This window comes from Choloepus didactylus, chromosome 5 (assembly GCF_015220235.1).
Source record: "Choloepus didactylus isolate mChoDid1 chromosome 5, mChoDid1.pri, whole genome shotgun sequence".
Lineage (NCBI taxonomy): Eukaryota > Metazoa > Chordata > Mammalia > Pilosa > Megalonychidae > Choloepus > Choloepus didactylus.
Window position 1 is genome coordinate 1846771 of NC_051311.1, and position 144179 is coordinate 1990949.

Below are 144179 nucleotides of genomic sequence, written 5' to 3' on the forward strand. Positions count from 1 at the left end.
GCGAGTCCCTGTAACAGCCGATGGCTGGGATAATGACAGCTGAATTCCCCCTGAAATCCTTCTAAAAGGATTTGCATGTCCGGGTTGTCACGTATAAGCAGGCGGGTTTGGCCTGTGTCTAGGGGCCAAACAATTTGTTCTGGCGGCTCTCCGAATACATGAACGGCCAAGGTAACTAGATCTGAAGCCAGGCTGATCCAGAGCCGCACTGTAGGGCAAATCTTCCTAAGTCGACTTTTAGCGGGATGCGCCCAAAGTAGAGGGCCTTCCTGCCACAGGCAGCCCATAGGTGTGCCGGGCGTAGGGAGGATGAGTGCTATAAGATTGCCTTCCTTGGTGTTGAATCTGTTGAGACAGCAGGAAACGAGTGCCTTGTTAATTGCGGCAATGGCTTCCTTTGCCTCTTGGGTAAGCTTAATGCGCCGGGAGATTGCTAGCGGCGGGGTTTCAGGGACACTCAACAGCGTAAAGAGTGGTTGTAGCTGTGCTGTGGTGATCGGCAACGCAGAGCGGAGCCAATTGATCTGACCGCAGAGCTGTTGAAGCTCAGTGATAGTGACCCGGTCCGGTATGTCCAGCTGAGGAGCGGACGGAGCAATGGTTTTATCAATACTAAATCCTAAGAAGGCTAATGGTGGCACAATTTGAACTTTATCGGGTTGAATCGTAAGGCCGAGGTCAGCTAAATTAGTGGTGAGGTCTTTAAGGAGTAGAGGAAGTGCCTCGGCGTCCTCAGAGGCCACCAGGATGTCATCCATGTAATGGATGAGCATGGCCCGCTTTCGCAGGGGGGCCACTGCGTGATTAACATACATTTGGCAGATGGCCGGACTGTTACGCATCCCTTGAGGGAGGACTTTCCATTGATACCTGCTAGCCGCGCCCGCGTGATTGGGGACAGGAACTGTAAAGGCGAAGCGCGGGCGGTCTTGCTCATGTAGCGGAATGGAAAAGAAACAGTCTTTGATGTCAATAGTGGCTACATGATAATGGGCCGGGATAGCCACCGGATGGGGGAGGCCAGGCTGCGGGGAACCCATGGGAAGAATATGCTTATTGATTTCCCGCAGATCATTGAGGAGCCTAAATTTCCCTGTGGCCTTTTTATGAATAACAAACACTGGCGAATTGTAAGGACTAGTAGAAGGCTCTATGTGGCCAGCGTCCAATTGTTCTTGTACGAGGGCTTGGAGTACTACCAATTTATGCGTGGGAAGGGGCCACTGCTCCACCCATATAGGTTCCTCAGTATCCCACTGCAGAGGAACGGGCGTTGGAGGTGTTAAACGAGCAGTGGCGCACATTATTGGGGGGGCTGCGCGGTAAGCACTGCCCCAAAAGCGGCAAGGATATCACGGCCCCATAAAATTTGGTCTATGGTGTGCAGAAATAACGGGCGGAAGGTGCCTGAGTGGCCCTCTTCATCTTCCCACTTAATGGGTCTCATGGCTTGAAGAGAAGTAGAGGTACCGGTGGCTCCCACTACCGAGGGACCATCAAGAACCATGCACATGGTGGCATACTGAGCGGGCATGCAAGAGATTTCTGCCCCTGAATCGAGCGTGCCTGTGTACCATTGCCCTTCTATTCTTAACTTACGAGTAGGTTTTTCTGGAGTGATGGGGACTGTCCAGAGAAGCGTTTTATTGTTGGAGCATTGGTTAGTTTTATTGGAACCGGCCGGCATGCTGCCTCTTAGGGGCGGGGCTGAGGCTTGCCCCGCTTGGAGTTTAAAGCTTGCCCAGTGCTTTGGTGTTGACTACCGCCAGGGCACCAGGGATAGCAGAATTTTTTTAAATCTTTCTCGTTAAGGTCTCTGTGGCTGTTTTTGCAATCGCGCGCCCAGTGATAACCACGTTGGCAACGCGGACATGGAGTGGAAGGGGGGCGCCCATTGCGCTGCATGTGAGGCGGGCGTTTGACCTCCGCATTGGGGCACTCTCGGGCAAAATGACCGCTCTGCCCGCACTTAAAGCAACCGGTGGTGGCGGCTAAGGCAGCAGTGACAGCACCAGAGACAGCTTGGGCTAGGGACGCAGCAGCTGGGTCAAAGGCGCTGCAGGCGAGAACCCAGTCATTAAGTGTTTTTTCCCGCAAGGGGAGAATGGCTTGCTTACAGGGGGGGTTAGCCCCTTCTAGAATGAGTTCACGGGTGAGAGCTAGCTGGGCTTGAGGGTTGGTTACTTTCTAGCACAGGCTTCTTCAACCCTGGAAACAAAGGTGGCGAAAGGTTCGTTTGGCTCCTGGAGGAGCTTGGTAAAGTTGTCAGGTCGACGGGCAGAGCAGTTGGCAAACGCGCGTAAGGCGATGCCTCTGAGGACAGTCCAGAAGGCAGCAGGGGCATTAATATAAGCAGACGCATTTAGAAACGCTCCAGTGCCCAAATAGGCTTCGGGGGGATGATAGACTCCAATGGCTGCATCTTGCTCACTTTGCTTAGCTGCTTCTGCCTGGAAGTGAGCACGCCAGTCAACAAACTGACCGGGGTTAAAAATTGAACGGGCAAGCGAGGCCCAGTCTTGGGGGATGCAATAGTTCATGGCGAGATCCTGTAGTATTTGGGAAGCATATGGGCTACCTAACCCGTCCTCCTTGACGGCCTTGCGAAGCTGCTTGATAGTATCTAAGTCAATGGGATACCAGTCATGCGGCCTCTGTGGGGTGGGGGCAAGGTTAAGAGGAAAACAGCGAAAAGCACGAGAGAAAGGAGGACACGCTTGCAGAGGACTTGGCGCGGGAGTGGGGGTAGGGGGAGCGTTGCCCCAAGGATTGCCTTGAGGTGCAGAAGGCAGCCAGGGGTTGTTAGTTGGCAGGGTGGAAGGAGCGGCGGCAGCTGCCGGTAGCGGCTCCGAGGGGGAGCTCGCCGGAGGGAGAGGCGGGAGTGGGAGGCCCCAAGCGTCGCAAGATGGCGGCGCGGTAGGCGTGGCTAAGACACAAGATGGTGGATCAGCCCCGCCCTGTGAAAGGGTGGGGCCCAAGGCATAAGATGGTGGACTAGCTCCGCCCTGTGAAAGGGCGGGGTAAAGCGCATGCGGTTTCCGGTCCAGCTTAGGGCTGATGTCATCGCCGGAGCATTTCCTCCCCTCGATGGAAGAAGAAGGAGGAAGTTCGCCATCTTGGCGTGGCGCAGTGTTATTTTGCTTTTTGGGAGTCACCTCGAGCGCGTTGTTAATCTGCTCGACTAAGGACTCCGTGTCCGAGTCATGATTTGAATTAGTATCACTATCTGAGTCTGTTGGCTGGGATGATAGGGCCTCTTTGGATTTAACGGGGCCTCTATCAGGGGGGAGGGAGCCTTGAAGGCAGGAGCGGATGGTTATCAAGGTGGGGAGCAAGCCGGGAGGGAAACGCTTGCTCTCATGTTCCATGGCATTAGTGACTCGATCAATAAGGCGATCATAAGTAACAGGGTCCCAAAGATGACAAGTGGTGAGCCATGGGTTAAAGGGCAGCAGGAGATCCCAGTATATCTGCAGCTGCCGGACAGACACTTTACAGCGATGCGTATCTAGGAGACCCGCTAGAGCACGAACTTGAGGTGCCTGACATGTAGATATACGATTACCCATAGCTGAGGGGAGAGGAGGGGGAGTTGTTCCCGAGCCGGGCCGGCCGGCTGGCAGGGAGGAGAAGGAGGAGTAGTTTACTGAGCAGAGAGAATGAGATAAACTGTGGCTGCAAGGCCGAAGGAGACGGCGAGAGCGGAAAGCAGGACCCTTTGGCAACGAGAGCAGTCAGGGGGGGCAGTTGCAAAGAGGCACACGGCACCAAATGAGGAAATAAAGATACAAAGAACTACAGCAAAGTAATGGAGGGGAAGAGGGAGAGTGTTAGGAGGAACGGGGGGTCATAGAAGTGCGCATACAAGAGGACGAAGAGAGCGTGGGGGAAGGGAGGAGTTCCTACTGGATGAAGAGAGCGTGGGGGAAGGGAGGAGCGGCTTCGGAGCAAGGAACCTCACACGGCTCCGGAAGCGGCGAAGGAGAGGCGGCCCTACCTTGCAGGCGAGGAAATGGGAAGCTGGAGAGGCGTCCGGGCGAGCGAGTGACCTGCCAAACTGTCGTGTGGAGACGTTCCTCACACGGGGCACCAGTTGCGGTCGGGGTTACTGCTTCTAGGGGGAGTGGCGGCCGGTAGCCGAGCCCTCAGCTCTCGGGGCTGCTTAAAGGGTACCGGCGGCGGGGGCTCTTTCCCGGAGGCGAGGGCGAGGCGGAGGACGTTGGCCAGGGTCCTCGGCGAGAGGCGTGCAAGGAGGGCGGCGATAAGGACAAAAACACTCTTCATCCAGTAGGGGTATGCGCCAAAGAGATTTATTCAGGGGTGATTACAGGTTATATAGGCTGGTAAGAGGGGCAGGGCTGGAAAGGAGGTGAAGTAGCCTAAAATGGCAATATTGAAGGGAGAGGGGCTAGGATTGGTTCTGAGAGGATTCAGGAGCCGTTGCAGCGGGCGGGGGTTGTTCTGGCCACGGTGCATGCGCGCTGGCGGTGGCAGGAGTGGCCTTGGCACCAGGGAGCGAGTGGGTAAGATAAGGAAGTGGGGAAAGGACAGTTGGGAGAAAGGCGGTTTCCTCCGGCAAGCCTCCCCTGCCAGTGGCATTTTGGGTGAGGAAAAGGGAGCTGCCTTGACCTCGCTCCTCAGGCTCGGGGGGGCTGCAGAGGGCACTCACGCCCGTACCTACTACCCTCCCCAGGGGGTGATCAGGTCCCCTGGCCCAGGCCTGGCAAGCCGAGGTACAAGCTCAGTCCCCGCAGTCTCATATGTTTTCCTCTATTAGATTTGTAGTTTTACCTTTTAATCCACTTTTCCTCTATCTGGAGTCCAACTCCCCAGACGGTATGATGTGGGGATTCGTTTTTCTCCACATGATGAGTGGGTGCTCCAACAGCGGCTTCTACAGAGCGTGTCCTTTCCCCATCACACAGTGTGCGTCTTTATCCTGCACCGCGCGTGTTTCTTTTCATGAAAAGAAGATGCTCCTGGAAGGGTCGTGGCCACAACGAGAGGGCAGGAGAGCTAGGCCTCCACTCCTCCCACCCCCCCAGGGGGCACCCGCCTTCCGGCCCCGGGAAACTGGAAACCCTGAACCGCCCAGCGATGCAGAGACTGCGGCCGGTGATTCAGTCAAGTGCAGAGGACGCGGTGGACTACCCGGGCCACGTGCCTCTGCGTCTGACGCGAATTCCTGCAGCACCTTTAGCCGCTCGTGCCGGAACAAGGCATTTCCGTGTCATGCTGCGTAACAAAATGCTTGGATGTTTTAACTATATATGTATTGTGTCGTGTCTATACATATGTGGCAGCTATTTAGGATGTTTGTCAATCTGTTATCCAAAAAATTTTCCAAGTTTTCCAAACTTCCTGAAATTCATGTAATGATTCAGGGCACTTGATACGACGTAGAATGTAACTGGTAAATTTTTGGTAACCAAGGAAAAATCTAGCCAAAAAACAGGCCTGATTCACAACTAATTCAGTATTTGGTACATGGAAAGTCCTCAAAAAATGTCACTGACTGATAGGCTGAGAGCCCACATATTTTCTGGGTGGGAATTTGTATGCAGAGGGAAATTGTCTTTCATGGAAGTCATAATTGATTTTTCTTTGTCCTTCATTAAGAGGAAAAAAATCACCAGAGACTTCAAGGACTATAGTGCAAAATCTAGCCACCCACAGGGCCACAAGCTTCAAGAAACACCTGGAGCTTATTTCAGAATCTCGTCGTTCAGTTTCGACCTTGCCCAGGGACGTGAGCCACCCGCCAGGGCTTCCCCCGGACACAGCTACGTGCGTATTGGGAGCCGGAGTCCAAACTAGAGGATGTGCACGGGCCATTTCATTCCCAGGCCCAGGATACGTGTGCATCCAGGGGCCATCGGACATACCATCTCAGCACTCCGAGAGCGCCACGGCCAGACGTGTCAGCTACAAAGCTACAAGGCGGAGCTCCCAACATTTTCTTTCGTTTCAGTCTTGGTTAAAAATTTGTGACAATTCACCATCCCAGGACAAAAATGATTGTGATTTCTGTTCTACAATTTAAATGGCTGGTATGCTGTATAATCGAAGTTCATGTTGTATCATATTTTAGAACATTGTAAAAATTTTCTGTTTGGGAACAAAGGGACATTATCAGCCCCACACATGGAACATCTAGGGGGCCGTGCTCCACCTGTAGAACAGGTGCCCTCAGCCCCTTTACTTCTCCACATACAACCAGCTGCACTCGGGGGAGCTCAGGGGCCCCAAAGGATAGCAGAGAACCCAGCTACAGGCCCCCCGGGAAACAGCCATTCCCGAATAAAGCAATTACAGGTGTTGTATGGGAAAAACTTCAGGAAGCTCCAGTGTTCCAATTATAGGTAATTTTTATTTGAATAACATATAGTTCACCTCCATATTGAATATTTGATTATTTATTTCCTATGTTCTATATTTTTGTTCATCATATTTTTGCCCAATATCATAAAAAAGAAAAGTTTGTTTCTACTTGCCATAACGCATTTTGACGGAAACATTTTATCAACTATAAAATGCTAGAGTGTGCTGATCTATTTTTAATAATCCATTGCTAGCAATGTGATTATCAATACAGCTAACAGCTTATTTGAAACTAATCAAATCCATTGTGTAAAATAGAAAATAACCACCTATTCACCACATCAGAAAGAAAGATAATAAATAAAACAGACTTCATGTAGTAGAAAGTAACTTTCCTTTTGGAAAATATTTATAAATGACCTTTTTAGCAATTTATGAAGATATAGGTTTCAGTTGCTATAAAAGAAACAATTAAAATATGAACTAAAAATAACATCACAAATGTCAACTACAATTAAAGTTGTGCTTTATCAAAGTGAACGAGTTAGAGCAGCACGTTCTCAAGAGTGAACGTTCAGAAAAACATAATGCTCCGGCTGAGGTAAGAACTGACAAACGGTGCCTAGAATTGTTTCGATGTGCTGACCCGTCGGCTCCACTCCTACTTCTAGTCTTGGGGTGGCACAATGGTGAGCCGGAGGGCCTGCCCGCAGTTATGTCCTCGAGCCCATAAGCCCTTCGGCAGATTTGGGGCGTCCTGCGGGAACGGGGACTTCGTGGTGTGAAGGAGATGTTGGAAGTGCTGGGGCCCGGTATCGACTCGTGCTTTATTTCTATTGATGTCTAGATTATCAGCTTTCTCTCTCAGGTAGACACTCACCTCTGCTGGCGTGTTTCCCCCCGACAGCCTCCCCAGGAACGCAGCCGGGCTGGGATCACTCCCAGGGCACGTGGCCCCCAAACGCGGCCCCCGGTCTCACAGGGCAGTTTTGGAGCAAAGGCCACCACCGACCTTGAAACACCCTTGTCTCGATGGATCTGAACCCAGGGTCGTTTTTCCCGTATCATATGCCCTCTCCTGGATTCTTCTCACTTTCTAGGTTCAGTTAGGAGGTCTCCCCTTCTCTGAGGCACCCCAGGCTTTGCCACTGCAGCAGGCTTAGCCTCCCCTGCTCTGCTGTCTGCACCTCGTCATCCACAACGTTGTGATCACAACCCCTGTCACGCGTGTCACGTTAGTGACGTCCACACCTGCTTCCTCTCGCGGACTCGGTGAGGGCTCGTCCTCGTGAGTCCCTCTCAGAGCCTGGCGGGGGCTGCCGTGGGGCTGCCGTGGGGTGCTGCTCGGCCTTATGCTTTAGAGCAAATTGAAGGGGTGACCCCCCTGACAGGACAGCAGGCGAGAAAGCCTGGGCATGGCAGCTACGCACGTCCTTGAAGTAGACTCTGCCAGTGGGAGAAGAGAAGGTTTAAGGGTGAGGCAGGGAGTCAGTACAAAATTAGAGTGGTGAAAAAAATATAGATAAAGGGGAAAGAAATGGTCCACATCCCACCAACAGGAAACAGTTTCTTGCTTAAGTATAGAACTTTCCTGTGTGCACTCTTTAACAGGGCAAGAAAAATGGGCAGTATGTTACTGAAAACAGAGAGGCCCACCAGAGAAAAACCCCAGTCCTGATGGGCAATTCAACGATCTCTTCAGAAAGGGTCTCTGGACGGTGCCTTTTGGCGTCAGCCTGGCAAGTGTGGAAATGTCTCTTATCAACATTAACAAGAAAATATCCACCGAGTCCCTACCTCATGCCAACCTCTCTCCTCTGTGTCTCCATGGATGGTCGTATTTTACTTCTATGTGTTAGATCAAATGGTCCCCGTGTTACAGGGAAGGGAACCGAAGATACCACAATTGAATCACGCTCAGAGGTTGCAGACTTGGAGGGTGAGCTTTGGTCAAACCAAGGCTCGGAGCACTTCCTACTGCACCCCAGGACCTCAGCCTCTGTGTTTGTAAACAGTGCTACAATCTCCCCGTATTCACATTACCCCCGTCCCGAGACCCCGTTCGGGCAACGCCACATTTGCTGAACTGCACCCTGAGGATGCCCTTCACGTGGAGCTGGAGAATTTGGAGGAACTCCTGGGGCATGGCGTGGAAGCCGCGCTTGGGCGGCTGGTTGTCGTAGTAGTGGTGGCTGACGGGCGCGTTCCCCACCGTCTTCGAGAAGGGCCAGAACCCGTACACGCGCACGTGCTCACACAGCTCCACGGCCACGCTGGCCACCATCAGGCCCGAGGACAGGCGGTACGCCACCACGCCCCGCGTCCTCCAGAAGAGGGCCAGGCGCCTCAGGTACGCGGGGTGGAAAAACAGAACCTGCTGCCTCGCGTTCGAGCTCCTCAGAGTGTGGAAGACTTTAAAAGAGGTCCCCGTGTTGGCCCTGAAGGAGAAAGCCGGCAGGAGGAGGAAGGTGTCTCCATACGTGGCGATGTCCTCCAGGAAGGCTGCCCTCTTCTCCTCTAAGTTCCCGTATCTGCCAAATTAAACAACAGCAACAATAATAAACCCGACGACGATCAAAGTGGCAGTTGAGTCACATGAGGCTGGATTTGCCAGGGAGCCACTGATATCCCTGTACATAAAAGAGACAAACGGTGGTTTCAGGGAAAATGCAGTCGAGCAGCAGGCTCCAGTGTCTTGAGCTGGGTCCTCATCCTCTCGCTGCACCTGCACATTCAGTTTCTACTGTTTTAGGGCTTCACCCTTGGCACACGGACATTCCTTACACGGTTTTGTCTTCCAACTCAGTAATTTTTTCTAAGGTTTCTTTTTTGGTGCTGAAGCACCTTCCAAATTTATAATGATGAAATATTTTCTCAAACATAGCATACTCTTAAAATAGCTATAGACATTTTTAAGAATTCAATGGGCTGTATCTTTGTAATTTGTGCCCCATTTGTATATATGCTATAATAAAATAAAGTATTTTCAGTAAACCTAAAATATATTATATAAAAAAACAGATGTAGTTTAAATTCCTCCATGCATTGTGATATCCTTATATATGTGATTTAAATGATATCTTACTAAATATACTTATGTATCTGAAAATTGCGTGTTTAGAAACCAAGTTTTGGGGAGGCAGATAAAGTATTTTATTTTCTCTCAAGAGATACTAGAACTATTTGAGGAGCTTAGTTGATTCATAATGATTATTAGTCACTTTTTATGCAAACAATGGAGTAAAACTATGTATGGAATTTTCATTAACGAACAAACATTTTCTAGCAGTTACACATGAGAACCTAAAACACTGTAATTATTTTTTTTGTAATAAATTATCCAAAATGAAAACTGCATTTTGCAGGATCTTCTAGGGCTAACTCTCAGAAGCTTATAAAAAGATGTTGTTTTTCTGTTTTTTATTTTTTTAAAAAAGGGCCACCAATGATAAAACTGAATGAAAATTGGCAAAAAGTAACTTCTCCATTGTTGAAACAAAGAAGAGAGAAATAAGGTCTCATTTGATTTCCCACATTTAGCTCTTGCCATTAGAAGTGCAGCTGATTCACACATGACATGAAGCACAACTCCTGTGGAGGCAGCGATCACAGACGCATCCTTGTCCACTTTCCCAAAGGCCCCTACAGGCGTGTTGCACGGCCTCTTGGGACCGAGATTCGCACTCACACCAAGAGTCATGGAAACAAATGTGAGCAGGTGCACCTGAGGGTCACATGACCCGCAGGTACTTACCTGAGTGAGATGATGCTGGGGTTTACAGTCACCAGATTCGTCTTGCTGCCAACATCTTTACTGACATTTCCGGTCGTCGGGGGCAGGTTACACCTGAAATTTGGAAGTGAAACTATTTTCAAAACACAACTTGTAAAAAAAAAATGGTGTAAACACTCACACACACAATTGCTGTCCTTATATTGGAGAAAGTCATTGCTCAGAATCCATCTGATTTATATTTAAAACTATTTAATAAGTACTGAACTCTTAGTTGACATTCCAATGTAGCATAAAATACACAAATTTGATAAATACTTTCAATATCAGTGATGACTTTAATAAATATTAAAACCAGGAATGACAATTACACCTTGCCGAGCTTTTGAAGAGTTTGCAATCTTTTATTAAAATGATTGTTTTTACATTGATTGTATTCCTGCAGTGGTACCACAGTAATTTACAGATGAAAAACATAGAAGCAAATATTGTAACAAAGGTTACAAAGTCTTCCTGAAGCAAAGACTGTCTACAAAAACCAAAATCTCCTGATTCTCACATGGATATTTTTTCCACCAAATCATGCTGCTAATAAACAAAGCCTTAATATTCTTACAGTGATGCTTTCATATTGATGTTCTCATTCTCCTTTGAGGACTAATTTGCTTTTAAATTGGAAATCAAATGAAGAATTATAACTTTTAATAATTTTATTCCCATCACAAGAAAGGAAAAGTCAGTTCTGACTCCCTAAGTGTCATTTATGGAATTTCGAGTAGACCGTTTCTTTAAAGCTGTCCAGTACATAAAAAGAGAGCAGGTCCGACTGCTTCTGTAGGAAAGGCAGCTTAAGTTGCCATGTTCTGCAAAAAGACTGAGGTTAAAGCATTCTACCCCAGGCTTTCTGAAACATGCAACCAGTGGAACAGGTACGTCCCCCACAGATATAAAAGACATCTCTGAATACCATGAAACATGGTACCTTTGGAAAAATAAATACTAATCACAGACACCGAGTCACAGAAATGGCCTGATTAGTAGGCCTCCAGGAACAAATCCACTTTCTAGAACAGTCTAGACTCAAGGGTGATTATTGATCAGGTATTATAGGGGCGTTCTGGGGAAACACTGGGTGTTGCACACACGCAGCGGCAGAGGGACCCCATTCCTTGTGTAGTTGAGTGCCTCACACACTCAGTTCACGGCTCCCAGCCTTTTGAAATGAAAAAAGTTATAATTAATAACTTCCAGATTATTTTATAAACTCTCAACATGCATCTCCAAAAATAAGTACCAGCTTAAATATTAAACGCATGTCAGTGCTTTTCAGTTTGGATTGCTAACTTCAAAAGGAATTCTCTCTATATTCAGAAAAATACCTGGCAACAGCAAATGTAGATTCTAGAAGCATAAGCATTTATTTTAAACTTACAAATTAATGGCTGCCCAGATGTTTATTAGTTTTTAAACCTAAGCGTATTGTATTTCCAATTTTTGCCCTAAAATAAAATGAGTGTTAGGCGTAATATTCATCAGAGATGTTTTAGAAATTTTAAGTCTATAGAAAGTCTTTTATAAGATTTATTTATCTGCATTATGGCTTTTTCATTCAGATATCGGCCATTTAAATGTTAATCATGAAGACAACATTCAATAGCTGTTGGCTGATTGTTGTTCTCTTGTCACCTTCAGGGTGAAATTTTGAAACAAGAGTGAAGTGAGGGGAGAGCTAGTCATTGAAAATCTTGTTTCTTTCTAATTTGCCAACAGGGAAGCATTAAATGGAGAGCGATCAAAGGATCTCCCTAGAGGATGAAATCAGGGCTCCTAAAGCAGGAAGAAACTGATTCTGCTCACTCTTCAAAAAGGTTCCTTTCGATGGACGCCCCCTCAGACGGACGCGGCCTTCCCCCCACATTCCGGGATAGGAGGCGCGCGAGGCCGGCTCACTCGCAGGGGCACACGCACGGAGCACGGCTGCCTCCGGGTTTCCAAGCTATTGAATATTTCTATTGAGATAGAAAGTTTTAAAGGATTAGAATTTGGAAGCTGCCCAAATTTTCTTAGTTTTGAGCCAGATATGGCTGTAAAATGCCTAGATCAGCATTTTCCCAAGTATTATCTGGGAACAAAACTTCCTAGAAACAGTCTGTAGAAAGCAATGTTTCCTGGTCAGGCGGGCCCAGCAGACAGCTCAGTAGGTGCTCCCAGGGCATTCCGAAGGCCCTGACAAGTCCTGCAGCGCAGACCCCTCTTCCAGCCCCTTCCCCGGAGTTTCCTGAGGGTGTTTGGCCATCACATGTTTTTCTCTTGCTGGCGTAAACATTCCGAGGAACTTAATGCTCCACTCCACACATTGGGAAAGGGCTCCCCAACAATTTATACGTTTGAGCGACACAGCCTAAAAGTCAGCATTTACGTGGGCAACTTTACACTGTGCCTTTAAAACACCAAACTGACCTTGTGCCCCCGGGCAGCGAGGCGACGGGGCTTACCTGAAGACGAAGTCCGACTGGTCAATCTCGGCCCCGCAGAGCGACTTGTTCAGAATGCCGCCGTTCCCCACCACCGCACAGCGGCCGAGGGGGCGGTCCCCGAACGGCTGGGCCTGCGGGAGAGGGGGGCACGTTACCCCAACAGCGCCAGGGCTCGTGCCGCAGCTGAGCCTCCGCGCACCAAGGAGAGGAGAGAGGACGAGCAGAAGGGGCAGCAGGTGGCACGGCCTGCGGCCAACTCACCGTGACTCGGTAAATGAATCGTCCCGTAAACCTAAGCTCCGTGCTCTTGAGAGGAGTATACATCATATACCATGAAACACAAGGCAAAGTACAATATATTTGTATATATGATATAATTTTACACGTTCTGCATCATATAATTAAGTAAATAAAATGAAAATGGCAAAACTCCACGCCGTGTCTTTCCAACAAACAGGAGTTTTCAGTGAAAAAGAAAATAAGAAAATTAGAAAGCAGCAGGAATCCTCTGATTTCACAGGGGTTTTCTGTGTTCCTTAGACAGCTGAGAACTGTCGGTTTCCTCGGGCTCAGGAATTCAGATTCACGCCTCCTTCTCTGCAAATGGCCCCGGTGCCTGGGCACGCCCAGCAGCTCCATGCGAAGGTATTTCAGATGGACTCCCAAGGCCGACGTCTTCTTCATCGTCCTAGGACCCCACCTGCCCACCCTCAAAGGCCTCCCGCAGCTTTTCGGTTTCCCTTGTGGTTGCGCCCCCGGAGGATGGGGCCCAGCGCCCACCCTCGGGCTGGTGTCACGGCCCCACGGCTCCTCCCTGTCCCCACGGACAGAGCGCGCCCACCACTGCGCCCTCGGCTTCCCCTCCAGGCCCGCAGAGGCCGTGGGCTCAGTGGGGCTCCCGTGGCCAGTGGCCGCCCTGGGGCAGCCCCGGAGCGGGTGGTGATGGCGGGGGACGCCCAGGGAGCTGGCGAGGTGGCTGCTGAACCACTGGTGGCTTGAAATCCACCCCGGCAGGAGGCGCCACCAATTGGGGGCCCCCCACCCCAAGAAAAGCCGGTCACCAGCACCACTGGCAGCAGCCCGGGGCTGAGGGGGCCTGAGCGTCCTGGCCTGGGGCACAGCCTGAGGGTCACAGACCCCTGACCCTGCAGACCCCTCTGCTCCCGACGCTGGCTCCGAGGGCTGCTTCCTCCTTCCAGATCTGCACGTTTATTTGTTCTCGGAAGTTAAAAGCTGTGTAGAGCTTATTAGGGGAGAGGCCCGGCTCCGAGTGCGTAACTCATTAACACACTCGGTCCACATTTTTCAGTGACAGCTGGAGCGTGGCAGAGCTGGGGTGTGAGCTGCCCCGAGCCCGTGCTCCGTCCCACGGTACCGGCCACAGCTTATCACCGGGCAGTGGATGGGGCGTCCACTGCAATGTGCCTTGTCCCTCCTTGTGTCCCCAATGCCTCGCAGAGCACCTGTCTCTTTTTTTCCTTTTTACTGTTTCTCCCATAGAGACGTTTTAATGCAATTTTATTGAGATATATTCACATACCAGATAATCATCCAAAGTGTACAATCAATGGCTCTCAGTATCATTATACAATTGTGCATTCATCATTATAATCGATTTTTGAACATTTTCATTACTCCAAAAAAAAAAAGAAAAAGAAAAAGAATACTCCAAACATCCTTTACACCTTATACCTCTCTATTATTTATTTATTTTTTTTGTCTTCATTTGCTTACTCATCCGTCCATACACTGGATAAAGGGAGTGGGAGACACAAGGTTTTCACAATCACACTGTCACAACATATAAGCCATATCGTTATATGATAGTCTTCAAGAATCAAGGCTCCTGGGTTGCAGATCAACAGTTCCAAGTATTTCCTTCTAGCTATTCTAATACACTAAAAACTAAAAAGGGATGTCTTTATATTGCATAAGAATAACCTCCAGAATGACCTCTCGACTCCATTTGAAATCTCTCAGCCCCTGAAACTTCATTTTATTCCACTCCATTTCCCCCTTTTGGTCAGGAAGGCTTTCTCAAGCCTGTGATGCTGGGTCCAGGCTCATCCCCGGGAGCCATGTCCCACATTGCCAGGGAGATTTACACCCCTGGGAGTCACATCCCATGTAGTGGGGAGGGCAGTGTGTCCACCTGCCGAGTTGCAAAGCACCTGCCTCTTGAATGAACGGTCCAATACCTCAGCCTATTATATGTCCCAAACTTCTAGCTCAAATGTCTTCAGACAGCATTTGCTAAAAAGTACTTACAATAAATTCTGAATTTTATAGATAAGGAAGAATGCAAAAATGCAAATGTGTTCTTTATGGTACAGTAGAAAAGATTACTGAGGGAAACATATCTCAAATTAAGCACTCAAAATAATGAAGACTTCTCTCTGGTTTCTTGGTTCACTGGGAAAACACATCCACATGCTCTAGCATCTCAACCGTCGCTGAATTAAACCTTCTAAGAAAGCGCAAGTGTGCAGGGTTCAACTGCCGGCTCACTGCTCTCTCTGGATGAAAATCAACATCGTCATTTTCCTCCTCAAGTCACTTAGCAACATTTTTGAAGGAAGGACTTTTAAAAATCAGTGTAAATTTGAGAAGTGGCTGCAGCTGTTAATCACATACAGTTTTCGAGTGTGCTGTATTCCTTTCAAGGGACCAAACACCTGCTACTCCTCCATTTAGGCTGGCCCAAAGCAAGGCAAACCGAGCAGAACCTCCGAACGCCCCTTACCCCTGGCTCCTGTGAGGCCCCGGGCAGGGGCTAAACGTGCTTCCCAGGAGCCTGCTGATTAAGGTCGATTGATGCGTCACAAGCACACTTTTTAGATGCTTTGTGAATTATTTTCTGTTCCCCTTGCTTCCACAACATGTTCACTATTGTTTTCTCTCCTGTGTTCTTTTCCTTTTTCATTCATTCTCAGCAAATTATTCCACCTCTACATCATTTGTCATATAAAAATATATTGGAACAACTTACAAGACCAACAGTAAATTAGTTGAAGGAAATCAAAGGTCCAAGAAAAGGGAATTAAATTGTAAGAATCTAATATCCTGCTGTTGGTCAACTGCATTATGAAGTGACTCCATTTCTGTAGAAAATACTTAAACGTGCATGAAAAAGGACCTGGAGTACATCTCAAAAGTGCTAACATAGGCTTTCCCTGAAGGGAGGGGACAGTATGCCTCACTATTGTTTTCTTCTGATTAAATTGCCCTTTTTAATGACAAGAATCCATTTATTTTTTTAACAAAATATACAAATGAAACAAAATGGTTGAAAACCTGTGGTTGGATAAATTTTTCCATATGATTTTTCTAGTTTCTTTTAAGTCAACACCTTCTTATTTATGTATTTTTCATTTTTTTCATACAAAATGTAATTAAATGCTATTTTTGATTGTTCTGACTAATCAATCACTGATGAATATTTAAATTTTTCCAACTTCTTCATTTTACTAGTATGGCATGGCAGAATCACTGGCTAAAACTGACCTAAAAGGAAGAAAAATAATTAAATACTTAAAAATTCTAAAATTTAGACCTAAAGCATGCAAAGCACTCGATGCTCCCAAACCACCAGTACCTGAGAAGCCAAAAGTGGGGATTAAATTATTCCTTTTCAAACAAATCATCCTTCATCTGGCTCCTCGTTGACTAAATTGACTTGACCATATTGACTGACCAAATTGTTTTTGATCAAATCATGAAAAGATGCCTGAGATTTTATGCTCACGAGCACCAGGGCACATTTTGTGACAGATTTCCCCCTAATTTGGCTTTGTATGAAGGGTTACATTTTTCCTTATAGTGGCAAACATCCTTACACCAGACCATGCACTTGCTTCTTCATTTAACAAACACGTACCAAGTGCACATGTGCCCCAGAATGTTCCAGAAGCTTGGGCTACACTGGTGAAAACACCAGACAAAACCCCTGTCTTACGGAGGTGGCACTTATTCTCCACAAATGCCACAGATTAGACACATAATGCTACGGTCCTTTGTGAAGGAATTGATTAGGTCACCAAAACTGACAAGTGGGAGAATCCTCTTTCAGGGGAGGGGGCTTGTCCTCTACACCAGCCCCCCAGGTCACAACACAGAAATCCCTTCCCTGCAGAGAGAGGACAGCCCATGGCCCACTGCACATGCTTCAGGCAACAGAGCAGCCAGGCATCTTGAGTAACTAATTACCTGGTTGTTACATTGTAGCTCAAGCGCACTGTTACCTTGTAACCTCAAGCGCAGCAAGCCCTGGGGTGGAGAGGGAGGGCCTAGTGCCCCACTCACCACGGGCAGCATGCCGAAGATGCTCTCTCCTATCTGGATGCCCTTCCTCCTTTCCACTTCGTAGCTCAGGTTCGTCCCAACTGGAGTGTTGTTTTGGGAAACGACCGAGTTTTGAACAGCACCGCAACAGGAAGCCAGCTGTGCCCTGCAGAAGCCAGAAACAGAGGCAACCGTGGATGTGGGCAAGGAGGTTTCTGCCACAGCGACATTCAGAAGCAAGAGAAACCACTCAAAGATGACGTTTTCACCTCACTGGACGCTGATTAGCCCTGGATGGACTCGGCGCACAAAATGACAGAGAACGTAAAACACACACACTTGGGGGGGGGATCCCCGCCCCAATAAAAAGTACTCACTAACAGCAGTTTGCAATATAAAAACGTACATTAGTGATTGTTTTAACACTACATGAAAAAATAACAATACATTATGCATTATTAATTATAAATCAAAGAAACTGAATTAAAAACATGGTTTTCAATAGTCACCAAAGCAATATATAATAATGTATAACAGGAAAAGTCCAATGAAAAGAAAAATCATTTAATATAGTGAGTTTTTAAATGAAGCAAATTTAAATTGCCATTCCTTACCGATAGCCCAGAAAAATGTAATTTAGTACCAAGCTAAGTTTCAAAACTGTAACAGTGACGTGAAAGATCATTGTTAGACCCGGGAGCTCCTTCCAGGGCTCACTTGCTGGGCTGCAGCCTCTGGCAGTGGATGTGGAAACGCTCACAAGTGGATTTGTTTACATAATTCTCACGGGACATAAATTCCATCGTTCCAGGGCTTAATGCACCTCAAAGTCAGAAGATTCTGCCATGTGCACAACTGAACTGTATCTTAAACCTATTTTCCTTGTGAGTTTTTCATAGAATCTCTTCATAAAAACACTTAGTGTAACTGAGAACAGTAATCAAGCGATGCTTTAATCTTTGCGTCTTGGAGGGTTAGAGAATCCCCTTTACTCTCCTCTCAGATGTTCCTCAGGGCCAGTTTCCCACCACTCAGTCATCTGTGCTCCTCTTTGAACCTTTAGTTATGTCTCCATATTACCTGTAAACGTGGATCACACCTGGACCCATCACAGTGGAAGGGCAGTGGCTTTGGGGGGGTCCGAGCTGTCCCCTTGGAGCTGCCCCTCCCCAGCCACACAGCTGAAGGGGGTCCTGGTCCTGAAGAATCGACATCTGCACATCTTCCTCCTGAGTACATCCTTTTGGAAAACAGAACACTCTCATTTGTCGCGGTCATCTTGAAGTATGTGCCAGTCTTCCTGAGCTTCAATAATTCTCAGAGTCAGAATTGTCACATTATTTGTACCCCAAAGTCAAGGTTTTCAACACCCCTTCTTATCAGTTAACATTTTCATTAAAATACTACAGTTCTCTTAGTTGAATTCCATCACTTCTGATTATTTCTATTGTTTTAAATTCAGTTTTATTGAGATACATTCACATACCATACAGTCATCCATGGCGTACAATCAACTGTTCACGGTTGTGAACAGCTGTGCATATAGTTGTGCATTCATCACCCCAATATATTTTTGAACATTTTCCTTATACCAGAAAGAATCAGAATCAGAGTAAAAAATAAAAATAAAAAAGAACACCCAAATCATCCCCCCCCTCCCACCCTATTTTTTCATTTAGTTTTTGTCCCCATTTTTCTACCCACCCATCCATACACTGGATAAAGGGAGGGCGATCCACAGGGTTTTCACAATCACACTGTCACCCCTTGTAATCTACTTTGTTATACAATTGTCTTCAAGAGTCAAGTTGGAGTTTGGTAGTTTCAGGTATTTACTTCTAGCTATTCCAATATATTAAAACCAAAAAGTGTTATCTATATAGTGCATAAGAATGTCCACCAGAGTGACCTCTTGACTCCATTTGAAATCTCTCAGCCACTGAAGCTTTATTTCGTTTCATTTCGCATCCCCCTTTTGTTCGAGATGTTCTCAATCCCACAATTCCGCATCCAGCTTCATCCCCAGGAGTCATATCCTGCATTGCCAGGGAGATTTACAACCCTGGGAGTCAGGTCCCATGTAGGGGGGAGGGCAGTGAGTTCACCTGCCAAGGTGGCTTAGCTAGAGAGAGAGAGAGGCCACATCTGAGCAACAAAGAGGTACTCAGGGGGAGACTCTTAGGCACAATTATAAGCAGGGTTAGCCTCTCCTTTGCAGCAACAAGCTTCATAGGGGCCAGCCCCAAGACAGAGGGCTCAGCACATCAAGCCATCCATCCCCAGTGTTTGTGAGAACATCAGCAACAATCCCAGGTGAGGAAGCCCAACACCTCCGCATCCTCCCCCAGCTCCTCAGGGGGGTTATTACTTCTTTTTATGTTTCAAAACCAACAATTTCTAAAAATGAGTTCATGGAAATTAACAAAAGGGAAAGTGAAAATGGAATGATGTGTAGTCAAAAATATGACAAAGTTTTAATTATAAATTTAATTTGATGGCAATTCATGTGACATTATTGCAAACTCAGAAACCCTTATATGTTTCTATTAATTTTTTTCTTTCTTTTTTAGAGAAGTTGTGGATGTACAGATTTTAAATGTCTCATTTATCCAGCATTTTGAGAAGAGGTAACGTAGTAAGTTCTCCTTTACCTTTGACAAGTAACTTAATTTCTCGAAGGACATTCAATACTTAAAAGAATAATACATCACCAAACTAGTCCCCAGGGGGCCCTTTGTGCTCTTTAAATATTAAATAAATTTTCTGAAAATATATCCTTATTTTATTATAAACTGTTTGAACATACAGAAAAGTTTAAAGAATTGTACAATGAGCACTTGAATAACCATTAGCTGGGTTCTACAATTAAATTTGTACTAAATTGGCATCATTGCACATCTTTCCATTTCCCATTTTTGCATTGCTGCACTTTTCAAAGTAAACTGCCACCATCAGTGTACTTCATGCTTAAACCTTTCAGCATGTGTGTTATCTTAGTCCGAGCTCTCCAGGGAAACAGAACTAACAGTGTGTGTGTATATATATATATATATATATGGTGTGAATATTATGAGATTTATTATAGGAAATGGCTCATGTGACTGTGGGAATGAATAAGTCCAAATTCCGTAGGGCAGGCCACAAGCTGGGAACTCTGCTGAAGGATTCCACGAATCCCTCAGAGGAAGCCTGGCTGAAATAGAGACAGAATCCTGCCCTCTAACTGCTGAGATCATCAGTTCCCCCTCTAAGGTCTTCAACTGATTGGATGAGACAACTCTCATTGTTCAAGGCAATCTCCTGTGTTGATTGTAGATGCAATCAGCCATAGATGAAATCAACTTACTGATTAGATAAATTATAGAATACCCTCACAGTAACAGTCAGGACAGTGCTTGCTTGACCAGACAACTGGACACCAAAACCTAGCCAAGATGGTGAACTTAACCGTAACACGTCATTATTTTGTTTGCATTTTTTGGTAAAATTTACATACAATAAAATGCACAAGTGCATTGGTGAGCTTTGACAGACGAACTCTAACCTACCAAACCCTTACTGAGGCATAGAATATTCTATCACCCCAGAACATTCTGTGAATCCCCTTCCCCATCTGTCTCCAGCCTTCCCCCTCCCCCAGACACAATGCTGCTCTGATGTTTTTACCACACAACAGTGTTGTGTTTCCAGAATCCTTATCAACAGAAGCCTGTGGCATGTTTGCTTTTGTGTGGGACTTCTTTTACTCAGCATAAATGCCCGTGCAGGATCAGCATTTTCCCTGTGTATTGGTGGAGCAGTAAGCCCTTGTGTGGATGTACCAGGGTTAGTTTTACCACACCCTTGCACATTTTAAGAGCTCACTACCAAAAACCAATGTTAAACACAAAATCACACATAGCAACCTCCCAGGTAAAAGTCTCAGAATCACTATCCAAAATGTCATTTCTGGAACCTGCCTTTAGCCGCAGGCTCTCAGGAAGCCTCTGTCCAGTGGCAGAATCTGAAATGTGTGTTCTCTGTCGTTTCCCAGCTCATCGCTGTGGAAGAGTGCTCTGCGACAGCCAGGGCTGGTATAAAGCTGAGCTGCTCAGAACAAACAAAACTGAATTCCCATCTCTGCGGTTCCACTGCCCATCCCCCAGGCAGCGCCTCTCTAACACGTGGTCGCTCTGAAGGCCCCACGTGGCTCATGGTGCATGGGCACGGCGATGTGCCCACTCACGCGCAGAGGCTGGAGACCAAGCAGGAAGCACGCGGTGACCGCGAGGCCTAAAGTGCCCGGAACGTGGTTTCATACCCACTCCAGGGAGGCCCCACACACCCCAGCAGGCAGCGAGGCCCTCCAGGGCACTTCCACTCGCACAAGCTCAGGATTCCCACCACAGCCGGGGGAGAAACAGTGCTGTGCCCAGTTCAGAGATGAGAATCAGATTTGAGAGCCATCAGGTGACGTGAGCAGGTGAGCAGCTGGTTCACCTGTCTCTGCAGGTCACTCTGCAGCATGTGGTGACTGGGCCGCTTCCTGCAGGATGCTCTCCGTGACTGCACCACTACAGTAAGAGGAAGTGCAGCTCTGCCCTGGCACCCGGGCGGGCCTTTGGGGCTGGCTTGACCAGGCCGCTGCAGCCGAAGGGGCCTCTGGGACTTCCAGAGCTGCTCCCAGGAAGCCTTGCTGCTCGGCCTGGGTCTCCCACTCTTGGAACACCCCTTTGAGGGTCCCACCCCACCTGGGAGAACCGCAGGAAACAGCAGAGGCTGCTGGAAGGTGCAAGGGTGGCGGCCCAGCCGAGCTCCAGCGAAGAGCCGCACTGCCGCCAGCTGTGAGTGCACACCACGGCCCCGACAGAACGGCCTCCTGACACGGAGCTGCCTCCAAGGGCTCAGAAATGAGGGTGGGGGGCGACGGCCTTTCCCGGGGGAGGGCGGCCTGCCTAGCCTCCAGCTCACGCTAGTGTGTGCAGTGTGACGGGTGCCAGCGGCCGAGCTGGGTGCAGAGGAGGAGCGCAGGGAGGTGGAGGCTCTGGGAACAGGTACAGCCCCTGCCAGGCTGCAGGGCCCAGGCCACTACCTACCCGGCCCGTGGCAGCTCCTTGCAGGGCCCCCAACATGCTTGTCCTCCGCATTTTTCCAATTGGTAAGTTAGAGGCAGTGCAAATTACACACGTGTGGAAAAATCAAGTTCCAAAAATACAAAATCAACTGATAAGATTTCTGAATAAATTTTAGTTTACAAAAATGGTAATCCAGGTCACTCCGTTATTGTCCACTGCAAGCAGAGAATGTAAGGAAATCATTTCTACCTAAGCTTTCCTGACGGTTTCTATCTTTACTTAATTAGAAATACTGCAGGGGAAGTAAAGGGAGGAATAAGAATTTTTTTGCAGGCATTTTTCTGGCAATGTATTTGCTGTTCTGAATCAACACCGCACATCCTATAGAAACTGGTTGTGCCGTTCTAAGCCTGCGTGTAACTTGCCGTGCCCGGGCGTGGGGCTCGCCCCACACCTTCTCTGCTGAAAGGTCTCGGCATATCCACATAGACCAAGCACCAACCGTGCTTCATGGAACGTGGGGGTGCCTGCATCTCCAGGCAGTTGTGGGCAGGGTCTGTGTCCCCACTGCGGAGGGACAGGTGGGGGCACTCGGGCCCTTCCCTGCACCTCGCCCCACTCCTCGTGCCCCTCGCACCCTGGGAGCCCCCGCAGGTGGCTCTCATCTCCCGCACCCAGGACGGATCCCACCCTCACTGCTGACTTCATCCTTGGGCCTTTTGGCTTCTGCCCCAAACCCTGTCCTGTGTTCAGCCTGCACCCAGGAGCCACGCCCTGGCTTTCCTCTTCCGGCCCCTGGCTTCCTTCCAGAACTACAGGGACGCCCTGGGCCGGCAGCCATCCAGGCCCAGTCTGTCTGGGGAGGGGGTGGCCTGTGCCACCCTCTGCTCGGCCTGTGGGTGGGTGGGCTGCCAGCAACCCAGCCCCTGCACACACCCTGCATGGGTCAACCAGCTGCCCAAAAGGGCCACATGCCACCGGCTCTCATGGATGCCAGCCCTTGGCCACCTGAGAAAATGCTGGGGAACTGTAATCTAGAAAGTAGATGCCTAATACTTTCTGCTTTGGGTCACTTGTTTTCCATATTGAAAATATCAAACAAAGTTCAGAGACTAACCCAAATGGTAAGGGCCGATCCTTATCACATGCAAGGTTTAACGACATAAAATGATCACGGAAGCAAAACTGAGGCCCAGATGTCTGCAGATCTCTCCAGGCAGGGCTGGAACTGAACTGTTTTCCCAGATTTAATGCTACATCATGGACTTTATTCCAGGTGCTGAGGGTTAAAGTATTTTTAGTAAAATATTAATGGTAATCTAGCAAAATGCTATTAAACTGAAAATTAGAAGAATGGTTCTCATGCATAGACCTTCACCATACAACAGACCCCAACGAGCAGTTTGCATCCTGAATATTGGTGAAAAGTCACAGAGGCAGGTATTACCCGCCTCATTAATAAAAAGTCAGGTGGGAGGAGTGACCTGGCTCATAGCCAGCTGCCCGAGGCCTCCTGTTGGAGGTAAAAGGCTGCCCTTCAGATGTTCCAGGGAGAACCAAGCTCCCCAGGGTGGGAGACCTGATTTAAAATAAATTTAAAGACTAGGCATAAACAAGAAAGGTCTAGAATTTTCTTTGGAGGGAGCCAAACTGCAGCTGAGTCTGTGTCCCTCAACTCAGATACCCAACTGTACTTTCAGACCCCTAGTTCCTAAACTTAGTCAGGTCCCATTTTCAGAGCCATCTAGAAAGTTTCTTGGATTTACTTATGAAAATATTTGCCAGTCATCATTTTTCACTCACGATACATGGATCACAGATTAAACAAGTCTATAAATTAAGCAATCACACAAAAAAAGTAAATTCATGCTTCTGACATGAAATAAACCACATCAGAAGGAACTCCATTATAGTCCAGCGACGACGTCCAGCTCCCCGAAGGAGGGGAACTGACGGGATCCGAAAGACCAGAGCACTGGAGCGGAGCAGGTGGGCGAGGCAGGAGGGATGGCTCAGGCTGTGGAAGTGGGCATGGGGCGCTTGGGGACGTGCAAGACCAGTGAACCAGGCCGAGGAAGGGGCTGCGGCTGAGGACCTGACACGGTGGAGGGGTTTTACTAGAGTGCCAGGAGCAGATGCCAAAGGCTTTCCCGCTGGTTGGGGCAGGGATGGGCATGATAGGGGGCTGTGCACGGTTCAGTTTGCATAAAAAGCAACCCCCCAGCTGCCAAGTGAAGAGGCTGGCTCAGAAGGACCCAGCCTGGCCCCTGGAACCCGGGATCTGGTCACGGCCACAGCCCAAAGGAGGGCAACAAGGGAGCAAGCCGTGCCCACCGGCCACAGAGGCCCCGAGCAGGGCCTGCCCCGGGCTGGTGCTGGGCCAGAGTGATTCTAGGATCCATCCAGGGCTTGGGGGTCCGGAGGAAGGGTCTGCCAAGGACAAAGGAAGGTCACAGGAACCAAACACAGACTGTTTCATTGAAAGCAGAAGGTTCTGCAATCTCAAATTGCTGGTAAGAGGTGAGCAGTCAAGCAAAAGGAGGTTGGGAAGCAGCTGCGGGCATTGACGCGGGGTCCCCGCAGACGGCTCGGAGGAGAGCGCAGTCAGGGGTGCGGGTGCGATGCAGCTGAGGGGGACGTGGGCGAGCAGAAGGTAAAGTGGCAGCGCTACACGGACACGGCTCTCCTGGGTTTGGCTGCATAGCAGAGGAGAGCGAGCCTGTGAGCGTGTAAGAACTGGAGTGAAAAACAAAATCAAGCCAGCACACTAAAACTGGATTTATAATCAGCTGGCTCGCGGTGAACACATGCTTGAAATACAAAGGCGCCAGTGCTCTGTGCTATTAGGATGCAGCGATCCGAGAAGTCCAGTGACCCACGGGGACTCCAAAGGCCCCCAACGCCAACAGGTCGGCGTGTTTTATCTTCAAGTTCCTGGCTCTTTCACAAAATTAGGAGAGCGCCAGCCACCCCGGGTCCGTCAGGAACAGAGTGGGTTCTGAAGGGCAGGGGTGGCACTCGGAGGAGACCAGGCTCGCTTGCACGGCCCCTGTCCCTCATGCCCTTTCCTTTCTCCTTCTCCCTGGCACCCCCAAGCACCCCTGCTCGCCCGCCCAGCGTCCCTCTGGGCTGCTCTCTCGGGCCCCGCTGCCCTCCCTGCTCACCTGGCCTAGGTCTGGCTCACCTGTTCTGCACTGACCACCGGATTCCACCTGTCTGGTACGTTATGACAGGGCGGGCAGTGGACCCTGAGACAGGACTCCAAGACGACAGACCCCGCACCTTCAGCCACGACACCTGGGGAAAGTCACCCACTCGCTGAGGCCCCACCTCCTTGTTGGTTAAGTGGGAACATAAAGTGGTCACGTCCCCTCAGGGTGAGAGCAAAGGGGTTTTTCACCACTACAGCCAGGATAGCCACTGCTCGACCACCGCTCACAAGATGAAACTGAGGTTCTGAGGCCTGTGACGTGGCACCAGCCGCCCGAAAGTGGCCAACACACCTTCCTCGTGGGACTGTGGGGGGCTGTGCCCACCGCTCTCTGTCCACTGCTCTCCATCCACCTCTGTCCATCCACCCTCTCCATCCACATTCCCTTCTGGCTTCTGCCTCTCCCCCTGTGCCCCACCTCACCTCCGGCCTGGACTCGCCCAGCCTCTCCTTGTCCAGAAACTCTCCCCTACAGCCCCGTTCCCTCGGGACCTGCCCTCCTCTGAATCTGGAGAGCGAGCCTTCAGTCCACCCGTATTTGGCCTTTTACTGGTCGTCCTCTATCCTTGCAAAAATGCCACACGCGACCACATGCACTCAAGGAAAAGCGCCAGGAGAACAGAAGAGCATCACGTACACTCCACCCCAGCTCCCTGCGTACACTGAAAAGTCAATACAGACCTGCTGTTGCTAGATCCACCTTGAGGTGTCTGTCCACATGAGCACATCTCTGTTGCTTCTGACACGTGATGAGAGAAGACGGAAACCGGACTCCTTTCCTTTCCCACAATTTGGGTGGGGGGTGTCTCCAGAGGAGGAAGGTCAACCGCAGCCTTCAAGGCAGAACCTGCGGTCACGGCAGCAACCTGCAGCCCCTCACTTTACAGAAAGGGAAACACAGAGCCAGGCCCGGGCAGAGCCACGGCTAGACCCCAAGTTCCCGCTCCGTGTCTGCTGGGCCCCTTTGCGGGGCTGCGGTGGGCCACAGGAGGGCTCTCAGCACGATGCCGTCCTTCCTTCAGACCTTTTGCTCCTGCCTTCCAACCCCAGAATTTTCTTCAGTGTCCCCAAAGAAACATGACATTTACATCTGCATAATAGCAAAACCACCCCCTGGATAATGCTGGAGACATGCAAGCACCGACTTAGCATTAAATGCAGGTATAAACCAGAGACCCCCAGACAGGGCGCAGGAGCAGAGAAGACACAAGGGCGATGAAGCAAGGGCTGAAATGAAAGGAGAAATGAGAAGCGATGGAAGGAGTAAGGGCCAACATCGCAGAAGCTGCCTGGAGGGAGAACGAGGCATGGAGGAACCCACACTTTTGGAGAACTGTATCCTCCGAGGGGGACTGGAAATGTAAGGTGTAGAGGAGGACTCACACGTCCCAATTTCAGATCTTACTACAAAGCTACAGTGATCAAGGCTGCCTGGCACTGGTGGAAAGACAGACAGACAGACCAGCAGAGAAGAACAGAGAGTGTGGCGTCACACCCCTCCATCACGGTCAGCTGATTTTCAACAAGTCTGCTGAATGCACTGGGGACAGTCGTTTCAACCCTGATGCTGGGACGACGGATCTCCACATGCAGCAGAACGCAGGTGGGCCCTTCCCCACACCACATCCAGGGGTTAACGCAACACAGATCACAGATGTGCACATGGGGCTCAAACCATAACCTCCACAGGGAAACATGTGAGCAGACTTCCGTGACCTTGGCATGGGCCACGGCTTCCTGGACAGGACACCCAAAGCACAAGCGACAAAAGAGAAAATACACTAGCTGGACTCCAAAAAAACTAACTTTTGTGCTTCGAAAGACACGATCAAGAAAGTAAAAAAAAAAAACAACCCACACATAGGAGAAAATTTCACATATCATTTATGTTATAAGGGATGTGTGCCCAAAATATATAAAGTACTTTAATAATTCAACAATAAAAAAAACAATTTTAAAATGGGCAAAGGATCTGAACTGACAGTTCTCCAAAGAGATATACAAATAGCCAATAAGCACACAAAAAGGTGCTGAACATCATTGGTTATTAGAGAAATGCAAATCAAAGCCAAGAGATATCATCTCACACCAACTGGGATGGTTAAAAAAAAGGACAGACAATAACAAGTGTTGGCAAGGAGAGAGAGAAATTAGAATCCTCACTTGTTGCTGGTGGGGATATAAAATGGTGCAGCCTCCTTGGAAAACAGTTTGGGGGTTCTTCAAAATGTTAAACATACAGATGCCATATGACCCAGCAATTCCACTTCTAGGTATATACCCAAGAGAAGTGAAAACTTATGTTCACATGAAAACACAAATGTTCATAGCAGGCTTATTCATAATAACTGAAAAGTAGAAACAAATCAAATTCCATCAGCTGAAGGACAGATAAAATATAGTACATCCATCATGCCATGGGATATTCATTATTCAACAATAAAAAGGAAGGAAGTACTGATCCGTGCCACAACACGGAAGAACCTTGAAAACGTTATGCTAAGTGGAAGAAGCCATCATGTATTACACGATTCCATTTACATAAAATGACTAGTAAAGGCAAATCCTTAGAGACAGAAAATAGATGAGTGGTTGCCAGAGACTTGGAGGGAGGCTGGGGCCATCGGCTGGATGTGGGGTGAGGGGAACTCCGAGGGCAGGCTGACGTCCAGTGTCCAGCTTAGACGGTCGGCTCTACTTGGGACTTTGACCAAGCTGGAGAGCACGGAACCAGGAGGAGTGGGTTCTGGAAGGAGGAGCGAGTGTTTCATGTTGACTTTGAGATGTCGGTGGGGAGCCCAAGAGATGTTGCCAAGGAGACAGGTGGCAAACCTCCTCAGGCTCTGTGGCTCATCGTGGAATGGGGAGTTTGATCTGAAACTCACAATTGCTGTGCGGGTTAAATGAGATGATTCACCTGAAAGCACCAGGCTTTGTGTGGCACGTACAGCAGCTCTGAGTAAGTGCTGGCTCCTTCATCTCGAGCAGGTCTGCTCATCTCTCTCATCCTAGCCGGCTGAGCTCAGGCACAGCGACCCCGGGGTTTCCAGGGAGGTGGATGGAAAGAGCATCTGGGGCTGTGGAAACCTGCACAGCATGGCATCCCTGGGCCCTGAGGCCCATGGCAAGGAGCAAGGGTGCAGGGAGGGGGCAGGGAGGGGAGGACAGAGCTTCCCAGGCCCCAAGACAGGGCCGATGCTCAATGCACTCTGAAACACATGTGCAAGGAAAAACACATGCACAAACCCTTCACACACTTGGCATTTTGCTGAGGGTTGCTCCTAGGTAAAGCTCAACCCACGCAAAGTTCTGTTTCAAATCTGGCCGTAGAAAAGTCTGGGAGCATTATGTGATCCAGTGCTCAATACAGGATCGACACAGGTTTCAGCCTGGAGAGAGGGAATTAATAAAGACCAAACTCAGAAAAGCACCTCAGCTGGCTGAGGTTTTCCCCTAATAGATAACGCATGAACTGGCTTTTTTTGTGTGTATGAAAGATCAGCTCATATATTTGAAATCAAGGAAAAAAGAAAATATGAAGAAATATGATTATCAAAGCAGAGCACATGAAGTCAATTGAAACCTAAAACCCAGAGGTGAAGGACACTGGAAAAGAACCGATGTACTGGAAACTTCCGCCAGTGTGTAAGCAGCGGGGCGCACCATCACCATGAGGGCACCACAAGCAACCGAGGGGCAGGGGTCGAAGGGCAGGGCACCGTAGGAGGAGACCATCCTCATGGGATCAAAGCCAACAGGTGTAAAAGTTCAGAGAAAAAAATCCAGGAACCCGCACAATGCAGAGAACCCCAAGTTAAACCACAGCTATAATTAATCGTACAATTATAAAAAGGAGCTTTCATCAATTATAACAAATGTTCCACACCAGTGCTGCATGTTAATTACAGTATTTCATGCATGAGTGTGCTGTAAACCCACAACTTGTCTAATTCAACAACAACAAAGCAATAGGAAAGAACACTGAAGACAACCCGGGAGCTACTTTGAAATAAAATGTAAAAGACTAGCAAATCCCATGTGGGGTTGGTGCATTTTTTATGGCAAATATCAGGGAGAGGAAATAGTCCTAAATGTGCAAGAGCCGGTGTGTATTATGAAGCACGGCAGCAGCAGTGGCTCAGGGGGTTTGCTCGTTCCTCTCAATGCACAGACGTATTGTGGAAGACGATATGACAGGATATTAACAGTGAAAAATGGTCTTGAAGCTGAGGAAACAAGGGAAAGAAGCTTTTTGAACCTGCCAACTGACCCAAAACACCTATCAGAACGTACACAAGCCTTCTTAAAATAAAACTAAAACCTGATCACAGCGAGCCTCAACACGGACAGGGTGTGCATCCCAAAGAGCAAACACCTTGAGGGACTGGGGAGAAGGGAATGGCAGCTAGAAACATGGATGTGGTCTTGGATAATCAAGATGCTACTGCAGGTGCTTTGGGCTTCCTCCCAGAAACCGGTGCTACAGAGCAAAATACCTGGGAAATAATGAAGTTCACTAAGTGAAACAAAGAGTCAGCTCCGTAAGTGCCAGCCCAAATCACACCACATCTGTTGCAACTGTTGCTTTTGGAGAAATCTTTCAGAAGACAGAGAAACATTGTTGATTAAACTAAGTTTTGTTGCCCAGTTCTGATTTCTAGAAAAATAAATCAATTACTTATCTACTGATTAATTTACAGAATTTATATCCTTTCACAAAGCTAAGTCAGTAAATGATGCTGTTTTCGTAATGCAAATGTCATATAATAAAAAATTAATACATGTATGGAGGTATGTAAGTTTATTTTGTGCCATACTATTTTTTCCAAGGAGCGCAAATGAAAATGAAAGCAATACACTGGCTGCTATCTTGGAAGTAACAATGAATTAACAAATGCAGTGTTGCAATTTTTTATATATATATCCAGCACAGAAGGAGGACACAGTAATGACTTTCAAGACATTTTAATTTAATCAAACCCAAGGCGATAATTTGAGATTTAATAGTATTGTTTCCATGTAGTAGTTATCTCTAGCAAAGTAATCAGGCACGAAATATCTGTTTTTTACAAGTAATTTGAAAGGCATCTCATTTACGTAAGTCTTAAACTTGTGCTTTCACCTAATAGCACTGTTTACTGTTGCTAAATTTTTTGAAAATAGATGATAGTTCATTCATCTTGGATCCCAACTTGCATTTATGAAACATGGCAATGGCTAAAGAAATCAAATGGTGTTAGAGGGTCCAAAAGAAAAGGAAAAAAGAAACAACAGTGTGAGAATTTCTGGAAAGAAATGTGAACGTTAAAATGGAAATGAAGCGCTGTGGCTTGTGTACCTGAGGGGTTCCTGTAACTGGCTCCACAAGCGAATAGAGCTCCTTTAAGTTGGAAAACCATTCGAGGAAGCTAGTGCCGGCATTACAGCGCAAGCTACCTGGGGATCTGCCACCAGTGACCGAGCCAGGACCGTCTCCCGGGATCGCACCTGCGAGCCCCGCGTGTCCAGAGCCCTCGAGCGGTGGGGGAGGCGAGGGGGGGACGGGCCTGGCACACCGCGTTTGATTTAAATTCAGGCATCTCAGTGTTAAAATATCGCAGTGACTCACGCAAACGATAACCCCTCAGCTTCCAAAAATGGGAAGTAGAGAATGTGAAGAGCAGGGGTCTCCTAGACCTAAATCCAGGCAGTGTTTCCACAAAGTCTCCCCGTGGCCCAGGCTGTGCTGGGGACGGGACCCGGAGATGGAGGAAACGCTCTACAAGCAGGGGACGCCGCGCATTTCTGACCGTGCAACTGTATAAACGAAGCGGGTGCAAGAAAAGAGCCCGGGGGTTGCACATCCTTAACTTTTACTTAAATTCCCCTTTGATTAGGTTTGGCTCAGAGCCCACAGAAACACCAGTTCAGAACCGGGGCTCAGAGGGACAACTGTGCTGGCTCAGGGGCTCGTGGTGAGTGCACCTGCGGGACGAGTCCACGGCCAACAGCCTCAGACCGGGCGACGCCTCAGCAGAACTCGGGGCCGTCCGGGTCGGGCTCCCTGAGAATCTGAAGGGGCAAATCTTCCCAGAACGTACCTGAGATGCCACATCCTACCTCGGGGGACCTCCACGGCAGCTGCTAGTCACAGCCCCCGGGTCTCCAGGAAAGGCACAGAGAAGTTGGGGTGCAAACCCCAGGCTCCATGTTCTCCCACCCACAACGAAACGCCGAGTGAAGAAAAGCCCAGGAATCGATAGAAAGAGGATGCGCTACCACAGCGAGGGAAAGAGCTTGCTGAGAAGCCAGGTTTTCAGAAGGCCGTATTTTCTTGCATAAGCCAGTTGTAAAGAGAAACAGCAGCAGCTTTTGCTTCTTGGGAGAGACAATTTTCTCTCCACATTTATATTTATATTTATCTCAGTGTCAGCACAAACCCAGCCTGTCCAAGATTGGCTTATCTTCTTGAAGTCACCTTCTCTTCGACAGCTTTCTCTCTGTCAGTATCACAGTCAACCAGACCCCAATTTCCCACTTGTCTCTGACTCCTTCTCCTGCGATGAAAAAACCAGAATTCAACAAGGCCCAGGTGCTGCCCTTGTCGTCTGTCTGTGGAGCCACGTCCTGGGTGGGTTGGTGGTGGTGGGGGGCTTTGGTGCTTCAACATGGTAAACATCAACACATGCTTGTTGGACAGTTTACCCCTTTTCCTAGCAAGTAGCATATTTATGTAAGAAAAATAATCTTTAGGGGACCTACTTTTAAATCATGTGACCACAGGAGCCCCATAATTTCAAATAGCCCCCAGGTGTCAAGCCTGGAGTTTTCAACAACCAGGTTGGAGATGGATTCAGAATAAACTCACTTGGTCGTATTCTTCAGAACTTGTAATTGCTGCTCCACGAGCATTACACCTTTTTAAAGGCTGCATATAAATAAGTGAAATGGAAAACTGCTTAGCTGCTTGTCATCTACGATGGGGAAATTTCCATAAGACCAGCTTTATAAATAAGCCAGAGACTCCCCAGATTTGGCCAGCTATCTTAGCAGATATTTAGGAAAGTGGATCCTTGATAACGATTTAACTGCACAGACTCTGTTGAGAGTTCGTATAATTTAGTTTACAATATGCCCATAAAAAGAGCTTTACACTATAGCAAATATTTAAGTAAATAAATAAACATCGCATGAATGACAGCCAAGCGTAAGTCACCCATGTCAATGGTCACGGCCGCCACACCTTTAACAGTGACGTGCACTGAGGCAGGCAAAGCCGTCTGTCTGCACCTGTCTGTCCTCAGCTGCAGCGGTGGCTCGTGAAGCTTTGACTGTGAAGGTTGGGGCGGGGGGGCGGGAAGGCCTCTGAGGAGCCAGGCGCTGTGGGTGGAGGCCGCCGAGGCCACCGAGGCACCGAGGGAGGCTGGACCAGCTGCTCTCAGCATCGGGGCTGTGGGCAGAGCTTCCGAGCTCAGGTGAGGCCGGGCCTTTCCTAGGGTGCAGCTCCTTCCGTGGCGGCCCTGGCATTGGCAGTGCCCCATCCGGGGAAGCCACGAACGGCCTGCAAAGCCCCCTGCCTGTCCGTCGGGATTTTGCTTCGAACAGGCAGGTGCCCCGTGAGGAAACGCAGCCCCGGGTACTCCCCAGTCTCCTCCTACAGGGTTGGTCCTGCTTCCTCACAGCCTCGGGGGCCCGCGATGCCTTCCGACGGACGTTTGGCACACATCTCTGCCTCGTGCGCTGCTCTCAGGAGGCTGGCTCCAGACCAACTGCAGCCAGGGAAGCAGCCCCCACCTGACTTCCGATGGCCCACACCACTGCTCGCCGCCCTGCACTGGCCCTCGGTGTACCCCTCTTCCTTCAGGCCTGGGCTGACAGTCCGGAGGCTTCTTGAAGTCGGACCATGGGTACTCACCAATCCGGCGGGGGGGTGCCGCTGTTGGGGTGAGCCTGGCTGGCCTCCTGCACCAGGACCTTCACATCCAGCTGGGAAGGCTGGGCAGCACCCACACCTGGGCCGTGGGCAACACCCACACCTGGGCCGTGGGCAGTGGACAGCACCCACACCTGGGCAGTGGGCCATGGACAGCACCCATACCTGGGCCATGGGCCATGGGCAGCACCCACACCTGGGCCGTGGGCCTGGAGGGGAGTGTGGCAGCCTGAGCCAGCAGCAGGAGCTGCCCTTCCTCCCGCTGTGAGTAGGCCTCAGGGGCGGGTCCTTCCTGGACTATGTTAGGGGAGAGCACAACGAGAGTTTTCAAGACTAAGTGCAAAAAGAGAACTCTGGAAAGATGAGCAGGTGGAGATGGAGCCGTTTCTCTGGAGAGGAACCCCATGAAGCAGTCCAGCACAGGGCAAAACCTGGGGCCCAGCCCCATCTCAGAGGGGCAGCGAAAGCCGAGCAGCCCCCACGGGAGACACGGGACCCCAGGCCCAGCCCACGGCTGTGTGGGCGTCAGGGTGGCAGCCAGCGGCCCTGCAGCCCCCACGGTCTGTGGCTTTGCCCAGGCCCCTTTCCCGTTACTGAGCACAGAGACGGCTCAGTGGGCACCGGCTGACAACCCCCCTTGCCAGGTGCCCGCGTCCTCCCTGTTCCTACTTTGAACAATGCCTGCTCCCGAACGTTGCTTGTGTTAAAAAACTGGATGACAATATGTAGAAAGGAAAATAGCTCTTTTTTTGTTCCAAAGTGATGGGATTACGGATGATTCTTTTCTTCTGTTTTCCAAACATTCTAAAACATGTAAATGTGATTACATTTTATTTACAGCGCATACGGAGATACTGGGTGCAAATGGCACGTGAGAGAGCAGCCAACAGCCATTCAATACAAGCTGTTATTTGGGCTTAAGAATTTTTTTGTAATTCTGTAACCTCATTATAAATTTCTATGGGGCAAGGCTGGAGATGGAGGGGCGGGTGAGGGTGATGTTACCAAACGCCGTCAGGAAAGGGTCTTGGCGTCAGGGCAAGCTCGCCAGTGGGCACCTTCTCCTTTTCACCCCCCAACATGGGGCCTATTTTCCCTGCAGAGCAGATGCACAAAACATTTTAATCTTGTATTATTCATGTTTTTTTTTTTTTACCTGAAATTCTCATATTCTTCTGCTCGCCGTTTCCAGGGACAGTTCTGTATGGTTGTGATCATCTGAAGATAGTCAGCCTCTGAATACCTAAAAGTTAAACGCCAATGGAATTAGAAAATAAAGGTCTCACACAGCCTAAAAGAACAAGCACTCCTTTAATCTACTCCCTTTAGCTCTCCAAATCTTTTCTAAAATAAGATAAACTAGGCATAAGTAAATAGCATATTCATTTCAAAATTTCTAGGAACATGCAATTTATAAATAACCATATTGGTTTAAGAATTTGTAATTTGCACATAGCATAAACCAGTTTCGACAGTATTACAAACCAAACATGTCAGCGTACCTACTCACAAGTCTCAACTAAGGAAAAAGGGAAAGGTAGGGGCCCAATACAAATATCTTGTATTATCAAATTGATGAGAGTTGCAATTGCATTTTAAATCATCAAGATAAAGCATATCATGTAAAGCACAATAAGTGGACAATGACCATCCAAATTTGAAAACTAAAGATACAAGAGTCTAAATTTTTATTATATTTTAATTATTAGATAAAAAAGAAACTAAATTTCTCACAATGGGAAACAATCAGCAAACTTAAAGACACAACAGCAGAAACTATGAAAAATAAAACACAGAGCTAAAAAAAAGACCAAATGAAAAATTAATAGACAATCAGTGACCTGTGAGACAATCTCAAATGGCCTAACATGCAGGTAATTATAGTTCCAGAAGAAGAAAAGAGACAATTTTGAAGAAATAATGGTGCAAATTTTTCCAAATTTAATATAAAATTATAAACTCACAAATCCATAAAGTTCAACAAATCCAAAGCACAAGAAACATAAAGAAAACTACGCCCAGGCATCTAATAATAAAATTTCTTAAAGGCAGTGATAAAGAGAAATTCTTAAAAGTGGTTGGAAAAAAAAATTAAATACAAAGAAACAAAGATAAGACTACAGCAAACTTCTTTTTAGAAATAACGTAAGCCAGAAGGCAGTGGAACAACATCTTTAAAATACAGAATGGAGGTTCAGGGGACAATCAACCTAGAATCCCATACTCAGCAAATCCTTCAAAAATGAAGGTAAAGTAACTACTTCTCCAGACACACAAAAGCTGAAAGAATTCATAACCAGTAGATGCACACCATGAGAAATGTTAAAGAAAGTAGTTCAGGCAGAAAGAAAATGAAAGCAGACTGAAAACTAGATCTACACAAAGCTATGTAAATATGATATGTAAATATACGAGACTTTTTCTTATTTTTCTAAGTCTCTTAAAGCTAATTGATTGTTTAAAGTAAACCTAATAATTATATATTGGGGTTTTATAACATATATATAAATAAAGCATGATAACTATAAAACAAAGGGGAAAAACAGTAGTGGTATAAATCACTTGGAAGTAGGCCATGATAAGAAAAAACAAAACAAAACAAACAGATATAGTTAGTAAACCCTTAAAAGTGATCAAATATAATAAAATGTAATCATAAAAATACTTTATCCAAAAAAAGGCAGAAAAAGAGGGGAAGGGAACAAAGAACAGATGGGACTTATAGAAAAAATAACAAGATGGTAGATTTAAACCCAATCATATGACAACAAATAGAAAAATGGTAGATTAAGTTCTAAATATATTAATAATCACATTAAATATAAATGGTCTAAACACAGCAACTAAAGAGCAGAAAATGTCAGACTGGATAAAAAAGCAGGACTCAATCATAAGCTGTCTATAAGAATCCCACTTCATATAAATGCACTTCACATAAATATGCAAAAAGGTTAAAAGCAAAAAGATTAGAAAAGATATACCATACTAAAACTAATTAAAACAAGGGTGGAGCAGCTATATTCATATCAGAGAAGATTTCTCAGCAAGGAATGAATAAATCGGGTAAGAGCAGAAATCAATAAAATAGAAAAGAATCAATGAAAAGAAGCAGAAGGCTGTTTGTTGAAGACATAAATAAAAGTGATGAACATCTAGCCACAATAATCATGAAAAGAGAAAATCTACAAATGACCAACGGCAGAAATCAGAGATGTTGCAGCACTAACGGTCCATGGACATTAAAAGGGTAATGACAACTTTGTCAAAAACTTCAGTGACTTAGATAACGTGGACATATTCACTGAAAGACACAAACTACCAAAGTCCGCTGACGAAGAAATAGATAACTTGAATTGTCCTATAATTATTAATTATATTGAATTTATAATTAGAATCCTTAAAAAAAACCCCTTCAAGCCCAGATGGTTTTACTGGAGAATTTTGCCAAACACTTTAAGGAATAATAATAACAATTCTGCACAAACTCTTCTAGAAAACTGAAGCTGACAGAACGCTACCCAACTCATTCTACAAGACAAGTGATATTTACCTTGAAATTAAGTCAGAAAAAGAGATTAAGAGAAAACCGCAGACCAATAACCCTCATAAACATAGATGCAAAAATTCCCCCAAAATATTAGCAAATGGAATCCAACAATATGTAAAAAAGATGAGACACCATCTCCAAGTGGGATTTATCTCAGTAACGAAAGGTTCATTTAATATTTAAAGATCATTTGATGCAATTCACTATCTTAATAGAATAAAAAAGGAAAACCAAACAATGATCTCACTACATAAAATAAAAAACACAAAAAATTTGACATAATTCAGCATTCAGTCATGACAAAAACTCTAAGAACACTTGTTATAGAAGGGAATTTCCAGAACATGATAAAGGGCATCTATGAAAAACCTACAGCTAGCAACCTACTCAAGGTGAAAGACCTAAAGCTTTCCATCTAAGATCAGGAGCAAGGCAAGGAAGCCCACTGTCACCACCTCTACTCCACACTGAACTGGATGTTCAACCAGTGCAATAAAGCAAGAAAAACACATAAAGGCATCCAGATTAAACAGGAAGTAGAGTATTCACAGACGATATGATCATCTGATGAATCCACAAAAAAAGCCATTAGAGCTACCAATTTAGCAAATTTGCATCTTCTTGTTTCTGGTGATGCTGTATACACATGTCAAAATCTTCAAATTGTACCCTTAAGTTGAAGTTTACTGTGTGTCATTTGTACCTCAAAAATTTGAAAACTATTCATTAGTGGGCTAAAAATTGTATTCTCCATTATGATATAACAAAGATAAGAATTAAACATCAGCCACTGTTCAGGAGCAAATATCTAAAATTTAAAATTCTAATAACCATGAACCTAGAGTATATTTAAATTAATATGCTTTTTTAAGGAGTTCCCAGAATGATGCTCAGAGTGTCTTCACTGACACTTTGATAATAGCCTTCCTCATGAATTCATGAGTCTTACACGCGGTTCCCCCCAACCATGCCCTTCCCCCCAGGGTCTCGAGAGCCGTCCATCTCCAGCACAATTTCCACAACATGCTGGTTGTTCTTGGAACCCAGGAAAGGAATGTTTAATGCGATAAGACCATAAACTACTCTAAGTTCAATGCAACTTTTCCTCGTTACATGGGGGTAGGACTTCTACTCTACAATTCTCCCCAGCACTGACTTCCACTCATCACCCTCAATTTACACTGACCCTGGGATCCTGGGTTACAGCTCAGCTGCGAGCCACTTCAGTCAGCTGAGAACCCAGCACACCCCTGCTAAGTGCCCGATCGCTGCACATTAAAAGGGTCTGCCTGTGTTTGTCCTGTTAAACTTTCACCATTTTCCCATGATGACTGCCTGTCGGCTTCTTTGAGCTCCCTCAAGAGTGATTAATGTTGCATTGCTCAAGATTTTGGAAAAGGGATATGATGGTTAGGTTCATGTGTCAACTTGGCCAGGTGATGGTGTCCAGGTGTCTGGTCAAGCAAGCACTGGACTAACTGCAAGGATATTTGTGGCTGGTTAATAAACCAAAAGGCTGGTTTAGTAAATCTTCAGTCAATTGGCTGCAGCTGTGACTGATGACGTCAATGAAGGGCGTGTCTTCCATAAGGAGAAAATTCAATCAGCTGGATTTAATCCAATCAGTTGAAGACTTTTAAGTGAGACAGAGAGAGGACCTGCACTTCCTCTTCGGCTGACCAGAGAAGCATTTCCTGAGGAGTTCGTAGAAGTTGCCAGTTCATTCCTGAGGAGTTCATTGAACATCTTCATTGGAGCCAGTTTGCTGTCTGCCCTACGGAATTTGGACTCGTGCATCCCCACAGTTACGTTAGACACTTTTATAAAATCTTATATTTATAGATTCTCTTGATTCTCTTTCCCCAGAGAACCCTAACTAATACAGGAGAGATGTGCCTGAGTGGTAGAGAGCCAAGTTCTACAACTTAAAAGCAAAACAATGCAACAAACCCCTCTCTTCCCGTCTGGGTCTCAAGCGCAGTCTTCCTTCCCACCCTCTGTGTGGGTGAGGGGCGGGTGAGGAAGCCCCCACCCCTGCATCCGCGCTTCCTCTCAGTCCTGTGCTGTGTGGGGCCAGCTCACCTGGCTCCTGGAAGATGGTGGGTCCGTCATCTGGAGTGTGGTGAGAGGCTGGTGAACTGCTGGTGACATCGGTCACACACGGGGGTCGGTCAGGGCCTCTGACTCCGTCCACCAGGCTGGTCGTTAAATGAGTGGGTGCCGCTGCTCCTTTCCTTCCTGCCCCATGTGTGCCACCTGCTGGTCTGGCTGCAGGTGAGGCCAGGTGAGATGCTGCTGCACACCTGACACCCCAAGCAAGGCTGACCCAGAGGGTTGACCAGAACTCCCAGATAGGACTCAGCAACAACCAGCTTGGGAAGTTAAAGCTGAACTTCCACCAGGATTGTGTGAAAAAGCCCTTCAGTACATCACACTTCCACGCGGGCTCACTCGCAAAGCCGGTTCATGTCAGTGTTAAATCATTCTCGCCTTACACCAAGCTTGGTCTGGAACGTTAAAGCCACCATCCATTGCCACTTAGAGTGAGGATGCACTGCGAGTGTGTAGTCTTTAAAACAGACGTGTCTTTTAGTGACACACATCCCTCAATAAATCGAGGCTGGCTCCTGTTTAGTGTAATATTTAAAGATGTCCATCAGAATGTATCGACGTTTGTGGGTAATTAGCTGCATAAATGCCTTTCGAATTTGCAGTCTCCGATATTAAAACCGAGACGACACAATAGAGCAGACCCATAATAATAAAAAAGAAGACGTATCGGCCATTTTATAATCAGAAGATAGCGCTCCACGTCCTGCTCGCTGTGTTGTCTGTGTTGAGTCCGGTATAGAAATGGAGCATTATCCTCTGATATTTTAAAGGGGAAGATTAAAGAATAAGGAATAGCAAAGAGAGTCTGCGGGGACTGAGCTTGTACCTCGGCTTGCCAGGCCTGGGCCAGGGGACCTGATCACCCCCTGGGGAGGGTAGTAGGTACGGGCGTGAGTGCCCTCTGCAGCCCCCCCGAGCCTGAGGAGCGAGGTCAAGGCAGCTCCCTTTTCCTCACCCAAAATGCCACTGGCAGGGGAGGCTTGCCGGAGGAAACCGCCTTTCTCCCAACTGCCCTTTCCCCACTTCCTTATCTTACCCACTCGCTCCCTGGTGCCAAGGCCACTCCTGCCACCGCCAGCGCGCATGCACCGTGGCCAGAACAACCCCCGCCCGCTGCAACGGCTCCTGAATCCTCTCAGAACCAATCCTAGCCCCTCTCCCTTCAATATTGCCATTTTAGGCTACTTCACCTCCTTTCCAGCCCTGCCCCTCTTACCAGCCTATATAACCTGTAATCACCCCTGAATAAATCTCTTTGGCGCATACCCCTACTGGATGAAGAGTGTTTTTGTCCTTATCGCCGCCCTCCTTGCACGCCTCTCGCCGAGGACCCTGGCCAACGTCCTCCGCCTCGCCCTCGCCTCCGGGAAAGAGCCCCCGCCGCCGGTACCCTTTAAGCAGCCCCGAGAGCTGAGGGCTCGGCTACCGGCCGCCACTCCCCCTAGAAGCAGTAACCCCGACCGCAACTGGTGCCCCGTGTGAGGAACGTCTCCACACGACAGTTTGGCAGGTCACTCGCTCGCCCGGACGCCTCTCCAGCTTCCCGTTTCCTCGCCTGCAAGGTAGGGCCGCCTCTCCCTCGCCGCTTCCGGAGCCGTGGGAGGTTCCTTGCTCCGAAGCCGCTCCTCCCTTCCCCCACGCTCTCTTCATCCAGTAGGAACTCCTCCCTTCCCCCACGCTCTCTTCGTCCTCTTGTATGCGCACTTCTATGACCCCCGTTCCTCCTAACACTCTCCCTCTTCCCCTCCATTACTTTGCTGTAGTTCTTTGTATCTTTATTTCCTCATTTGGTGCCGTGTGCCTCTTTGCAACTGCCCCCCCTGACTGCTCTCGTTGCCAAAGGGTCCTGCTTTCCGCTCTCGCCGTCTCCTTCGGCCTTGCAGCCACAGTTTATCTCATTCTCTCTGCTCGATAAACTACTCCTCCTTCTCCTCCCTGCCAGCCGGCCGGCCCGGCTCGGGAACAACTCCCCCTCCTCTCCCCTCAGCTATGGGTAATCGTATATCTACATGTCAGGCACCTCAAGTTCGTGCTCTAGCGGGTCTCCTAGATACGCATAGCTGTAAAGTGTCTGTCCGGCAGCTGCAGATATACTGGGATCTCCTGCTGCCCTTTAACCCATGGCTCACCACTTGCCATCTTTGGGACCCTGTTACTTATGATCGCCTTATTGATCGAGTCACTAACGCCATGGAACATGAGAGCAAGCGCTTCCCTCCCGGCTTGCTCCCCACCTTAATAACCATCCGCTCCTGCCTTCAAGGCTCCCTCCCCCCTGATAGAGGCCCCGTTAAATCCAAAGAGGCCCTATCAACCCAGCCAACAGACTCAGATAGCGATACTAATTCAAATCATGACTCGGACACGGAGTCCTTAGTCGAGCAGATTAACAACGCGCTCGAGGTGACTCCCAAAAAGCAAAATAACACTGCGCCACGCCAAGATGGCGAACTTCCTCCTTCTTCTTCCATCGAGGGGAGGAAATGCTCTGGCGATGACATCAGCCCTAAGCTGGGCCGGAAACCGCATACGCTTTACCCCGCCCTTTCACAGGGCGGAGCTAGTCCACCATCTTATGCCTTGAACCCCACCCTTTCACAGGGCGGGGCTGATCCACCATCTTGTGTCTTAGCCACGCCTACCGCGCCGCCATCTTGCGACGCTTGGGGCCTCCCACTCCCGCCTCTCCCTCCGGCGAGCTCCCCCTCGGAGCCGCTACCGGCAGCTGCCGCCGCTCCTTCCACCCTGCCGACTAACAACCCCTGGCTGCCTTCTGCACCTCAAGGCAATCCTTGGGGCAACGCTCCCCCTACCCCCACTCCCGCGCCAAGTCCTCTGCAAGCGTGTCCTCCTTTCTCTCGTGCTTTTCGCTGTTTTCCTCTTAACCTTGCCCCCACCCCACAGAGGCCGCATGACTGGTATCCCATTGACTTAGATACTATCAAGCAGCTTCGCAAGGCCGTCAAGGAGGACGGGTTAGGTAGCCCATATGCTTCCCAAATACTACAGGATCTCGCCATGAACTATTGCATCCCCCAAGACTGGGCCTCGCTTGCCCGTTCAATTTTTAACCCCGGTCAGTTTGTTGACTGGCGTGCTCACTTCCAGGCAGAAGCAGCTAAGCAAAGTGAGCAAGATGCAGCCATTGGAGTCTATCATCCCCCCGAAGCCTATATGGGCACTGGAGCGTTTCTAAATGCGTCTACTTATATTAATGCCCCTGCTGCCTTCTGGACTGTCCTCAGAGGCATCGCCTTGCGCGCGTTTGCCAATTGCTCTGCCTGTCGGCCTAATAAATTCACCAAGCTCTTCCAGGAGCTGAGTAAGCCTTTCGCCACCTTTGTCTCCAGAGTCGAAGAAACCTGCGCTCAAAAGGTAAGTGATCCCCAGGCCCAATATTACATGTGCCCATCCTCAAATCCTGGAAAATCGTACTGTAATTCCCCCAACGAGTACTACTGTGCATACTGGGGGTGTAAAACATTAGCCACTAATTGAAAGCCTCCTGTTCCTAATCATTACCTTACCTTAAAGTGGGCCCCTACAGGGTGCAAACTCCCTACTGTTAACTGGCTCAGCCAAGAAAGTAAGGAATCCTGCACACATCTTAATCTTACAGTGCAGCTCCCCACTGATCCCTCCTGGTTACTCGGTCAAATTTGGGGCTTCAGAATCTATGAGAAAGGAACCGACCGAAAATCACTTATTCTTATAAAAAAGGAGGCTGTAAGCCAACCATACCAAAATACTGCTTTAAAAACACCCTCTAGCATAGGTTCCAACCAAGTCATTAACCCCCTTTTTCCACAGCAGCAACCAGCCGCACCTCAGCTACCAACAGCGCATCGCCAACCCCACCACCCCAGCTTCCTCTGCCCCCTTCTCGTTATTCCTCTCCCCTCCTCAGCCTCATCCAAGCCGCCTTTGCCTCAGTGAACTCCTCCAACCCCAATTTTACCTCCTCCTGCTGGCTCTGCCTCTCCACCTCTTCCTCACTGTACGAGCCCGTTGCCTCCAACCTCTCCTTTTCAGAAAGCACAGAAGACAGCCCCTCGGAGTGCAGTTGGAATACCTCTGCCGTCCCCCTAACCTTTCATTCAGTCTCCTATACAGGAAAGTGCGTCCGCCCTCGCTCCAGTAACTCTCCCGACCTCACTGCCTGTGCCAGCTACTCATCTCCCAGCAGCTCTGCAAAATTTCTCATTCCTCATAACTCCTCCCAATGGCTCTGTTCCTCTACAGGACTTACCCCCTGTCTCAGCACGAATATCATCAGTGAATATAAAGAAACTTGCCTCCTAATTGTCCTTATCCCTAGGGTCTTATACCACAGCGAAGAAGACTTCTTCCTCCGTCTGGAAAGAACTGCAGCTCCTACCCTTCTGCAAAAGCGAGAGCCCATCACCGTCCTTACAATTGCCTCCCTCCTAGGTCTTGCCGGCGCTGGCACCGGAATCGCTGCGTTAGCCAGTCAAGGCTCCGCCCTAACTCACCTCAGGGCGGCTGTTGACGAGGACATTCGTCACCTACAAAACGCTATTTACCATCTAAAAAATTCTGTCAATTCCCTCTCTGAAGTCGTGCTCCAAAACCGCCGAGGTCTTGACCTTCTCCTCCTCAAAGAAGGAGGCCTCTGCGCTGCCCTAGGAGAAGAGTGCTGTGTTTATGCCAATTCCACAGGTCTCGTCGAGGACAGCCTGAGAAGGGTCCGAGAGGGACTGGAAAAGCGTAAAAGAGATCGTGAAGCCACCAATTATTGGTCCAGTTTTTTCACTCCCATCCTCCCATACATCCTTCCTTTTCTTGGCCCCCTATTAATAATTATTCTAGCTCTCATCTTAGGACCCTGCATCATCCGCAAAATTGTCCAGCTTGTAAGAAAACAAACAGATGCCCTTTTTTCCTCGTTCGTGCAAATCCAGTATCAGCGACTCGCCACCTCTGACGCCCCCCACTCCAAGATGACAGCCAACCCTCCGCGACCTCAACGCCACCGGTCAACCCGCCGACCGCGAGGCCCTTCTCAATCACCTGAACATCGCTCTCACCTCGAGTTCCAGCTTCTCTGAACCCCTGAACTTTAAACCCATGAACTTTGAACCCCTGAACTTTAAACCCATGAACTTTAAACCCCTGAACTTTAAACCCCTGAACTTTAAACCCCTCACCTTCGCCCAGCCTGCTGCAGCGGAGCCATTGTCAAGCGCCCGGGCACCACACCAACACTGAGCTACAGCCTCGCTGAGCCACCGTCAACCCCTTTTTCCCTTCCCTTACCTCCCCCTTCCCTCACCCTTAGCGGACCTCTCCGGTAAAGCCTCTTCCTCTAATTAGAAAAGAAAGGGGAATTGCGGGGACTGAGCTTGTACCTCGGCTTGCCAGGCCTGGGCCAGGGGACCTGATCACCCCCTGGGGAGGGTAGTAGGTACGGGCGTGAGTGCCCTCTGCAGCCCCCCCGAGCCTGAGGAGCGAGGTCAAGGCAGCTCCCTTTTCCTCACCCAAAATGCCACTGGCAGGGGAGGCTTGCCGGAGGAAACCGCCTTTCTCCCAACTGCCCTTTCCCCACTTCCTTATCTTACCCACTCGCTCCCTGGTGCCAAGGCCACTCCTGCCACCGCCAGCGCGCATGCACCGTGGCCAGAACAACCCCCGCCCGCTGCAACGGCTCCTGAATCCTCTCAGAACCAATCCTAGCCCCTCTCCCTTCAATATTGCCATTTTAGGCTACTTCACCTCCTTTCCAGCCCTGCCCCTCTTACCAGCCTATATAACCTGTAATCACCCCTGAATAAATCTCTTTGGCGCATACCCCTACTGGATGAAGAGTGTTTTTGTCCTTATCGCCGCCCTCCTTGCACGCCTCTCGCCGAGGACCCTGGCCAACGTCCTCCGCCTCGCCCTCGCCTCCGGGAAAGAGCCCCCGCCGCCGGTACCCTTTAAGCAGCCCCGAGAGCTGAGGGCTCGGCTACCGGCCGCCACTCCCCCTAGAAGCAGTAACCCCGACCGCAAGAGTCTTTTCTACATGCGTTCTCTTTTCTACTGAAGAGTAAATGACTAGCCAGCCGTCTTTGGAAAATTAGGGTTGCCACAGGCCCTCCTGACGGGCAGGTGGGCTGGGCGGGAGGAGACCACCCATGACGGAGAACCATGAGTGCTGCCTGCGGGGTCCGTCCGCGGCCCAAGGGCCTCTCCAAAGGCAGTCCCGGGGTAAAATCGCCCGGTCACATCGCATTTCCTGCAAATCTTCATTTGCAGTTGACTCTCACTTTACTAAGTGTAGGCCCCAGTCAAAAATCAGGTATGGCAGCCACCCCTGTTATATCGTCCCTGTATTTACCGGTGACAAAACTAAAGTTCTAGGGAGATAAACAGCTTGCTCAATGTTGCATTATAAGAGGGAGAGCTAAGACTTAAGCCAGGCCTCTTGATTCGCGGCCTGGCTCTCGGTCCACACATCAGGCTGCTCCCATCTGTCTTCATAATGAAATAATAATGAAAACTAATCCCATCACTCAGTCTCTGGTCCCAGAATGTGCAATATATCCCGTTAACTAATGCAGCAAATTATTTTCAAAAGAATAAATAGTGCCCATTTAAATCGTTAGCAATAATACTCAAAATGAGATACAAATTATAGATAACATACTTAGTGACACTGAATAAATATATTAAATTTAAAAATATTTTTCCTAGAAGCTTCTCTTCGGAGATAAAGACCTACATGCTGTGACTAGTTTTATCTCAATTAAGATATAAATAGGGCTCTTTAAATGATATAATTTTATGGTTAATTAACTTAATTGTTAAATACTTATCGGATATTTATTAGGTGCCTAGAAGTTATCTTGGGGATATTCATTTATCAGACTCACTTAGGCAGCAGATTTGCCGATTTAGTTTTCTCTAACACATCTTCATGGTAAAAGCAGGCGTTTTTTGTCCATGGAAAGGGGTGGACACCCCAGTAACACCAAGACTGCAGGCTTTTGAGGGGTGGTCTGTGTAGATGAAAAAGCCTTTGGTAGTTATTTTCCACCCCCGCCCCCCCCGAGGAGCTCAGCTCTACATGAAAATAAACTCTGCACGTGAACGTGGTGCTGCACGGTTTTCAGTCAGTACAGCCGAGCATGTCCACTGGGCGATGAAGGACGGGAGGTGAGTGTTTGGGGGTGACACACGGAGAAGGCGGCGTGGGGGGCCGGGCCCCGCGATCCCACCCACAGATGCCAATTCACAGGCAGAGCCCTCGAGACGCCAACCTCTGGAGGGAGCGTGGCTGCTGCCCGGTGCCCTGGGACGGCCCTCGGCCAAGGCGTCTCAACACCACAGAGCTCCACGGGGACACCGCGGCGCTTCGAAAGTCAGACCCTGACTGAAAAAAATACACACCTGCTGTGTTCTAGAAATTAACTCCCGGTGTTATCGGCATTAATTATGCTTCAGACTCGTGCTGGGAAACCCCTGCAAGCCGGGGCTAATCTGAACCAGCAGGAGGGCGCGGCGTGAGCCCTGGAAGTGGGGCCAGGGCTTAGGAGGCCGCACAGACGGGTGAAGCCCACCAGCTTTGCGACGCGCAGGCAGGCCAGCCGACACCGCCCCCGCCAAAGGGCCACCCAGTAGCAGCCGCGGTGGGAGGTGGGGGCACAGCCCACAGGGAGGTCCCCGGGGAATACACACCCCGAGCGCGCTCTCTCCCCACCTCCCAGCCTGTGCTGACGGCTCCCAAAGGCTGAACCTGCACGGAAGCTGCACGGCGCGAGCCAGCGTCCGAGGGTGTCGCCGGAGAAGTCGCCCCCTGGGGCGCCCAGCCCAAGGGAGAGGGGAGAATAAATGGAGTGTAGACGAGGAAGACAGCAAAAGTGGAAACTGGCTCATGACACCGTCTATCTCAGTAACTAGTAAATTCAGTTACTTCACTGGACCAATTCGATGCAATGCTAAAGTCAAGCAGTATCTAAAGCAAGGCAAAAAATAATATCTTCAATATCTTGAAGCTCTTCCTTCACAAATACCTGTGACATGCAAACCTATCACCAGGATAGAGAGAACGAACAGAGGATGAACCTGCTATTTAAGATTTTCATCTTTCCTTTCAACACCATCACTGTAAGATTTCTGAAGATTAAATAATGATGACCCACTTTTCCAGTTTATAGGAAGAAATCTCCAGACATATAAGAGGATGTTCAGAGCTGAAAATAACAATCTGGCACTCTTATACCATCAATTTTTAAAACAGGATCTTATATATTGCAAGGAACTGCAGAGATCCAGTGCACTGAGCGCCTCCATCTCTGCGGAGCACCGTGGTGCGGTGAGGCGGCTCAGCTGGTGGGTTCCCAGCCAGGCACGAGGGGCTCTCAGCCCTGGGCCTGTTGGCGCCTTCTGACTCGACCCCTCCCCGTTGTCTCCTCCGTGCCCCCTTGCCCACCCCCTGCCTCTGCGGCACTCACCCTTCTGCTTCCGTGTACTTATCCAACAAGCATTTACTGAGCCTCGGCCATGTGGAAGGCTCTACAGTAGACACACGAATACCAGAGAGAGACGTGCAGTAGAATCCATTTCTGCCTGACGTGTAAATAGCGCATGCCGACGTGCCATGGGCCAAGCGCCGTAGCGATGGCTGTGAAGAAAGTTTCAGCAGGACAGAGGGACAGGGAGTGCGTGGAACAGGGTGGGGTCCCCAAGAGGCGACTGGGAGCACGAGGGGAGGCCTGGGGGGCCCCAAGGGGTCGGGTGGGTGATCCACCGCCAGCCACACAGGATTCCACTCTGATGGGTCCCAGAGGTCACCAGAGCCCGATGCTGCAGGCCCTGTCCTCAAAGGGCAAGCGACCTGCAGGGAGGATGGACGTCACCCCGCAGTACGGACTGAATCCCTGCAGTGTGGACTGAATCCCTGCAGTGTGGACTGAATCACCTGCAGTGTGGACGGACGTCACTGCACAGGGTGGATTGAATCACCTGCAGTGTGGACTGAATCCCTGCAGTGTGGATGGACGTCACCGCACAGGGTAGACTGAATCACCTGCAGTGTGGACCGAATCACTGCAGTGTGGACGGATGTCACTGCACAGGGTGGACTGAATCACCGGCAGTGTGGATGGATGTCACTGCACGGGGTGGATTGAATCACCTGCAGTGTGGACGGACGTCACCGCACAGGGTAGACTAAATCACCTGCAGTGTGGACGGACATCACTGCACGGGGTGGATTGAATCACCTGCAGTGTGGACGGACGTCACCGCACAGGGTAGACTGAATCACCTGCAGTGTGGACTGAATCCCTGCAGTGTGGACCGAATCACCTGCAGTGTGGACGGACATCACTGCACAGGGTGGATTGAATCCCTGCAGTGTGGACCGAATCACCTGCAGTGTGGACGGACGTCACTGCACGGGGTGGACTGAATCACTGGCAGTGTGGACTCAATCCCTGCAGTGTGGACCGAATCACCTGCAGTGTGGATGGATGTTACTGCCCGGGGTGGACTGAATCACCTGCAGTGTGGACTGAATCCCTGCAGTGTGGACCGAATCACCTGCAGTGTGGACGGACATCACTGCACGGGGTGGACTGAATCACCTGCAGTGTGGACTGAATTCCTGCAGTGTGGACGGACATCACTGCACAGGGTGGATTGAATCACCTGCAGTGTGGATGGATGTCACTGCACAGGGTGGACTGAATCACCTGCAGTGTGGACTCAATCCCTGCAGTGTGGACTGAATCACCTGCAGTGTGGACGGATGTCGCACGGCCCTGGCTTGCTGGAAAGGCAGAACCTCAGGCCCACCCCAGGGCTCCGGAATCGGAGTCACGTTCCAGCCAGACGCCCAATGACGAGGTTCCCGTCCACATCTGAGAGCCCTGAAGGGCCGGAGGCCCCTGTGGGGACTTCGTCTTTCATTCTGAGTGACAGGGGGACAGGGCGGTGGGGTGTGGGCACCCTGACCTGAGTTAGGGGTCCTCCGCCTGGTGTCTGGACAGTCCCCCTGCGGGCCGGGGGTGGGCAGTGGGAGACCGTGGGGATGTGTGGCCATAGTCCAAGAGCTGGGGATGGAGCTGGACCAGGCCGGGGTGGTCCCTGGCAGGACACGGTGGGCTGACTGTGGCCTGGAGTGGCCGATGTCCTGTAGTGACTGATGAGGTGCGAGGTGGACAGAGAGCAGCGTTGGGATGGCTGCAGGGTGGCAGGAGGGATGGAGCTGCATATCTGAGCTGGGGAATGCGCTGGAGTGCGAGGTTTAGGGGGCAGCCAGGGGATGCCCGAGGACCCTGACACACAGCCGGGGGGCGGCAGCCACAGAGGACCCCGTGGAGCTGGGCTCCGGGGAGAGGGCACCACTGGTGCACAGACGACGTGTAAATTCACAGGATCGAGGAGGTGCCTGAGGACCCAGAGCGAGAGTCGGGGAGCCCCATTGTGAGGAGACGGGGGGTTCGGCCTGCCCTGGACGGGAGATGCCACGTGCCGTCGATTTCCACTGCGATCAGGCAAGCTGCTGCCGGACATGGGCACGAACCCCCCGGCCCCGCCCCGGCCCGGAGCTCCCGGCCTGCTGTCGGCCCCGACGGATGCTCCCAGGGAGCAGGGGCCACCTCCAGCTCAGGGTGGCCCCGGGGCATGGCCGCTGCTCTCCAAGTGCCTTTGAAATGGAAATCTCACCCAGGGCCGGAACGGGAAACGCCCAGTTGGCTTTGAACAGTGCCAATGATCACCTACAGTCACAGCCTGACCTGCAGCCGCCCAGGGCTCTCCCAGCTGCCCCACGTCCTGGAAGCTCGGAACACACGGAGCCTGGGGTGGGGAGACGGTGAGCATTGTGTTTTTGTTTTATTGGTTTTTTTTTTTGTGGCAGTTATTCTATAATTTTATTTAATAACCAGCTGTTTGGCTTTGTCCACAGTGACAGCAGGTTTTTGAAAGTGGTGACAGGTGCGCAGGTAACCGATGACTGGCACATGTTGCTCACACTACATCCTCATTACATTTTCTGGACTCTACATGGATACGGCCAGAACTGTCCTTATTTCTCTGGCCCAGGCAGCCTCACTGAGCCTGGCACTCCCGCATTCCCAGTACATTTCCAGACATCCTTGGGTGCTGTTCTAGTTTGCTAATGCTGCCATTTTGCAAAACACCAGAAATGGATCGGCTTTTATAAAGGGGGTTTATTTGGTTACAAAGTTACAGTCTCAAGGCCATAAAGTATCCAAGGCAAGTCATCAGCAATCGGGTAACTTCACTGGAGAAAGGCCATTGGCATTTGGAAACCCTCTGTTAGCCGGGAAGGCATGTGGCTGGTGCCCATGTGCTCCCAGCTTGTGTTTCAAAATGGAGTTCTCCAAAATGTCTGTGTCAGCTTTCAATGGCCGTCTTCAAAATGTCTGTCTCAGCTGCAGCTCTGAAGTCCTTCTATTTGTGAGCTTTTACAAGACTCCAGTGAATTAATCTAGGCCCAGGCTGAATGGGCAGGGCCACACCTCCATGGAAATTATCCAATGAGAATCACCACCCACAGCTGGGTGGGTCACATCTCCATGGAAACAACCTAATCCAAACATTCCAACCTAACCAACACTAATTCATCTGCCCCCACAAGATTGCATCAAAGAACACAGAGTTTTGGGGGACATAGTACATCCAAACCGGCACAGGTGCTGAGGGGCATGTGCTCCTGGGTGACCACCGGGGATGACAGAGCAGCCCCTCATCCTTGCACCCCCTCTCTGGGGCGCTGACTGTGGGACCAGTGGGGAAAGGGGGTGCCCGAGGGATGTGGGGAGGGAAAGCTGAGGTCCCAGATGACTTGCTTCCGAGGAGCTGCACATCATGAAACCAAGTGTCGTCCTCTCCTTGTGTCTGTGACTTCAATTCTGCTCTAGCTGGGGGGGTCCTCAGAGGATTAAAGAGGGACAGAATTCCATCTGCAACTCGGCCCCGCCCTTTGTAAGGGTCTGATGTCTGCAAGTCACTAAACCCTCTGGGCTATTTCTCTCCCGTGTGGAATGAGTGTGCTAAAACCTAGTCTGAAGAAATATTGCAAGGATTGCAGTTAAAATGTTTCAACTACCTGGCATGTAATAGGTCTGCCAAAGTGGAGGTGTTATCATCGTGGACGATTATGATGAAAGTTACTGGCATTGTGAAAAAATATACAATGATGTGAAGGGCTATTAACTGAGTGGTGAGTCAGTTGTTATGGCTACGTAACAATTACTCCAAGGTATCAAGGACGTTTATCGTTGTGCAGGCCCCCGTGAGGCGGGCAGCGCGGCTGGGTGGCTCCGGCCAGTGCCTGGCACGAGGCTGCCGTCAAGCTGCCGGGATCAGTTTCCAAGTCAGAGCCTCCCTGTCCTCGGGACGCAGCCACTGGCTTCCCTGGACGGCAAGCCAAGGGCCAGCAGCCAAATCACCACGTTCTGTGTGACCTTGACTCGGACGCCACACACAACCACCCAGCACTGTCCTCCCGGCTCCAGGTCCACCCTCTTCCACGCGAGGATCAACGGGCCATCTAGGAGGCTGGAAACCACACAGCAAATTCACTTTCCAGCCTTACTCTGAGCTCCCACTTGTAAGTGGGACTCTGGAGATGCTATTGTTAGCTGAGGGGTGGACTCATTTGGGAAGAGGCTCCTGGAAGGAACCAGGTGAGCTGTCATCCCTGCAGCTGGGGTCCGCGTAAAGCAGAGGAAACAGGTGCAGACGGTCAAGTGGAAGCCAGAAGCCAGAAGCCAGCGGAAACAAGGAGGGAGACCCCGTGTGACGGAGGGTCCTGGAACGCCACCGCCTGGGGAGACAGCGGCCCTGCCGGGGCACTGAGGGGGCCTGCCAGCCCCCAGCCAGGAGAGACTGATTCCTGCGGGTTACGGCCCCCACCCCGTGCAGTATTTGTCCCAGGAGCTCTGGCAAACCAAGGCAGACCTGTGACAACGTCACCTGTTCCAGTGGAAGACTGTGGACAGAGGCAGAGTCACTTCCTTTATGCCACTTCTAAAACTAGAATTATGTCTCAGAGACTTTAATAAATTCGATTATTTTTATTGTTACTGCCTTCCTATTAAAGGCTTCTTTCAAATGACTAGTTATTTGAGGAAGTTTAGAGAAGCCTTCTAATGTGAATATGCAATTCACACAGTGGTGAAGCTTGAGAAAAACAATGTTTCAATTCTCTGAGGGAAAATTCCATTTTGTTTCCACTCACAAACACTGTAAAATAAGGCAGGACTTCAATCTCTGGCATTGTAACAACGACGCTCAATAGCGCTAACCAAATCTTAAATGAGGACTTCAGGTTTGGGCTTGTCCAACACCTTCCAACACCAACCACAAGAAACCCGTGCTTCGCTTCCAGCCTCCCCACGCGCTGCCTGCCTGACTTTGAACAAGCCATATCCTGTTTCATATTTAAACCAAAAGTATTAGATTTAAAAAAAAATAAAATCCATGCATGCTCAAGGTAGGAACAATGAAAAGAGGAGTGTGCGGGTTAGGATGGAGGAGCCTCCAAGCCCTTTCCCGGGGGGGTGGCGGCCCGTGCCCAGCGGCGGCTCCCAGCCCTGACCCCGGAGCGGGCAGCCTGTCTGAGCTCGCGGCCGCAGCCCCCTCCTCAGTGGGTGCCCACCCAGTGTCGGCGGCCCGGGCCCTCCTCTCCCACGCGGCCTCCACCGACCCCGACCGCACCGTGGGCCTCCCCAGAGACCGGCCGGTCCCCTCCCCTGCTCGTGCACCCTCTGCACTGTGAGGGACAACGCGGTCACTCGCTGGAAGTTTCCACTGAGCCTGAGCCTGCGTCCCCACGACACACCTAGCAGCTCCCACCACCCTCCTAGATGCTCCGATTGTCTGTATTTTACGTTCTCTTCGAGGTATGTAATCAAAGCTAAAGCACTTTTTCATCAATTTGGCATAATGTTCGTTTGGAGAGGCTCCTCTCACAGCCTCGGTACGCACCCCCTGCCCACCAGCAAACCCGGCCGCGGCCCCTTCCCGAGCTGCGAGCCCTGCCCCTTGCTGCTGCGAACGGCTGCTTTGTGTGACCTTCTTATTTTCTGACTATTCCTCTCAACCACTGAAAGGAAGGGTGCTGGTTGGGGCCCCTGAAAAGGCCACACAAAGTGTCAGAGGCAGGGGACAGACGGAAATGTGGGTCTCACTTTAGAAAGCAGTGACAGCCCAGGGGTTTAACCCTGAGCGGAGACAAGTCCTGCGTCACTCTATGGCAAGAAACTCTTGTACGTGACCAAAAATGTTTTTTCCTGACAGACAACTTGAAATGTAGAGATGTTTGCTCTGTCAGCGGACCCTCCAGTAGGCTCACTGTCAGGCCTGTGGGGTCTGTCAAGCAGCAGTCGGGGCCCATCGTCCTCCCCAGGATAATAAACAATGAGGGGCACCCAGGCTCATCCTCGAGTCACTTTCCCTTCACCTGGCAAAATGCTGCCTTCCCTCTAGAATCTTTATGCTGCCCAAATAACACACCTTCCAGAAAACAACATTTTTGCTGTAGTTGAAATGGAGCTGCGTGAAACGGGTCACCAAGCACAGTGCAAACCACACCCAGCCTGTGCAAAGCCCATCGCTGTGTTCCCAAAGGGCTTGTGCTCATTCCATGGAAAACGTTTCCATCCACCTTTAAGAGACATCAGGGGCCAGTTGTAGTAAGGGGTCACTGAGGCAGACTGATGAAAGAGTAGGGCCGTGTGGAGTGGTGGCCCCTTCCATGGCACAGCTGGGGCTGGAGCAGCTGCCCGGCCAGGCACCAGCTGCCCCAACCTCGGGCACAGGCCAGAGCCTGCCAGGGCCCCAGACACGGGCCAGCTCCAGCCGGTGCAGCCTGAGGGCCTCAGCTCTCGGGACTTCCTCCAGGTGACCTCCCCTCCTGCAGGAGGCCGGGTCCACCCACGGATGGAAGGATCCAGAATCCCTGAGTTGAAACCCAGAGGACAGCTGCTGGGAGTGGCCCAGCCAGGAAGGACATCCATGTCGAGTGTTGTGCAAGAGAGAATACATGTCTTTGTGTTAAGATGTTGAGATCTGGGGAAACCAAATGATGCAGACTGAGCGAATCTTAGCGCACGGCTTCTCGGGCCCCAGGGTCCTGTGCGGAAAGGAAAAGGAGCACAGGGACGAAGAGGCCCAGCCGAGAGGCAGGAAAACCCAGGAGGACAGATGAGTTTGTGCTGGTTTGGATATATCATGTCCCCCAAAATGACATGTTCTTTAATGCAATCTTATGGGGGTGGATGTATTGGTGCTGAGTTGGAATCTTTGGATGATGTTGTTTCCACGGAGATGTGACCCACCCAACTGTGGGTGGTACCTTTGATTGGATTATTTCCACAGAGGTGTGGCCCCACCCATTCAACATGGGTCTCGATTTAATCGCTGGAGTTCTTTAAAAGAGCCACACGGGCCCAGACGCTTGCTGACGCTGATGCTTAGACATGCTTGGAGTTGGGGCAGCCAAGAGAGACATTTTAGAGATGGCCATTGAAAGTAGACTTTTGCTACTCCGGTGTTTGCCTGGAAGAAACTAAGAGAACACCCCCAGACGCCTAGAGAGAAACATCCTGGGAGAAAGCCATTTTGAAACACAACTTGAGATCAGCCGGCGCCAGCCATGTGTCTTCCCAGCTGACAGAGGTTTTCCAGATGCCATTGGCCTTCCTTTGGTGAAGGTATACTTGTGTTGGTGCCTTCGTTTGGACATTTTCATGGCCTTCAGACTGTAACTTTGTAACAAAATAAACCCATTTTATATAAGCCAATCCATTTCTTGTATTTTGCAAAATGCCGGCATTAGCAAACCAGACCAGGTTTGCTTCTGGCCAGAGCCTCTGAGCTGCTTTCAGAGAAGGCAGCACATCTGTCTGCAGAAATGCCCTGAGCCCAGAGACAAGACACTGCCCCCACCCTTCTCGGAGCCCCCAGTCCAAATCAGAGAGCAAAGAATTGTGTGGGGTGTAACCCCATCCTATCTTATCTCCTATTGGCAACTCTTTGATTTTCTTCTATTCAAAAATACAGTCAAGACCAATGGAGAAAAAGAGCTTTGTTTTCCTGCCATTATAGCTCCATCTTCCTAAATTCTATTTCAGGAAACTAAAAGGGGCAAATTGGCTGAAAAAGAGAATATTCTGCGCCTTGAATAGACTTGGACTAAAATAGGGTGAAACAATTATTTCTAAGAAAATGAAATTGCACAGAATGGCTTTCCCTAGAGTACACATCACTCTAACAGCTTGTCACAGGACACACAATCCTGACCACCGACAGCACAGCCAAAAAAGTGAGTCTCCAGGGTGCAAAATAATGCTTTCACAACAATAGGCAATTCTGCCTCTCCCCCTAGACCTTTGCCAAACAGAATTCCAGCGCAGGCTATTACACGGGTGAGCTGAAAATCATGCATGTAATGGAGCGGCATCCCCTAAAGAACAGTTGAGGAAAGGTCTCGGCATCAACTCAAGTCACGAGGAAACAGAGAGGGAGCGTGTCATGAGCGCCATGCTCAGGCATCCTCGCCAGCAAGCTGAGGCTGTGCACTCTGAGTCGTGAACTCCTGCTCTGAAAATGCAGCTTTTGTGAAGGGAGGGTCCCCCCATGCCACTGTGGATGCTTTGCTGGTCATCCCTACCTTGAGGACTTGTGTCACTTTGGGGAGCAAACACCATTTGTATTGGGGTGAGCAGGAAGAGGGTCAAAGGCCAGTGCTACCTGCAGGCCTGCAGGCCAGGCCGGAGCACAGCCAACCTCTCCCAGGGGTCCTTTCCCCACTGCCACACATGGGGGGTCCTGTGTGAGTCTGGAAGTTGAGATCCTCCAGAGAAGTTTCCCAGGGAGCCCCCAAACACCACACACTCAGCAAACTATACGCAAAATGCTGCTGCCACTGTGATCAAACAAGTAAGCCGTCCCTGCCCCATTTGTGGGCGACTGTAATCCACCCTGGAATTAGGGGCGGTTGTTGTGGGAGGGAGGGAAACCTTTAGGAAGTGTTAACTCGGGGCTGGTGGGATCCGTCCCACTCAAGCTGTGCGAGTTGGGGTGGGGGCTGAGGGGCGGTCAGAGGTGGGGCGGAGGGAACCCCAGTGCCGACCTCCAGTGTGCCCGGGGCAGGGGGCATGACTGGCCTCCTTTCCCAGGGCTGTTTCATAAAGTACCACAAACCGGGTGGCTTCACACACGGGAGCCGGCTGTCTCCCAGTTCCGGGCTGGGCATCTGAACCCAAGCTGCCCGCAGCGCCGTGTCCCTCGGAAACCTGTCCGGGAGACCCCTCCCCGCCTCGTGTGGCTCCGAGAGTGCATTCCCGGGGGGCAGGTGCACGGATAGCTCCGAGGTTTGCCCCGAACCAAGGTGTCCTCCCCTCTGAGGACACCATGCTCTTGGAGAATCCAGTGTGACCTCCTCTTAATGAACTGCAGCTCCAAAGACGCCAAGTCCAAACCAGGGGCATCCAAGGAACGAGGGTTCGACTTGAACAGGTCTTTAGGGGGACGGAGGTCAGCATGGAGAGGAGTGGGGGGCAGAGGCCTCCGGCCGTGAGACAGGCCCTTCCTCGTGCTGCAGCTCATGGGGGTCTGGGGGCCAAATACCTGGCCCCCTCCTTGCTCTGATCTCTGGCGCTTGATCAAACCCACAGGGAAGCGAGGTGGCGAGGGCACTGGTTCCCGAGTCCACGGGGGTCAGCTTCCTGCACACAGAGAGCCACGGATGAAACCACAGAGAGGGCTGGGCAGGGGCTGGGGGTCCACAGCCGGGGAGTTTCCTTGGAGGCTGAGGAGCTTCACGGTGGAGCCTCGGGGATCCCTGCAGTGAACGCAGGGCTCAAGATCTCTGCACCCAGAGGGGTCCTGCAGGGTGACGCCCAGGACTGTCCCCGGAGGGCCCAGGGCCCAGCTGAGGTCACAGAGAAAGAGGAGCCGGTAGCCCTGCTGGTCCTGGGGTGGCCGGGGCCTCAGGGGCTGCTTGCTGGCATTCATGTTGTGTCTACCCTTTGCCTCCTGAAGGCATCGCCACAGGTTAATCTCTGCCCTCCTCCTTCCCTCTTTACGAGCTGCCCGCGGAAAGGGGCAGAGGTTTCCCTGCCACGCGCATTGCGGACCTGGCCCAGCAACCCCAGCCGAGTCTCATAGCCACCCGCACACGGCAGCAGGGGCTGGGAGGATGGCTCAGTGCCGGAGCAACCCCCGGCTGGCCCGGACCCCCACCTCCTCTCCAGAGGGCCGTCCCCGCGCCCCCCAGCCCATTCTCAGCGCAGCCATCTGGGCACCCTCTCGACACCCCAGCCCGGACCAGCAGAGGCTCCTCACGGCCCTCGATGAGACCCTCACTCCCTGCTGGGCGTGTCCAGCTTCTCCCGGAAAGTCCTCGTCCCAGCAGGTGTCCGGGAACACGGCGGCACACCGTGGCGGGTGCCCGCGGCTGGGCGTGAACTAGCGACTGTCACAGTCCTCGTTTAACAGGGAGGAGGCCCGGCTGCCACACGGCGCTCACACTCCCATCTCATCGGTGAACGTCCAGGAGGCGGGAAGTGATCCGTTTACTCGCATGACTCAGTCTTTACTCACAGCGTTTGTTCTGTTCTAAAAGCCACATTTTAAGAGACCTTGGAAACATGAAATAGGCTCAAAGAGGCTGAGCACAATGGCACCGAGATTAGAGAGCTTGGAAATTTGAAAGGTGGGTGAGAAACAGTATTTAGCCAGGGGAATAGGACGGTTATCCTCACAAATGGGATTTATAGGAAGAAAGCCCAGGAGTGGCTGTGGAAGGGTGGGGATGTGTAACCACTGCAAGGAAGAAGGGCCTAAATCGGGGTGGCAGTAAGAAGCCAGGGGGAGGAGGGGCCCCATCTGGAGGCGCCCAGGCAGGGCAAGGCCGTGCGCTCCTCACGGGGTGCCCCAGAGGCAGCTCACCCCCACGTGGGGGAAGGACGGCGCCTGTCAGATGCCCTCACCCTCAGCTGCCCGCACACTGCCCACCAGCCGGAGGTTACATAAAAGAAGGGGAAAGCAAACACTTTGGTGGGTGCATCCTTTCATAATGGACGGCGCTGACCGACAGCCTCCGATCACCCCCTCGGACTTGGTGAAAACGGGTCTCTCCCGGCATCGAGCTGCCCCGGTCACTGAAGGGTGGAGGAGATCTCACCGCCCGGACAGCGCTGAGAGGGACCCGGCCCCCCGGCCCCCCAGCGCCTCCCCCCGAGGGGGAGGAACGGCCCCGGGGGGCCCGAGGCCGCAGGGGCGTGTGGAGGGACAGGACCCGTCCTGCCCGTCCCTGGGGGCTGCCTCGCGGCCTCAGGTTCCAGCCGCTGCAGCCGGGGCTCCTCCTGCCCAGACCCTCACGGAGCAGGACCCCTCCCACAGACGGCGGTTCCCACCCGCCCAGCGTCCAGCGGGAAGGAGGGTGCTCGGCTGCTCCTCCATTCTTCCCCCGGGGTCGCCCTCCACACCCCCAGGAAGGGGGCACACGGGCAGCTTCTTTAGCTCGCCCCCCCCACCTCACTGGTTTTAAACATAAAAGAGCCCCGGGGGCTGTGTGGGGGGGTGGTGCAAGAGAGAGAGAGAGAAAGAATTAGGAAGAGAAGGACACGGAGGAGAGAAGGGCACGAGGGAATCAGCCTCAGCTCTTACCCGGACAGTCCCCACCTGCGGCCAGGGAGGTGCGTCCTTCCTTGGGGGGCCCACGGGGAGACCCCGCCCCAGCCCTCCTGACCGGGAGCCCCCATCAGGGTCTCCAGTCCCCAGCAGCCCTTCAGGGGTGATGCTCACAGCTTGGAGACGCCTTTTCCCCAGGTTTACCAGGGTGTAAGCAGGGTTGGGACCTTGGGGGGCTGGGGTGGGTAGCAGCTGGGACTGGGGGAACCCATTCACTTTTTGAAGTTATAAGTGAAACTCTGCGCATGTGTGCATTTTTCTAGGATGGGCCCGGAATGCTTATCAGATGCTCAAAAGCACCGAGGGCCATAAAAGTGCCCATAAATCTATGCAGTGCTTTAATGAGTGGGGGCTGGGGGCAGGTGAGGGAGCCCACGCGGGGCCCTCGTCTGTGCTCCTGACCCCCAGAAGCTTCTCGGACCCCAGGTCAAGCATGTGGGTGCACCCAGCCCCACTTCCAGAGGGATTTCACCGGTGTGGGAAATGTTCTGCACACAGGACAGTTATTTTAAAATGAAATCAGCTGTGAAGAGTGGCACTTACCACTTCATTTTTTCAGACAGAGACTCAAAGCCGTCTTGTAGCTGTTTGCATTTTTCTGTCAGTTGGGGTGACTTCTCCTTCAGATATGTGCTGTTTCATGAAAGAGATAAAAAAGTGATTTAAAATGAGAGCTTATTCTTACAGCAGTCAAATCTATTCCTGAATCGTAATGGCTATCTCCAGACTCCGAGATGCTGATCCCTTAGTGTATGACCTGATTGGTCTCTGGAACATTGGGTATGTGTGTGACACCTGAAACTCAGAGCTAGAGCTCGGCAGATATGAATGTCAGTATTAGCGTGTACAGCAACTGTTATTAAAAAAAAAAAAAGCTGAAAAAGAGCCCAGACTTCAATTAGTGATATGAATGAAGCAGAGCTGGTTAAGACTAGAGCAAATTGGGCCAAAGGGTGAAGGTTGAAACTGACTGTGTTTTAAAACTTCAACTTCCATGTGAGACCAAGGGAAGAGATGTCTATTTGATGCAGGATCTATATTTTCTAGACAGTATAACTCTACAGTCAAACACAATTTGTTCAACACAATGACATGGAACTTAGAATAGGAAGTGAGATACGGTAGGCTAGTATATGTTAGAGTGAAATAGCGACACATCCCAAAGTAATTTGGGCAGAGAATAAAAATACATTTACAGGGTCCCCCTGAGGAACTGGGGGAAAATGCAGAAGTGTTGGACTTCCTCACCTGGACTGACGCTGGTGTTGTCACAAACATTAGGACTTGTGGTTTGATGTGCCGAGCCCTCTATCATGGGACTTGCCCTTATGAGGCTCGTTACTGCAAGGGAGAGGCTAAACTTGCATATAATTGTGCCTAAGAGTCTCCCCCAGAGAACCTCTTTGTTGCTCACATGTGGCCCTCTCTGTCTAGCTAAGCCACCTTGGCAGGTGAACTCACTGCCCTCCCCACTATGTGGGACCTGACTCCCAGGGGTGTACTGGGGATGAGTCTGGACCCGGCATCATGGGATTGAGAACATCTTGACTAAAAAGGGGATGTGAAATGAAATGAAGTAAAGCTTCAGAGGCTGAGAGATTCAAATGGAGTCGAGAGGTCACTCTGGTGGACATTTCTTATGTACTATATAGATAACACTTTTTAGGTTTTAATGCATTGGAACAGCTAGAAGTAAATACCTGAAACTATCAAACACCAACCCAGTAGTCTGGACTCCTGAAGACAATTGCATAACAATGTAGCTTACAAGGGGTGACAGCGTGATTGTGAAAACCCTGTGGATCGCACTCCCTTTATCCAGTGTACGGATGGATGAGTAGATAAATGGGGACAAAAAACTGAATGAAAAATAGTGTGGGATGGGGGGGATCATTTTTTTTACTTTTATTTTTTATTCTTATTCTGAGTCTTTCTGATGTAAGGAAAACATTCAAAAATAAACTGGGGTGATGAATGCCCAGCTATAGGATGGTACAGCGGGCAGTTGATTGTGCACCATGGATGATTGTATGGTATGTGAATATATTTCAATAAAACTGAATTTAATTTGAAAAAATGAGAGCTTATGAAATATTGTGAACAAAGATCAGATCTAAATGATACAGTGTGCCCCAGCGAAGTCTGATCTTCTCCCATTATTGGATTTCTCCATGGAAAAGGAAATTGATATTTTTACTTCTGATGAGTCTAAATTAAAAAAAAAAAAAAAACAGCATCAGCTATAAAGTCAAAGGAAAAGAACTCTATAGTCAAGACTGTATTTTCAGGTTTTCCTCTTCATTTGAAGTCGGTATTACAATCAGCCAGTTATTAACTAATTGGGACCCTAGTGTGCACATGGGCCTGTGTTTTTGGAAGACGCTGTCTGGGGGAAGGCAGTGGGAGCTCAATGGTGGTCTCCAGGAAGGGCGCCGGGTGAGGCCTTTGGCTGCGTGTTTTATGAAACTGTGAAGTTGGAGCTGGACAGAGCCAGGTCTCCGCAGAGCCGGGTCCAGGTGTGCTGGGGGCTTCTCCCAAGCCTGTGCCCAGGTGCACCCACACCTGCTCCGGGCACCTGTGCTGGGCCCCCTCCCCCAGGGTACAGCCTGACCAGGGGCACGTGAGACGCAGCCCCACACGTGATGGGAGCCGTGACCCACCACGACCACCTTCCTTGGACTGTGGGAACATCCATCCGAGACTGGCTCGTGACCTGCGTGACTCACTGAGGCATCGGTTTTGCCATTCTGCAGGCATTGCCTGAGAGCCACATGGGGGCTGGGGGCATGGAGGTGGGCAAAGCAGGGGTCCCCTCCCCTTGTGGAGCAGCGGCCTGGTTAGGCAGCGAGGCCTTGCCCGGTGTGACAGTGCAGTTATGGACGCAGCAGGGGCCGCGCGAGCCCAAGAGTGCACTGGGCAGTGGGGCTGCGGGGAGACCCTGTGTCCTGGGGGTCGAGAGCCTCACCCCAAGGCTGACACAGTGAGCCAGGTGGGCTCTGGGCAGAGGGGAAGGCGTGTGCAGAGCAGGGAGCAGCCTGGGACGTCTGGGGGACCGAGGAGGAGGGCGGCGGGGCCGAGGGTGCTGGCCTCAGAACGAGGGGGCAGTCTCAGGACAGCGGGGTGAGGGGTGATGTGTGTTGGAGACGCTCACCAGGACTGCGTGACGGAGAAATGAGGGAGGTGGGTGAGAGGGGAGGGGAGATGAGGATGGGGGGGATGCTGGGAAGTTTCTGCAGGGTTCCAGGCAGAGCAGACAGTGCTGTCACAACGGACACCCAAACGGGGTTTGCTCCCAGCCTGTGAAAAGCCCGGCACGCCTGGGTGGCTTCCAGAGCAGCTGGGCACAGGGGTGTAGGGATCCAGACCTCTCGGGCCAGCGGCACCTGCACCCTAAACCCCATTGCCTGCTCCCACACTCTCTGGGGCAGGAAAGAAAGAGCCTCCTGCTTCACCCGGAAGGACCACTGGCCCTCCCCCTGCAACCCATCAGCTGGAGCAAGTTTCGGGCCACAGGGGTCTGGACAGAGCAGAAAAGATGTGCTCAGAACTTGACAATAAATGGGTGCAGGAGGCGAGAGACACACGGCCTGGTCCTCACCAGCACCATGCAGTATCCACCAGGGCCTCTCGAGGTGCCCCCACGGACTCCTCCTCTCGCCCCGTCTGCCCCCCACCGCCGTGCCCTCGGGGGCACCTCCCACCTCTCACGACCTGCCTGTTCCCAGCTGGCAGCACCGAGGCGGCTGCGCCCGACGCTTGGTGCTGAAGGTGAGGCCGCGCCACACCGGACCGAGGGCTCAGGGTGGTGCCGTGGGGCGTTCCCCAAACCAGAGGGTATCACCGTTGGTGAGGAGCCAGGCACGTTTGCCCACTAATCTTCCAGGAGGTTCCTGAGCAGCACGTGCAGGGCCTGGGGTGACAGTGGAGGCACAGCAGGAAGCTGAGGAACAAACGGGGCCTTGGGGACCTGTGGCCGGACCCCACGCTCCTGTCCGGCCGGAGCCTGTGGCCGACGAGTGTCCTTTTCCTAGTCCCTCCCCGCGCGGCAGCCCTGGTGCCCGGTGGGGTGTGCGCAAACCCCTCAGCAGAGGGCACCGAGAGAACGTGCTCTTCCTGATGCCCCACAAGCCGGTGGCGACGTCACCACCCAGCCGTGAAGGGGACAAGGGGAAGCCCTGCTTGTCCGCCCGGCTTCTGGGGCCTCCTTTTCAGGCAAACAGGCACCATCGTTTTCGTCCCTTTCCTCGGACATCAGCGCACCCCTCCTAGCGCCCTGTCAGATGCTCCTGGCAGCAAATCCCTAAACTGCCAATGTCTGTCTCCCTCAGGCTCCGGCCTCTGATGCCCCTCAGGAGGAAGGCTTGGGTCCCACGCTGTTCCCAGCTCCGCCCGTGGGAGGACACGAGCCGTGTCACTGCCGTGCTCTTCTCTGCGCCCGCGGTCCCCGGAGCTGGGGCCGGGAAGGCAGTGGACCCGGGGGAGGCCGCGGCAGACCCCCCTGAGAGGTGGCCCCTCCGCGGGTGAAGACGCCGCATGCAGGCCCGGGCCCTGGCCCAAGGGGTCCCTCCAGCAAGTCAAGGATGGGGTGAAACGGTAATTCCAGGGACCAGAGACACAGTGGAGTGGAGACCGGCTCGGGCAGTCAGTGCCATGGCTGGGGCTGGGCTGGGGAGAAGCCAGGAGGCACAGACCAGCTGGAGCCCGGAGCCCACCTCAGACAGGCTCTGGGACCCCAACCCCAGGGCCAGGCTCCCCCAGGCTGTTTCCGTCAGCTCTGAGGCCTCTTCTCTCATTTCGATTTTCTGGCTCATACACTTTTTGAGAACTTACTACCAGAATCCTGCAACAAGTCTCCATTCACACCTGAGGCAAGGGCCCCTCAGTTGAGGGCCTCCTGGCAAGACAGGAATGGGGCCAGGGCCACCGCCCACTACAGCTCTGGGGGGCCTGGGGCCAGGTGAGCCGTGGGCCCCCAGCCCAGAAAGCATGTGGGCATCTTCCCAGCTCCCTCCATCCCCGGCTCCCCAACATCCTGCCACGTCCACCTGCAAGTCAGAAGAATGGGACATGGTTCAGGGTCCTGGGGGATGGAGCTGGGGATTCGGGGTCCTGGGGACAGAGGCCTGGCATCCTCTCCAGGCGGGTCCCGGCATGTCCGCCTTGCACTGCCCTCTCCGGCCCCTGCCTCCCCGACTTCTAATTCAGTCACACTCCCCGTCCCAGAGAGAAACAGAGCTGCCGGGTGGGAACGAGACGGTCCCCCGGAGAGAGAAGCGTCTCCTCCTCCAGAAAGAGCACCCATGGGCACCCCATCCCCAGTCCCTCAGCTCTGCAGACTGGGTGGCTCAGCCCACAGGCGTTTATCAGCTCAGTTCTGGGGCCACAAGCCCACACCTATGGTGGCAGCCGGGCCTCTTTGGGGGCCTGTCGGGTCCTGGGGTGGGGGCCGGGGCCCCAGCTCAGCTTCTACTCCACCTCGTGCCGTCCCCCTCCTGTCCGCCTCCTGCTGTGCCCGCCATCCTCCGCGGTGAGGACTCCGGCCGTGTGGGACCAGGGCCCCCCGATTCTTTCAGCCTTTCCTTGACCAGGGCCGTCCGCTGAGGTCCTGGCGACCGTGGGCCCCCCAGGACGGGGCAGGGCCTGCGTGTGGCCGGATCTGCAGCAAGGCCCGTCCAGTCCCAGCGCTCCCTCCCTCCTGAGGCTTCACCCCCTCCCTGTGGCTGTCGGCTTCTCTGCTCAGTCCTCTCCCTTCTCAAGAGCAAAAACAAACAAAACAACTCGCTCTGCCCCGCCTGCTGCCCGCCTTCCCCGCTGCATTTCCACTCCTGCCGCCTCCTCTCTCACTGGCGGTCTGCGGACCGTAACGGGGTGCAAACTCCTCTTTGTCCATTCCTGCAAGTGCTACATGAGGGACTCCGACTGCTTTCACTATTGAATTATAGAATCTATTTGTTTGGAACAGGCAACTGAGCCTTCAGGCTAAAAGCACATTTTCATCTCTTCGGTGTGTCAGAAATAAACAGTCTTTAATAAGATTGGGAAAAACACACACAGCAAGCACCGCTGCTGTCCTTGTCATGTGTGGATCATCCGCTTTTTAAAACTTGGTCCTAAATGTCATTCTTGAGTGGAAAGCAGCCGCTTTGCAAGGCGACCTGGCAGGATTTCACGGAGAACCACGGCACCACCGCCAACTGACGGACATTAGATCTCTGCGGGCAAAGCGGGCATCTGAGGCAGCAAGAGCCGCGGCCCACAGCCCAGCGACAGAGCTCGGCCGCCGCCGCGGGGGCCCTGGTGTGGGGCTGGGTGTCCTGGGGCCTCTCGAGGCAGCGTCTCAGACGGCCTGTGCCCACCACCCACCCGGGGGGCTGTGACATGCAGGGGACAAGCTCGAGGACCACGAGCTCCTGCCGGGTGGCCCTTCCCACAGCAGTTTAGAGTAAGAGTTACCCACAAGAAAGGGGGGGCCGCCCGGGGCCAGGAGCATTGACGGGGAAAGCCGCGAGAGTAAACAGAGCCACGTCGGCACTGCAGTGATACGTGAGTTTCAAACGGTTTTGAGATGAAAAGCACAAAGAAGGCCGTGGAATCTGAGCGACTCATACTGCGGGGTTACTTAGTGTCCGAAGCCCGCCCCGTCTCCCTGGCCCGATCCCGGCCCCCGCAGACCCCGGGGACGCGGTGCACACACACGGGGCGTCGGGGGGCTGCGTGTGCCCCGGGCTGAGAGCCACGCGGAGGGACCGGTTAGCTGCACATCCCCCACGAAGTCACAACCACCCAAAACAACCACACGGTTCTCTGTCAACTCGGTTTCTTCAATAACACTGGAAGAAGTGAGTTCTGAGATAAGAATTTGCATTAGGGAATAACTTCCATCAGTGTTCCGTGCTGACCCGGCATTCATGTTCAAATAGCCCGTGGACACTGCATAACACTTGAGTTAACCAGCTCCAGGGACCTCTCTACAACTACGGTTTAAAATAATTTTAGTTACCTGAGAGTGAAAACTCTCCCATGACCGTGAGTCCACTCCTCTCCGTCGCATACAATTACTCACACTCTTTTTCAGGAAAGCATTGGGCTCCTAACCTGGGGATTCCTGTAGAGTTTCATGTAACATTCTTTTAAAACAAGCAAAACAAAATGAGGGAAGTTTACTGGGTGATGCAACCCATTTCTGGGCGTGAGAGCAAGGAAAAAACCAACCACTGAAAGCTGGTGCCACGGCCACGGACAGCCCGGACAAACCGCTCGGTCAGCTTTCTATCAAGGGAAATTATGCACCAGAAAAACCCAAGCACTAGGCAAGCTGGTCTCCAAACACATTTGAATAGTGGGAAAAATCCCAATTTACTGTCATGACATTCCAAACTGGTAGCCGTTTATTTATTTCATAAAGGCTGTTCCGGGTTTACTTGTGGAGTTCAGGAATAATGTCGTCAAAATAAAGATCAGTGAAAAAAAACATTAGGAATCATGCAGAAACATTTGATATCACCTTAAATATGAAATAAAATAGCAATAAAGTTGTGTCATAATAAAAGTAGCAGATGGAGTCTTGTCTTGTGGCAATTTTATTTCTATGAAAAGAGGCCGCGGCCCGGTAGCAAAATAACAATGATATTCAAAAGTCTGCAGTGCAAAGAGGGAACTGGCTGTTATTCATCAGCGAGACGCACACCAGGATCTCCCCATCAATCAGGATTTTCTCCCTACAACCCATGTTTTATATGAGGATGATGAAAAAAAACTGGAAACTGGGATTTGCTCAAATGGCAACGTCCAGAGTTTGCCCTTGATTCATTGTTACACTGTTTCCACATCCAGCTCTGACACGACTGTTTTTCTCAACTCTGAATAAATCATAACTGAACTGGAGGTACCGCGATTCTGTACCCATCAGCGGAAAAGCAAACTCCAGAGCCTACCAGACTAAAGGGTAGATGAAAACATTCTAGAAAAGAAATCAGCTGGAAGAATGGGAACCCAAGCGTTTTCTGATTCACCCCCAGCTAATTATGAGATTTAATTAACCTGGAAAACCCAATTTCTGCTCATTCTGTTTAATTGAGATTTTATTGTACCTAAAATGATGCTGTTCAAATGTTCCCATTAATATTTACAGAAAGTGTGAGAGGATGGCTGGCCAAACTTACCGAGGCTACGTAAAACATAATTAGAAAGGGTTATGAGTGTGCCCAAGAGACACATCATCACAAAACAAAGCAACATAATCACAGATGAAAGTCAGCGAGGAAAGAAAGCACAGGAGCAACCCTGAGAGAGATGGACGGAAATTATCCAAACGTGGTGTGAGGCTCGGAGAAGGGCAGCCTCCAAAAAGCCGAGCTACCGATTACATTAAAGTTTATTAATCCCATACCTGCCTGTTCACAGTCCCCCACTGGTGAAAAGCCTCCCGTTGGGTCATTTAAAATGGGGATGATCAGGACCTAGTGAGTTTGGAGCACCCCAGCTTCGCCGTGGGTTGCTGGGTTTGGGTGTTGCCTCTCGCGTGGCCGTCTCCGTCCTAACCGGCCAGGCAGAGCCGTGGCCCCCTGTCCCCCGCAGGCAGGACGCTGGCTGCCCCACCGCCAACTCTCCTGAGCCCCCGCCCCGAGGCCCCTCGCACTTTAGCCGTCCGGCCCGACCCCCGTCAGCTGGGGTGAGTCTTGGTGCACGTGAGCACGTGTGGTTGTGAGCGCTGGTGAAATTTCACAGATCGCACCCAGGGGGACACACGTGCAATCTGACACGCTTGCAAGAGGTGTTTTCCGGCCCCACCCCAACCCCTAAAGCAGAACTGGGGAAGGCCTGGCTGCCCATCCACCCGGCCCACGCTGGCCACGGCGAGCCGCTCACGCCCTGGCTGCATGCCGGGCCCTGCCCAGCTCCCCACTGCTCACCGAGACATGGGCCGTCCAGCACTCACCTTCGCCGTCCCTCCCGGCCGAGGCTAGCCAGCCCGTTGACACCCTCACATCCCCCCACAGCTGCCCACCCAGCTAAGGGCACCAGGGCAGCACCCCCCCCAGCTGACACCCCTGCTGAGTGGCTGCAACAGGTGGAGCTGTGCCCCCCAAAAGGAGAAGCTGGAGTCCTGGCTCCTGAGACCTGCGGACATGACATTTCTGGAAGTGGCCATTGTAGGCAGAATTGGGTGAAAGTGAGGTCCTCCGGGGCAGGGGGCTCTGAATCCAAGGTGACCGGTGTCCTCACAGGCGGGGGGGGGGGGAGGCGCCCGTGGACACAGGGAAGAGGCCGTGCGGCAATGGAGGCAGGGGCCCGGTGGGGGCTGACCCTAAACCCAGAGGGCCTTCTCCAGCCCGTCCCTGCCCTGAGTGCCAGCGGGGACGTGGGGTCCTTCATGACCTAGTGCAGGGGGGTCAGGGGTCGGGGCACGGGGGGAGCACAGTGGGGTGGGAGGACGGGGAGTGGGACAGGGTGTCGTCCTCCCAGGTGAGCTCTGTGTCCGTGCCAGGGGTGGCCCTGTGGTCCGAAGCTGCATCTTCCCGACCTGCTGGCCTCTAGGAGCCCTGGTGACGAGACCTGACGGAAAAGGGCTTGTCTGGTGAGCCAGGACGGCTGCGGCAGGCACCACCCAAGGGGCGGCTTAAGGAGAAGGCATCTACTGCTTCACAGTTGGGAGGCTGGAGATCGACATCCAGGTCTCCACAGGCCACACTTTCTCCTGGGGTCTGGAACACTCCAGGGCTGGACTGCCACTGTCCTCGGGGCTCCGGCTCGCATCTCTGCCTCCGACACATGCCGTCCTCCTGGGGCTCTCCCCAACTGACCATGTACGAGTTCTCTCCGCCTTACGGGGTCCAGCGTGTGAACTAAGGCCCGCCCTGCTGTAACTGGGACATCCAAGTGGGCGTGCAAGGACACTGTCATGGTTAAGGTGTGGACGTGTTGTGAAAGGACCCTTGAGGGCCCGATTCAGCCAGGGCCACGGAACAGGGGCAGGCCTGACCCACGAGGCTGGAGGCCGTGTAAGGGCAGGAAACCTTAGCAGAGACGCAGGGGACTGCACGGGAGGTGGAGACACCACGTGACCAAGGCCGAGAGGCCAGCCCAGGAGCCCCGGGGACAGGGAGACTGGGAGCAGGACGCTGCAGACCCAGAGAACGCTCGGCCTGACCGGAACTGGACTTTGACTTGTACCTGCCAAAACCACGAGGCCGTAAATTCCTGTTCTTTGAGCCACAGCAGCCCTGGAAATCTAAGATGGGGACCCCATAAATGAAGGGCATCGTGCTGGTTTGGATGTATTATGTCCCCTAAAATGCCATGTTCTTTGATGCAATCTTGGGGGGCAGACGCATTAGTGTTGATTAGCTTGGAATCCTTTGATTGAGTGTTTCCATGGAGAAGTGACTCAATCACCTGTGGGCGAGACCTTTGATTGGATAATTTCCATGGAGGTGTTGCCCTACCCATTCAGGATAGGTGTTAACTAGATCACTGGGGAACTTTAAAAAGAGCCACACAGGCCCAGACTCTGGCTACAGCCAAGAGGGACACTTTGAAGAATGCACAGGAGCTGAAAGAGGAGCTGCAACTTACAGAGGCATTTTGAGGACAGCCATTTAAGGCAGTTTTGCTGTTTTGGAGGTACCAGCCCAGAGTTTGCCCTGAGAAGCTGACACAGAGACATTCTGGAGAACGTCATTTCGAAACACAACCTGGGAGCAAGCAGACACCAGCCACGTGCCTTCCCAGCTAACAGAGGTTTTCTGGATGCCATGGGCCATCCTCCAGTGAAGGTACCCGACTGTTGATGGACACTTTATGGCCTTAAGACTGTAACTGTGTAATCAAATAATCCCCCTTTATAAAAGCCAATCCATTTCTTCTGTTTTGCAAAACGGTGACATTAGCAAACCAGAACAGGCATATTAATATAAGAGAATTGAGAAGAATTTGAGAGCAATGTACATGCTGGCATTTTATCTAAAACACTTTCTCTTCAATTCCGTCAACACTTGGATGCCTTTTTTAAATTCAAGGAATAATAATATTCAGAATGACGACTTTCGTTACAGACGTAGTTTTCTCCTTAGGCAATGCTTCCATCTAGTTTGAGTCACTATTTTTTTTTTGCTTAACTCTGTTTCTTTCTCAGTAATAACATATTTTCTCAACTTCTTAAATCTCTGTATTAGATGCAATTGAATGTAATTTGGAATTTGCAAGTTTTATCGCAGCCTCACTCTGCCTGAGCAAGCCTGGACATACAAAGTGCAGGCTGTATTCATTTCTTCAGAGCTCCTGTAGCCTTTTGCTGAAGATTCCTGAAATAAAAACTGTGCTACCTAAAAACTGTGCTTTTCCATCCAGTGACTACTCACTTCTGGAAGACACCAGATGCTCTGGCCGTCCGGCGTGTGCTCGGAGTCTGCGCACACAGGGGCCCCCCATTTTTGCCAAGGCACTTGGTTGACCACAGAGCGGGCAAGCGCTGAAGTAAGCAGAATCACCGTGGTTTTGATGCAGTTATTTGAGCAGTCATAAAACCAGCCAAAGTGTTATGATTTACATATTACTGTTTTGTTCATGAGTGTGATAGCTTTGGTGGGACACCTTAAGGAAATCAAGGTATATTGTATCTATTTCACTAGTTCAATTTACCAGGCCAATAACTCATCTTACAGTTTTTAAAAAATTTGATTGTCAGAATAATCCTGTGAAGTGAGCATTTTTATCACCAATTTCAGATAATGGGATATAATTTATTATTGTTAGTGTTAACACATTCCATTTGTCCAGCTCACGCACTCTGGAACCCCCTCCACAGCAGCTCTGCAATCTCATGGCCCCCCAGGCAATGCCCCCTCCCTCCCCCGTCTTCACTCCGCACACCCCAGTTCACCTCCCGGGAAACACCTGTAACTCCTCTTCTCCTTGGAAACACCTGCGACTCCTCTTCTCCTTGGAAACACCTGCGACTCCTCTTCTCCTTGGAAACACCTGTGACTCCTCTTCTCCTTGGAAACACCTGCGACTCCTTTTCTCTCTCTCACCCCACCCCCTTTTCCTGGCAAATCCCGAGCCCTGGCTGAACCCAACGCTGCCACCTGTGCCTACCCCAAACCAGCCAACTATTACTGGAGAAAACCCACATTACTCTGCTGAATTATCTCACCTTAAACTCAGCACTACAAACTTTGTGGGGGCATTTAATGATACCTGTCCAGTCCACTATGTTTCCTAAAAAATTTCATTCCCCTCTTCTCAAAAATCACAACTTTGTTCCTTCTGTTCTGTCCTCAACTCCCCCACAGGCCCGACCCCCACACGCTCTCAGCTGGTGACCAAACCTCTTCCTTCACTGAGAAGACAGAAGCTGCAGAGGACAATTCCTTCTGTGCCCGTCTTCCTGGTCTTGTCATATGTTAACCAGAGGGAACGTCCAGGAGCCCAGGGTGCCCTGGACCCCAGCTTCTCACACCCTCTATGAGCACCACTGCCCCCATCTCCTCTTTCTGTGGAATAACCAGGGCCCCCCTCCCCACTGGGTCACTCTCATAAGAGTAAAAACATACCCCCCGTGCCAGTTTTAATGTATTATGTCCCCCCAAATGCCACTGTCTTTGATGTACTCTTGTGTGCACAGATGTATCAGTGTTGATTAGATTGTAATTCTTTGAGTGTTTCCATGGAGATGTGCCCCACCCAACTGTGGGTGATGACTCTGATTGGATAATTTCCATGGAGGTGTGGCCCTGCCCATTCAGGGTGGGTCTGAATTAAATCACTGGAGCACTATATAAGATCAGACAGAAGGAGCAAGCTGCTATAGCCAAGAGGGAGACTTTGAAGAAAGCACAGGAGCTGAGAGAGGAACTGCAGATGAGAGAGAGTTTGAAGACAGCCGTTGAAAGCAGACTCTTACTCCGGAGAAGCTAAGAGAGGACAAATGCCCCAAGAGCAACTGAGAATGACATTTTGAAGAGAAGCTGAGGCCTAGAGAGGAACGTCCTGGGAGACAGCCATTTTGAAACCAGAACTTTGGAGCAGACGCCAGCCACATGCCTTTCCAGCTAACAGAGGTTTTCCGGACGCCATTGGCCATCCTCCAGTGAAGGTATCCTTTGTTTATGGACACTTTATGGCCTTAAGATTGTAACTTTGTAACCAAATAAACCCCCTTTTATAAAAGCCAATCCATTTCTGGTGTTTTGCATTCTGGCAGCATTAGCAAACCAGAGAACCCTGTTAGCCCCATGATCTCTCTCCATGTCTCCACTCATTTTTCGAGCTCACTTTGAAGCAAATGTTTGCTGACAAACTATCTCGAGGGAGTGGGGGACGATGGCCAAGTGGGAGGCTCCAGGGGTCAGTCCCTCCACCAGAACAACTACTGAACTGGCAGGACTATTGGAACTCTGGGTCAACTATTTTGGAACTCCAGAGTCTAGTGGAACAACTGCAGCAACCAGGGAAGAGCTGGATAAGGAGAGCAGCAAATTTCAATGAGTATCAGTGAATTGCACCCTCCCTGTGGCGGCTACCACCCTCCCTCCTCCCAGTGCATAGCCGGCACCAGTGGGGCCTATAGCCCAGGTTCTGGGACCAGCCTGTTGGTGAGTGATAAGGACCCTGTCCTCCAGCACTGAGGGTGCAGACGACCCCTGCTGCTGATCGCTGGGGCACCAGCACAGAGAGTGGCCATCATTCCAGCCCTCCTCAGGCAAAAGCAGCAGAGAAGTCTCAAAGAGGTGGTCCCTCATTCTTTCTCTTTCCTTTCCCTGTTTGGAGCAAAAATAGTTTTGAAAAAGTTCACAAAATAATGAAAATAGTTTCAAAAACAGATGGCTCCAGCTCTCATCAAGGAAAAAAAACCTGTAATCCTAGAGAAATGGACTAATTAGATTTCAACAGTTGCAACAACATAACTCAGAATGTCCAGTTCTCAACAAAAAATTACAAAACACATGAAGTAACAGGAAAGTATGACCCATTCTCAGGAAAAGAAGAACTTGACAGAAACCATTTCTGAAGAAGCTCATACATTAGAACAATGAGTCAAAAATGCTAGATCAACTGTCTTAAATATATTCAATGAGCTAAAGTAAACTATCAACAAAGAACTAAATGAAATTTTAAAAATGTTATCTGAATAAAATAATGGTATAGAAATTTAATGAGGAGCTGAAATGTACAATAATTGAAATGAAAGACTCACTAGACGGATGCAACAGCAGATTCAAGCAAGCAAAAGATAGGATCAGTGAACCTGCAGACAAGACAACCAAAATTATTCAGGGTGAAGAAAAGAAAGAAGGAATAATGAGGAAAAATGAACAGAGCCTGAGGGACATAAGGGACACAATCAAGCATGACAAATAAGCAAAACTGGAGTTCCAGAAGGACAAGAGAGAGAGAAAGGGGAAGAAAAAGTATTAGAAGAAATAGAAATAAAGACCAAAAACTTCCCAACTCTGATGGAAAGACATGAATATACAAGTTCAAGAGGCTCGACGAACTCCAAAGAGGAAACTCAAAGACAAAGAGAGAACTTTGAAAGCAGCAAGAGAGAAATAACTTGTCATGTACAGGGACCCCCATAAGATTAACAGTTGATTTCTCATCAGAAACCATGGAGGTCAGAAGGCAGTGGGATGTCATATTTAAAGTCCTTAAAACAGAAAACTATCAACTAAAAATTCTATATCTAGCAAAATTATCCTTTAAGAATGAAAGAGAAATTAAGCCATTTACAGATAAACAGAAGCTGAAGGAGTTTATTACCAGAAGATCTGCCCCACAAGAAACACAGAAGGGAATCATTCAGGCAGAAGCAACAGACAGTAACTCAAGGCCATAGGAAGAAATAAAGAATACTGGTAAAGAATACTATACAGGTAAGTATAAAATCCTGTATTATTGTGGTTTGGGGTTTTGACTGCTCTTCTCCCCATATGACTTAAAAGGCAAATGTGTAAACAATAATTGAATTCTATGTTAATGGGCATACAGTGCAGTCTGAAACAGTAACATTCTAAAGGAGAAGGGACAAAAATGTATAGAAGTAGAGAATTTGTATACTACTGAAAGTTAGTTTATATTGTTCAAACTAGGTTATTAGTCTAAGGTGTTTATTGTAATCATAAAAATAACCACTAAGAAAATAACTTAGAAACACAGAGAAAAGAAAAGAAGAAGAGAATCAAAATAGTACCTCACAAAAATTCAACTAAATGCCAAAAAATGGGCAGTAACGGAGTAATTTAGGAACAAAAACATACAAGGTATACAGAAAACAAACAGCTAGATGTCAGATATAAATGCTTCCTTAGAATTTATTACTTAAATGTAAATGGATTAAACTATCCTATTAAAAGGCATAGACTGACAGATGAATGAAAAGCATAATCCATCTACAGGCCATCTACAAGAGACTTACTTTAATACAAAGACATAAAGAGGTTGAAAGTAAAAGGACGGAAAAGGATATTCCATGCAAATTATAACCAGAGGAGAGTCAGAATAGCTATATTCTAAAATCACTGCCTCTACTTCTTCACAATTTATTAACTCAACAGGCCACTCACGTCTGGCTATGTCCCACCCTTCCAGTAAAACTGCTCATCTCCAGCTCATGAACATCGTCCTTCTTCCAAATTCAGTGGCCATTTCTCTCCTCTTGCTCAAGATTTCAGAAGCATTTGACCCACTGACCTCTCCCTGGAGACGCTCCTCCTCTTGGATTCATGACATCACACTCCCCTGGTTTTCCTTCACCAGCTGCTCCTTTGCTGCCTGCTGCTCCTCTTTCAAACTTCCACCTGTCGGGATGCCTGGGACTTGGCCCCAGATCCTATCTGCTTTCTCAGCCATTTCTCCTGTTAAGTGACCCATCTTGTTCGCTAGTTATAAACACTCTCTCTGGTACAACACCCAAGTTCTGACCTCTCCCCTGAGCTCCAGACTCGGTCACACAGTCCAAATGCCTACTGCCTACCCACAAAGATGCATCATCAAATGTAGCATATCCAAATCCCAATGCCTGGCCTCCTTCTCCCTCCTCCAGGCTTCTCCTTCTTGGAGAATGGCAGTGAGTGCTCCAGTCAACTGTCCATCATCCTTGATTTCTCCCTTTCTCTTTTCTCTCTCATCCAGACTTTCCTTGGTTCAGACCCACCATTCCTCTTTATCTCTATCCAGTGCTGTGGTAGACTGAATCATGCCCCCCGTGAAGTCCCAGCCTCTACACCTGTGGGTGTGAACTCACTTGTAAATGAGAATATTGAAATCCTTTTAAGATGTAGCCAAATGGAATCCCATATGACAGGAGACCTTACAAGCAGAGGAAACCTGGACACAGAAGTGCAAGCCACAGGAAGAGACAGACGGACCGCCGTGTGACGGAGGAAGAGGTTTGCCAACAAGCCACCACCAGAACGCAACAGGGAGGTGCTGGCCTGCTGACGTCTTGGTTTTGAACTTCTAGCCTCCAAACTGTGAGCCAATAAATTCCTACTGTTTAAGCCAAACAGTTTATGGTTGTGGTGGCTTGGAACTTGATATCCCAGAAAAACATGTTCTTAAACTTAATCCATTCCTGTGGGTGTGAACTTTGTAAACAGGACCTTTTGAGAGTGACTTCAGTTAAGGTGTGGCCCCCTCAATCCGGATGGGTCTTCGTCCTATTACTGAGGACTCACAGGGAAGATCACAGAGGAGGTTCCCTGTCGGAGGGGGCAGCCAGAAGCTGAGAGTGAACAGAGCCCAGAAGACAGGGAGAGGCCTGGAGAGGCCCGGAGAGGCCGCCAGGTGCATCGCTGTGTGGAGGGGAGCCCAGGACCGAGGCTCGCGGGCGCCAGCCCCAGCACTCCAGTCTTTGTGAAGAAAGCATTGCTTTGATGACGTCTTGATTTGGACTTCTCCTAGCCTCAAAACCCCATTAAATCTCCACTGTTTAAGCCAAGCCATTGCATGGTGTTTGCTTTAGCAACAAGGAAACTGAAACAGTGGTGTTCATTGATAGCAGCCCTGGAAAACTAAGACAATCTCCTGTCCCCAGCTGGGCTGCAGCCACGGCCCCAGCACTGGTCTGTCTGCTCCATCCTTGCCCCAGAGCCCTCCATCCTCCATGCAGCTCTCTGAGTAATCATTCCTTTGCTTGAAACTCTTCAGTGCTTTCACTTTTTAGTAGCATAAAACCCCAAGCCATCACCAAGGCTTGTCCTTCCACCGAATCTTACTCGTACCAGATCCTGCTTGCTCTCCATGCCCATTTTTCCTGCCTTCCACACACGCCAAGCTCAGGGCTGTGCACCTGCTCTTTCCTCTGCCCGGGACACTCCTTGTTCCTTCCTGTCCTTCATGTCTTAACTCAAATGTCAGCCCCTATGGTGGCTTCTCCTCCTCCCTGCTTAAAGCTTCTCCATTCCCCCCTTCAGCTTTTCCTTTCCATTTCTTTCATGGTGCTTATGATGAGTTCCAAAAGGGCAGGAACTTTGTCACTCATGCTCGCTGCTGTATCTCAGAACCAAGCCCACACCCAGCACACAGGACAAATGCACAGGATGAGCTGGACTCACAGCCTCTCCCACACCCACCCGCATCTGCTCAAAGAAGTCCATGACTGTCCACCCCACCACCCATCTATCTCCAAGGACAGCCACCTCAACATCTCCTCATGTCTAAGAGGCAGAGTGCTGACAGAGAATAAACAGAGGCTCAGGCAGGGGGAGACGTGGAGAATTAGGCTGCCAGTCAAAAATAATAAAAAGTGGGAAGTGAATGAGTGGGGGGGTGGAGAGCACTGGGAAGGTAAAAAAACATCTATATTGTCTAGGTGTGAGTGAGAGAGCTCTTTCAGCATTTGCCATTGCTGAGTCTCTTGAGGGTATGAGTGACAGAAAAGGGAAGAGAGAAAACAGGAAACAAACAGCTCAGCTGGGGATCCTGAACTGGATCCCTTTTGATGTCCTTCAAGAGAAATGCAAAGAAAATGCAACTCTTTTCTTCTCCCTCTTGGGCTGGGCTTGGGACTGAGCTGCATGGGTCTCTGATTTCAACAGGGTTATGTGTGTGCATGGGATCTGAGTTCTCAGAGGCTGTTGGTGTGACCACACTCAGTGCCTGACTGGGGCAAAAATGAAGACCCAGGCGCAGAGCCTCTGCTAATTCTGTTTACGGGATCTTTGCTTGTATCCCCACGTGCCCCTGCCTCCCTCCAGAACAGGACATGAGGCCCATTTGGCATGTCTTGTTTCTAATAAACCATGTGGCCTCCTACTGTTACCATTTCCCTGTCTCACTGTTCACAGTAATTGAAGCCCAGCTCAACAATGTATTGTGTCCAGAATATACCTTTATCCTGCCTTTAAAAGTCAAGAGAATGTCTGTTCCATTTTCAGTCTTCTATCCCCTCTCCTCTTCTCTGGGATTCCTTCAAGATAACCAGCAGTGGACATCCAACGATACCTGTACAGAACAGCTAGCACCTGGCAGATGATTTGTCTCCATCTGAAGAACTGATTTATTGAAGGGACAGCATGATCGCTGACCAGCTCTGCACCTGCCTTGGGACTCCATCTGCTCTCCACCGTGCTAGATGCTTCCGGTTTACGATCATTGTCCTTGAAAGGGACATTGGGGACAAAAGACGAAGGGAGCCGTTCTGATTTCCCCGCTGTCAGGGAACGAGAGCCAATCCGCCCCACACAATGGGTGCAGCCCTGGCTCACTTTTTGCTTAGAACACAGCTATCAAAACCATCAGAGTTCATTGTGTACTTGGCCTTTTCCATAGCCCTCTCACAGCCTCGGCGCCTCTTTTGCGGACCTCCTTGTTCCATGCCCGTATTTCATCTGTGTGCATTCCCTTTCTGAAGCTGAGCGGCAGTCATGCTAATTTCTAAGGCACGTCCCTGGTTGTTTTTCAGTTACATTTACATCATCAGAATTTTATTGTTACGGAGGTTTTCCATCTGGCAAGTCTTAAATGAGCATCTTCATATGTTTTCTAAACAGGTAAGAATAAGGTTTTAAATGATAACCATAACATAGTTAAGTTTTAAAAAATGATTATCTCAAAGACTAGAGGCTCCAGATGCTTTGCAGAAGAGTCTCTTCTTTACGGGGAGCATCACGGGAACACTGCAGTGCTCGTGACCAGCCCCCAGACTCGCGCTGAGGGTCACCCAGGGGACAGGAGCCGATGCACCTTCCGGAGCCAACTTGGTGGCTTAAGTGTTTGTGCACCGTGAGGTCAGCGGTGCCGCCTGCTGAAGATGGTGTGGCGTGCTGCCCGGACCCCTCCCTCAGGACTGGGGCGTCCGCTCTCCCGGCTGCGGGAGTGCTGTCTGCTGATGCTGACGGTGAGCACTGGGTCCCTCCCCAGCAGCCGTCTGCAGTGGAAGGAGCTGCGTCCTCCTGCGTCACCTTCCCTCCTGGGGGCAGCTCGTGTCTGATGATGGGTCAGTGAGTGGCCCCCTCCCTCCATTCAGGACAACCCCGAAGGGCATCCCAGCTTCTGAGCTCCCCGTGGGGTGGCTGAGTCCTCTGTTACAACCACATCACAGCCCAACACCTCCTGTTTCAGTTTCCTGTCTCCTAAAGCAAATACCAGGCAATGAGTTGCTTAAACAACAGGAATTCATTGGCTCACTGTTTTGGAGCGAGGACAAGTCCAAATCAAGGAGTCACCAAGGTGATGCTTTCTCCCAGAAGATGGTGGCGTTCTGGGGCTGGTGGCTGCTGATCTTTGGTCCTTGGCTTTTCTGTCATGTGGTAATGCACATGGTGGCCTCTCCTGGATTCTCTTCTGGGTTCCGTTGACTTCCAGCCTCTGGATGTTCCCGTGGCTTCTCTCTCCCTGTGACCTCCCCTACAAGGTCTTCTGTAATAAGATCAGACTCATCCTGGTTCAGCTGGGCCACACCTTAACTGAAGAAACGTCATCTAAAGGTCCTGTTTACAGTGTTCACACCCACAGGAATGGATTCAAACAAGAGCATGTGATTCTGGGGTACAGCGCTCCAAGCCACCACACCTCCCATTGCACAGCCTGCCTGCCTCAGCCCTCCCAGGTGGTCCTGATAAAGCCCCTGCCGGCAATCTCCAGCCCAGAGAAGTCAAGAACTGGGAAGTCAACAGACAAGAACTCCTAAGACCACAGCAATTGTATAATATGCAGTTTATCTGTGCTTCTAATGATGTCAATGAGTTATGTATATAAACGGTCCAATTAACTAGCCCTGAGTGAGTGAGCTCCAATAATTGAAAGGCTGATACAAAGTCTTAAACTGAATACTATTTCCATTAGGGACAAGAATTTTCCAGAGGTGTATAGCCCCAAAAGCATCAAAGAAGCAAGTGGAGAAAAATGAAGGTTTTGCAAATGTTCACTTTAAACATTACTTTTCAAAATTTATTAGAGACGATACTATTGTAGAGTTTATTAACTACAATACTATGGAAGTTATTTCATGCATACAGATAATTTCAACTTCAAATCTATTTGCATAAAGTACAAGCACCTAACGATGATGTCAGCTCCCTTGTGTCCTAGTTTGGTAATGCTGGAGAATGCAAAACACCAGAGATGGATAGGCTTTTATAAAACGGGGGTTTATTTCACTACACAATTACAGTCTTAAGGCCACAAAGCATCCAAGGTAACACATCAGCAATCGGGTACCCTCACCAGAGGATGGCCAATGGCCTCCGGAAAACCTCTGTTAGCTAGGAAGGCAGCTGGCATCTGCTCCAAAGCTCCGGCCTCAAAATGGCTTTCTCCCAGGACGTTCCTCTCTAGCAAGCTTGCTCCTCTTCAAAACATCACTCCCAGCTGCACTCTCTTTCCTCTTTGAATCAGCTCATTTATATAGCTCCACCGATCAAGGCCCACCCCAAATGGGTGGGGCCACGCCTCCATGGGAACATCTCATCAAAATTATCTCCCACAGCTGGGTGGGGCACACTCCAAGCAAATCCAACCAGCACCAAAACTTCTGCCCCACACAAGACTACAAAGATAATGGCATTTGGGGGACACAATACACTCAAACCGGCACACCTTGTCATGTTTTACCAAGACAGCGACAATCGCTAAGCCAGCAGAAACAGCCTCAAATCATGCTGCAATAGGAAACACTTAATATTTCACAACAAAACAAAAACTACAGGGGAAAGCTTATTTTAAAAGAGCCAACTAATTTAGAACTTTTATGAAATATATTTTTTATCCCTGAAATATTGAATTTTTGCTCTAGGTCAGCATTTTCCCTAAAGCAATTCCTTCAAATAATAAAGAGTAGTTTTATGACACAGATTTCAGCCAGTCTGATGCAATTATTCTGCATCAGAAGGACAGGATGTATAGGTCTTTTCTGCCTTCACGTAGCACTCATCTTCAAGTTACCAAATGGTCCCTGCAGCCCCTGCAGCCCCAGGGCTGACAACGTGCTCTGCTCAGCCAGGCCTGGGGTCCTCCCGCCGCCCCTCCCCATGGCCATCCCTGCGCTGGGCAGTGGAAACACAGGGGCCTCGTCAGACATCACGGCACAGCAATGGGTCACACAGGACACATTCAAATGCTCAGTGAAACGGGCTGTAAAAACTGCTTTACCAACTTCCAGGGGCAATGATTCATTTTCTACTTTGATGACAGTACTGTGTGTGGGTCTTAAAAATTATCTGAAATGCCCAGGTTTCATCGAGTCAATACCATTTAAAGCCAAATAAACTTTGCTAGAATTTTCAAAAATTAAACAAGAAATGCTGAACAATGTTGAGAGCACAAAGAGAGAGAGAAGGCAATGATCAAGAATACAGAAATTGTTTAACAGTGTAGACCAGACAGGATGATTGACGGGCAGCAGTAATTTCACTCTGAAAACACCAAACTGGGAAATGATGGAAAAGTCTCTTTCCACACAGCAGAGAATAAATGTGCACAGCAGCAATTTTCAACAGGCTCCCGCTGCTGTTTGTGTAGCAGTGCCAGGGGCAAACAGAAACTCAGGGGATGCACAGTAACAAAAAAGCATCTGCCTGATATTTTATGTGGCCCGATTAGGAAGGAATTAGACAGAAATATTGAAACAGCCTGCAAGGACAGCCTTCCCACAAGTTCCAGTTCCAGCCATATAATGCAAAGAAGCAGGAGCTTATGAAATTTGCTGTATTTATGAACGCTCACTCCTGTTTTCCAAATCCTAATGCATTTTCACAGAAACTCTGAGCGCCCCAGTGGTGGTCTCCTTGCTTGTCTTCTCAGCACCCTGCTCTCTTCTCCTCTTCGCACTTGACATTGCTGTGACTCTGAGATCGGGTCTCCTTCCCCCAGCTGGACTGCAGGTCCCTGAGGGCACAGACCCCAAGTGGTCTGGCCCACCCAGGGTGATCGGCACCAGGAGCTCCAAACGCACTTCCCGTGAATGGGCGACACCCTCAGGCCCTCCTCCGCCTCTTGGCTTTCCTGGCACGGCCTGGGGCCAATGTGACCGTCTGATGCGGAGACTAGAGGAGGCTATGAAAAAGGAGACCAATGTTGACCCCGACTCTGAGGAAGGACAAATTATGTTAAAGACCAACTTTACAGGCCAGTCAGCTCCAGACACAAGGAGAAAACCGCAGTGAGCCTCAGGCCCCAAACACCTATGAATGACGTACGAGCACTGCCTTTTCTGTCTTTAATGACCGAGACAGGACTCCAGGGAGGAGAGGGCGAGGAGAGCTGGAAATAAGGCGAGGTCACAGCTTAAGCTGTAAATGGTGAGCAGCCACCCCAGGGCCACTCAGGGCAGAAGCCACCGGGAACCTCATCAATGCGGAGAGTCGGGGCACTGGAGACGAGAGTGCCCCCAAGGACCAAAGGAGCACAAAGACGGAAAGAGCCTCCCGGGCCCTGTCCACGGAGCAGCAAGGCAGGACACTGGGCCCGAGAGTGTGTCGAGCCCCCAGGGGGAGCAAGGCCTCTCCTAAAGCCCTTTGACCACCCCAGCCAGGACTGAAGGGGCCCAGGGCCACTGGCTCCCTGGATCTCACCAAAGAACATCAAGATGGTTGAGCCCCAGGCATCTCCTGATGTGGCAGGTAAGACTGTTAATTTTTTAATTGATACAGGAGCCACCTATTCTGTGTTAGCCTCTCACTCCAGCCCTCTCTCCTCTAAAACCTGTCCCGTAGTGGGAGCTGACGGGGAGTCTGGGGCTGGAGCCTTCACCCCACCCCTCCCCTGCTAAACTGTTAGTGTTCTTTTGAGCATCTATTTGCCTTTGAACAGCCGGGGCCAAGGATGCACCCCCCACCCAGCCCACATGGACAGTCCTCACACATTTGGGAACGTGCTAGCACCTGCCTCGCCTTCCTGCATTTGGAGGCTGGCTCCCTCCTTCAGTATGTGGAGGATTTGTTAATATGTTGTCCTCCGAGGGAAGCTTTATCACCCTTAATTTCCCAGCAGAAAGAGGATTTCACCTTCTAGGCTCAGAGTGCCTTACAGAAAGTTCTGTATCTTGGGTTTGCCCTCACCCCAGGGGAACATCCTTCACTATCTGAGAGGGTCCAGGCTCTACTTTCCCTACCCTGAAACAAGAAAACAATTGAGAGTCTTCCTGGGAATGGTGGGATATGGCAGAATCTGGGTATCCTGATTTGGAGAAATTGCACGGCCTCTCTGTGATGCCACTGGGGGACCAGATAATGTCCCCTTGGCATGGGGAGCAGAGAAAACTACTGCATTTACGGCCCTCAAGAGCATTCTTGCCAGCCTGCCTGCCCTGGGCCTGCCCAAATTAGATAAGCCCTTTTACGCATACGTAACTGAAAAGAAAAGAGCAGCACTGGGAGTCTTAGTACAAAAGCCTGGGAACATCCCCCGACCCGTGGCCTTCTTTTCAAAGCCATTAGATGCTACAGCCCAGGGCTGGCTACCCTGCCTCAGCGCAGTAGGGGCTACTGCCTTACTTACAGGACAAGCCACCAAGCTGATGCAGAGTCAAACCTAAACGGTGTATGCTCCCCACCAAGTCAGAGACACTCTAGAGGCAAGAGGACATCAGTGGCTTTCAAATAACAGACTCCCTAGACATGCCCGAGGTTGAAATCCAAGTCTGTACCACCCTGGACCCGGCTACTCTGTTGCCTGTAAATCCAGACCAAGAGAACACACCCCTGGAGTACTCATGCCCAGAAACACTAGCCCAAAATTATTCCAGCAGGCCAGCCCCTAGAAAACCCAGAGTTAGAGTGGTTCACAGACAGAAGCAGTTTTGTATAACAGGAAATCAAAAAAGCAGGATATGCTGTTGTCTCCCTGCAGGAAGTCACAGAGGCAAAGCTTGTATCCCCGGGACCTCGGACCAAAAAGCCGAGCTCACAGCCCTCCCTAGGGGTTTAACGTTAGCAGCAGGGAAAAAGTTAATCTTCATACTGACTCTAAGTACGACTTTCTTGTGCTGCATCTCACTCAGCTATCTGGAAAGAAAGAGAGCTGCTCACTAATGATAAATCCCCTATCAAGCACAGACAGGAAATTCTCAACCTGCTGGGAGCTGTACTGCACACAGAAGCTTACACAAGAGATTGCAGTAATTCACTTTCTGGGGCACCAAAAGTCTGATGCTCTGATGGCCAAAGGGAATGACAAGGCAGACAGAACCACTAAAGCAATTGCCCAAAATCCAATCTCTGTGCTAGTGTTAGTCCCTGATCTCTCTCGTACCCCTGTCACTCCTGCTTACACACAGGAGGAAGAGAAACTAGCAAAGGAATCAGGGTACACGTGTGAAGCAAATGGATGGCTTACTAAAGAAAGAAAAAGTATCCTGCCTAGTGAAGTTCAGTGGAAAGTTCTCCAAGGCTCCCGCCAGGCTACTTATCTAGGCAGAGATGCTCTCACCACCCTAGCACAAAAAATACTTGAAGGGAAAATTCGGCCAAAACCATTAGAAAGGTTACTCCAAGTTGTGCTTTGTGTGCCACTAGCAATCCAAATTCTAGCAACCTTGCCCAGCTGTCAGCCCCGACGCCCCCAGTTCAGCAGTGAGGAGGTACCCAGAAAAGACTGACAGGTGGACTTCACCCATGTGTCACTTTGCCAAGGGTTCAAGCACCCACTAGCCCTGTGGACACCTTTACAGGCTGGATGGGAGCCTCTCCTACGCAAACAGAAACTGCTAACGCCATCTCTAAATTGCTTCATTAAGAAATTATTCCTAGATCTGGGTTGCCTGTTTCCATCCACAGTGACAGTGGACCACCTCTGCTGGCATATAACACAAGGGGTAGCAACGGCTCTTGGCATAAAATATCACTTCCACTGTGTCTGGAGACCTCAATCCTCCAGGAAGGTAGAAAGAACTAACCGACCCTAAAAACAAACATTAATTAAAAAGTTATGTCAAGAAACACACATGCCGTGGGAACCGAATCCTCCCTTAGCACACCTCAGAACGCACTTGGCGCCAAAGAGGCCCCTCCACTGAGCCCCTTTGCAGTGATGTGTGGGAGACCGTCTTTAACCCAGGATTTAGTGTTAGATCCTGAAGTCAGTAATCTAACCAAGTAGCTCACTTCCCTAGGGGCCACACAGAACCTTATCCAAGACCTAGGGGCCCACGTTCTTCCTGCCCCAGAGCCAAATATAACCCCTCCTAAGGTAAAACCAGGGGCCTTAGTCCTAATCAAAACCTGGCAAGAAACCAGGCCTGGCTTCCAGCTGGAGCCCAGATGGAAAGGAGCTTGCTTTGTAAGTCCTGTTACTCCCACAGCAGTAAAAGTCAGTGGAATCTCCAGTTGGATTCCCCTCCCCAGCTGGGATCCTACAGACCTTCCTGAACAAAAAGACTCCTACAGGACTTGGGCAAGATGGCGGCATAGAGAAGAGTGGAAGCTAAGTAGTCCCCCTGGAACAACTACAAAAAACCAGAAACAACTAGTAAATAATCCAGAATAACTGCAGGGGGACAAACGAGACCATCCATTCATCATACACCAACCCGAATTGGGAGGAATGCCCGAGAACACAGCATAAAATCTGTAAGTAAAACCTGCGGATCCAAGTCGTGAGACCCCCTCCCCCATAGCCTGAGCTGCAAAGCCTCGTGGTGCCAGAGAGAAGCTCTCTCCCAGCAAGCAAATACGGCTCAGCTGAGCTCCAACTGGGGTTTTAAGTAGCGAGTGTGAACTGCTCACTACAGGTACGCAGCCCCAAAAAACAGACAGAGGCTTTGGGTGACGACTGACCTGGGAGAGCCGGAGGGTCACCTTGGACTGGGTCTGAAGGGGACTATCTGTTTCTTTTTTGGCTCAGTGGAGAAAGCCCCAGTCATTTTCAGTTTCCAGGGCTGTGACTCAGAGAAGGGTGGAGACACCACAAGCAGAGAGAGACCATTGAAATGCTAATGACCTCCACCTGAGGGGTCTGTCTTCTCTAGGAGGAAAGGGGTGGGGCCCTTTCCATTCAGAACCAGACCCCAGAGCCTGGGGGAACACGGCCACACCTCCTCACACCAGTCAAGAATTATAGGCTAACAGGCGTCACCTGCTGGGCAGAAAAGCACAGTGACCCGAGGCATCAAAGGGTGGAGCAATTTTCTAAGACACACCCTCAAGGAAACCAGATACTGAATATTTCTTCCTTCTGGGACCTGAGCCTGTTCTGGTCTGGGAAAACCTGATTTGGATAACCAAGGAAACCATGCCTAGACAACAGAAAATTACAACCTACACTAAGAAAAACAAAGTTATGGCCCAGTCAAAGGAACAAACGTACACTTCAACTGAGATACAGGAATTTAAACAACTAATGCTAAATCAGTTCAAAAAGTTTAGAGAAGATATTGCAAAAGAGATAGAGGCTGTAAAGGAAGCACTGGACATGTATACGGCAGAAATCAAAAGTTCAAAAAACCTACTAGTAGAATCTATGGAAATGAAAGGCACAACACAAGAGATGAAAGACACAATGGAAACATACAACAGCAGATCTCAAAAGGCAGAAGAAAACACTCAGGAACTGGAGAACAAAACACCTGAAAGCCTACACGCAAAGGAGCAGATGGAGAAAAGAATGAAAAAATATGAGCAACGTCTCCGGGAACTCAAGGATGAAACAAAGTACAATAATGTACATATCATTGGTGTCCCAGAAGGAGAAGAGAAGGGAAAGGGGGCAGAAGCAATAATAGAGGAAATAATTAATGAAAATTTCCCATCTCTTACGAAAGACATAAAATTACAGATCCAAGAAGCGCAGCGTACTCCAAACAGAAGAGATCTGAATAGGCCTACGCCAAGACACTTAATAATGAGATTATCAAATGTCAAAGACAAAGAGAGAATCCTGAAAGCAGCAAGAGAAAAGCAATCCATTACATACAAAGGAAGCTTAATAAGACTATGTGCGGATCTCTCAGCAGAAACCATGGAGGCAAGAAGGAAGTGGTGTGATATATTTAAGATACTGAAAGAGAAAAACCACCAACCAAGAATCCTGTATCCAGCAAAGCTGTCCTTCAAATATGAGGGAGAGCTCAAAATATTTTCTGATAAACAGACAATGAGAGACTTTGTGAACAAGACACCTGCCCTACAGGAAATACTAAAGGGAGCACTACAGGGTGATAGAAGACAGGAGTGTGTGGTTTGGAACACAATTTTGGGAGATGGTAGCACAACAATGTAAGTACACTGAACAAAGGTAACTATGAATACGGTTGAGAGAGGAAGGTGGGGAGCATGTGAGACACCACAAGAAAGGAGGAAAGATAAAGACTGGGACTGTGTAACTTGGTGAAATCTAGAGTATTCAACAATTGTGATAAAATGTACAAATATGTTCTTTTACAAAGGAGAACAAGCAAATGTCAACCTTGCAAGGTGTTAAAAATGGGGAGGCATTGGGGGAGGGATGCAATCAGCATAAACTAGAGACTGTAACTAATAGAATCATTGTATTATGCTTCCTTTAATGTAACAAAGGTGATATACCAAGGTGAATGCAGATAAGAGAGGGGGATAGGGGAGGCATGTTAGACACTTGACATTGGTGGTATTGTCTGATTCTTTATTCTACTTTGATTTAAGGTTAATTTTCCTTTTGCTGCTTCCTAGCTGTCATTTTTTTTTCCTCTTTCTTTTGCCTCTCTACCTTCTTTGACTCTCCCTCCTGCCTTGTGGAAGAAATGTAGATGCTCTTGCTTAGTATGAGCAGAATGTTCAATTAGGATGAACTTAAATGTTTGGAAATGAACAGGGGTGTTGGTAGCAAGATGTGAGAATAACTAACAGTGCCGAATGGTGTGTGAATAAGGTGGAAAGGGGAAGCTCAGAGTCATATATGTCACCAGAAGGAAAGTTGGAGGTCAAAAGATGGAAATGTATAAAACTGAATCCTATGGTGGGCAATGTCCATGATCAACTGTACAAATACTAGAAATCACTTCATGAACCAGAACAAATGTATGACAATACAATTAGAAGTTAATAATAGAGGGGCATATAGGGAAGAAATATATACCTATTACAAACTATATACTACGGTTAGTAGTATTTCAACATTTTTTCATAAACAGTAACAAACATACTATATCAATACTAGGAGTCAACAATTGAGGGGGGTTGGTTAGGGATAGGGGAGGATTAGGGTTTCCTTTTCTTTTTTTCTTTTTTCATCTTTCACTTTATTTCTTGTCTGGAGTAATGAAAAGTTTCTAAAAATTGAACAAAAATTAAGTGTGATGGATGCACAGCTGTATGAGGGTACCCAGGGGCAAGTGATTGTACACTTTGGATCTTTGAATAATTGTATGGTATCTGAACAATCTCAATAAAAATGAAAAAAAAAAAAAAAAAACAAGAAAGAAAACATTATTAAATATTAAAAAAAAAAAAAAAAAAAAAAAGACTCCTACAGCTGTCAACCACTAGATGGATTAAAACTCCTACTAAAGCAGCAGAGCTAAGTATAATGAGCCCTCTCTTTTTCCTTTGAGCTCTGCTATAACTTGCACCATTCATTCTATCCAAACATCCCTTAACAGGCCTCTTCTCACAAAAAGATGTCTCTTTTATGTCAACCAATCAGATGAAATTCAAGAGAACACACAGGACCTTTGGGAAAAATCCCAACAATATAAATACAATACTGGAAGCAACTGGAAGCCTTTTCTACTTCTACCTACTCTACTTAGATCCTTCCTTTTCTAGGTCCTTTAATCCCTTTTCTTCTCATTGTTATGTTTGGCCCGTGCATATTTAACCTACTTGTCAAATTTGTTTCCCACAGACTGCAAGCCTCCCACGCTAAGCTCCTGCTGACTCGTGAATATCAAACTGCTGCTCCAGGGCCAGCCCACGCCCACCCTCAGCAGAACAGAGAGAGCTCCACACCCTTGCGGGTAGGCCCACACCCTTAAAAGCAGGAAGAAGCTGCAGAAGTTGGATCTTCGCCGCTCAGCACCCCTTAAGGTGAAGTGTTCAAGTCTTTCAGGGGAAATCAAGGCAGGTTAGAAGAGGGCATCAGGCCGTGGGCCCTGGTCTTCTGTTCCGCTCCAGAGGAGTTAACGCAAACCTGCGAAGCCCCAACTGCAGACTTCACGGAGCCAAAATTTCCCTTAAAGTTCTGCAGCCTCCCCAAACCATAACCACTTGTAAAATCAGGGGCCCAAAGTAAATTCCCAGTTAATGACAAAAAGCCTGGGGTCATAGGTTGTTAAACATTTGCTATAGAGAAAGTTTAGATATGTGGGGGCAGGTCACAAGTTCTGGTCATTGTGATAACTATCTCCTCCCAGAACAAAGAAGACACCTGGTGTTGAAGGTCAAGGTAAGAAAATCTCTGTAAAACTTTCTTATATAACAAGGCAGCCCACGCCCACTCGGCGTGGGCTTCTCCCTGAGCATGCCCACGCTCTCTTTATTGTGTCTTCTTTCTCTTTCTTTAATAAACTTTACTTATTCCTACTGGCCCCTCTCATCTCTGAATTCTTTCTGCAGCGTGGCATCTCTCAGGAGGGCCTGCAGGACTTGTCAGGACCTTGGTTTGGGGTCCCGGCTGCTCATTCCAAGGGTTCCCCTCCTGTGCAGGCGTCCATGGCCCCCAGCCACCAGGGTGGGGAGGGAGCTGCACAGAGAAACTCAAGAGAAAGCAAAGCTGCAGCCTGTGCCGGCCACGCTGTGATGGAGGAGGCACCAAGGCTTCCGGTGTGTGGACCAAGGTCGTCATCAAGGTCAAGGAGGAACTCTGGGTAAAACAAGGGCTGGGGGCGTCTGAGCAGGAGGCCATCAGAGGCCCCGGGGCTCAGGACAGCCCATGGGCACCTGGACAATGGGGGCATGGGGTGCCCCTGCCCCGACGACACCAGCTGCTGATCTGCAGGCCAGTGGGACCAGTGGGGACCCCTCCAGTCCCAGGGGTGTGAGCAGGGTCCAGCGCAGCCTGTGGAAAGCTCCTGGCTTCTCCGTTCCAGGGAAATCCACTGGCTCGTTAAAAGAGGACAATCCCGGCCGGCACTTTGTCTTTTGCCCCTGGAATCAAGAGGCACCTGGGGAGGGACAGCCCCTTAGCAGAGGGAGAGGCGGGAAGCTGGCTGCTGGGGGCAGAAGGAAAGGTGAGGATCCTCCCGTCTCTCATGGACACTGCCCCAGCCCAGGCAGTGGGGGTCCCACCCCGATGACCACGGAGGGCCGGGCGGGCCACCCCTTCCCCTTCACTCCGTCTGGGATGCAACCTCCTCCACGTGAGTCAGAAGCGACTGGAGAAATGGCCCGGCCAGGCCCCCGGCCCCCCGTTACCACAGACGCCTCTGAGAAGCCCCCCGAGGGTCTGCCGGTGGTGAGGCAGCCCCATACTGAGTGGGGATCCCCAGCCATGCCTCCCCGGTGGCTGACAGTGACTGTGGCCGCCAAGGGGCAGCCGGCTTGGTGAGTAGCCCACCAGCGTGGCATGGAGAGGGCAGAGGGCAGTGGTGCAGTGGGCGTGGGGCTGTGCCAGGGGCTGGGAGGGGCGGGAGGGGGCAGCTCCACCGCGGAGCCTGGGGCCCGGGGCCAGCAGGGCCTGAAGCTGGGGGTGGCCGAGTAAACGGGCACCTCCCGGGGACTGCCTTGGGACAGAGCTGGGCGCAGGCCTGGGAGGGAGTGAGCCAGGGGGCAGCCTCTCCTGCCCTCATGCACCCACCCCCGGGTAGAGGACGCGAGGCCGTCGTGCTCCTTGTCAGGGTCTTCCAGGCCTTGCTTTGGCCTCATGTCAGACCTTATTAACTTTCGGTGTTTTCCCTAAGCGTGTCCTCACCCAGTGGCCTTTCTGCAGGTGCTGCCCGTGGACCCCGCAGGTTGATGTGAGGGGCCCAGAAACGCTGAGTGTGGGTGGTCCCCGAGCAAGAGCTGCCCCCAGACCCACCCCCCTTGGTTTGTTCCTGCTCTACGGGCAGTTGCGTTATAAACCCCAACAGTTTACTCACTGCCCACTTGTCAGGTGACGATCCTCATCCGTTACAGGACTGAGCGCCGGGGGCACAAGCTGACAGGCTGTCCCTGCCCCCACGGCACCCACCGCCCGGGAGACGGAAAATGGGGAGCAGCCCTCCCTGCTGTGACGAGACGCCGGGCCAGAGGGCACGAGGGAGGAGGCGAGAGGAGGCCAGCCCGGGAGAGGCGGAGGGGCTGAGCACAGGAACAGCAGAGGGAACAGCCAGCACGACGGCACAGAGGCCAGAACGCAGGAGGCATCTGAACAGCGAGAAAAGGGACGGAAGAGGCAGGGCAGCCAAGCGACGGGGAGCCAGCGGAGGGGCCGTCGGGGAAGGAAGGAGAGGCCGCACGGGGAAGCAAGTGTCCTCGGGGCCGGCAGCGAGCCGCAGCCAGGGCCGGGAGGCGGGAGGGGTGGGCCCGCTGGGAAGGGCGGAGCTGCACCGCCCGCCTCCGGATTCTATCGGGGTTCCGGGCGCACCAGGATCTCGATCCGGAGCCACGGAGGACACGGAGGTCACGGCAGTGCCCTTGCAGATGTGCCTCTTTACGTCCATCTTTCGCACTTGGAGGACACCCACCACCCACACGTGCGCGCTGCCAGCTTCCCTCTTCAGGGCGGCACCGCGGCTGCCCCTAGCCCCCCGCCAACGCCCACGTGCTCCCCGGCACCTGTCCGCCGTTACCTGCCCTGCACGCTCGGACCCGGGGCCTCGGGAGACCCGGCCGTTGCTCCGTGGAGCCCCCTCTCCCTACACCCACGTTCTCCCGCAATGGGCTCCACCAACTGGCCCCTGGGGACCGCCCCGGAGGCAGACGGTGAGCCCAGCCCCCGGCCCGCACCTTCCTCCGTGGCAGCCGCTGCACAGCCAGACGCCCCTGAAGCCTGCTGGGCCGACCCCTTATGGCCGAGGAGCCCGGGCAGCAGGCCCTGGGTGGGGGCCCTGGGTGGGGGCCTCACTGGGAAGGAGCCCCTCACCCTCCCCTTCCCCCTCAGCCATTTGTAGACCTGAGGGTGAAACCACGCAGTGGGGAGGGTCGGGGACAAAGGGACCTGGGGCTGAGACCCCGGGGCTGTCCAGGCAGAGCCGGGACATGGACGTCCTGCAGAGGTGGGGGCGTCCCCGTGGGCCCCGGAGCCCCTCACCTCCACCACAGCCCCGGGCTGGCTGGGGCGCGCCTGCTGAGGAGCCCCCGGAAGCCGGGTTTGAAGGGCTGGACGCCGCCTCAAGGCCTGGACAAAAGCCGCAGAAGGACCGCATCTTCCTGGGTCAGAAAGGATGGAGGTGCCTGGGTCCTGCCTGTGGAAGTGGGTGTCTCCTCTGCAGGGCCGCAGTCACTAGAGGAGGGGGCCGGAGGGGGGAGAGAGGGGGAGGGAGGGGGGAGGGAGGGGGAGAGAGGGGGGAGAGAGGGAGGAGAGAGGGGGAGGGAGGGGGAGGGAGGGGAAGAGAGGGAGGAGAGAGGGAGGAGAGAGGGGAGGGAGGGGAGGGAGGGGGAGGGAGGGGGAGAGAGGGGGAGGGGAGGGGGGGAGAGAGGGAGGAGAGAGGGGGGAAGAGAGGGGAGGAAGGGGGAGGGAGGGCGAAGAGATGGAGGAGAGAGGGAGGAGAGAGGGGGAGGGAGGGTGAGGGAGGGTGAGGGAGGGGGAGAGAGGGGGAGGGAGGGGGGACGTAGAGGGAGGAGAGAGGGGGAGGGAGGGGGAGGGAGGGGGAGAGAGGGGGGAGAGAGGGAGGAGAGAGGGGGGAGGGAGGGGGAGGGAGTGGAAGAGAGGGAGGAGAGAGGGAGGAGAGAGGGGGAGGGAGGGGGAGGGAGGGGGAGGGGAGGAGGAAGAAGGAGAGAGGGGGGAGGAGGAGGGGGAAGAGGGAGAGGAGGGGAGAAAGAGGGAGGGAAGGAGGGGAAGAGGTGGGTGAAGGGCAGGGGGGATGCGGGGAGGGGAGGACGGCGGGGAGGTGAGCCCGAGCGGCACCTGTAACCTTGGCAGGAAAGGACGGGCTCCCCGGGGCTGCTTCTAGGATATTTTAAGCGCATCCCCTGGACGTGTGAGCAGAACAACGAGAGCCGGCTTTGAAGGCGGTCATTGATCGAACAATAAAAGTTTAGCTTGAAAAGGGGGCGGAGAGGCTGTGATTTAGGGAGGTCTGCTGGTGGCCACGCCGGGCCAGGCCACAGTGAGGGTGGCTTCAGGACAGCCCCACGGAGCCCAAGGGCAGCAGGGACCCCCAGAGCTCCCGTGGGAGAGCCCCCAGAGGCGGGGGTCCCGGGCTTGGCCTGGGGCCATGGGGCGCTGGGCCAGCATTTCAATTTGAATTAAATCCCGGGGAGTGAATGAGATCATGGAAAGGGCCCGGGCCTCCCTGCCATCACGGTGCAGTTAATCCGTGGAGTCCTCGCTCGGTCCTGTGTGCGCCCGGCGTGAAGGAAATGCAGAGCCCTGCGCGCTCGGGCCCCTCTCCCGGGAGGACACAGACAGGAGCCCCCAAGGCGGGTCTGTGGGAAGTGGGAGGGGACCGAGGGGGCGAGCGCCGGAGCCGGGTGAGGGGCCAGGGGGTCCGGGCAGAGGCCCCAGGGCAGAGAACTGGGGGGTCCTGTGGGCTGCAGCATGGGGGGCCAGGAGGACGGGCAAAGGGTCAGAGGGGCCGGGCCGTCAGCAAAGGCACCCGGGGTGCAGGTGCGAGGAGGGCGGCCAGGTGGCTGACGCGGGGAAGGACACGCGGCTGTGATTTGAGGGGGCTCCAGCGGGGGCTGTCACCCCGCGGTTGGCTGTGCTCTCTGCAGCTGTTCAGGGTCCACCACCGTCATCCGTTTACGACCCTTATGCTCAGAGCCAGCAGGAAAAACACCCGACAGTTTCACTGATGGGCTCCCAGACAACGATGAAGCTGCACTGTTCACGTTTTCAGAGTGGACACCAGACTGGAGTCCTGTTTGGAGCCTGCGTGGTGGCCTGAGGGAAAAGATGGGGGGCAGGGACAGGGGCACCCTGACTTTCCTGGCTTCTTCCTGTGACTCAGGAAACTAGAGAACATTCTACACCTGGGAAACAATCACCTGCACCTGTGTGCAACAGGCCAGCACGCCAACCCTACAGCGGGTTGTTATGCACACACGTGCACACACACGTGCACACATGTGCACACACACACCATCCCGAGCTCCCAAACCCCAGAAATCCTCCCCAAATCCACCAGGGCTCAGCTCATCTCCCCCAAAAGCAGCTTTGAGTAAATCTGATTCTCCACACGATGCTGAGGTCTGCCATCTGGGGGGCCTGGTGGCCTTTCCTGGAAAGCGGGCCCCCCACCCCCCACCCCCACAGTGACTAGCCCAGACCAGGTGGGTCGTGGAGGGCGCAGGCCGACCCCCCCACACGCTGTCATCAGACCCCCCATTCAGGAGTCCAACTCCTCGGGCTTCTCCATGCACACCCCCCACCTCGGGGGGCTCACAGGCCCTGATTTCCGGCCACAGCACCCCCTGACGGGTTTCTCTGCCTTCAGCTCCCACCCTTTCTCCACCCTCCACCCAGGGGCCGCTCACCACAGACCCAGCCTCGGCCCAGCCGGGGCCAGCACCCCAGCCAGCGCCCCTCCGAGACCCCCGCGACCCCCGGAGGCCTCAGGGGCCTGAATACCGGGATACGGAGCTGACGTGTGACCCCCTCCCCGTGTCCCCCAATCCAGCAGGCCCACCCCTGCATGGGCCCCTTCCAGCGCTAGGTCCTGCCCAAGAGTAAGGGACGCCATGGACACCCTGATGGGATCGGGGCTCGGAGCCGTGGAAAGAAGAGACGGTCTCCAGCGAAGGCAGGACGAGCCGCCCGGACCCAAACCCGGCCCCCTCGGGGGCAGGCTGTGGGGGGCCTTCCGTGACCTGCCTCGGAGGCAGGCGGAGCCCAAAGTGTCCACGGGGGGCTGGGGGGTAAACGGTGGGCCTGTGCTGGTGAGTGCAGGCAGCACACGTACACATGCATACATGCACACACAGGGACACATGGATGTACACACAGGGACACACACAGGCACAGGGACATACAGACACCCAGACATACAACACACATGGACACAGCGAGACACAGACACATATGGACACACAAGGCCCACATGGGCACACAGACACACACAGGTATGCATACGTGTGCACCTGGACATACACATGCACACAAAGACACACTCATGGACACATACATGCACACACAGGCATGCACACATGACACAAAGCACACAAATATGCACATGCATCACACATGCATGCACACACTCATGCACACACCATGCACTCATGAGTACACACATACACCACACATGCAGACACACACTCAGGGACACACAGAGACACACGTGCATGCACAGACACACACATGCACACACGCAGGGATTAAATAAAGCTGACGGGAGGTCAGCTGAGCTGGTTAAACCCGGGTTGGCTGACAGTGCGGCCCCGGCCCTGCTGCCCGCTGCGGCCTCACCCGTGAAGGACAGCCACTTCTGGAGGTGGTACCTCGATGCGCAGCTTCAGCCCGGAGGCTGGACAGACTGACGCACCCACAGAGAGAGGGCCTCTGAGTCCCCGTCACCCACATTTAACATGGGACAAGGTGGGCCTGGAGCCAAGACCCTCCAGGGCGAGCAGCGAGGGTGCGGCCTCTGCCGCCAGCCTGTGGCAGGCGCTGTTAGCCCCGGGCCGTGTCCTCCTCTGCGGACGGGAGTGGAACAGACCCAGCTGTCCAGACAGATGTGAGGACGAAGCTCTGGTCCTGCCAGGCTGACGGCGCCCCACGGAGCAGCGGCTCCTCTCCATCTTGGACGGGCAGCATTCAGCTTGCACCACTAGGGATCGGGCAAGGGTAGGAAACCCGAATGCTAACAGGGGAAGGGCCCCTCCTTCCACTTTTGTCTGAACGGGGTTCACTGCAGGATCGGAGCCATCGGTACCCACGGCCCCAGGTAATAAAGGATCTGAACGGGGTTCACTGTGGGATAAATGCCATCAGTACTCATGGCCTCAGCTAATAAGGAACCTCAGCGGGGTTCACTGTGTCCCCCAGGAACAAATGGGCACAGCTCTGTAATGAGCCCTTTTACCCCAGGCCTGTACTGTCGCTGTGACGTGCCGTGACTCCCCTCTGCCTGGCCGTGCCTCATCTGCCCATGGCCCGGGGTAGCGTCCTTCCGCTCCAGCACAGCACCCACTTCCTGGGTTCCTCTTCCCCCTGGCTGTCACCCTGCATGATCAGGGCATTCCATGAGTCACCCCATAACTCCTGAAGATGCAGAGCACTGATTTGCCCTCAAATGGGAAACAATGCTTAGGTCTTAGGATTCCCTGAGGATTCATAACAGGGTTCTAAAAACTCTATAAATACCATCAAATACTCTCCTTTCTTGTCTGGACCTTCTCCCACCGGGACAGCTCCTGACCCCTTCACCTGGGCCTTCCCGTGTGAGTAACTCACCTTTCTTGGATCATACCAGAGAACTACTGCCAGGAGCTTTAGCATCTGAGGGCCTGATGTGGTCTCGTGGTTTTGATTTGCATTTCCCAATGACTAATGATATTGAGCATCTTTTCATGTCTGTACTAGTCATCGGTGTATCTTCTTAGGTGAAATGTCTATTCAAATCTTCTGTCACTTTTTTAATTGTTCTGTCTTCTTGTTATTGAGTTGTAAGAGTTCTTTGTATATTCTGGATACCACTCTATTATCAGATATATGATTTACAAATGTCTCCCAGTCTGTGGCTCATCTTTTTATATTCTTAATAGTATATGTTGAAGCACAAATCTTTTTAATTTTGATGAAATGCAATTTATCTGTTTTCTTCCCTTATTGTTACACTTTTGGTGGTTGTATCTAAGAACTATTTACCTAATCCAAGATTGCAAAGATTTTATCCTATTTTCCTCTACAAGTTTTATGGTTTTAGTTCATAAGTCTATGACCCATTTTGAGATCATTTTTTTGTGTATGGTGTGAGGTAGGGATCTAAACTCATCTTTTTACATGTAGAAATCCAAGTCCTTGTGCCATGTGTTAAAAAGACTTTCCTCAGTGCCATTTTGGAAGTCCCACCTCGAAATATGTTAGTTAATTTAATTCAGTTTCATTTAAAAGAATTTGTCACACTCAATAAAAACACATTTATGAAAAATTTACCTGAAAGTTCCATGTTGGAAACAATCCCCCAACAACAGCTTTACTCGGATTTTTATTGTTTTCATCAGAAAGATGATGTAAAGCAGTCTTTTCAATGTAATACTTGTCTCATTCTCACCAAAAAATATCCATAAGGAAAATGGAGAAGATCGTAAAGAGTTCAAAATTTTGTAAAATCAAGATTTTTCATTTTTTTTAAGTCAGGTCAGGGTTTGCAGAACCCACAGTGGAATAGTTAACACCTTAATCAAAACTTTTATATGCAGACTTCCTAGCTTAGACTATTCCGTCTCTGTTTACATCTCTTCCAGCAGAAGCACGGAATAAACCGACTGAACTTTTGCTTTAGAAATACAGTTTATCATAGGTACTTATCTAAAGTTACATTTCTACAGAAAGTGTTCACTGCTCTGTGGCTTTTCAAAGCGTTTTCACAACCACACAGAAGCCAAGGTTCTAGCAGGGACAGCAGAGGATGTGATAAGGAATCTCTAAATCTTTCATTTAAAAAAATTCTCTGAGGCGCAAACATCATGAGGCATTGTGCCTGCTTGTTCAAATGCTTTCTTAGTGTTTGTTGTCCCTCAGAGAAATGACTGCAGATATGAATTTTCAACTCTCCAGCTTTGATTCAAATTCCTCCAATTATGATATTTGTTTTACAGACTCTCACACCCAAGTACTGTAAACCCAGGTTCTGTCATCCCTGGTATTTTACAGGGTGTCTATCTTGCAAAGCAATATGGTCAAGTGTACTCTGGAAACCTGGTTGGATCATCCTCACCGGGCACGGGACTCAAGCCCGATGTGCTGGGCTCCCAGATGACGGTGGGGTGTGGGGGCGAGAGGCGTAGGCGAGGCAGGGGCATCACGAACCAGCCCCCCGTGGAGGAGAGACTAGCTCCCCAGACGGAGAAAGCGTGCGTGTGCTGGTGCCCTCCAAACGAACGCAAGGCTGGATGAATCCCCACATCAAAAATACTAACGTGCCCACAACTGTACACACACATAGTAGAGCTCTGCCGACCAACGGGAACATGAAGGGTTTGCGGCACGTCCTGAAACAACAGATGCCAAGTGTATTGCACAACACAGGCTACAGCCGTGGAAGGTACGTTCCAAGCCCAGAATGGCGGGCACACATATGACCCACAAGGCAAGGGAAAAATGGAAAATATTCTCCAAAAGAATCTACAGAATATTGCATATATCCTCAGGCATATAAAAAATGGAATATATTCTCAGAAAGAATCTATAGGATATTGACTATATTCTTTTGTAAGTGAAAAATGGAATACATTCTCAGAAAGAATCTATGGAATATTGCATATATCCTCAGGCATATAAAAAATGGAATATATTCTCTAAAAGAATCTATGGGATATTGACTATATTTTCTGGTGAGAGAAAAATGGAATACATTCTCAAAGGAATCTGGAGAATACTGAATATCCCCTCTGAAGACAGCTTGGGAAAGTATCTTGTATTCCACCTGAGGTTCCAACAAGTGGGAAAGTTTACTAATTTTCAAAATGAAAGGCTCTCTTTACAACCTCAACTTCTTTGGATGCTATGGTCTAAAAATTATACGTGAGAGGATTTCAGTGCATTTCATGATAACTAACAAGTTACCAGATTATTTTATGATAATTTCACAAGCAATGTTATACCCTATAAAATTATCTTTGGAGATAATTATGCCCAAAGATATGAATTTTCCCAAGAATTACTGACTGATTATCTACCGGGAGTATTAACCATTCTTAGTACTTGGTCAAACAAAATAGGGCGTATTTGCCCTGAATGTTTTTCTGATGTAAAGTGTAGGTGAGTTGGGCTCAACTGCCCCGGAGAAGCTGAGGTCCTAAACGTGGACTGATAAATAGGCTACGCCGTGACCATCTTCTCCACGGGAAAAGCTACACTTTACATCAGAAGCTGCCAGCAGCGGGTGCCAAGTCCCAGCCCGGCCCGATCCTCCTCGCACTGGACCAGAGGAGCCGGTGGCAGGTCCCGTGGCAGGTAAGGGGAAGGGGCTGCTTCCTTCCAGAGCTCAACTGTTAACGTTATAAAGCCATGCTGAGGCAATGGGGGGAGCTCCTGGGGTTCAGGCCCCCCTCATGCCCTTCCTGGGCTGGCACAAATCCCAGTGATCAGAGACCCAGGATGCAAGCGCTACTGCCAGTGCCCAGGACCAAGCTAGAGGCCCAGCATCTGAAAACCCAAATCAAAATGGTGCCGGGTGGGCCAGCAGCTCGCGGCACCAGCCTTCCTTCCCGAGCGAGCCACACGTGGGGGGCAGGTGGCTCGGCGTCCACCCCAGGCCCATGGCCGGCAGAGGCCTCGTTGGGGCTGAACCTACAAGTCATGGAGCCCAGGAAAGGGCTCTGTCCAACGGGGGACAATGCTGCTCTCCAGACGCAAATTCACACCTTTCAAAGAGATTTACTCCAAGAAACAAAAGGAGTCTTCTAAGAGTATTTGTTTTGTGTTCTCAATAAAATACAAGAAAGCAAGAAATAAGGACTGGAAGGTGAGATTTAGAAGATTCCTAAGATGTAAACTGGTATGAAAAGGTACAGACCAAAATAAGAAAGAAATTTGCGAAGATAAAAATGTAATAGATCTACTGTCCCAGACACAGAGAAACAGGGAACTGACACAACAGAAAATTAATGTGATAACGTGGAGGAAAATCTTGAAGGCAGCCCAGAGGGCAGCGGAAAACAGAGACGCTGCTGTGAGCGGGCAGCGGGCAGAGGGAGGGCACAGCCTGTCGCCACGGCCGAGACCCAGAGCACTGAATCAGCCAGTGTGCTGCCAGCGCGCTCTCCTCGGTATAAAAACCACCGGCCTGGGGACAGGGAAGGCTGACTACTTCCCAAGCAAACTTAATCCAAAGAGGCTTCTGCACGGGCAGCCCACGTGAATTCAGAAAATTTTAAGCATCAAGATTAAAGCATCGTGAGGATCCAGCCACACGAGGAATGAAACAGGTTGCTTTGGAAGAAACTGAAGTGAGACTGACTGCATTTCTCTTTCGGAGCCTAAAACTCAGGAAATGGAGAACAAGGCTGCAAAGTTAGAGGAAGAGAAAGGGGTGCTGTCATCCAGTGTTTCAGCATCCAGCTACCCGCAAATAGCTACAGATTCAGAAAGACCATCGTACACATTCCCAGGCTGAAAATGTCACGGGAAGGCTCCTGCAGCCGACTGAGAGATGAATAAAAATAAAGAGCTAAGGAAATGGGGAGGAGATCATTTAAAAAGACAAATACCAAGCACTGGAAAGGGGATCTAAGCAGTATTTCTAGATTTGTAACCAATAACTTAATTCAAATAAAAATAATTCTCAAGGAGAAAGTACATAATAGAATAACAATACTTTAATAAATTTAATAAATTTGCTACGTGCCAAAAGAAACTGCAGATGGAATCAAGGTTTAAATGTTCCCAAAGGGAGTCTGGCTGCTCATCTCAGGAGAGCAAACCCACATGTTCAAACGCAGATTGATCAAGAAAAGTGGATATAAGGGTGTGTCTACAGAAAGATCAAATAACTACAAACACTAGTAAATGGCAGATAAACTAGTAAATCAATTTTAATGTATAGAAGATAAAAGTTTCATAACTTTGATGTAAGTCAATAAGAAAATTTAATACCCTGATAGAAACATAGACAAGGCTTTGAAAATCCAATTTAGAAAAGAAAAATGTATAAATAGCCAGAAAATATCTTAAAAATAAACATAATATATAACAAATAAACGTAAATTAAGACATTCATAAAATACAATCTCTCAAATTAGAAAACATGAAAAAATTCTAATACATACTACTGGCAAGAGTTTGAGCTGTGGTTATTCTCCAAGATCGCTAAGAGAGGTAACAGTGGAGCAACTAATGTGATGACTGTTGGGCAAGTAAGAGCAATACTTCAAAATTTCATGTGTCTTTTTATCCAGTCCCCTATACCTCTGGGAATTTATCTGGATAATCAGGAGTGTGTGCAAGGATGTAAGGCTATTCATATAGAATATAAATCAACATAAGAAATAATCCATGTGTCCAAAAGGAAAGAATAAATTATGATATATTCACACATTCATATACCATGCTCTAAAAATTATGCTGTAGGAGAACACTAATGGCATGGAGAAAGTTTCAGATGTTACTAGAGGAGCACTTAAAAATGTTTAAGTAATATTACTAATGCATGCCAAACTACGCACAGCATTCCTGCATATGCACGGGGAGGTTACCAAAATAGAAACAGCTGCACCTCTTTGGTGTTGAAACGACAGACAATTTTCCTTTTCACGGTACGGTAAACACCTGTAATAACCCTCTCTGCACAGTGTGACTTGGCTTTGCTCTCCTGCCCTCTGCCTGGCCAGTCCTACAATGGGGGCCACAGGGAGTGGGGAGAGGACATTTAAGGGCAGGGCTGGCCTCTAAGAAACAGGGAGTTGAGGTGGACCCATCAAGAGGTGGGCCGTGGACAGGCACCAGCTGACCGGGACATTTGTGGAACTGCTGCTGGTTCTGCTGCTGCTGCCTGGGAAGTCCCAGCCGGCCGCAGGCTCCTGAGGACCCCCTGGAGAATTGGGCCAGAATGCACAACTGCCACCAAAAAGCACCAAACTGCAGCCAGCACTGGATTGTCCCATGGAGGGAGCCTGGGACTCCAAGAGAGTGACTTCACAGGTTTGCTCTGGCCATGTCATCAGCACCATAATAATTCAACCCCACATTTCTAATTACTAAATATTTGGGAATTTAATGCTTTATGGAAGGGTTTTATTGGATTTCTTTCATGGTCAATAACAAAATCAATATTGTTTAAGAAAAAATATTAAATTAATATTTAAGAAAAAATATTTCAAGCACATAGAAATGTAAAAGTATTCTAAATAGCTAAATAGCTATGAGAATAAAGCAAAAAATTAATTTCTAATATATTTAGAATATATTTTGAAAAATCAGAGCACTATGTATCCAAACATAAGGAATGAGCCCAAAGCTGCATTAACAGGAAAATTCATAGCATAAAATATTTTTGTTATAAAGAAAAAGGGAAAAATCACACAATACATTAAACATCCACTTCAAGATGTTAAGTTGGAAAAAAAGAATGAAATTTCAAAAGATAAATGTAGCACAAAGGCCATAGAACATGGATAAATAAATAAAAGAGCTGGTTAACACTGACAGACTTTGACAAATCTTCTTAGAAAGACAAAATGCATTATAACAGATCATAGTTTGAAAAATCATTTGTATACTTTTCTCTTTTGTCTTTCTGAGTGCATGATGCTTCCCTAGCTGTCTTGAGGCATCCACTGGGGAAGGATGGAGAGATTAAGGTATTGTACTGAGGGGAGGTGGGGCAAGTTGGCGGCATAGGGAGGTGTGGAATTTAGTTAGTCCTCTAGTAAACAGCCAGGAACAGCTAGAAAATAGTCTGTAACAACTGATGGGGGGACATCTGTGACTGGACATCATACACAAGTCTGGAATGGGTGGAACAGCTGAGCTCGCAGCATAGAACTGTAAGTAAAGCTCCCCAAACAGTGGAGCTGGTGCCCCTCTCCCACTGGCATGTCAGGCTGAGTTGCAAAACTTTACTGTGGGAAAAAGAAGCAGTCACAGCCGGGAGCAAGGGAATGTAGCTCAACCAAGTAGGTTTTAATTAGCAAGTTTGGATGAATGAATACATGCTATGAGCACAGATAAACCCAGTACAAGCAGGAAAGGAACCTGGAGGTTTATACTGGCAGAGAGGAGGCAGGGTTGATGGGAAAAAATACATAAATAAATAAAAACCAAGGCTTTTGGAGTCCACTGAGATCAGAATACTGGAAAAGGGCTGTGTCCCAAGTAAAGGGGCACACAGAACCAGGTACCAGCTGCGGTTCTTGCCTGGTGAACTGCAGGGCTGGGGACTGGCTCTGAAAATAGAGACTTCTTTTTTCCTCTTTTTTTTTTCTCCCATTCTAAGTACTTCAATAGAGAAAGCCTAAGCCATTTTCAGTTCTCAGCACTGACTGAGTCAAAGATGGAGTTAAGATAGGGAGTCAAAGGAAGAACTCAAGTGTAGGAGACACTTCCCTAAAGGGCTTATCTTCCCTAAGAAAAGGGGGGTGGGGTGGGGTGGGGCCCAGCTCAAGTGACTTCCCTCCCTCAGAGAACTCAGATCCCATGGCCTGGGGGGAAAAACAGAAACAGCTTAAGCTTGGCTCCTGGCACCCTCAGCCCTGGGCCAGGACAGGGTTCACTGAGAATTAAATGTACCACACCTCTTTATGCTGGTGGGGAACTGCGGGCTGACAAGCACAACCTGCTGGGCAGCACAGGAAAAGCACAGAGTCTAGAGGCCTCACAGAAAATTCTGCCAACCTGCTGGGTCTCATCCTCAGGGAAACCTAATACTGATTACAGCCTCCTCCTGACACCTGGGCCCATCTGGTCTGGGAAAATCTGATCAGGATAATCAAGGAAATCAGAAGCCTAGAAAACAGAAAATTACAGATCACACTAGGAAAAGTGAAAATATGGCCAAGTCAAAGGAACAAACTTGCACTTCAACTGAGACACAGGAATTAAAACAGCTGATTATTAATCAAACAAGTCTCCAAAATCAATTCAAAAATCAAATCAACGAGTTGAGGGAAGATATGGCAAAAGAGATAAAGGATATAAAGAAGACATTGGGAAAACATAAGCAAGAGCTCCAAAGTTTGAAGAAACAATTGGCAGAACTTATGGGAATGAAAGGCACAACAGAAGAGATTAAAAACACAATGGATATATACAACAGAAGACAGGATTCAGGAACTGGAGGACAGGACAGCTGAAATCCTACACACAGAATAACAGATAGGGAAAAGAATGGAAAAAATATGAGCAGGGTCTCAGGGAACGGAATGACAACATAAAGCACACAAATATATGTGTCATGGGTGTCCCAGAAGGAGAAGAGAAGGGAAAGGGGGCAGAAAGAATAGTGGCAGAAATAATCACTGGAAATTTCCCATCTGTTATGAAAGACATAAAATCACAGATCCAAGAAGCTCAGCATACCCCTAACAGAATAGATCTGAGTAGACCTACTCTAACACACTTAATAATCATATTACCAGATGTCAAAGACAAAGAGAGAATTCTGAAAGCAGCAAGAGAAAAGCAATCCACCACATAGAAAAGAAGCTTGATAAGATTATGTACAGATTTCTCAGTAGAAACCATGGAGGCAAGAAGGCAATGGTATGATATATTTAAGATACTGAAAGAAAAAAACTGCCAACCAAGAATTCTATATCTGGCAAAACTGTCCTTAAAAAATGAGGGAGAGTTTAAAATATTTTCAGACAAACAGACACTGAGAGAGCTGGTGAACAAGATTCCTGCTCTATAAGAAACACTAAAGGGAGCACTACAGGCCAATAGGAAAAGATAGGAGAGAGCAGTTTGGAGAAGAGTGTAGAAATGAAGACTATCAGTAAGGGTAAAAAAGGGAGAGAGAGGAAAAAATAAAAATAAAAATGAGATATAACATATAAAATCCAAAAGACAAAATGGTAGACAACAAACATTATGTTATGTGAAATTATCCAGAAACAAAAGGACAGATACTGTATGGTGTCACTAATATGCACTAACATTGATGAGTGAAATTTGAGAGTTGAGAACACAGGTAATCAGGAGATAGAAAGAGGTTGGAGATCAGGCATTTGATGCTGAAGGAGTACAGAAGGTTCAACAGGATTGGTTGTATAGATCCAGAAATGGAATGGATAGCATAATAGTGTGTGATGGTAACACAATATTGTAAGTACTCTGAACAAAGATGAGTGTGAGTACAGTTGAAAGAGGAAGGACAGGGGCATGTATTCCACCAGAAGGAAAGACAGAAGGTAAAGACTGGGTTGTATAACTTAGTGAAAACTAGAGTGGTAAACGATGGTGATTAAATGTAAAAATATAAGAATGTTTTTAAATGAGGGAGAACAAATGAATGTCAACGTTGCAAGGTGTTGAAAACAGGGTGGTATGGGGAAAAATACAATCAATGCAAACTACATTCCATAGTTAAGATAACATTGTAAGATGCTTCCATTAATTGTAACAAAGGCAATATACCAAAGCTAAATGTTTATAAGACGGGGATACAAGGGAGCGATACGAGATTCTTGGCTGTGGGGATGTTGTCTGACCTTTTCATTGTATTTCATTTTAATTTTTCTTCTCTCTTTTATATTTTTATTTTTCCTTTTTTTTCTCCTTTTCCTCTTTCTTTGGGGAAGAGATGGAAATGTCCTCATATAGACTGTGGTAGTAAATGCATAATTATTTGATTATACTGATAATCATTGATTGTTTACTTAGGGTGGATTGTATGGTGTATGAATAAAACTGTTAAAAAATAAATAGAGGGATACAAGTGCTGGAAGAACTGTGGAGACAGGGATGTACCAATGCACTGTTGGTGGGGAAGCAGAATGGCATAGCCCAGCAGGAGGGCAGTGTGTGGTTCCACAGGAAGCTAACTATGGGGTTGCCATATGGTCCTGCAACCCTGTTATTGGGTATGTACTTGGAAGAACTGAGAGCAGGGACATGAGTGGACATTACATGCTGGTGTCTATGGCGGCCATATTCATGATTCACAATGGATGGAGGTGGCCTAAGGGTGCATCAGCTGATGAATGGAAGGCTGAACTGTGGTGTGTACATACAATGGAATACTGAGTAGTGGCAAGAAGAAATGAAGTTGTGAGGTGTGCAACTAGGTGTATGGACCTTGAGGACAGTATGTTGAGTGAAATAAAAAAGATTCAAAAAGACAAACTGCGGTCGGGGTTACTGCTTCTAGGGGGAGTGGCGGCCGGTAGCCGAGCCCTCAGCTCTCGGGGCTGCTTAAAGGGTACCGGCGGCGGGGGCTCTTTCCCGGAGGCGAGGGCGAGGCGGAGGACGTTGGCCAGAGTCCTCGGCGAGAGGCGTGCAAGGAGGGCGGCGATAAGGACAAAAACACTCTTCATCCAGTAGGGGTATGCGCCAAAGAGAGATTTATTCAGGGGTGATTACAGGTTATATAGGCTGGTAAGAGGGGCAGGGCTGGAAAGGAGGTGAAGTAGCCTAAAATGGCAATATTGAAGGGAGAGGGGCTAGGATTGGTTCTGAGAGGACGCAGGAGCCTTTGCAGCGGGCGGGGGTTGTTCTGGCCACGGTGCATGCGCGCTGGCGGTGGCAGGAGTGGCCTTGGCACCAGGGAGCGAGTGGGTAAGATAAGGAAGTGGGGAAAGGGCAGTTGGGAGAAAGGCGGTTTCCTCCGGCAAGCCTCCCCTGCCAGTGGCATTTTGGGTGAGGAAAAGGGAGCTGCCTTGACCTCGCTCCTCAGGCTCGGGGGGGCTGCAGAGGGCACTCACGCCCGTACCTACTACCCTCCCCAGGGGGTGATATCAAGTCCCCTGGCCCAGGCCTGGTAAGTCGAGGCACAAGCTCAGTCCCCGCAACAAACATTATAATGCCTCACTAATATGGACTAACTATAATGTGCAAACTCTGAGAACTGAATCTGAGAGCATAGGTTATCAGGGAAAGGCTTATGGTAAAGGTTCCTATATTGTAAGCTCTTACAGCAGTCACATCCATTCATGAGTTTTGACAATTATTTCTAAATTTTGAGATGCTGAGCAGTTTGTGTATAACCTGGTCAGTCCCTGTAACGTCAGGTATCTGTGTGACACCTGAGACTCAGAGCCAGGTTTCAGCAGCTATGAATGTCGGCATTACCCCATACAGAAAATGTTAAAAAAAGCTGAAAAAGAGATCAGACTTCAATTAGAGACATGAATAAAACTGACTTGGTTGAGACTGAGGTAAATGAGATTAAAGGGTAAAGGATGATATTGGCTGTGTTTTAAAACCTCAACTTCCATGTGAGACCAAAGGAAGAGATGTTTATTTGATGCAAAATCTATACTTTCTGTAGTATGCTATATAATTTAACTTGTGTGGTCAGTTTATTCAAACACCATAATTACATGGAACCTTGAATAGGGGGTGAGATGTGGTTTGTTTGTACAGGTTAGTGTGAAGCCCCAATACATCCCAGAGTAATTTAGGCAGAGAATAAAAAGTATTTGCAAAGACCCCTTGAGGGCCTGGGGAAAAATGTGGAAACATTAAACTTCCCCACCTGGGGAATTCCTGATATTTTCACAAGCATTGGGGACCACCATTGTAGTAGGCCAAGTCCTCAACCTTGGGGCTTGCCCTTATAAAGCTTGTTGCTTCAAAGGAGAGGCTAAGCTTACTTAAAATGATGCCTAAGAGTCTCCCCCAGAGAACCTCTTTTGTTGCTCAGATGGGGCCCCCCCTCTCTCTAAGCCAACTCTGCAGGTGAACTCACTGTCCTCCCCCATGTGGGACATGACTCCCAGGGGTGTGAATCTCCCTGGTAATGTGGGACATGACTCCTGGGGATGAGCCTGGACCTAGCATTGTGGGTTTGAGAACATTTTCTTAACCAAAAGGGAGAAAAGAAATGAAACAAAATAAAGTTTCAGTGGCTCAGAGATTTCAAGTGGAGTCGAGAGGAAATTCTGGAGGTTATTCTCATGCATTATATAGATATCCCTTCTTAGTTTTAGTGTACTAGAATAACTAGAAGGAAATTCCTGAAACTGTTAAACTGCAATTCAGTATCCCTGATTCCTGAAGATGATCATATAACTATATAGCTTATATGGTGTGACTGTGTGATTGTGAAAAGCATGTGGCTCACACTCCCTTTATCCAGTGTATGGACAAATGAGTAGAAAAATGAGGACAAAAAGTAAATGAATAATGGAGGGCGAGGAGTATGAGATGTTTTGAGTGCTCTTTTTTACTTTTGTTTTTATTTTTATTCTTATTCTTATTTTTTGGAGTAATGAAAACGTTCAAAAAATTGATTGCGGCGATGAATGTGCAACTATGTGATGATACTGTGAACAACTCACTGTACACTTTGGATGATTGTATGGTATGTGAATATATCTCAATAAAATTGTCTTTAAAACGATATTGCATTGAAAGAAAGAAGAGAGGAATGAAAAGGTAGTATTCAGCTTTAGACAACATCGGATTCGGTATGGCAGAGAGATTTTCCAAATTCCTTCATTCTCCCTCTTCATCGTATTAGTCACCTCACCTGGAGGATGCAACTCCCTGCTCAAAGATGACCACCAAGGCTCGGGTTTGAGGCAGGCCCAGAAGTTCCAGGCAGGGGAAAGCCTGAGCATTTCTGGCCTAGAATATCTGGGGAGGAGAGAAAGAAAGGAAGGGGTGCGCACCTGCTTGGAGAGAGAAAGGGTGGGGGACGACAGGGCAGAGGGGGCTTTGCCCCTCCCCCAGTCAGGACTCTGGCACTAGCTCACCTCCCAGAGTCCCTCACCCTGAAATTACCTTAGAGCAGGGTCACATCTACCTGCTGGGCAAGCAGCAGGAGCCCTGGTATTTAACATCCTGGATCCACCCTTGGTCGATCTCATCTGCTTGGAAAGGGCCAGAGGAGCTGGGAGGCGGGCTGTGGCACTATTCCAGCTATAACTAGTGGGGACCTAGGCAGGACCAAGAGGAAGCCCCCCCAGACCCCCGAGGGGCCGACAGCATCCTTGGGAGCCCCAGTAAGGCCAAGACGGCCGGAGCGCACCAGCAGGAGCAGCACCGAGGAGGTGAGACGGCACAAGCAGCCGATTCCATAATTGGGCCAACAGAGCGCGAGCCAGCACCCAGGCAGGGGGTGACATGGCCCTGGAGATGGCAGGGGTCACAGGGTACCATGGCTACAAGCCCCACATCTAAATCCACCCCCTCTTTCACCCTCTCCCGTATACCTGGATGCCATCAGAGAAGCAAGAGGCTGGGGGATGTGACTCAAAGGGACTTATCTGACACAGCTCAACTATGCAGACAGATACAGACAGAAAGGAAAGCAGAGTTCACCAGGCTGGGAGGGGCAGGGGCAGGGGGGAGTTGATGCATCATGAGGGCAGGGTTTCTGTTTGGGGAGATGGGAAAGTTCTAGCAGGGATGGTGGTGAGGAAACTGCAACACAGCGAATGTGATGAATCCCACTGAATGGCAAGCCTGGGAGTGGCTGAGGTGGGAAAGTTTATGTGGTATAAATACTTCCACAACTAAAGAGACAATGACAATGAAATGCAATACGTGATCCTGGACTGGATGTGACAATGGAGGGGAAAAGGCCCAGAAGGACATTATTGGGACATATGAGAAGCTAAAACATAGACTATGAACTTTATATCAATGTTAAAGCTCTTGAGAACTTGAAAACTGCTCTTACAGAGGCTACATAAATGAAAACCCTTGTGCTCAGGAAATGTATGTGCAAGAATGTGTTCCAGGGCATGATGTACAGAACCTACTCTCAAATGTCCAGACAGTGAGAGAGACGGGGAGGCAGGCGGGCAGACAGGCAGGTGGGCAGGTGGGTAGACAGGCAGGCAGGCAGATGGGCAGGCAGACAGGCAGACAGGCAGACAGGCAGGCAGGCAGACGGACAGGCAGGCAGGCAGACAGACAGGCAGGCAGGCAGAGGGACAGGCAGGCAGACAGATGGGCAGGCAGGTGGGCAGATAGGCAGACAGGCAGGCAGACAGGCAGATAAATGATGTGGCAAATGTTGTAAAATGTTAAAATTGGTGGGCAGGTATCCGGGTGGGGGTATGCTGAAGTTCTCTGTAAGGGTTTTGCATTATCTTTGCAACTGTTTTGTAAGTTGGAAATTATTTCAAAATAAAAGATTTAAGAAGAAAAAAAAAGAGCGAGACAGTGAGAGCGATCTGAGACTGAGTGTTCCCAGAGAGAGGAAATATTACAGAAAGAGTTGCTTAATTTGTCACAGTCACAGCTGACTAAGCTTTACCCTGGATCAAGCAATTTGATCTCTCTCTTACACACACACGCACACACACCCCGCCCCAAAAGGCAGCTCAGCAGGGAGATGAGGAACGTGGGGTTCTGGATCTGCAAGGCCTGCGTCTGACTTCTGCTTCCACAGTTTGTCAACTGTAGGCAATTAACTTCATCTCTCTGTGCCTCAGTTTCCCCATCTACAAAATGGGCTAACAGCCTCTGTCCCCTTGAGATCGGTGGCTGGCCTGAAGACAGGGACCCCAGGGGCTAGGGGTCACCATCCCCATCTGCAGCTTTACCTGGGTGGGGAGCTTATGGGGGTGAAGAGACCAGCCACAGAAAAGCAGAGAAATCACAACCTGTCTACACAACCAAGTAGTATGGTGGATGAAAATTGGTAGTCTAGCAAGACAAATAATCAAAATCATAAATGATAAAGGGGATAGCAAACAGATCCAAAGACAAGGAGTTTTAAAAACAGCAGAATGGTAATCAATTTTTAAAAATCTTAATAAAGTGGCCCACGTGCAGAAAAAAAAAATATGAATTATCTATGTTATCTCAAGACATACGACAAATAGAAAAGAAGTATGTAGAAAGAAACTGAAAAATTAATCAAAGAATTACCTCCGAAGAGGCCTAGAACCAGATAATTAGAGCATCCTTCACGCTTTCCCAAAGGGGCCACCCCAGCTGGTACAGTGGCCCCAGGCCTTGGGAAAGCGTGGCACACCCCCGCTCACCATTAAAGCCAGGCTACCTACGGTGTGCAAACCTGCAGACATGAAGCCGCGGAGCAATAGTCTTCCCTAAAGCTTTTGCGGCTGGGGATTTCCTTATGCAACCAGAAGGTTGTGTGGGGGTGTGTGTGTTGGGGGGGGGGTGTCCCCAGAGACGAGAGTACAGAGGCTGCACGGAGTAAAGGGGCTTCAAGAGAGAAGTAGAGGCAAAGAGGCAGGATCCAAGAACCCATAAGTAACATCAACGGGGGCACCACAGAACGGAACATTCTGGGGGAGAAAGGGAAATTGTCTCAATCCATCTAGGAAGAACTGGTAATAACGTGCTTAAAACCTAAAATGTGCCCACTCTTTGCCCTTATAATCCAACTCTTCTCAGTCCATCCTGAGAATTAATTTAAGATGAAGACAACGATTTACATACAAGGAGGGACTTAATGGAATTATTGATAACAAACAGAAAATGAAAACAGGAAACAGCCTAAATGTCAAAAAATGGAAACGGTTAAGTAGATTATTGCACATTCTTGTGATGAATTATGCAACCATGAAAAGCGATGTTTTGAAAAAGATTTAATTACATGTATATGTCTATGATGTTTTGGTGAAAAAGGTGGAACACAAACTGTATATAAAGAATAATCTTAAATATATTTTTAAAATATATGTGTATAGGAAAAACTTCTGTAAGAAAATAGACCAAAATCTTAACATCATATCTGGGTGGTGGAACTCTGAACCCGAGTGAGCACTGTTTCCATTTATATATTTGTCTTATTGCCTAACTATCTGCTCTAAGCATGGATTCCTTTTATGATCAGGAAAAAAAAATTAAACCCAAATAAATATTGCAGGCGCATAAATACTCGCATGAATGAAAAAAGAAAAAATTGTTTCCATTCCACTAAGGACAAACCTTTTCAACACTGTACACAGAATTTCATTCTCCTGAGTCTGAACCCTAAGGCTGGTGCACTTTAAAAGCACAGAAGCAAAAAGCAACTCGCAAAATCCTCTGTGAAGACAGGCTGAGCGGCTCCTCTGGGGGGGTGGGGGGGGTTCCCCAGAGGGAAACGGCGCCGGCTTTAGTGCGGCTGTTTGAGGATCCCGCCGGGTTCAAGAACATCCTCCTTGAGGTTTAAAAGGCAGGTGAGCGAGTGTGAAGGGCCGCGGGCGCGAGCTCACCGTGCACAGTCGCGCGCACACTCCTACACGCCTGCACGCACAGTCTCACGCGCACACACTCACTCCTCGCTCGCTCGGTCCCAAGCAGACCTCCGAGGCGAATCCCGCGGGTGCAGCCACGCTCCGTCCGCCAACCTCCCCGCCGGGTCCCCGTCCCCGCGCCCGCCCGGCGCCCGATACCTGTTGGTGGCGCGCGGCCGCGGGCTGGCGGGGCTCCTGGGCGTCCTCAGGGCCGCGGGGCTGCGGGGGGTGGCCGCCCGGCTTCCCTCCACCACGAGCCTGCATGGCCAGGAAGAAACCGGTCGTGACACCCGGCGGGGCAGACCGCTGGGGGCCGCGGGGCTTCAGGGGGGTGAACGCGGGAGGGGGGCAGCAGGGACCCGACTGGGGAGCCGAGAATGCCGACGGGGACCCGACGGCCGGCCCCGGCAGCGCACGCTGGGGCCCTCGTGGCCCTGCCCGTCCCCTCTGAGCCCCACACGGCACCCGCCGGTCCCAGGGTCGCCTTTCTGCGACCCGCCACCCACCTTTCCGTCAGCAGTCCCTGTCCCCCCCGACTCCCCCGACTACCACCCCCAACCCGCCGCCGCCGGTCAGCCAAAAGTCTGCGCGCCCAAGTTGAGGTGACCAGCAGAGGGGCCCCGGGAGCCCGGCGCGGTGGGCGCACGGCGGGGTGCGCGCAGGCGGGTAGGGTGGGCGCACGGCGGGGATCCCGGGGCGCACAGCGGGTAGGGTGGGCGCGGGCGGGACAGGAACCCGGCGGGGGTCCCGGGTGCAGGATGGGCTGGGTGGGCGCGGGCGGGACAGCCACCCGGCGGGGCTCCCGGGGCGCACGGCCGGGTGTGCGGAGCGCGGAGGGGGCGCCCGGCGGGCGGGGTGGGCGCGGGCCGGCGGTTACCTGGCGCGGGCGGGCGCGTCGGCCGAGCGCCCGAGCAGGCGCAGCAGCAGCAGCAAGCAGCAAGCTGGCGAGCAGGGCGAGCAGCGCGCCCCCCGGCCGCATCCCTGAGCCACAGGCGCCGCCGCCGCCACCGCGGGGAAGTGCAGCCCTGGCGGCCCCGGCCCGCCGCCGCCACCGCGGCCGCCCACCACGCACACCCCAGGGCGCAGAGCGGCGGCGGCGGGCGTGCCCGGGAGCAGGGGAGCCGCGGCCGCCCTCGCCCCGCCCGCCCGGCGCGCTGCGGAGGATGGTCGCCGAGCCCGCCGAGCTCCTCCCGGGCGCTCCCGGCTCTGCGGGCTCCGGTCGCCAACGCCGCCGCTGCCGCGCGCGCGGGGTCACCTGACCTCCAGGGGCCAGGACATCTCCAGGGCTCGCAAACTCCTGCCGGAAGGCCAAATCCGCGCCTGCCTGCCTGTGCGTGGACTTGTGGAGACACAGTCTCACTCGCCCCTTTCCGCACTGACCCCTGCAGCCTCTCCGCTCCAAGTGCAGCGTGGAGGAGCGGCGGGGCAGCCCACCGGCCCCCGAAGCCCCCAGTCTTTACTCTCTGGCCCTTTACAGAGAGAAGTTCGCTGACCCCTGGCCTCGGTCACTGGGCTCTCGGGTCGCTGCAGGACAGTGGTCGGACGCCGACGTGACAGTCTGGCTCCCCGGCTGCCTGTCCGCGAGGGGCCCTCTCCTCTCCCCCCACGTGCGATCCACAAGCTGCCCAAGCCCCCTGGGCAGCCTCCCCAGGCCTGGTCTCTGACCCTCGAGAGACAATAAGACACAAGGGCCGGGCCAGGTGACTGCCACCCCCTCCCCCCACCAAGTCTGTGTGGGTCTGAGTTTTCCAAAGGCAGCCCTTGGCCGTCTTGGGCAGGCCAGGATCAAGGCAGTTTGAAGAGGCTCAGACATTGAAAAGCTGTAATGAGTTAACTTTCCAAAGTAAGAAAAATATTATATTTCAGCTGGAGTATCCTAGAGGCAGAAGTTCTTGCCCGAAAGAGGCAGGGTGGGCACCATTTGAGGGGTGATGGGGGGGTCCAGGTAGCTCAACAGGGGCACCTGTCTCCAGAGACGTAGTCACCAAAAACAACAGCATGTCAAGAAGAGCGTTATAACCAGAAATGCAGAGCTGCTTGTTCTATAAAAATATTAAAAATGTTGGATTGAAAACTAATTCAGACTCTGAAGAATGCCCAGGAGCTGAGACAGGAGCTGCAGTTTGAAGATGGCTGGGGAAAGCAGACTTTTGCTCCAGAGAAGCTGAGAGAGGACAAATACCCCAAGAGCAACTGAGAGTGACATTTTGAAGAGGAGCTGTGGCCTAGAGAGGAACGTCTTGGGAGAAAGCCATTTTGAAGCCAGAACTCTGGAGCAGACACCAGCCACGTGCCTTCCCAACTAACAGAGGTTTTCCAGACACCGTTGGCCATCCTCCAGTGAAAGTACCTGATTTTTGATGCATTACCTTGGACATTTTATGGCCTTAAGACTGTAACTGTGTAACCAAATAAACTTCTTTTTATAAAAGCCAAAAAAAAAAAAAGAAAAGAAAAAGAAAACAAATCCGGCATAATAATTGATCAATAAATGTTTAATCAATGAATAAATCATCTAAGAACTAATGCTATGGTTAAAGAGAAAAAGGAGCAAAACATTGAAAATAAATGTGACTGAAAGGTGGTCTCTTTCTGTAGCTCATCACTGCCTTTAAAATACGTACTAATCATTAAAGAAAAAGTTACTTTTATAAGACTGACATTTTTAGGAATCCAGCTGCTTATCTGAGTGCAGTATGATAAAATAATGCTATATTCAGAGAGTGCTAAAATAATATAATAACCCAATGCTCCATATTTGAAAGTTTAAGTCTTCTGTTAGATAAGTAGGATATGTCACAATTATCTGGAAAATGGATAAGTAGTCTGGGCTTGGAAGATATTCTGGATTTTATTTCTCCTGGAGCAGAAGAATCGTGCAGACAACTCATATTGAATACGGTTTGCAGAAAAAATAAAAAGCATTATTGTACCAGCCAGGAAGCTGTAAATTCACCTAATTTACTGAAGTGTAATATTTCTGGGCCCAAGCCAGAGGAGTCAGCCTTCCACTGGGCTCCCCAGCCACCCTTGCTGCAAATGAAGTCACTTTTCATCAAGCCAATGACTGTCAGCAGGGGACTCACAAAGCCCATTTTAATTGGAAAACCAAGTGTAAATTTGCAATGGGAATTCTGAGCCAAGTGTTAAAATTTGACAGTAGGGAAGGTTACTGCAACTTTGTAATTTAAGACTTTGGTAGAATATCATGAATTAGCTTGTTCATCCTTGGGAGACAAAACAACTTGACAAAGACGTGATTTGATTCCTTAAATATTATCAGCCACAATAACAGAAAACTGGTGGACCCTTGGCCTTTAGCAATTTAACCTCCGCATGTTGGTCCGCCAACCCCGAAGCTCTATATTGTGTAAGAATGTGAGATTCTGCTGAGGCCCCGACTCCAAATGCCCCCCGGCAGCCGCCCGAGCTGGCGAGGGGTGTCCCTCCCTCACCTGTCCACTGGCGCACAGTTCACCTTGCAGGTCTTTATTCATTAGCAAGAACGCCTTCACTTTCATAGGAAAGACGGGGAGGTTTTCACATGTGAGAAATGCCTGAGTGATTGAAAATCTCCATGAACGTTGACAAGGTTTACAATTTGGGGTGTAAAGTTATATACAGGGAACAATCAACGTTCAACAAAAACGTGATCTGGGAGAAAGCTAGAAAGGCTCCACGTGTCCATATGCAATCATTTGGGGATCCACAATGATGAATCTCATTATCTAGTGTACGCGCAGGTGGAGCCCCTGAAACGGGGAGAGGAAGGAGAGCCGTGAGAAAAGGAACTTGAGCACCAAAGAGTCCTCTCCTCATGTGGACACGATGTCCCCTTCCCTGTCTAGGAAAGATGGCTCTCGACGTTTCCAGGCTGCTTGACTGGTGTTGCTAATTCTAGAGATTTTGCGGGGAGTGTCGGTCAATGGTACATTTGTAATATTAAACCACTCCTGGGGGAGGAAATTCAGACAAACAGTATAACCAAGGCTGCATGATTTCAATAGATCACAGGTTATAAATAAAATAGAAATAGCCTCAAGAAGTCAACCACTTTGTATAGGGAGTATGTTTTCAAATATATTCTTATTATAGATTTTTGCCCATGACTAATTGAATATAAGAAATTGAGGTGACTCTACGTATAGATTAGTTTTAACATCAATAAGATGGGACACCTAGGATGATATACATACAGTTCCTATATGTATAAGAAATCCAATTTTTAGGATAACAGCAGAAAAAATAAGAGTTATTCACTTCATAAAATATATTTTAACTTATAAAATATTCAAACTTCCAAAACTACTCTTGCTGGAATGGAATTAAAAAATCAAGTCTCTTCTGGGGTCCATAACAGTTTCAAACCAGCACATTCCACCCCCTGGACCCCAGAAAGACATGTTCTTTCCAAATGAAAAATACATTCATTCATCACAATATAGGTAAGTACAAAGTCTTACCAGAATCAGTTACAGGCGTGGTTTGTCCCAAGGCAGCATTATCTTCTGGCTGTGGAACTTAAAATGAGTTATCTTCTTCCAATATACAAAGGAGGGACAGTCATAGGATAAACATTCCAATTGCCATAGGAGAAATTGAAAGGAAAACAGGGGCCACGGTACCCAAACGGTTCCTAAAACCCGCAGGGCAAACTTCATTAGACTTCAAAATATGAGAGTCATTTACAGAACCTCGTTTTATCCTTGGCGCTTGAGAGAGCAGGAGTCCAACCCTTTCCTGCGGTCGCAGTTGATTTATCTGGGGGGGGGGGGGGCGGCCGGTTGCTGAACCCTCGGCTCTCGGCGTTGCTCAGAGGGTACCGGCGGCGGGGGCTCTTTCCCGGAGGCGAGGGCGAGGCGGGGGACTGGGCCCGGTCCCCGGCGGAGGCGTGCAAGGTGTGGAGGGCGGCGAGAAGGAACAGGCAGGACACGGTTCTTTGAGGGTGAAGAAGCCAAGAGCGTTTATCAGGGGTGAGCACAGGTTATATAGGCTGGCATAGAGGGCGGGGGTTGTTACAAGTCAATGCTGAGGGGATAAAGGCTAGGATTGGTTCTGAGAGGGTGCGGAGGTTAGGATTGGTTCTAAGAGAGCACGGAGGTTGTTTGGAAAGGGGCGGGAGTTGCTCCGGTAACGGTGTCTGGCAACAATGTATGCGCACTGGTGGTGATGGGAGTTGCACTGGCAACGGGGAGTGTCCGGGCAAGATAAGGGGGTGGGGAAAAGGCGGTTCCCTCCGGCAAGCCTCCCCTAACGGTGGTATTTTGGATGAGGAAATGGGGCCTGCCTCCGGCCTCACTTTCCCAGGCCTGGGGGGCTGTGGAGGGCGCTGTCGCCCGTGCCCACCACCCTCCCCAGGGGCGGATCCGGTCCCCTGGCCCAGGCCCGCCAAGTTGAAGCACGTAATCAGTATCCCGCACTTTCCAAAGGCTTACGCAGCAGCCTTTTTCTCTCTAAACCCTGGGGTGAGTGCAGCATATCCCACCCAGGGGAGACCACCTTCTTGGCCCCACCCTCCTCAAGCATCAGGGTGTCACCCGGACTCTGCCTCTCCGGGGCAAAGGCTCTCCCCTCTCCGAACAGTGGGGTGGCAGCCAGGCTCTCTCCAATCCCCGGGGAAGGTGCTCCACCCTCTCTGGGGCCTGGGGGGGCAGCACTCTTCCTGAGCATCGAGGCGGAGGGCCCTCACTCTGCCTCTGGGGCCAACTCACCCTTTCCATGTGCACGGGCTGCTCTGCAATCCTGGCCTGAGATTCCTTGGCTCCAGACTTTAACTTCCATGGTTCTGCCTTTGAAGTCATCTTTCCTTCAATTTGTCTCTTTTCTGTCCCTTTTAGTCCCTTTAAATGGTTCCGTTTATACAGATATTGCAAAAAAAATTGTTGGCTTGGCATGCAGCTTACAGGGGTCAAAACCGTCTACAAATCCTTTCTGGATAACTCCATCTCCAATCTTGGCTTGTACTGAAATGGTAATTGGATTCCATGTTTGGTTAAATCCTCACGTGGGGCTGTAGCTCTGGGGTCTCACTTTCCAGAAGCCCAGAATTTTCCAAACTATCAGTTTCTGGTTTCTTCGTACCTAAGAGTTCAGTTCTCAGTTTATCTCTGTCCTGTCACATTTTACTATAAGCTGCAAGAAGAAGCCAGGCCACACTTTCAATGTTCAGTGACAAAATCTCTTCAGCTAAGTATCCCAGCTCATCACTGTCAAATTCTGTCTTCCATTTGGCACCAGGACTCAGTTTTGCCAAATTCTCTGCCACTTTAAAACAGGGATCGCCTTTCTTCCAGTTGGCACTGACACATTCATCATTTCTGCTCAAGGCCTCGTCAGAAGTCTCCTTAGAGTCCATATTGCCACCAACAGTCTCTTCAAAGAAATCAAGACCTTTTCTATGAAAGCTTCTCAAAATTCTTCCAGAATCTTCCCCTTATCCATTTAAAAATCTGTTCCAACATGTTTGGTATTTGCAAACTCAGCAGCACCCCACTTCTTTGGTACCAAAATCTTTCTGGTTTGCTAAAGCTGCCAGAATGCAAAATACCAGAAATGGGTTGGCTTTTATAAAGGGGGGTTATCAGGTTACAAATTTGCAGTTCTAAGGCCATAGAAGTGTCCAAACTAAGGCATCAGGAAGAGGACACCTTCACTGAGGAACGGCCAATGGCATCTGAACACCTCTGTCAGCTGGGAAGGCACGTGGCTGGCGTCTGCTGGTCCTTTGCCCCCGGGTTCTGGTTTCAAAATGGCTTTCTCCAAAATGTCTGTGGGCTTCTCTCTCTCTTAGCTCCTCTCTCTCAGCTCCTGTGCATCCTTGCTTGTTCTCCCAGGGTGTTTCTCTCTAAGCATCTGGGGATCCTCTCTTAGCTTCTCCAGGGCAAACTCTGGAAAAACTCTGTCTGTGTCTCCAAGTGTCACTGTTGGTCCCATTATTTCTCTTTTCAGTGAATAGAGCTTTCTTATCAGGCAGGATGACACAGGAATGATGCTAGTGGTTAGGAGAGATCTACCCAAGAATGTTGCAGCTACTGATTAAAGCCAACTTACTAAAGAAAAGTGGGCCCTTACTCTACCTACCAATAAACAAAAGGCCTTGAGCCACTGGTTTTAATACTGAGCTGGCCTCTTCCAGAATTCCCTCCTTCTCCCAGGGTCTCCAGGGCCAGGCAGCTCCCCAGAGGTCTGAGTGTGCAGAGGTGGTACACCCAATCCTGCCATATTTCCCTCAACTTTCCTTCCCCACGCCTTCATTCCATACTACCCAGGTTGTATCAGGCACATAACCAAACCACGTAAAATCCAGTAGCAAGCCCTAATGCACAACTAAGTTTCAACAGTACACAGATAAATAGGAAGGACAACCAAAGAACTTCCATTCACAAAATTCCTGGTAAGCAGCAGACAGGAAGAGACACAACTTTTTTCAAAGATAAGTAAACAGAAAATATGCCTAAGTTCTGCAAAATATAAGGTAAAAGCAATGGAATGTAACCAGTATAAAAAGACAAATGAAGGATATATGTTGGAACAAGTCTTACAGAAAATCTAAGCAACAACTATTCCATACTACCCAGGAAATTCAAGACACTATGAGAGGGGAACACAAAGTAAAAATAAGAACTGGAGTAGAGGTGGCAAAGCAAAAGAATATGATGAAAAATGAGCTGGCAACAGTAAAAAAATATTGTACAACTTGGAACTATCTTAGATGTCTAAAGAGCGAAACTTAACATGGCAATTTATCCTTATCAGTGTCACAGAGACCAGCTTGTGAAAATTACAGAAAACACGAAGGAAAGGGACAAGAAAAATACACAGGTAGAAAGGAAAATATATGTGTCCAAGGCAGATGTTAGATATACATCATATAAGTTTGATGTGTTCTTTTAAAAGAAAGCAGGAAAAAATGAAATATTAAAAACATTTGAAGATATAATAAAAGAAAACTTTCTTGAAGCAAAGATATGTGAATCTGCAGATGTTTTATATTCTAATTATGTGAACTCATTAGATGAAGTCCTGGTGCTCCAGGGGAATTTAATAGAGAACAACCAACTTCATGACTACTCATCCTCTTGCAAAGATCAGGCAAAGATCAAGAAAGGATCCTATCCGCATGCAGACAGAAGAAACAGGTAAAAGTCAGTCTTGCTCCCAACTGCACCTCATCAACATTTGACCTAAAAGGAACAAAACAATATTCACAAAGTTTTTAAGCAGAGAAGATGTGACCCCCAAATTCTAAACCTGGCCAAGATAGTTTTAATATGTAAAAGCAAAACTATAGTCATTGACCTAAAAACGATCAGTGGATGGATCAAGTAGCACGATAAAGGGAGAATCGGTGCCTGTCACACCGATCTGGAGAAACGACCCACAGGAAGGTAACGAGGTGGTGCTAAGGGCCATGGTGATCATAAGCACTTAGGACCTCCAAATGCGACTTCATGGGGGGATCTGGCTGCTCTTGATGGAATTGGGCAAGTTAAAATGAGGTCACCCTGGAGTCGGAGGGCCCCTCACCCAGTACGACTGGGGTCCTTGGAAGAAGGAGAGAAGGTGGCCCCTGGGCGGACACAGAGGTGGGGGTCCTGCGCCCACAAGCCAAGGGTCCCCCAGGGTGGCCGCACCACTGGCAGCCGGGAGAGGTGAGGAAGGGTTTTCCCTATAGGCCTTGCCCACCTCCATCGCGACCTCCGGCCCCCAGAGCTGCGAGGCGACGGCTGTCTGTCCTTCAAGCCCCCCAGTCTATGGTGCTTGGCCACGGAGCCCTGGGAGCCGGTGCGGCTGCAGCACCCGGGGAAGAGAATGAGCTGGTCCCAACTCCTGCGTTCTGCAGCAAACCCCTCCGACACCCAGCGGTTTAATCACATGTAAAGATTTGTGAGCCCTGCTTTCCAGGGGGCTCGCTGCGGAGTGAGGCTCACACGCCCGGCCCCTTGCCGGGACGGATGGCTGGACCTCCGGGCTCTGGGGCGGTCAGCGGGAGGGTCCACTGTGGGTTCTCCGGCCTGGTGAATCAGGGTCTCCAGGCCTCCTTCCGAGAGGCCTGTGCTCCGGATACTCCGGGCGGCCGGGCCGCGAGCTGCCAGCTCCCCACAGCCCAGCCCCGGGAGGGCCGGTGTGTGACTCCGGGGTCGCCCGGCCATGAGTCCAGCACACATGAGGGGAGAAGAATTAGAGCCCACCTCCAGGAGGAGGCGCAGAGAAAGTGTGGCTGCCTTTAATCCACCACAATCCAATGTTTGTCTGGTAGGAATTCCAGAAGGAGAGAACGGGGATGAAACAATATTTGAAGAGATAATGTCTGCAAACTTTCCAGAATTAATGATTTGAACCCTCAGATTTTAAAGTCACAAGTCCTGACCCGGAGGAGTGAAAACGAAACTGCAGAGCTCCAAAGATGACGGGAAAGTCTCAGAAGCGAAGAAGAAAGGCATGCTCCTTACAAAATTGATAATTAGACCCAGCATCTCTCTCATGAGCAAAACTTGAACCCTGAAGTGAGCTGAATCTTCACAGTGCCAGGCCAAGTAACCGTCAGCCTTGACTTCAGATCTGACAAGCCATCGTGCAAAGGTGAGGGCCGACTGAAGGGCACTTACAAAGACCGAGAAGGTTTACCCAACAGAGCCTTTGGGGAAGGAAAGCTCTAAATGGTAGATTCCGAGAGAAAATTAATTGACCCCAGAAGAAAAGGAATGAGATGCAAGGATAAAGGTAAACAAGGAAAACGGCAAACCAGCATTGACTATAAAACCGGATAATGATGGCTAATCCAGGAAGGGGCTCTGGAACGAGCTGAACTGAAAAGCCAGACAATGCCATGGAGGTCAGGGGGCAGGCGGTGGGCGCAGACCCGGGCCCCTCTCAGTCTCGGGGGGAGGGGAAACAGCATCCACCCTTCACAGCCTTCGGTCAAATTCGCATTTTTAAATGTTAAGGCATCCTCTAAAAAGGAAAGCTGCAGTAACTCAGACCACGGAGGAGAGAAGGGAATAAAGAAAAATCATTCAACAGAAGACAGGAGGGGAGGGGAGGGAGTAAACAGAAGTTCAAGATAAGGCACAAATAAGACGGTTAAATAAATGGAAGGATTTCAGTCATCACAGTGAATAAAAATAAACAGTTCATACCAGTTAAAAGACAGATTAGATTAAAACAAACAAGTGACACAAAAGAGATGGAAATAACAGTATGCAAGATGATACAGAAAATGCTAACCAAAAGAAAGCTAAAACAATACCAAGCAAAACTGATACGAAGTTGGTAAATATTATTAGAAACAAAGAGGGCCACTTGGTAATGATAAAAGGCACAACTTGCTAAGTAGAAATGAAAATCCTGAATCTGTATAACTAACAGCATCACCTCAAATTATACAAAACAAACGTGATAGGCTCAACACACCTCTCTTTCAAGGAAACAAAAATTTAGAACAACACAACGAGAAAGAATGCATTCTTCTCAAGCTAGCCTGGATTACCTCTGAAAGCCAGACAGATTGCAGCCCACGAAGCAAACCTCAATAAATACTCCACCATAGATATTATAGAGATCATATTTTCTGAGCACAAAGCTCAGGGAAAATTAGAAATCAGTAACAAAAAGATTTTAAAAGCCATCCTCATATTTGAACTCATTTTCAAATAATTCATAGGTCAAAGGATCATCTTAATTAAAATTAGAAAATTCTTAGACACAACCAATAATGAAAAGCAACATATCAAACGTGGACTGTGGGAAAGAAAGAAAATGTAGAACCTTATGCATATATTAAAAATTTTTAAGAAATTGAAAATTGGTGAGCTAAGCATCCAATTTAAGATGCTGGAAAAATATAGCAGAGGAAATCCAAAGACTGTGAAACATACAAAGAGATGAGAGCAGAGAGGAAGGGAAAGCAGGGGATCTACCCAAGGAATCTATTACCCAAGTAGGTTGGGTTAGCTGCCCCACCCAGCCCGGCCCACTCCCCACGGCATCTCCGAAGACAAAGCCGAGTGGGCCTCCGGGCAGGGGCTTATTCGGAGTGTGACCCCTGGAGCAATGGGAGGACGCCCCCGACTCCGAGCAGAGGTTGCTGCGGGGGGCACTGGGGGCTGCCTGCACCAGGGCTGTCTCCTCCCTCCAGGGCACGGCTGGGTCCCACTGGTGGGCACACAAGGCAGCAAGGGTGGCACACGGGTGAGGGACAGGAGCCCCTCCAAGGGGCCCCCCACTGCCTGGTCTGCATGAGCCCCTCAAGACCCTCCCTTGTGCGCCCCACTCCTGGCCTCCCAGCCCCCTGCTCTGGGAGTGCCTCAGTTCCCTGAGCTCTGAGACGGGGGTGACAGGAACACGGCCCTCCTCCCAGTGCTGCCGAAAGGTTCCCATGAGGTTCGTGCGCAGAGCCGAGGACAGCACCACACACTGGACTGTCACATTCCTGTCAGCAGCAGCTGAAGCTTCCAGAAGCCGGCCAGATGGTGGAGCGGCACCTTCAAAATTCTGGTAAAATTAATTCCAGCAGAGAATTTCATACCAAGACAGAAACTATAAACTACCTAGTTTCCCCACAATAGGAGAATGATAAATATTGTCGTATTCACCCAGCAAGTAAAATGAACAAACATGTTCTACATATAACAACAGACCTGCAATCACAAAACAAATACATTAGGAGAACAGTAAACCATTATACTTTGTTCCCATAATGCAAGGATGGTTCAATACACGCAAATCTTATTGCATTTAGCATATTAACTGATCTTCGCAGGAAAACCATATAACCATCTGAGCAAAGGCCCAAGAGGCATTTAATAAAATTTGATAACCTTTCCTGGATTTAAAAACAACCCTTAGTAAAACAGGATTTGACTGCAGCTTTTAGGGAAAAAATGATAAACAGTAGACACAACCTACCAAAAGGCAGCTCATGCGTGACAAGTTGCTTGGTTGAAAGAAGGGTCTCAGGAAGAACTGTTGGCTGAAATGCTCCCAGGCCCTGCCCGGTTCCTAACAGGCAATCTGGCTCCTTGACATGCTAAAAGTGTTTCTAAACATTACTGAGAGTTTAAACCAAGTCAAACCAGGTAAAATATGCAGCTCTTTCATCCGTACTTCAAGAACCAGCATCAGTACAGGTTCTCACTTGTTCCGTTCCTATACTTAGGTTTGATTTTGTAGCGATCTCTAGAAATGAAGAATAGAAACATGGAAATAAGTCTGATTTTGCAGATAGTAGCAATGAACTCGAACACCATCCCTCACTTTGCCCTCACCTGTCCACAGGTGGACTTCAGACTTGGCGGAACATTTCTGGCTCTACTGATGCAAGGGATGCAACTTGTCTTGTCTTTGGCAACTTGGAATTCTTAGAGCCGGCCAAACTCCAGAACATGGTCTTAGGCTTCAAGGTTGAGAAGAGGCATCCAGACGTGCTTTGGAATCATGCACAAGCCTCCGACAGCTTCCAGCCTCCCGCCCTCTCCCCGCCCTGCGGCGAGGCCCCGGGGAGGTGCCGCCGTGGTGCTGTGCGCTGCGTCTCCCCACGGTGCCACCACAGCTCGCCACCGTGCCTCCGCGCTGCGCGCTGCTCCGGGGCCTGCGCGGCTCTGGCCGCTGGTGCGCTTTCCTGCGCCCAGGCGCGACCCTCCGCCTGCATGTGACGGACTCTCCCCAACATCCGGCTGAGTGAATTAGAGAATGAAGTTGACTGCGAGTGAGGGGTGGAAAGTGAGAGGATTTGGGGGCGTCAGGCATGTCTGGAGAGAACAGAGTAAGGAGGGCCCCAGCTAAGGCCGAGCTGCACTGGGCCGCTTCCTGATGCTCGAGGCCCTGGAGGTCCCGGGTCGGGAGAGGGGCTCGGAGGTGGGAGGAGGGGGCGGCGCCACCTGGGTCGGCGAGAGGAGCCTGCGCTTGGACCTGAAGTCCGCTCTCCACTCCCAAGTCAACCGCCTCTCGTACCTCCACTTCCTCCTCTAAGATGGGGGTGAATTGCAATAGAAAAGGAAAGTGCGAGACGCAGAAGTGTGTGTAGTGCGGTGCCGCTTGTAGTTTTAGGAAAAGGATGTGCTCCTCAAGTTTCCCTGGCAGGTGATGGTGGTGTCTCTGGGGGAGACTGGGCCTGGGGGGAGGGAGACCCCCATTTTACTGCATGTTCCTGTGACCTTTCAAGGTCGAACACTAGGCACATGCTGTAACTATTCTAAACAAGTAACTTGCGGTCGGGGTTACTGCTTCTAGGGGGAGTGGCGGCCGGTAGCCGAGCCCTCAGCTCTCGGGGCTGCTTAAAGGGTACCGGCGGCGGGGGCTCTTTCCCGGAGGCGAGGGCGAGGCGGAGGACGTTGGCCAGAGTCCTCGGCGAGAGGCGTGCAAGGAGGGCGGCGATAAGGACAAAAACACTCTTCATCCAGTAGGGGTATGCGCCAAAGAGATTTATTCAGGGGTGATTACAGGTTATATAGGCTGGTAAGAGGGGCAGGGCTGGAAAGGAGGTGAAGTAGCCTTAAATGGCAATACTGAAGGGAGAGGGGCTAGGATTGGTTCTGAGAGGACGCAGGAGCCGTTGCAGCGGGCGGGGGTTGTTCTGGCCACGGTGCATGCGCACTGGCGGTGGCAGGAGTGGCCTTTGCACCAGGGAGTGGGTGGGTAAGATAAGGTAGTGGGGAAAGGGCAGTTGGGAGAAAGGCGGTTTCCTCCGGCAAGCCTCCCCTGCCAGTGGCATTTTGGGTGAGGAAAAGGGAGCTGCCCTGACCTCGCTCCTCAGGCTCGGGGGGGCTGCAGAGGGCACTCACGCCCGTACCTACTACCCTCCCCAGGGGGTGATATCAAGTCCCCTGGCCCAGGCCTGGTAAGTCGAGGCACAAGCTCAGCTACCCGCAGTAACTGATTACATAAAAACACCCGGTTCACAAAGTGAAGTGCACGTGGGTCCCCCGTGCAAACACACAAATCGCCCGTCTGAGGGAGGCCTCTTCCTGCAGACCCCACTCCCCACTGTGCTGTGCACGGGGTCTCTCACATGCTTGAGAGAGAGTGTGGTGTGTGTGTCTGAATGTGTGAGTGTGTGTGAGTGAGAGCAGGTGTGGGTGTGTCAGTTTATCAGTGTGAGTCTGTCAGTGTGTGGGTATGTGTGTGTGCATCCAAATCTATGAGTGTGTGAGTGCATGGGTGTGCATGACTGTGTGTTCACTAGTGTGTGACAGTGTGTTTGTCAGTCTGTGTGTGTCTGAATATGAGTGTGTGGGTTGCATGAGTGTGTCTGAGTGCATGGGTGTGCATCAGTGTGTGTGAGTGTGTGAGAGCAGGTGTGGGTGTGTCAGAGTTTATGAGTGTGAGTCTGTCAGTGTGTGGGTATGTGTGTGTGCATCCAAATCTATGAGTGTGTGAGTGCATGGGTGTGTGTGTGTGTGTCAGTGTGTGAGCATGAGTCTGTCAGTATGTGGGTGGGTGTGTGAACATGAGTGTGTGGGTTGCATGAGTGTGTGAATACAAGGGTGTGCACAAGTGTGCGTGTGCACGAGTGTGTGTTAGAGTATATGAGTGTGAGCCTGCGGGACACTGATTACGTGCTTTGACTTGGCGGGCCTGGGCTGGGGGACCTGATCAGCCCCTGGGGAGGGTGGTGGGCACGGGCGACAGCGCCCTCCACAGCCCCCCAGGCCTGGGAAAGTGGAGCCGGAGGCAGGCCCCATTTCCTCACCCAAAATACCACCGTAGGGGAGGCTTGCCGGAGGGAACCGCCTTTTCCCCACCCCCGTATCTTGCCCCTGACACTCCCCATTGCCAGAGCAACTCCCCCACCGTCAGTGCGCATGCGCAGTTACCAAAACTACTCCCGCCCCTTGTCTATCAACCTCTGCGCCCTCTCTGAACCAATCCAAGCCTTCGACCTCTACAGCTACCCCGCCCTCTAATCGCCCAATATAAGCTTGTGCTCTCGCCAAATAAAGCTCTCTCTTGGTTTCATCATCCCTAAAAGAACCGTGTCCTGCCTGTTCCTTCTCGCCGCCCTCCACACCTTGCACGCCCCCCCGCCGGGGACCTGGCCAAGCCCCCCGCCTCGCCTTCGCCTTCGGGAAAGAGCCCCCGCCGCCGGTACCTTCAGAGGAAGCCTGGGAGCCTAGGAATTAGCTACCGGCCGCCACCCCCCCCCCAGACGAATCAACTGCGACCGCATGAGCCAGTGAGTGTTGCATGTGGGTGTGTGGTCTGAGTGTGTGTGGGTGTGTGTGCATGTAAATCCCACACCTGTTTAGGTAAATGGGAATCAGGCACCTGATCGTGTTCCCCATCATCCTGAGATTGCTCTACCACTTTCAAACTTTCAGTCTAGAAAAGTTATGAAGTGAGAAGCACTTAGGTCTATACGTCAATTCACAATAGATTATTTAATTTTTAATAGGTACAAAAATAAAAATTAAGCATTAAACAAGCAACTCTAAACTTTCCATTTCCTAACGTGGAGATACCAGGGAAGGCCTCTCATCTGAGCTACAAGTTCTAAAAATTGGCAGGAAACATTGAGTGGCCCGGAACAGCCCATCCTTTCCACGCGTCCGGAAGCAGCCACCTGTGCCGGCTTCTCCACCCGAGACCCATAGCCTGCTCGGGGTCTGTCGGTCATTCACACCCAGCCCAAGATCCGTTCTGCCAACTTGTCTCCAAATCCCAAGCCTCTTAGTCCACCTGCTTTTCCGGAGCCAGAAGAAGGAAGAAAGACCCGAGCATGAGGTGGAAAGCAAGCTTCTCTTGAAGAGAAAACCGACTGGCCTGGAGTAACAGAACGGTTTGGAGCCGCCCTGGCTTGAACTGCTCTGGGCTCCATATTCCTGAGAGGCAGACACGTGGCCTCACTGTGGATCTAAAAATGCGCTGTGCAGAGATAATCCAAAGCACAAGTGCCCCACACTCCATCAAGTATTTATATTGTTCTAAATGCATGTTTTATTTACCACAAAATATAAAAAGTATTTATTTTTTTCTAAAAAGATACTGTAAATTATTCAAAGTCCAGTACATCTCACCATTTCTTTCCACAGGTTTCTTGGATCACTAGAAGTTTTTAAAATGCAGCTCTGAGGTCCCAGAAAAGCACAATTCAGCAAAATCAAGCATCCACACTAGAGGCTTAATTGTTCCAAGGCCAGTTATGGAAAATAGTGGATGTCCATACGGAAAATCAAAGGCGGGCATTCGGGGATTAACAAATAGCATGGTTATGATTAGAAAATAGCACACGAATTAAATATCCCTTCCTCTGTACCCCAGAGAAGAGGACAAATTAAGGTTTGGAGGCATTTTCTGGTCTAAAGCCACGGCATGGCACTGGGGTTGTTATTAAGTCAGAACCATTCTCATTAAGAAAATCCTTAGTGAGTAAGACACTTGCACTCAGCGCCCTTGTCTTCCAGAGGCCAGCTCTTCCGTTCCATTCCATACAGACCTGCTGACGGTGCCCCCGAGCTACTGATGGAGACCCCGTGGAGGATTTCACGGTTCTTTAAGAGAACACTTCCTTAGAGTCTTAGAGGCATCAACGTGCTGGGAAAGCGCCCACACCACATGCACAGACTGTGCACCGTTCCAGCCCCTTACGCTCAAAGTGCGTTCTTATTCTTGTAGAGTCTACGTCATGCCCAGGTGGTGATTTCCATTTTAAGTTATGAGGCAACCATATGAGTACCCATCATAATTATCTTTCCCTGGGAAAATGTTCCTTTAACTGCATTTTGTGCCTTTGAGGGAAGCCCATTTTTCTGCCTGTGTTCCGCCCTGATTTGAATGGGTCGCTTGTCCAGATTTGGGGAACGGTGTACCCCAGTTCCTGCGCTTTGGTGGTGGGCCTTTCGCATTTGACCTGCCTAAGCTGTATAACCTATTTTATCACCCCATTAGCTCTATGAAGGCTTTTCAGTGTTATTTAACATCTTACGCATAGCTCATTAAAATATACATTTAATAAGATTTATTTCATAACTAAAATTAAAGGGCCCAGATGATCGGCACTGTGCTCTGAGTTTCTCTGAAGACTCTAATTCTCACGAATGTTGACCCTCTCCCAGCAAATTAGCTCCACTCTTTCCTCACACGGACATTTTCATTGGTTTCTTTGTTACGGTTTTCCTTCCACCACCAGTCAAGTTTCCAACATGCGAATGAAATAAAGCTTTGAAGCTGTTGCCCAGACCATGCAGCCCCCGTGCTTCAGGCTGCATTATTGGGGTAAGGCATGCAAAGCCAGGATTTTCTTCCCTGCCTCACCCAACAACAGCCTAACTAACCTTCTGTTCCAGCTGTGAAAACCCAGCCAGTGGGAGGCGAAACGATTTTCCCATAGTCCCAAAGCAAGTTATTAGCCGCTGCGGTCTCAGAAATTGGTAGCTTCTCTGTGGGTGCCATCAAACGTTACTCCACGCGGCCACCGAGTGGACAGATCTCATTCCATTCTCCATCCGGAGAGCAACTGCACATAGCTGCATTGTTGCACCAGCTTTCACCTTAGAATTCTTGATTTCATTCTAATTCTTTTAACTCTGTTCCTGGCAATGGTTTAAGTAAATGTAATAATATCACTACCATTACTAGGGCTTGCATTTTCAATGAAAACAACTTAAGGATTAAAAGATTTTACTTGGAATTTTTTAAGTAAACACAAATTAAAGGAATTTGCCAGTGAGGTAGGAATAAATCAGTGTCTATAAAAAAGTACTTGGAGATTCAATTAAAGGCAAGGGCAGCTAGAGAATTAGAATTTAGTGCAAAAGATTGCAGACTCTAAAATTACAGACTAAGGATGTGTTGCCATTTTAAGAACACATCGTTTTATAGTCGGTCCTTGGATTGAAGCCGAGTTGAACAGACGTTTATCAACGTAGGTGAGGAAGATTGCTCCAGAGTGCAAGAAAACAGCATGTAATAGACACCTGAGAGAGAAGATCCCTCCTGCCTTTTTCTCATCAGCTAATTTTTAATAAAGTACATTTTCAAAATATATTTTAATATTTCAGTACAGAAATTGGAATAGTGTGACTTATTTTGAGCCCCATACATAAGTTACAAACAGCTCTCCCCTTTGCTTTTTTCCCAAGAACGACCAATTATCCTAATTTAGCTGGTTTTTTACATGCCCAGGTGTTTAAGACATTTAAATGTTCCATTTCTCTTTTTCCATTTTCCCTAGTCCTCTTCACTGAAGGAAATGCATGAGAACACACAGCTTTTGTTTTGGAAGGCAAGCTCCTGAGCACACGGGTGCTGCCTGGCTTCTCGCCACTGGGTCCTCGGACCCCAGGCCACCCTGTAACCTGCACAGGTGGCCCAGAAACCTTTGCAGAATGAATGAAAGACGACATGAGGAGACAAACGTAAAACATTAAGACTTCATTTGCAAAACATGTCATACAACATTATGTCTTATCAGTATGTTGTGAATCAGTTTCACACGGTCTTGACATTTACAAAACAATAGTCAAGTGACTTTGAATTTGCAAATGGCAGATCCCTGGAGGACAGAGAGTGGCAAATCCTTAGAGCACAATATCTGCTTCTGAGGCTGCTGGCGATTGGATGAACATGTCTTTGTTTACTGGGGAAGAGGGACAGTTCTTAGAGGCGGTGGCCCTCAGGAACAGGGAAACTCGGAGTGTAGGACAGTGGCTTGCTGGTGATGACCACCAGCTCCGGGAGTGGGCTGGTGTTGACACCCACACCCCGCAGGAGCCCGCCAGGGAAGGCAGGGGGTCCACCCCACGGGCGACAGTGGCCGTCACAGCAGCCCTGGCTTCACCGCCTTACTCTAGACCCGGCGTGAGTCGTGCTGGGACCAACTAGAGGGTGTTCCTGACGGGAGTGTGCCGCCTCTCAGGTGTTTGGTGCTGGAAGGAAGATGGAAAACCAGAAGCACGAAGGCGTTTCCCCCGAGGCTCTGTCCCCGTCCTTCTCCCTGTCCGGGCATTCGCAGACGGCACGCACTGGCCCGTTAGTCCCGCCTGGGACCCCTCCCAGCTCAGACCCCAGCCTCGTCCCCTTCTGGAAACTGCCCACCAGTTTCTCACATTCAAAGCCCATTGAGCGGCTCCTGCCCCCCAAGCAGGTCTTTCTCAGGGGCCCCCACTTCACACCGAGCCCCTGCCATGGCTCAGGTCACCTCCAAGCTCCCGCCCCTCCCCACCTCCATCGGCTGGAAGGACCTCCTGGCGGCCCCTCTCCCCGGGCAGGCCGCTGCCCAGTCGCCCCGGCCGGACCCCCGCAGGCCACGCAGCTGCCGCTCCAAATCCTTCACCCCGAGGACACCCAGCTGCCCCCGGCCTCTGGGGGTGACGGCTCCCCTGCCCGCGGCCTCGGGTACCTCAAGGCACCTGTCTGCGCCTGGAGCCTGGAGGGGAGCCGGGCGGGGAGCTGGGAGGGAGCCGGGAGGGAGCCGGCCTTCCTCGCTCCTCCCCAGGGCTGGCCACTTGGAGCAGCTCCAGGCGAGCCCCAGCGAGTGCGGTCACCGCTCGGGACACCCAGCAGACGGGCCACCCGCACGTCCCGGTCTCCGCCCCGACGGCTCTGAACGTGTGTTCAGGTTGTCCCCTCCGGCTTAAAGGAACTTTTTCCCCCTGAAGTCTCCCCGTTTCTCAAAATCGACTTCAAACACCAGCTTTTCCCTTGAAACTTTCACCTGAAAGATTTCTCTTTTTCTGAATTCAAGATAATATAACTACCCTTGCTACTTTATGGTAATAAATGCAATCTTGTACATTTTAGTATTTTTAAATCTCTCTATAAGATGTGATTTGGTATATGGCCATTATGCTCTTAAACCGACCCTCCTTTTGCAGCCACACTCCAGTTTTTATTATGATTTTTTTGCATTTATTTGTAAGTGAGGTTGAACTTGAAATTGTTTTCAATGGCAAAATCAGAAACAAAAACACATCTTTAGGAGGAAATAGAGCTTTCCAAAACATACTATTTTAGGATTTAGGAATATTTTTTAAATAAAAGATTTTAACTATTTTTGAAGCATAAATGTATAAAGCATTGCTGAGGAATCTGAAGAAACAAATAAAAAATGAAGCCATTATTGTACCATTTAATATTATCTCACAGGCGGTTTTAAAATGCAGATGGCTTTTTTCCCTTCAATTTCCCTCTTTCTGCTGTATTTGGAGACTTGCAGAATTTTAAAGGTTGGCCTCCCAGGAGACAAGTTACACCTGGGGAATTAGTCCAGGTGCAGCCAATTAGCTGAGGCCTGACGCTCCCCTGCGGTGGCCCAATGGCCCGGTGGCCCCACGGCTGATGCTCGGCGCTGCTTCTCGGATGCCAACCCTCCGGTTCCATGAGGGAAAGTGGCCACGCGGCGGGCACGCGGCCTCGGGTGTTTCTAAATCCAGTGATTCCGGAGACGCTGGGAACCAGGGGGAGGCGGCCCGGCTCCTCCCCGCACCCTGGGCTCCAGCGGTCCTGGTGCTGGGCGCCCTGTCCCCAGGGCAGGCTCAGCTGACCACCACCTGTCCATCCTGGAGGGGGCAGGGGGATCACTCCCGCAGACCCCCCTCCCTCCCGCCCAGGGCTCCCTCTGCCCCAGCCCCACTCCTCCAATCCGAGGCCTTTGGTGAGTGTCCTTACATCTGGATATACTGTATTAAAAGTTCATTCCTTGTGTGTGCAGTTTAAAAGTGCTGCCCGAGCAGTCCTGGGCACTGGCGTCCACCTGCTCCTGCCCCCCTACCCCACACTGTGGCTGTGGGGTCTGTTGCGTGGCTGTGGGCTCCCAGGTGCTGAACCGGCTGCGTCCATACTCCACAGTGGACGGACAGACGTCATGGCTTCACGTCAGACCCCAGCTCGCCTCCGAGTCCTGGAACAGTGCTGGGAACAGCCAAGGAAGGGAAGGACACAAGACAGGGATACGCATGCTGCATTTGACCCCGTCTTGTCCCCTGTTCCCCAGGATGGCTGCCTGTCCCTCCTCCCACCCCTGTGCCCCCTCCCTGACCTCCAGCCGTGCCCAAGGGGGCCTGTGACACCATGACCCCTCCCCGTCACATGCCAGCAATGTGTTTCTAGAGATGAGCAGATCACTTACAAAGGAATGAGAATCACACTTCCAAAAACAAAGCCAGAGACAGGAAAACAATGGAACAATATTTTTAAAGTATTGGAGTGAAACAAACTTCAAACCAAGATTTTATTCCCAGCCACCTGTATAAACACGAGGGTATAAATAGATACAACAGTCAGGGAATGTCGGTGCAGCCTCACTCCGGCAGCTCGGGCTGTGTTGACTTGGATTGAGCACAAGGACCCCTCAGAAGTCACAGCCCTTGGGCATCATCAGAGCCCAACACCCAAAAGAGAGCCCGTGGACAGGGTGAGGCAGTGGGCGTCAGTAGCGGAGCAAACATGCGACAATCCAGCATGGGAAATTTGATGGGTCTGAGTTTGTTCTCCAATCTTTTCCATAGAAAAAGTATAGACATCTAGTCTTTCAAATAGACATTAGAAAATCCCAAATCCGAGCTGCAGAAGAGCCATTCTGAAGAGCAAACTTGGGGAAGATACCAACAGAGGCTATGACTGCCAGCAGTCAAGATGGACGTATGCAGAAATGGTGCATCCACCCTGCCTTCATCACCTGCGCCCACGACTTCATCGTCTGCCGCACCGTCTATGGTAGAGACGGCTCTGTCCGTTTGTTAGTTAACTGTGGATGCTCACAGGTGGAAGGATTTATGGCTTCCTTGACTCGGCAGCTGCGCTGAGGCCGAGTGCAGCCAGGATGACGAATGGCCCGTCCACCGCACGTGAATTATGAGCCGCTTCTCCAAACTGGTCCGAGAGCCTTACCAGTGCTGCGGGGAACTTGCGCGACAAGCCTCCCCCTTCCCTTTGCTCTCGGATCCACGGCGCTCCGGCCGTCACGGGAGGATCAGATCACAGGAGGCACAACGGACAGGACCTGGCTGCGGCGAGAAGGGAGCTGGCAGGAGACTCAGACACCACGTCCCCTGAGGCGAGGAGGACGATGTGTTTCCATGTAATCTACGTGTACAGATTTCAGGTGGGTCAGAAACAAAATCCATGCCCTAGTTTAGACTGTGGTGCTAGATACAGAAAGAACGGATGTCATAGCACTGCTGAAATTCAGAATAGCACATAGAGAAAACAAATTTGAAACTGACAGTCGTCTCTAATCCTGACATTTCATATAGATTCCAACCCCAACTGTTCAAAAAGTTTAACATGCATCCATGTGTGTTCTGCAGGAACCACGGGAAGACTTGGAGCCCTGCTCTTGCTGTGTGTCCAATTCATCGGCTCCCAGAAGGCCACAGTAACGTGGCTGCACTCACCCATGGCCTTGTGGTGGAACTAGCCTCAGCTCACCCTCCCAGGCCCGTCCCTGGGTGGACGCTGAGGTTCATGGCCAGGGCTTGCTGGGGGACCACTGAGGCTTCCGTGGGGAGCATCAGCCGTCAGTTCACAACCTCAGGCTCTGGGACCCTCTTGCCTGAGAATTCTCGCTCTGCTGCTTCTGCAGTCCTGAGCTGCTCTAGCATGATCCTCACCGAATCCAAATCAAGCCTCTCTTTTGAAACTCCCACCGCAAGCCAAGCGTCGAATTCCCTACCAAGTCCCCCTCGCCGTTTCCTCCTGGGGCCCTTTCAAACGCTGGGGGAGGTGTCTCCCTCCCCGAGGTCAGCGGATGACTCGGCTTTGTCTTATGCACAGGTGGTGCTGGCGACACTGGGAAGAGCTGGACAGGAGACGTCGGACACGGCCAAGTACAGCAGGAAGCATCAGAGCTTAGAGAAGAGAGAGGTGTAAAAAGTTAGTGTCTACTTTAGTGAAGATTTATCTGGAAGAGATGCTGATGGAGAGAATTTTAAATTGTTATAAATATTAAAGGCGGCTATCATCTCAATAAGCAGAACTGGAATAATAGCAGGAGTGCGGGACACTGTTATCGAGTTCCAACTTGGCGGGCCTGGGCCAGGGGAACTGATCAGCCCCTAGGAAAGGTAGTGGGGCACGGGTGGTAGCGCCCTCCACGGCCCCCCGGGCCTGAGAAAGTGGAGCTGAATGCAGGCCCCATTTCCTCACCCCAAAGTACAACCGTTGGGGAGGGCTTGCCGGAGAAAACCGCCCCCCCCCGTGCCTTACCCGCACCCTCCACCCTCTTCGTTACCGGAGCAACTCCCGCCCCTTTTCAATCAACCTCCGCGCCCTCTCAGAACCAATCCAAGCCTTTAACCCCTACAGCCACCCCGCCCTCTAAACCGCCCAATATAAGCTTGTACTCTCCCCTAATAAACTCTCTTGGCTTCTTCACCCTAAAAGAAACGTGTCCCGCCTGTTCCTTCTCGCCGCCCTCCACACCTTGCACGCCTCCGCCGGGGACCGGGCCCAGTCCCCCGCCTCGCCCTCGCCTCCGGGAAAGAGCCCCCGCCGCCGGTACCCTCCGAGCAACGCCGAGAGCCGAGGGTTCAGCAACCGGCTGCCCCCCCCCCCCCCAGACGAGTCAACTGCGACCGCACAGGAGCTCTCAAAATAAGCGTTTTGAGTACAGGCACACCTTGGAGATACTGCAGGCCGTTCCTGGCCACCACAATAAAGCAAATATTGCAATAAAGAGAGTCACATAAAATTTTTTTTTTTGTTTCCCAGGGCACATAAAAGTTACATTTACTCTATCCTGTAGTCTATTAAGTGTGTAACAGCATTATGTCTAAAGAAACAATGTACAGACCTTAGTGAAAAAAATACTTTATTGCTAAAAAGTGCTAACCATCGTCTGAGCCTGCAGTGAGCCGTAATCTTGTAGCTGGTGGAGGGTGTTGCCTCTATGTTGCTGGTTGCTGACTGATCAGGGTGGTGGCTGCTGACGGTTGAGGCGGCCGGGGCAAGTTCCTAAAGTAAGACAACAGTGAAGTTTGCCACATTGGTTGACTCTTCCTTTCACGAAAGCTTCCTCTGCAGCATGCGATGTTCTGTGATAGCATTTTACCCACCAAAGAACGTCTTTCAAAATTGGAGTCACTCCCTGCCACTACTTTGTCAACCAAGTTGATGTAACATCCTAAATCCTTTGTCGTCACAAAACTTTGTCAACAGTGTCCACAGCATCTTCACCAGGAGTAGGTTCCAGCTCAAGAAACCACTTCCTTTGCTCAACCATGAGAAGCAACTTCTCATCACTTGCAGTTTTAGCATAAGATAGCAACAATTCCATCCCAACTGCAGGCTCCACTTCTCATTCTGGTTTTCTTGCTGTTTCCACCACATCTGCAGTTACTTCCCCCACTGAAGTCTTGAACCCCTAAAAGTCACCCATGAGGGTTGCCTCAACTTCGGCAGACTCCTGTTGATGTTGATGTTTTGACATCCGCCCAAGAATCACCAAAGTTCTTAATGGTGTCTAGAAGGGTGAATCTGCTCCAGAAGGTTTTCAATTTGCTTTGTCCAGGTCCGTCAGAGGAATCACTCTCTGTGGCAGCCGTGGAAGAGAAGGCTCTTCTTTTCCCTTGACCATTTAGAGGCCGCGGTAGGGTTGTTATTGGCCTAATTTCCTCATTGTTGCGTCTCAGGGAACAGGGAGGTGGCGGAGAGGAAGAGACAGGGATGGCCGGGCAGTGGAGCATCAACACCTTTTTTTTATGAAGTTCCCCATCTCACACGGTGGCCCGTGGTGCCCCAGACAACGACGACAGCAACACTGAAGACCACAGACCCCACAACAGATACAATAACAATGAAAAAGTCGGAAATATTATGAGAATTACCAAACCATGACACAGACTCACAAAATGAGCATAGACCATGGGGAAAACGGCACCCACAGACTTCCTGGGTGCAGGGTGCCACAAACCTTCAATCTGTAAAGAACACAGTATCTGTGAAGCTCAATAAAGGGAGATGCAACTAGACGATGCAGGCCTGTCTCAGCAAGCGCGTGACGCTCAGGGGGTCAATCTACTCACCAGGAGGGTCTCCAGCTCCACACACTTAGGTGCCCCCAGGAAAAATAGCCACGGCCTCCTCCCCAGGCCCCCCACTCCATCCTGCCTCCTCCCTGGAAAGCAGAGGGGGTCCTGGCCAGATCCTGGGGGCCACCCTGCAGGGAAGGACGGGGGGACCCCAGGGCGAGGACAGCTGCCAGCAGCGCAGCCTCCCGGGACCCTGCTCCACGGCTGTGAGCTGTCGTGCAGCCTGCAGCCCACCCTCACCTCCCTGGAGTCCTGGGCCCCCTGGGGGTGAGCCCTGGATGGAAGTGCAGCTTTCTTGGGGCTTCCCTCTGGGTGCCCGTGGGGCCAGGGTGAGGGCTCAAAGGGAGATGGGCCGGGGTCACCTGGAGCATCGGGGCCAGGGGCAGATGTGCACCCCGTTCCCTCGGGGCACCCCCGGAAGCAGGAAGGAGAAACCCTGCTGCCCCAGGAAGGCGGCCGTGGGAGGGGGGCAGCGGGACGGTGCCCAGCAGGGTTGAGGTGGGGCGGGCAGCAGGTTGCAGGGCACCCACATGCTCGGGGATCGGCCTCATGTGTGGCCTCGTCTCCGTCAATCAGCATCAGTGCCAGAAGCCGCGCGGAGCCGACGTCACCCCGGGGAGACCAGGGCAGCGGCTCTGCCTCCGCCTCTGCTCAGGCTCCCAGACGCCCCCACAGGCCACTGTCCCCACGTCGGCCTTTAATTAGAATTTTGATATTTGGTTCATGATGGGTATTTTTGCATTATCGAAATTTTCGCAGTTCGATTTTTTAAAATACTGTGTTGAGTATTATTTAACTTGATTACCGAGTATTCTGGGGACCCTTACATTTCGCAGGAGAGAGGCTGAAAGCGAGGAAGGCTGCCTGGGAGGGGCAGGGAGGGAAGCCGGGTGTGGTGGGCACCGGGCGCCAGGCCAGGCTGTGGGAGGGGTGGGCACGGGGGGGTGGCTCCCGCCTCACAGGAACATCCGGGACCTCACCCACGGGGCCACAAGAAGACTTTGAAGAGGTTTAAGTAGGACGTGGCACAGACAATCTGTGCTTTGGAAAACCAAAGTTTGGACATGGCACTAAAGAGAGTATCGCAGCAGGTAAGATGGCGGCAGGGCTGGGGGCTGGCGGGGGGCATGGGGGGAAAGTAGAAGATTCTGGCATTTGTGGTAGGACCATCAGTGGTGACGATTGGTTTGAGGAGTCACGAGGTAGGGGCCGGGGTCCATCCACCCCACCTGGTGGACTTGTGCAACCCAGGGGTGGGCGGACCGATCCATGAGGGTGGCCCTAGCTGTGCACACGCGAGGAGCTTCTCCCCCCTCCGTCTGTGCCGCGCAGCAGGCTCGGCGGAACGTCATGCTCAGCAGGGGCTCCCCGGTGCCAGGCCGGCCGGGCAATGGCCATGTGGCTGGAAGAAGAGGGGGCAGCGAGAAGTCGGGGGACCATGTGGGACCGTCTTGGGGACTGCACACCGCCCTTCTGCCCACACCCCACACCCCGAATCCACTCAGAAGGCCACACCTCGCTGCAGGAGAGGCAGGACGGAGGGGCCCGGCCCCTGGGGAGGGCAGTGGGTCTGCTGGTGAGCTCCCATCCCCTCCACACAGGCAGCAGACTGAGAATTTGGTTTGGAACACAGCTACTCCGGACACGACACTCACCTGCAACTGCAAAAGTGCTGCAGGGATGACGGCGTAGCGAAAATGACACACTCGTTCTAGAACTACAAAGGACATATTTTACAAAAATTCCCAACTCTGTTCTGTAGAAAGAATGCATAACTGAAATGATTTTGCATACCACACACCAGATTCATTTTCTCTCTAAAAAGAATCAGATCCTTTGTAGACAAAGAATGTTACAAGAGAAACAGAAATCGATCACACAAGTTGATGGGTACATCATATGAAAATGAATTATAAGTTGTCAATCATTTTGAGTAGAAAAAATAACTGATGTAAGATTTAGGCAGTTGCCCATTACACAGTAACAGAATAAGGCAGATCTCAAAAATGTAGAAGCTCATTTCTTCTCAATTTGTCCAGTTTGTGGTCCTTGCCTTGTTGTTTGTACGATATGTACACTTGAATTTCTTAGAGGCTTATCATGGGGCAAAGTTCCTAATTCTCACTATTTTTTATCAAGGCCAGTGGATTGATTTATTCCATAATGTTATGGAAGTAGACAAAAAGGCATTCTCTCCTGTTTTCCAAATACTGTTCAGTGACTGTTACTGTATTTCCAAGCCGTATAATGTTTACTATCTGACATGTTTAAAGAGAGAAAGGACACTGCCATTATAAAGGGCACACAACCCTCAGGCAGTTTTACCAGACCCAGCGAGTGTGTCTTCAGCTCCACTGTGTTCTGGAGGCAGAAGGAGGCAGCGGTTTTCTAATCTCCTCAAATCCCTCTGCAAAACAGAGTAACTGGGACAAAACCCACAGACAGCATCCATGAGAGGGACATCACCCCCCAAGTGGAGGGGCCCCCATGGAGGGGAGGATGCCCCTGTGGCAAAGCAGCAGGGGCAGCAGCAGGAGGATGGGGACCCCTGGACTGCCAAGCTGGGAGCCCCTGGGCCCATGTCCAGCCAGCACCCTCCCCTGGGATGGAGGGATCAGCAGCCCCTTGAGGGGAACCCACAAACTATCCTTCTGGTCAACCCTCCGAGCCCTCTGAGCAATGTCTTTACAAAGAGAAGGAGGTTTCGTCACCTTGAAGTGAACAGTCACAACAAAGATGTGGCAGCGCTTACCATTTGTGCAGCCAAATGCACACAGCACCTTCCACGAGGCAGCAAGCCCACCGGCCGGGAAGGCAGCAGAGGAGAAGGGCTGGCCTGAGCCGGGCCGGAAACAGGGACAGAGTATGGTCACTGCTCACCCCAAAGGGCAGGAAACCCACTGCCTCAAGGTGAACAGCGGCGACTGTGGTGGGACCCATTCAACGTCATTTCAGGACAAAATGGTAATAGTGAAACAGAGAACTACCCCTACAGGCAACAAGAATTTATCATCACAACACAACCGTAAGACAAGAAAAATCTTCACCTCACCTTCCCAAGTGAGCTAAGAGGATCTGAGAACACGATGGAGGCTCTGGAGAAAACCACGAGTCAGAATTAGACAACGGGCAACTGGGCAATGAAAAAGCCTTTGAAAATTCTCTTAAGACAATTTAAGAAGGAATTAGAAGCAAAGGGAAGTAGAAAGAGCACAAGAACAAAGAAATACCATAAGAAAAACAGAAGATAGAATGGGAGGAAAAGAAAAGGAATAGAAACACTGTAAAGAGAAGACAAAGGGATTGGAGAGAAAGTAATCGATGATGGCTTCAGTAACAGCATATGTAGAATAGGAGTCCCCAAAGAAGAAAACCAAAGCCAAGGGAGAGCAAATAAAAGTATTCACTAAGCCTATAGCTGAGGAAAATGATCCTGACGTCAGGAAGACCTGAACCTACATATTTAAAGGGTGCACCAGGTACCTTGGGAAATCAGCCCTTAGTGGCCGAAACAACACACGTTTAATAAATCTATTGAATGTAAAGCAAAGGAAAGAAAAAAAAGATCTCAGACATTCACTCATTAGGAAAATAAAATATGATTGATTATAGACTTTTCAACAGTAACATTTTATGCCAGCAGACAATGGAGCAACATAGTTATCCTACAAGAGGTAAGAAAATGTGGGCAAGAGTTTCTGTGTCCAGCAGAAGCGAACTTCAAGTTAAAACCCATGCATCAACCATTATTAATATGCAAGAACTCAGGAAATGTTCTTATGCACCCTTCTTGAAGAACCTTCTAGAAAGTGACTTCAAACAACCACTGACTAAAGAGGAGTTGGTATAAGGACTGATGGTGAGCATTACACATACGTTAGCGTGTAGCACTAATACTGAGTGATAAGCGTATGGGAGATAACAGAATATAACAGCTAGATGATACAGCACAGCTACAACAATTACAATACAAAATTATTTTTTTAAAAGCAATCTCTATAAATTAAAGCAAAAGGAAATGAATAACCCTAAGCATTCATCATTTTGGTGGCATGGCCCAGAAAGAGGAAGTTTTCAAGTGACTGTAAAATCAGGTCATTGATGATAGATCTCTAGCTGCTATGTACCCTAAAACAAAACAAAACCAAAACCTCAAGCTGTGTTTAGTCATCAAATTTAAGTACTAATAATATTGACATTGCTATTCGGTAACTATTATATATTACATAGGAAAATCAAGTAATTCTGGGAATGTTGGTAGAAACCAAGATTTCCAGCCGGAGAAATAAATGATAAAAAGCCAAGAATTAAGTTGAAACTGTATAGTCCTAAAGTTTTAATTGGAATCATGTAATTTAAAACATGTATAAATGTACATACGTGTCAGAACTCTGCCCACCGAGGGACTTAATGCTGGTAACAAAAGTGGCAATTCACTGAGAGAGCCAAGCGTTGCGAGATAAACGGCTGCTTCCAGCTCTAGGGCAGGAAATGTGACAGATAAACCTCAAATGTCTTGTAAAGACAAAATGAGCCAAGAAATCATGTCAAGAAGACGTAAGAGCCAAACCGAAGAGTATCCAAAGGATGGGACAGTTTGCGCCTCGTAGGGACAGTGAGCAGTGGATTGAATTGCGCCAAATAGGTGTAAATCTGTAAGTCCAGACTGGCACTAAAACCGCATCGGTCGCATTTAGAGGACGCTGGGAATCGACGCATTATTTTGAGAACTGATAACGCTGGAGAATCGGGTGTTCATCGTTCCTTTCCCGTTTGAACTGCTCTCAGAACAGTAATCAACAAGGGGAAATGTGAAGGAAGAGCGATGGTGTTAGGGTATCGCCGTGTTTGCAAACCAGAATGATACACTGCACCCGGATCCGGGCGTGACCAGGCGGGTGCTAGCATCTCAGGGAGCCGGACAGACATCATTTGCCTCCTGAGGGACGAATGCAGAGTCTCTCCACCACCAAGTGGACGCTGAATGACCAAGTGGTGGTCCCCACGGCCAGCCCACAGCGAGTGCAGGGAAGAGGCACACGTCACACAGACCACAGGGTCGCCACCAGGAAACCCTGGAGTGTGGGGAGCTCAGCTGACAAGGCTCCCGATTCTTCCAGAAGTCAGTTACAACAAGAAAAGAAAGCACCGGGGAAAGGGGATTAAAACAAAGAGATGCATCAACAAATGGTAATGCATGGGATTGTTTGGATCTTAATTCAAATAAACCAACTATAAAAAACAATCAGGCAAATTTGAACACTAATTGAATGGCTGATAATATTAGATCATTTTTTATGTTTTAGGTTCAATAATTATGTGGTGATTATATTTTAAAAGAGTCCTTATATTTTAAAGATGCATACTAAAATATTTTTGGATGCAACAATAGCACAAGATTTGCTTTGATAAAAAATTATTTATACCTGAAAATAATCCAGTAAGGAGGTGAGTACAAGTGGACCAAGACTGGCCTCAGCCTGGTAATTGCTGGAATTGTGCCGAGCACTCGGGGGTTGTTATGTTATTCTCTCTACTTTTGTATATGTTTGACATTTTTCTTAATGAGGGATTTATAGAAAAAACACACATGGTCATTTCCTTCCAACTCTAACTTCACCCCAGCCAGCCCACCTACTGTGAGCATGTGAGATTAACTTTCCAGTTAAGCAGCCCATTTGAAAAGGGGCTCTAGGCTGAAAAATAAATAAGACTATCAGTCTGATATTTCCCTTGATGTTCTTCTCTACCGTTTGTCAATGAATTTTAATCAGCACCAGGTGGCAGCCTGATTGCTGGATCCTAAACGGGCAAAGGAGGAGGTGGGTCATCCCCTCCCCATGCTCGCTGGGCTTTGGTGACATCACATTTGAAATGACCCTATTTCTTAATGAATGAAAATATCGTTTTCCATCTTAAAATTACAATTCTGCCTTTGCATTACAGAGTTCACCAATACATGATTTATTACAACCTCTATTTATATAGTAATTTTTATTCTTGCATTTTCTCATCTTTCAGTTTATTCTAACACGGCTGCACCCTGGCAGGAAGGAGCTGAAATGGAACTTTGCATAGTTAAGGAAGAGGGAGAATTTTTTTTATTCTTCAAATTGAATTGACACAAAGTATTCCATATGCTGCAAAAAAATTGTGTAGCTCGCCCTGAGCCTCTCCTCTAATATCCGTGTATTGCTTCTAGCTTTGCATTCTCACGTATTAATTGACCCCAAATCTTGTTTCAACTGCCTCACTGCTCCTCTCGGCTGATTTTCTCCTTAACCAAAATAATACATCATTCTATTTTTGCAGTGCAGGACTAATTGCGGAAATCACTGAGGTTCTAATTACTGGGTTATGATTAAAGTATAAGGCTTCAAAACCCATTATTTTGGGCAGGAAACAGACGTGACACCAGTGGTAAGGGCTGGGGTCTGGAGACCTCCTCCACCCTGTGGCCCCGGTCCGGCTCCTTCATCTCTCGGGCTCTCAGTTTCCTTCATTCCGTTCTTCATTGAGTGAATATTTAGGCAGCTACGCGGTGGCAGGCTTTGTGCTGCAGCTGGAGCAGGGAGCACTTGGGCACCTGTGCATGGGGGTTCCAGAGCCACGGCCAGAAAGAGGTTAACAGAATTAATGGGTGGACGGTGGGAGACAGGAGGACTCGGGGCAGAGGTTGATTCCGAGACACGGAGGAAAGGAACCGATTCTCGAGGGGATGTGGAGCAGAATGAAAGGGGAGGATGAGAAAATAGAGACGCCCCTGCTAGATGGGGGAGTTGACAGAGGGGACCTCAAGGGTCCTAGGTGACGAGGCAGCAGCTGCTGAATCAGAGAAGCCTGGCTGGATACTTGCTACCTCCATGATCAGATGCAGGTGAGCCTCTAGGAACCTCGGTGTCCTCTTCTGTGGGGCTGCATTAGACAGCAGGCTTAAACCCTGTCCTGGAACCTGCTAAGCATCCTCTATATAAACGGGAGACTTTGCCCTGCTCAGAGAAGCTCCTGCATCTATTACCTTATTTCATTCCACAAAGTTCCTAGGAGAGATGCACAAAGTGATTATTACTCCCATTTGCTGCCTGAAGAAACCTGAGCTGAGAGGCACGTGGGAAGGGAAGGGCAGGGTGTCCCTGGCCACGTTGGCCGCGGTTGTCCATCACACCTTCTTGCTTTGGTTCCCTGTGAACAAGCAAGGAGCCCGGACGCAGGCCGGGGACTTGCAGATGTGCCTGTCCCAGCGCTCCAGCTTTCAGGTTTTCCCCTGCGCTGCGCCTGCAGGCCCCACGGCGCGACCTTCTGCAGAGGCTGTCCCCCCGCCAGGCCTCCTCCTGGAGCACCGTGGCTCTGAGCGCCCTGTGAGTGTGAGGACCAGGCTGAGTTTCCAGTCATTTCTGTGCGCGCCACCGTCTCCTCCCCGGCATTCTTCCAGGACCTGGGATTTGCGAGCTGGAGCTTTCTCTACGAGCTTTTTCTCAAGGCGCCAGTGACGCTTGCACCGGGAATGGCCTCAGTGGAACGACACACCTCAAAGAGAAAGGCACTCCGTCTCGGACCGTGAGCTCATCTTCTCTTGAAAATCAGTAGACATAAGGTCATTCTGAGCCTGGTTTTTACTCAAGTTGCAGATAATAAAGAAAACCCCAAAAGCTCCGGCAGCTGGTGCACTGGGGCGCTCAGGAAGGAGGGAGGTGGGCGCTGAAGGGCCTGTGTGCAGCCTTCCCAGCCTTAAACGTGCGGGCTGGTCGCTCTGGCCCCGGAAGCCGGCGCACGACGTAGTTCTGCTCCAGCTGAGGGTCCCCTCGTGAGCTGCTGTGTGCTGGGGTGGGTGGGGGGTGACGGGCTCCGACTTGGTTCTAGCCCAGGTGGAATTCCTCGCTGAGCTGCCAGGAGGAATGAGGCGTTTCTCCCCGACAGCAACCTGAAGGGGACATTCAATGCTGTTGCCATGACTCTATTAAGGAAATATTTATTCCGCTATTTACCTAAAATGCTTTTGTGTGTTAAACGTGGAGTGTAGCTAAAGATGTTTCCTGAATCTTAAATATCCACTCTGAGTGGGGGACAAGTCGGAAGCTCCCCTGGTGCTGGGGTGGGGTCAGCCTCTTTTCCTCCCCGTCAGAAGCTGCAGACTCGCCCAGCTGGCGAGGGCAGCCCAGCCCGGTGCCCCGGCCGGAGGGGGCACGGACGTCCGTCGGAGGGGTGACCGCCCACGCCCGCTCAGCGCGCCAGCGTGGGTGCCGCTTGCAGACGGTGATGTCATCTGAACTCAGCCAGAGAGTAGGTCAAGCGAAAAGAGCAGCAACGAAAACCGACCCCAAGTCAAACAGATGAAGAAAAGGCGTTTTATGATTTCCTGACGAAAAACTAAGATACACCCACATACCGACTCCCTGCGACCATAATTTCACTGAAGTCTGTCCTGCCTCCTC

The 144179-nt window shown here is 50.1% G+C and overlaps 1 protein-coding gene across 1 annotated transcript; it reads right to left on the minus strand.

Moving 5' to 3' along the window:
* Positions 1-7494: 7494 nt before the first annotated feature.
* On the minus strand, positions 7495-111761 carry ST8SIA6 (ST8 alpha-N-acetyl-neuraminide alpha-2,8-sialyltransferase 6). The gene is given in 9 exon segments (XM_037837381.1): positions 7495-8852; positions 10076-10168; positions 12550-12662; positions 16834-16978; positions 34146-34232; positions 58866-58955; positions 110942-111040; positions 111660-111715; positions 111717-111761. Coding segments are annotated over 9 exon segments (1242 nt in total). The 3' UTR covers positions 7495-8338.
* Between the last annotated feature and the right edge of the window lie 32418 nt (positions 111762-144179).